The 144,179-nt window shown below is 34.4% G+C and overlaps 7 protein-coding genes across 7 annotated transcripts; all 7 read left to right on the forward strand.

Annotated features, from left to right (window-relative positions):
- The first annotated feature begins 25,536 nt into the window (after positions 1 to 25,536).
- ppk21 (pickpocket 21) lies at positions 25,537 to 52,808 on the forward strand. The gene is made up of 9 exons (XM_075307620.1): positions 25,537 to 25,781; positions 34,520 to 35,054; positions 35,118 to 35,240; positions 39,552 to 39,701; positions 39,898 to 40,039; positions 46,049 to 46,102; positions 46,686 to 46,824; positions 46,902 to 47,011; positions 52,606 to 52,808. The coding sequence occupies exons 1-9, from the start codon at positions 25,537 to 25,539 to the stop codon at positions 52,806 to 52,808; spliced, it is 1,701 nt and encodes a 566-aa protein (XP_075163735.1).
- Positions 52,809 to 53,946: 1,138 nt separating this feature from the next.
- On the forward strand, positions 53,947 to 61,553 carry ppk20 (pickpocket 20). The gene is made up of 8 exons (XM_075307628.1): positions 53,947 to 54,152; positions 57,677 to 58,199; positions 58,264 to 58,392; positions 58,461 to 58,767; positions 58,830 to 58,877; positions 58,938 to 59,082; positions 61,129 to 61,229; positions 61,285 to 61,553. Exons 1-8 carry the CDS (start codon positions 53,947 to 53,949, stop codon positions 61,551 to 61,553), a joined length of 1,728 nt encoding a protein of 575 aa, XP_075163743.1.
- A 3,870-nt stretch (positions 61,554 to 65,423) lies between these two features.
- ppk30 (pickpocket 30) lies at positions 65,424 to 75,580 on the forward strand. The gene is made up of 7 exons (XM_075307637.1): positions 65,424 to 65,650; positions 69,663 to 70,284; positions 70,671 to 70,778; positions 70,840 to 70,989; positions 71,067 to 71,250; positions 75,094 to 75,333; positions 75,444 to 75,580. Exons 1-7 carry the CDS (start codon positions 65,424 to 65,426, stop codon positions 75,578 to 75,580), a joined length of 1,668 nt encoding a protein of 555 aa, XP_075163752.1.
- Positions 75,581 to 75,934: 354 nt separating this feature from the next.
- LOC142219713 (general odorant-binding protein 99a-like) lies at positions 75,935 to 76,738 on the forward strand. The gene is made up of 2 exons (XM_075288579.1): positions 75,935 to 76,008; positions 76,236 to 76,738. The coding sequence occupies exons 1-2, from the start codon at positions 75,970 to 75,972 to the stop codon at positions 76,632 to 76,634; spliced, it is 438 nt and encodes a 145-aa protein (XP_075144694.1). The 5' UTR covers positions 75,935 to 75,969; the 3' UTR covers positions 76,635 to 76,738.
- Positions 76,739 to 83,411: 6,673 nt separating this feature from the next.
- On the forward strand, positions 83,412 to 84,056 carry LOC142219715 (general odorant-binding protein 99a-like). The gene is made up of 2 exons (XM_075288580.1): positions 83,412 to 83,499; positions 83,572 to 84,056. The coding sequence occupies exons 1-2, from the start codon at positions 83,461 to 83,463 to the stop codon at positions 83,965 to 83,967; spliced, it is 435 nt and encodes a 144-aa protein (XP_075144695.1). The 5' UTR covers positions 83,412 to 83,460; the 3' UTR covers positions 83,968 to 84,056.
- A 7,357-nt stretch (positions 84,057 to 91,413) lies between these two features.
- Positions 91,414 to 93,398, forward strand: LOC142222884 (general odorant-binding protein 99a-like). The gene is made up of 2 exons (XM_075292935.1): positions 91,414 to 91,506; positions 91,584 to 93,398. The coding sequence occupies exons 1-2, from the start codon at positions 91,468 to 91,470 to the stop codon at positions 91,977 to 91,979; spliced, it is 435 nt and encodes a 144-aa protein (XP_075149050.1). The 5' UTR covers positions 91,414 to 91,467; the 3' UTR covers positions 91,980 to 93,398.
- A 9,596-nt stretch (positions 93,399 to 102,994) lies between these two features.
- On the forward strand, positions 102,995 to 111,206 carry LOC142236408 (pickpocket protein 19-like). Its single transcript, XM_075307645.1, has 7 exons — positions 102,995 to 103,720; positions 108,955 to 109,077; positions 109,136 to 109,288; positions 109,896 to 110,028; positions 110,088 to 110,147; positions 110,738 to 110,873; positions 110,933 to 111,206. The coding sequence occupies exons 1-7, from the start codon at positions 102,995 to 102,997 to the stop codon at positions 111,204 to 111,206; spliced, it is 1,605 nt and encodes a 534-aa protein (XP_075163760.1).
- Positions 111,207 to 144,179: the final 32,973 nt, after the last annotated feature.

Raw genomic sequence — 144,179 nt, forward strand, 5'->3', positions numbered from 1 at the left:
AGTTAGAATTAGAGGTGTGCGTTTGACGACAATTTTCGTGATTCACAAGACTCACGACATTTTCCAAACGGAAATAAGCAAAGGAAACACAATTCAAAAATACAATATAGTTCGAGATCTAAATTAATTTCAGTTAACATACGAGTATGAATTAAATCTTTTTTTCGTGAGCGTGATTTTGCAGAAATTTTATTCAGGCATATTCACGAACCGATTTTATTTCTCACGCACGACATATTTATTCTAGTCCCATTCACGCACATTCACGAGAGTTGCTTTTGATTTTATTGACGACTCACGTAATTCACGCGCACACCTCTAGTTAGAATGCATTATAAATCATAAAAAATTATAAAAATTATATATTTGGCAAAATATGACATTTTTATACCCTCCACCATAGGATGGGGGTATATTAACTTTGTCATTCCGTTTGTAACACATCGAAATATTGCTCTAAGACCGCATAAAGTATATATATTCTGGGTCGTGGTGAAATTCTGAGTCGATCTAAGCATGTCCGTCCGTCTGTCCGGCTGTCCGTCCATCTGTGGAAATCACGCTAACTTCCGAACGAAACAATCTATCGACTTGAAACTTGGCACAAGTAGTTGTTATTGATGTAGGTCGGATGGTATTGAAAATCGGCCATATCGGACCACGTTTACGTATAGCCCCCATATAAACCGATCCCCAAATTTGGCTTGGGGAGCCTCCCGGAGCAGCAAAATTCATCCGATCCGGTTGAAATTTAGTACGTGGTCTTAGTATACGGTCTCTAACACCCATGCAAAAATTGGTCCATGTCGGTCCATAATTATATATAGCCCCCATATAAACCGATCCCCAGATTTGACCTCCGGAGCCTCTTGGAGGGGAAAAATTCATCCGATCCGGTTGAAATGTGGTACCTGATGTTAGTATACGGTCTCTAACAACCATGCAAAAATTGGTCCATATCGGTCCATAATTATATATAGCCCCATATAAACCGATCCCCAGATTTGAACTCCGGAGCCTATTGGAGGGGCAAAATTCATCCGATCCTGTTGAAATTTGGTACCTGATGTTAGTATACGGCCTCTAACAACCATGCAAAAATTGGTCCATATCGGTTCATAATTATATATAGCTCCCATATAAACCGATCCCCAGATTTGAACTCCGGAGCCTCTTGGAGGAGCAAAATTCATCCGATCCAATTGAAATTTAGTACGTGGTGTTAGTATATAGTCTCTAACAACCATGCAAAAATTGGTCCATATCGGTTCATAATTATATATAGCTCCCATATAAACCGATCCCCAGATTTGACCTCAGGAGCCTCTTGGAGGGGCAAAATTCATCCGATCCTGTTGAAATTTGGTACCTGATGTTAGTATACGGCCTCTAACAACCATGCAAAAATTGGTCCATATCGGTTCATAATTATATATAGCTCCCATATAAACCGATCCCCAGATTTGAACTCCGGAGCCTCTTGGAGGAGCAAAATTCATCCGATCCAATTGAAATTTAGTACGTGGTGTTAGTATATAGTCTCTAACAACCATGCAAAAATTGGTCCATATCGGTTCATAATTATATATAGCTCCCATATAAACCGATCCCCAGATTTGACCTCAGGAGCCTCTTGGAGGAGCGAAATTCATCCGATCCATTTGAAATTTGATACATGGTGTTAGTATATGGTATCTAACAACCATGCAAAAATTGGTCCATATCGGTCCATAATTATATATAGCAAAAGTCATCCGATGCGGTTGAAATTTGGTACATTTTGTCAATATATGGCCTCTAACAGCCATGTAAAAATTGGTCAATATCGGTCTTTAGTTATATATAGCCGATGACTTATTACACAAAAATTGGTCCATATCGCCAAAAATAATCTACCAAAACATTATTTCCATAGAAAATTTTGTCAAATTTTATTACTATAGAAAGTTGTGTCAAAATTTCATTTCTATAGAAAGTTTTATCAAACGTTTATTTCTATAGAAATGTTTGTCAAAATTTTATTTCCATAGAAAGTTTTGTCAAAATTTCTTTGCTTCAAAATTTTTTTTCATTAAATTTAGGACACACATTTTGAAAATTTGCATCCCTTCGTTAAAGTTGCATGACTTTAAACTTAGGCAAATTTTCGTTAAAGTAAGGAAACACATTTTTGATTTAAAAAAATCGTCCTTAAATTAACTGAAATCTTTAGATTTAAGATAAAAACGCTTCAAATATAGGCTAAGACTTATATTTTGAGGATTTAGCATCTTTGGTTTAAAGTTATTTTGGAATTAAGAAAATATTTTTTTACTTGGAAACATCCGTCGTTATTTGGTTTTTTAAACTGGCATTTGAAAATTCAAGGGCCGATGTAGATTTTGAATAAAACACAAACTATTTAGGAAATTATTGTAATTTTATTTTATTATGATATATTGGTATTATTCAATTATGTATGGAACAAAATATCGGCCCAATGGGCGCCGCGACCTTGGTGGCACACCTTCATATGATGGTCCAAATTTTCGATGACGCTGAGGCATAATGGAGGTTCTATGCCGTTAATGTGCCGAATTCTCTTATCCTTTAGCTCTTGAATTGTTGCTGGCTTATCGCCGTACACCTTTACTTTCAAATAACCCCAAAGAAAAAAGTCCAACGGTGTCAAATCGCATGATCTTGGCGGCCAATTGACATCGCCATTACGTGAGATAACACGGCCATTGAATTTGTTGCGCAAAAGAGCCATTGTTTCGTTAGCTGTGTGGCAAGTGCACTGAAAAAAAAGCATGCCTGGTTCCAAAGATTTTGTCTTTACTTTAAAAATTTTGGTATTGATTCCGAGCCAAAGAAGCGGAGAATTCAAGTAAGGATACTTTTAAGACACAATTCTCTTTTAAATGTGGGTTTTGCGTACTTGCTTCTAGGCGGCAAATTTTAATTTTTCGCGTTTTCAACTTTTTTCCTTCGTATGCTATCAAAGTCCTTTAAAAACGAGTTAACGACAGCTTTATTTTCCAAATTAAGACTCGACTTCCAATAATAATTATGCTTGTTTCAAGTAAAAAACGTCTTTAAAATAAAGTGTTGAAAAACATGTCCTATATTAGAACGATTTTTGCTTTGTAGTCAAGATGCAAAAAGGCAACAAAGTTAATGACAATTTCATTAAATTTAAAGAAAATTTCTGAATTATCACGCACAGAAAAAACATGTTTGGACATGGTTGCCGCATCCATTTAATGCTTATTTAGAGTACGTAATTGTCGCGAAAACCATGTATTTTGTCTTTGTAAAAATAATTTTCGAGCGGAGAAAAATATATGTTGGCAATAAGCATTTAAATGGTTCTCAAATGCCGCAAACATGTTCTATTATTTAAATGATAGAATTTGAGACCATTATATGGTCAGGAAAATCATATACCTGGCCATTCAATTTTTTTACTTTTTTGCAGAGAAAAAAGTATTTTTATAGTTTACGTATAGACATGTCTACAACCATTACATGACCATAAAGACCATGTACATTGTTTTCGTGACCATTTAATTTTTTAATTTTTTTGCAGCGACAAGAATTTTATAAAAACATTGAGCAGGTACACACGATTATCATTTTGCGCGTCAGTCGTGTGTTGATTGTTTCTTGGAATGGACGGAGAATACGGAATTATTGTGTTTTGTGTTAATTTATTTATTCAGAAATGGCACGTGGTTTTATGTGAACACAAAAAAGGAAAGTGTAATTGAAACAAATGTACCTGGTTTTTGTTCTGCATTTTGACATATGGTATAATTTATTTTTATTTGCAGTTATATGATGTCTGTGTTTGTACATTTGATGGGCATGAAGTAAATATGGAATGATTACTTATTGTTGAAATTGAACCAAACTAGAGTGTGTAAAAATATGTGATGTTTGCTTGCACAACATTATAAATACAAATAAACAATGAATTAGTTTATAAATAAATAAAAACAAATAAATAAAGTTGATTTTGTGTTTTCTTTTCTCAAGTGGCGTCCTTTTTTCGACGACGAAAAAAGTTTTTTCATAAAAATCAAAACATTTTAGGTTGTGACCATGTTATTTTAACTAGAAGAAAAACATTTTTGACGAATAACATAACATTTTAGATCGTGGCCATTGTCTTTTAATGGAAACAAAATTCTTTTTATCAATATAATAACATTTTAGATGAGGACAATTGTATTTTTCTTAGAACCATGTTCACTGAGCCAATATGGTTGCAGGTTAAAATGTTACATGGTCGCCGCAAAAATTGCTGCTATCATATTATTTTGCTCTTCGAATATGATTGTGACAATCATGTTTCTTCTCTGTGTGATTAAAGTCAAATTAACCTTAGCCCAAACATTTTTTCTTTCATGTTATGATACCCATTTTTAAGTGAAATCACTCAATTATAAGGACAATACGACTTCATTGAAAAGTTTGTCGACTTTTGGACAAGGAAAAAACTTTCTATTAGAGAAATGTGTCTTCTATGCTAAGCAAAATTTGCATTCGTGTTTTAAAGACATGAAATCTTTGACCTCACGAGAATATTTTTTTCAGTGTGTCACCGTCCTGCTAAAACCACATATCGTCCACATCCATATCTTCCAATTCGGGCCATAAAAAGTTCGTTATCATCTCACGATAGCGAACACCATTCACAGTAACTGCCTGACCGGCCTCATTTTGGAAAAAATACGGTCCGATGATGCCGCCAGCCCATAAACCGCACCAAACAGTCACTCTTCTCTTTGTGGGTGCATTGGTTTTTCGACAATCACTTTGGATTCTCATTCGCTCAAATGCGGCAATTCTATTTATTGACGAATCCACTGAGGTGAAAATGTGCCTCACCACTGAAGATGATTTTCTTCGAAAATTGATCATCCACTGTTGCCATTTCCTGGAACCATTCTGCCCATGCACGACGTCCAGAAAAATAGAACGAAAATTCAATAAATGAGATCTGTATCCTAATTTTAATTTTATAGATCCTAGATTTAAAGTCAGATAAGTCGCAGAAAAATTTCCTTATTTTAAAGAACCCGCATCTTTGGCTCGGAATCAATACCAAAATCCTTAAAGGAAGGTCAAAATCTTTGGATCCAAGTAAACTTTTTTTTGAGTGTGGCATATAAGACCGATCCCTTTGTTTATTCGCAAAGTGCTCAATTTGGAATAACTTCTACAAATTCGGTAACTAACCATTTTCGAGCAAGTGTAGCAGCAACCCCTTGGATCTTTCCAGTTTATTCTTGGTGTACATCGATGAGTTTTTTGGTACGAGAAACAAACGATTTGTTTACATTTAAATGCTGGAGGACTCTAACTATAACAAGTTGTAGTTTCCCAGCTAAATATACAATATGATTTATATCGTTCGAGTTTTTATATATTCGCCATGCAGTGTTTTGCATATGCCAAATATATAATAACATTAACTGGTTGTCTTCTACATAAATTATCAAACAAAATTGTTTTTATTATCAACATATATTATTTTGACATTCCTTCTTTACCATATCTGGATGATGTGAAATAAATATTACCCACACCATTACACATGGATATTCCAAAAAGTCAATTTGTAGAATTATGGTTTCAAATTAGGGTGTTGATGTCTACACATGTATAAAGAAAAATATTTTTCAGGAAATTGCTTGAGTTTTTTGTTTGTCAGAAGCCTATTCCCATCGGAATGTGTATGACAATGGATTTTGAAATCAGTGAAGATTTTCTAAAGAACTATCATGTATAACAACTTTCAAAAGAAATGCAATTTTATAAACATGATTTCAGCAAAACAAGTGCTTTAATCGAAAACAAGCAATATTTAACCAAGTAACTTTTGATGCGAAAACTCTTTGAATTAATTGGATTCAAGTGAAATAAATCTGAGTGAAATTGCGGGGCCATGCATGTTTCCAATGGGTGGTGAATACGAAATAGATTGGGTAAAAATGAGTCTTACTGGAGATAAAGAACTTTGGGTTTTTTTCTAAAAAGAAGTCACAAGGAACAAATTTCTTCATTATCTTCACTTAGTTGCCACCTTTACAACACCATTTGGTATGATAAAATATGATAGGAAGATCCGGCATTTATTGGAAAAAATATAAAAAAATTTATCAAATATTTTTTTTATTCGTTTAGATTTAGGATTTTTTAAACATGGATGTCGTATCACCCACAATAAGTAATTGTAGCTTTATAAGTGGGAAAACCGGCTCCGTTAGACTTTAGCTCTTTCTTACTTTAATGTTGAAAAATTTAGCTAATCTTATTTTCTGTACATTTCAATTACAATCATACAATGCCACAAGAGACAGAGATAGGGTTTCAAATAATCGAAATTTAGCGAAATTTTTTATATTTGAACAACTGCCAAGTTTGTATTGAGAGCACGTTTGACACTCGAGCCAAAAATAAACTACAAAAATTTAGAGAAAATTTTGACAAAAATAAAACTTTTTTTTTTTGATTTCAGCTTAAAACCATGCATTGACTAAACTACAAATGTACACTCAAAAAAAGTGAACTCTCTATTTCACTAAAGCCATATTAACTTTATATTAGTTCATAGAATCATTATGTTTGGAAAAAGTTTATTTTAGTCAAATAATTTTTTGCGTATGTTAGTTAAATGAACTAAAAAAACGGGAAAAAGTTATACACAAAATAAAGCATAAAGATTTCCTAATTTCGTATTGCTTACAAAATAGTTCATTATTTCTTTAAATTTGTAAATTTTACCAAAAAAATGTCCATCATGAACTTCGTATGTCACTAAAGACATTCTTGCAATTTTGAACTCCAAGATTTCTCTTAAAACTACAAAATTTTCTTTAACTACTGAAAAAATTTAGTTATGTCTAATAAATTTTCTTGAATTTGTCGAAAAATATTTACTTATTTTTGCCATATCGGAGTGATGCCAGCGCTTGTAATACCGTTTAGTTAAAATTTTCTAAAAAAGCTCCAAATTTTCTAAAATTAATCGAAAGTTATCTTTCCTGGTGGGTTCACTGTTTTTTCAGTGTAGCTTAACCAAATTTTATTTCTTTGGAAAATTATGTCAACATTTTATATCTATAGAAAATTTTGTCAAAATGTTATTTCTTTAGAAAACCATGTCAACATATGTCAACATTTTATTTCTATCGAAAATTTTGTCAAAATTTTATTTCTATAGAAAATTTTGTCATAATTTTATTTCTATAGAAAATTATGTCAAAATTTTATTTCTAGGAAGAAAATTGAAATTTTCTCACCTTTTTTCCTTCATATTCTACACTGAAAAAACAGTGAACCCACCAGGAAGAAAACTTTTGATTAATTTTAGAAAATTTTGAATATTTTTAGAAATTTTTAACTAAACAGTATTACAAGCGCTGGCATCGCGCCGATATCACAAAAATAAGTAAATATTTTTCGACAAATTCAAGAAAATTTATTAGACATATATAATTTTTTTCACTTCTTAAAGAAAATTTTGTAGTTTGAAGGAAAAAATTGGAGTTCAAAATTGCAAGAATGTCTTTAGTGACATACGAAGTTCATCATGGACGCTTTTGTAGTAAAATTTACAAATTCGAAGAAATAATGAACTATTTTATGGCAAATACGAATTTAGTAAATCTCTATCCTTAACTTGTGTATAATTTTTATACCCTGCTCCACACTGTGGAACAGGGTATTATAAGTTAGTGCATATGTTTGCAACACCCAGAAGGAGACGAGATAGACACATGGTGTCTTTGGCAAAAATGCTAAGGGTGGGCTCCTGAGTCGATATAGCGATGTCCGTCTGTCCGTCTGTCCGTCTGTCCGTCTGTCCGTCTGTCCGTGAACACATTTTTGTAATCAAAGTCTAGGTCGCAGTTTTAGTCCAATCGACTTCAAATTTGGCACAAGTATGTGTTTTGGCTCAGAATAGATCCCTATTGATTTTGGAAGAAATCGGTTCTGATTTAGATATAGCTCCCATATATATATTTCGCCCGATATGGACTTATATGGCCCCAGAAGCCAGAGTTTTAACCTAATATACTTAAAATTTTGCACAAGAAAAACAATTAGGACTATAGTCAAGTGTGCCAAGTTTTATTGAAATCGGTTCAGATTTAGATATAGCTCCCATATATATCTTTCGCCCGATATGGACTAATACGGTCCCAGAAGCCAGAGTTTTACCCCAATTTGGTTGAAATTTTGCACACGGAGTAGAATTAGCATTATTGCTATGCGTGCCAAATTTGGTTGAAATCGGTTCAGATTTAGATATAGCTCCCATATATAGCTTTCGCCCGATTTACACTCATATGACCACAGAGGCCAATTTTTAACTCCGATTTAGTTGAAATTTTGCACAGGGAGTAGAATTAACATTGTAGCTATGTGTGCCAAATTTGGTTGAAATCGGTTCAGATTTAGATATAGCTCCCATATATAGCTTTCGTCCGATTTACACTCATATGACCTCAGAGGCCAATTTTTTACTCCGATTTAGTTGAAATTTTGCACAGGGAGTAGAATTAACATTGTAGCTATGTGTGCCAAATTTGGTTGAAATCGGTTCAGATTTAGATATAGCTCCCATATATAGCTTTCGTCCGATTTACACTCATATGACCTCAGAGGCCAATTTTTTACTCCGATTTAGTTGAAATTTTGCACAGGGAGTAGAATTAGCATTGTAGCTATGCGTGCCAAATTTGATTGAAATCGGTTCAGATTTAGATATAGCTCCAATATATAGCTTTCGGCCGATTTACACTCATATGACCACAGAGCCCAATATTTTGGTCCGATTTAGTTGAAATTTTGCACAGGGTGTATAATTAGCATTGTTGCTACGCGTGCCAAATTTGGTTGAAATCGGTTCAGATTTAGATATAGCTCCCATATATAGCTTTCGTCCGATTTACACTCATATGACCACAGAGGCCAATTTTTTACTCCGATTTAGTTGAAATTTTGCACAGGGAGTAGAATTAGCATTGTTGCTATGCGTTGTTGAAATCGGTTCAGATTTAGATATAGCTCCCATATATAGCTTTCGCCCGATTTACACTCATATGACCACAGAGCCCAATTTTTTGCTCCAATTTAGTTGAAATTTTGCACAGGGAGTAGAAATAGCATTGTAGCTATGCGTGCCAAATTCGGTTCAGATTTAGATATAGCTCCCATATATATGTTTTTCTGATTTCGACAAAAATGGTCAAAATACCAACATTTTCCTTGTAAAATCGCCACTGCTTAGTCGAAAAGTTGTAAAAATTACTCTAATTTTCCTATACTTCTAATACATATATATCGAGCGATAAATCATAAATAAACTTTTGCGAAGTTTCCTTAAAATTGCTTCAGATTTAAATGCTTCCCATATTTATACCCTGCTCCACACTGTGGAACAGGGTATTATAAGTTAGTGCATATGTTTGCAACACCCAGAAGGAGACGAGATAGACACATGGTGTCTTTGGCAAAAATGCTAAGGGTGGGCTCCTGAGTCGATATAGCGATGTCCGTCTGTCCGTCTGTCCGTCTGTCCGTGAACACATTTTTGTAATCAAAGTCTAGGTCGCAGTTTTAGACCAATCGACTTCAAATTTGGCACAAGTATGTGTTTTGGCTCAGAATAGATCCCTATTGATTTTGGAAGAAATCGGTTCAGATTTAGATATAGCTCCCATATATATATTTCGCCCGATATGGACTTATATGGCCCCAGAAGCCAGAGTTTTAACCTAATATACTTAAAATTTTGCACAAGAAAAACAATTAGGACTATAGTCAAGTGTGCCAAGTTTTATTGAAATCGGTTCAGATTTAGATATAGCTCCCATATATATCTTTCGCCCGATATGGACTAATACGGTCCCAGAAGCCAGAGTTTTACCCCAATTTGGTTGAAATTTTGCACACGGAGTAGAATTAGCATTATTGCTATGCGTGCCAAATTTGGTTGAAATCGGTTCAGATTTAGATATAGCTCCCATATATAGCTTTCGCCCGATTTACACTCATATGACCACAGAGGCCAATTTTTAACTCCGATTTAGTTGAAATTTTGCACAGGGAGTAGAATTAACATTGTAGCTATGTGTGCCAAATTTGGTTGAAATCGGTTCAGATTTAGATATAGCTCCCATATATAGCTTTCGTCCGATTTACACTCATATGACCTCAGAGGCCAATTTTTTACTCCGATTTAGTTGAAATTTTGCACAGGGAGTAGAATTAACATTGTAGCTATGTGTGCCAAATTTGGTTGAAATCGGTTCAGATTTAGATATAGCTCCCATATATAGCTTTCGTCCGATTTACACTCATATGACCTCAGAGGCCAATTTTTTACTCCGATTTAGTTGAAATTTTGCACAGGGAGTAGAATTAGCATTGTAGCTATGCGTGCCAAATTTGGTTGAAATCGGTTCAGATTTAGATATAGCTCCAATATATAGCTTTCGGCCGATTTACACTCATATGACCACAGAGCCCAATATTTTGGTCCGATTTAGTTGAAATTTTGCACAGGGTGTATAATTAGCATTGTTGCTACGCGTGCCAAATTTGGTTGAAATCGGTTCAGATTTAGATATAGCTCCCATATATAGCTTTCGTCCGATTTACACTCATATGACCACATAGGCCAATTTTTTACTCCGATTTAGTTGAAATTTTGCACAGGGAGTAGAATTAGCATTGTTGCTATGCGTTGTTGAAATCGGTTCAGATTTAGATATAGCTCCCATATATAGCTTTCGCCCGATTTACACTCATATGACCACAGAGCCCAATTTTTTGCTCCAATTTAGTTGAAATTTTGCACAGGGAGTAGAAATAGCATTGTAGCTATGCGTGCCAAATTCGGTTCAGATTTAGATATAGCTCCCATATATATGTTTTTCTGATTTCGACAAAAATGGTCAAAATACCAACATTTTCCTTGTAAAATCGCCACTGCTTAGTCGAAAAGTTATAAAAATTACTCTAATTTTCCTATACTTCTAATACATATATATCGAGCGATAAATCATAAATAAACTTTTGCGAAGTTTCCTTAAAATTGCTTCAGATTTAAATGCTTCCCATATTTTTTTACTAACATTGTGTTCCACCCTAGTGCATTGCCGCCTTAAATTTTGAGTCTATAGATTTTGTAGAAATCTATCAAATTCTGTCCAGATCGAGTGATATATGTATTTGGGACAAACCTTTATATATAGCCCCCAACACATTTGACGGATGTGATATGGTATCGAAAATTTAGATCTACAAAATGGTGCAGGGTATAATATAGTCGGCCCCGCCCGACTTTAGACTTTCCTTACTTGTTTCCTGTATTTTAGTTCATTTAACTAACGTACGCAAAAAATTATTAGAGTAAATTAAACTTTCACCAAATATAATAAGTTCATGAACTAAAATATAGTTAAATTGGCTTTAGTGAAATAGTGAGTTCACTTTTTTTTTGAGTGTATTAAAGTCCTTTAAAAATGAGTTAACGACAACTTTATTTTCCAAATTAAGACTCGAATTCCAGTAGAAACTATGCTATGTTTGTAAGTAAAAAACTTCTTTAAAATAAAGCGTTGAAAAACATGTCCTATATTTGAACGATTTTTTGCTTTGTAATCATAATGCAAAAAGACAACAAATTGAAAGACAATTTCATTAAATTTAAATAATTTTTCTGGATTATTAAAGTCAAGTTTACCTTAGCCCAAAAATTTTTTCTTACATGTTATCATGTTTTTAAGTGAAATCACATAATTTTAAGGACAATACGACTTCATTGAAAAGTTTATCGACTTTTGGATAAGGAAAAAACCTTTACATTAGAGAAATGCGTCTTCTATGCTAAGCAAAATTTGCATTCGTATTTTAAAGCCATGACATCTTTGACCTCACGGCAATACTTTTTTCAGTGAAGGATAATGCTTTAGTATTGCTTGTTTTTTTTTTTGCTACGATCAAAACCTAATTTCGTTGTATAAAATGTCACAATCATAAGTCCACTGAACCAAAGAGAAACATCAAATCATTATTTCGTTTTTTTGGAATATTCCAATTTGCTTCGGTTATGCTGTGCGAAACCATTAATGTCAATCACCCCCTCACATTTATGCCATTGACTCAATGCCAATGACATTTTGCCTTGCGGTCTATGATGATGACGATTACAACGGCGATGGAAGGACATCGATAATTTATTAAATTCATTTATTTGATGGCTAATAAAGCATATCAAGAGATTTCTGCATAAATTTCCATGCAAACGAAAAAAAATATTAATAAATGACCCAGAAGTAGAAAACTAATAAATCCAGGTGACAGACAGACGAACACCACAACTCTTGGCCAGCCCTAAGCAATGTGTAATTGAAATACAGTCACGCCTCATTCATTCATTCATCTCTCTAGAAATTAATTTTCGATGCCAAGGAATGGGGGGAAAATATTACTCGGGGAAAGATGACAAATTGTGGCAAATAGTTTGGAAAATGGCTTCAATTTTGTACAAAATATTCAGCAGACAGAAAACAACGATTATAGCCAACATGGTAATTAATTGTTAAATTCTTCTTTTTCTTTGGCTAATGACACCATCTCATTTTTAACATCCAACGAAAATCATCAGTGAAATCAGGATCAATGGATTTGACAGTTAATTGCTCTGTCTAATAAGATTTTTCGGTTTCTTGTGAAGCTCTTTGGAAGGCACACAAAAAAGAAAAGATTAGCCGATATTTTCAGAGACATAGTGAACATTGAACCTTTATCTTAGCTGTCGTTCGTGGATGGATGATAAAAGTTGGAAATGTGAGTTTTGATATATTTATTATACTGTCCTTACGAGAGAACCCAAACCGGTATGTACAGTGAGTCACAGTGAAAATGGCCCACCCACACAAATTTAGTTGTTAGAATGAAAACCTCATTTTCTTGCAAATATATATTTCAATTTCTTTTATTTTCTTAAAATATAGATAAATACAAACTAAATATAATATTAGAAAGACCTTAAAATTCTATCAATTCATAAAACAAAAATGTTTTTGAGGAAAACAAAAAAAACTCACGCCACAGTGAAAATGACCCAAAATGTTTAACTAAATATTTCAATTCAATAAATTATGTCTAATATTTAGTGGAAGATCCTTTTTGTTTAATGGCTGATTTTAAGCGTCATGGCATGGATTCTACCAATTTTGTTGTGTAAGAAGGGCTTATTTTTTGCCATTCTTCCACAAGTGCTCTCTTTAAGTCTTCCTTGCAGGATTATACCACAAATTTTCTATAATATTTAAGTCCGGAGACTGGGCTGGAGTTTTTATGACACGCGGACAATTATAAAGCAGCCACTCTTTTACAACATGAGCTGTATGTTTTGGGTCGTTGTCTTGGTAAAAATGAAATCAGCTACCAATGCCCAGCTTTTCCGCACTTTGCTTCAAATTATCTTTCAAAATAGACAGATATTGCATCTTGTCCATGTTGCCTCCAATAAAAATGAGATTTCCAACACCCGCAGCAGAGCAAGAACCCGAAACCATCACATGCCCTCCGCCGTGTTTAACAGTTGGCCGTAAATGCTTTGGGTGTAGTTCTTCGTTTGCTTTTCTCCACACATTTCTTCTACCATCTGACCCAAAAAGGTTGAATTTCGACTCATCTACGAATAGAATATCTTTCCAAAACGAAAATTCCTTTGATGTATACGCATGGGCAAATAGTAATAGGTCTCTCTAATTCTTAGCACTTACGAACGGTTTCTTTCTTGCAATTCGTCCATGTAATCCTGATCTGTGGTGAACTATTCTGATGGTTTCTGCATGGCAATTCACTTAGAGATGTTTGGCCACCAAATCTTGAATACTTGGAGCACTTAGTTTGGGGTTAGATCGACATTTATTTACTATCCATCGTTAATCTCTGTCAGAAAACAGTTTTTTTGGACTGGATCTCGGCTTATCAATGATCCGATTTTCATCGGTATACCTTTTAATTATATTTTTAATGGTTCCACGAGGGACTTGAATTTCTGCAATTCGCCTTTGACTTACGCCGTTTTTAAAATCATTTATTATTAAATTTCGCATCTCAAACGAAGTGTGAGGTCCCATTTTTCGATTGTTTTATCTTTTTTTAAGAAAATTTTAATCGACCACTTTGTTGCGTGTTTGCACTTTTAATATTCTAAGTACATTGTAATGTAACAGGTAAAAGCAAATGTGATGAAATGTTTTTGGTGGGCCATTTTCACTGTGGCATGATATTTCTGACATTTCTCTTAAATGTCTGATTCCAATAATTTATAGCTGAAACCTGAACTTTATACTCTAGGTTTGTTGTTTTCTTTACAAGGAAGATGCTCTTTCCATTTAAAAACGAAGACACGCCAATTTTACACGCAATGAGAAGTCTTTGCGAATAAATCATTCGTAAAGGTTACAAAAACATTGAAAATCTTCCACCATAAAAGTTGCAATTTGGAATCGGATGTTTCTAAAGAAGGTGTTGATAATCAGATGTGCCGGACACTGTCGGTATCAGTCCAGTTTACTCGAACTTAAAGTAACACAAGACATTTTCATTTTTGGGAAAACTAAATACAAATTCATACAAATTTTGAGACAACCAAAAAATTAATTAATATGGTAAATCGTGGTCCTTATTTGTGATATAGCCCCCGTACTGTCCGTTCCCTTGTTTTTACTTCTTGTCTGCTTTGAAGTTTAAATCCTCATAATGGTTTACATGTGCCAATATTTTTAATATGGACGCTATAGAGTTATTAGATGTGTGCACGTCAGTGAAATTTTACACGTGCTCACGCACATGTGTGTGTAAATCATTTTTATGATATCCCTTCAGTTTTTTTGGTGCCAATTGACCCCTTTTTCCAAGCAATTGGAATTTTATACCGGTCATGGGACTGGTTGTATTTAGCCAATTGGTAGCCAGTTCATGCATTTGTCTCTAGACCACAATGAACCCATCCCCTAACCGGTTCAAATGTCTCTATCACAGGGTTAATTAACAAATTTCTGGCCCTTTTGCATCTATAACATGGACAGTTCTATTTTTAGATTTTTTTTTTCAATTATATTTTCCCTACATTTGTTCATTTGCTACCAATATCACAAACATTTAAATTGACGTTTCAACGTTGTGTGTTCAATGGCGTTTGTGGCTGAATGCGTTAAGGCGTTCTGTTATGGTGCCAGTAAACCCAGGTTCAAAACCTGGTCGGAGCAAAAAAGTTTTTCAAATTGTAAAAATTAGATAATAAGACAAATAAAAGTAAAAAACAACATTGATAGAAATAAAAAGTAAAATTGGTGGAAAAATTTGTTTTTTTAGAACTGTCTCTCTAACATGTTTATTTGAACTGGTTAATTTATGGGATGAAAACAACCGGTTAAATGATTGGTTTGTAGGTATCTATGTGGGGGTCAATTGACCCTTCCTATGACAACCCCATGTTAATTTCACCGGTCACCTAACCAGTAAGGACCTGTACCGGCTATAAAGGACAGGTGAAACGACCGGTTTGGGACCAGTCCGAAGAACTGAAGGGATGTTTTACACACTCCCTACATCCATACTTATGAACATCATTCAAATACCCAGCGGCGGAAATCGCTCTTCATAAGGCCTTTTAAAAGGCATGTATTTTCAGACACAAGGCATTGACTTCCCATTACATATTCATTGATTTTTTACACAGGGTGTCATAGGCGACCAAGGGCTCCGACTTCAACTTACAGCATAAGGGCTAATATAAGGTCATTATTTTAAGGCCTTTTAGGAATTGCCTCAAATAAGTTCTTTATAATATGTGATAAAATAAGGCCTTTTATAATGTATACATCAAAAGGCTTTATGAAGCATTTATAAATAGAGGCCTCTTAATAGGAGTTTAAAATAATGTCAATTTAATGCCTTTTATGAAGACTGTTTAAAAGGCCTTGTTTAGATACCTTATATAGGACCTACTCCAAATTTAATATATAAATAAGAATTTGTGCAGATTTTTTTTTTTATTTTATTTTGTACTATATAAAATTGTACTATAAAAAATAAATCATCTTCTTCAAAGGAACTGATTTCGTATTGGACGTCTGATTGCCACATATTGAACAGAACATTGGCTTTCATGGTAGAAGTTGCCGCTAAATAAATAAGTAAACTTATTATAAAATTATTATTATAATGTAATTCAATATAGTCAAAAAATATATACTTACCGCATATTTTGCACTTCAGCTACTTAAAAAAAAAAACAAACACCGCGACTTGCTCCAACGAAATCACAAATCCAAATGAAGAAACACGTGTTGCTTTAAATTGTGCAAAATTATTTTTATTCTTAACTTTCGGTTACTTATAAACTTACGGCATAAGGGCTTATCAAAGGTCTCTTAGATTAAAGAAGTGCGCTTATGAGAACATGACTTGTTCTTTTTTTTAAACCGTTATATTGTTTGTGACGACTCGTGGTCGAAAAACTTATAAATTGGCTTACGGCACAAGGGCTTTTCAAAGGTCTCGTAAATTATAAGAGCTTGCTATGAGAATATGAGCTGCTTTTTAAAAATCGTTTTATTTTGCCTCGTTGCAAGAACACATTGTAATTCACAATACCAAACAAGGCCTATTAGGAGTTTTTTTAAAAATGTGTCTTTAAACACATGTCCCAGATAAGCCATTTCAAAAGGCCTCGACAAGTATGCTATGAGAAAAGGGATAGCGATCTTAGCAAATAAAGACCTTTTTTAAGGCCTGGTTTTTGCAATGAATGATGAATGTGTATCAACTTTTTTTGTAAAGAAGGAAGAGGTCTTACAAAAGGGATTATTTTATAAGACCTAATCGTATGAGTATTGCCTCTAAAATAAGGGCTCCGTGAATGCTTTAAATCGAAAGTGCTCTCGATTTACGCCGCTGGGTACTTGCATTCACTAATACATGTATTTATGTTATGGTTATCCTATAATTTAATATGACTTTAAATAAATATAAATCAATAACAAATATATATGTATTTTATAAGTTTTTAACATGGTAGTGGAAATAAATTATTTCCGAATTCGATTGTACCTACAAATAGAAATGGTCCACGCAACCGAATGATGAAGGTAACTATAACCGATGTCGTCGGCAGACCCAACCAACACCATATGAGATATTGGTTGTGTCGACCGAATAAGTCGGGTGACATAACTGCCAACTGGTAGTTGCTACAACTGCCAAAAGGAGGTTGGCAATAAATTCGATTGTCACAACCAATCTGTATTCTCTGTGCAGTGATAAGAGAGAAGTTCACCAATGTGCCCTCAAAAAAAAAGACTCTCTATTTCACTAAAGCCAATTTAACTTTATTTTAGTTCATGGAATTGTTATGTTTGGAGAAAGTTTCCTTTATTTTAGAAATATTTTCAGCAGTTAAGTTTATAACTGGCATATGGAACATATAGGCAAGATGACAGATATGTAGATATCACTGTTTAAAAGTTTGTTAGCTAACATAGGACTAACGGAGCTTCATGAAAATGGGGGTTAATAAAGGTTGGAACTTTCTTATTTCATAAAAAAAAATACTTGTATGAAAGTTTTAAATTTTGTTTTTTTTTTTTATTTCAACTTAAAACCATGCATTGACTAAACTACAACTGTAGCTTAACCAACAGAGGAAAAGAATGTTTGTCAAATTTATTTGGGCAAAGCCCTATAGACTGCAAGATGGTTGGATGGACGCACGTTTCGGAATTACCATATTCCTCATCAGCATCCTCTACTTGCAGCAAAACTACCAACCAATTATCAGAATAAATTCAGGCAGTTCACTAAACCCAAAAGTAAACCACACTTGAACTTTCCGAAAAAAGGTTTTACATGATAGCCGGCTTATGCCGAAATAAATTCGTACAAATATATCTTTTTTCCTTTGTCACCGTCAAATCATCGATTTGAGTGCAGTGGGCTGGGTTTATTTTGAGCGTGCATCCTCTTTTTTTCATTCGTTTTGTTTTGTTATTGTTGGTTTTTATCTTTAATCAATTTCATATTTTGCAATTGCAAACGTGGGTTACATAAGCTAAAATGTCCTGTTGTTTATAAAGGTTTACTCAGTCTACCAGTCTATCGGAATGCTTGTTTACAGAAATTTGACTATCATAAATTAGGAAGAGTAACCTTCTCTCTAAGAATCGGGAGCCCGTTAGAATCTGGGCTAGAACCCAGGACTATGTATGTCGCTTAAGGCAACTACTACTACTAGTCATTGACATTACATTTCCAACATCCACAGATTTCAACTGTCATTTGGCATACAAAATCCTCTATTATATAATATATTCTAAAGAAAATCTTCCGGAAATTCCCGCACTTAATTCGGGAGCCAAAAAATAGCAAATTCAATTTTAGAATAGCTCTTAATGCACCTTAAATACGACCAGACTTCGAATTTATTAAGTCAAATCGGGAGACGAAATTATCGTGACTCCCGCGTGAGCTGTGAGTCATGCTGATGGCAACGACGTGAGTGTGCGTGAATAAACAGCTAAATGTCGTGAGTGCGCGTGATTAGCGAACTTCGGAATAATATGCTCACGAACATAAAAGGCTTACGTGTTGAATTTATTTATATTTTTAGTGACACCAAGGATGTTAAGAATTTAATAACGCTCTCGATTTTAATGGTGTTCAGCTTTCAGGCATGTCCCTCAGGAAAATTATTCGAGAGTCCCAACATTTATAATCGTGAGTGTGAGTCCTTAATAGTTTGCAGTGTGTACAAACTTTCTTTTCGTGAGCGTGTGTGAGTTTGAGCACTACCAAAACATATCGTGGATGGGTAATATTTTTCCGCCGTGAGTGTAAGTAAAATGTTATTCTCGTGCAATTTCAGCTAAATCGGATGGAAATTGAAATATATACATACATTGTAGAGAAATCAAATTGGGTAGTCGGTTTATATGGACCAATGATGAAGATGGGCTATCTTCTAATATGATGTAGACAAAAACCGAGTGTCCAATTTCAAGACGAAAGTTCATTATTGAAGGCTGTATTTTGACTACAACGGACAGACAGACGGACAACATTCGCTCGCCTTAAAATCGCACTTACCTTATGAAGCATGCGATGAAATGATTTCGCATTAGCTCTTCAGATGTGATGCTATTTCAGATTTTATTAAAAAATAAGAAAAAGCTTATAAAACTATTTTTTTTTTCGACTTTTATATTTGATCGCAAATTCTATGTCTATCAGAAATTGGATCGGTAACGACTGAGGAAGAACTTCCAAAAGTTTTTGGTGAGACCCCCATTACCATAGTCCAGTGTTCCTCCCGATGTGATTTATTTTAGGTTTATTATATTGCCATACGTTTCATCTAATACTAGGTAAATTCATGTTCATCCAATTGTGTTGTTCTATGTTTTTTTGAATAAATATTGAAATATTACATGGGCGATGAAATATCATTTGTCAAATTTATTCAAACAAACACAATAAACATGAAGGGAACATACTCGTACACAAAACAATTTCTAACTATGTCAATAAAATTTATTTAATAGATGGCATTAAGGTCTTGTGACCTGAATCTTCTTTGTTTTCAAATTTGGTCAAGAGACCAACAGTAAAATATGGCCGAATGCCGAACAAATTGTAACAGCTTAATTCAAAATGTAAGGTAGAGACATACCACTAATATTTAAATACGAACATATGTATATACAATAAATACAAAATTGTTAATGTAATTATGACACCTTTGTGTAGTATCTAAATAATAAACAAAAGTCTGAATGCGATTTATTCATTTATTTATTTGTACAGATAACCAAGGCAAATTGATACAGTGGAAGGCGAATATATGTCAACCACAGTTTGAGAAAATTTAAACTGAATGTTGGATCGATTCACACCATTTTCGACACACCTATTTATGGTTCCAAAATACGTGTAGGTTAGGTTAGGTTAGGTGGCAGCCCGATGTATCAGGCTCACTTAGACTATTCAGTCAATTGTGATACCACATTGGTGAACTTCTCTCTTATCACTGAGTGCTGCCCGATTCTATGTTAAGCTCAATAACAAGGGACCTCCTTTTTATAGCCGAGTCCGAACGGCGTTCCACATTGCAGTGAAACCACTTAGAGAAGCTTTGTAACCCTCAGAAATGTCACCAGCATTACTGAGGTAGGATAATCCACCGCTGAAAAACTTTTGGTGTTCGGTCTAAGCAGGAATCGAACCCACGACCTTGTGTATGCAAGGCGGGCATGCTAACCATTGCACCACGGTGGATTTCCAATTTCAGTTAATCGGATAAAAACTACGTTTTCTAGAAGGTCAAGAATTAAATCTGGAGCTACATCGAAACCTGGATCGAAATAGCTCATCTTCGAACTTGACCTGCCTTTCAAGCAAAAAACGAATCCGCTCCAAATTTCAGGCTAAATCGGAATTACTTCGTATACACTGAAAGAAAAGCGTGCTCGGTTCCAAAGATGTTTTCTTTACTTTAAAAATTTTGGTATTGATTCCGAGCCAAAGAAGCGGAGAATACCAATAAGGATACTTTTAAGACACAATTCTCTTTTGCTTCCTAGAAACAAAATTTAATTTTTCGTTTTTTTCAGCTTGTTTTCTTCATATGCTATCAAAGTCCTTTAAAAACGAGTTAACGACAATTTTATTTTCCAAATTCAGAATCGACTTCCAGTAGAAATTATGCTATGTTTCAAGTAAAAAACGTCTTTAAAATAAAGTGTTGAAAAACTTGTCCTATATTTGAACAATTTTTGCTTTGTAGTCAAGATGCAAAAAGACAACAAATTTAAAGACAATTTCATTAATTTTAAAGATTTTTTTCTGAATTATTAAAGTCAAGTTGACCTTAGCCCAAAAATGCTTTCTTTCATGTTATGATACCCATTTTTGAGTCAAATCACTTAATCGTAAGGACAATACGACTTCATTGAAAAGTTTATCGACTTTTGGACAAGGAAAAACTATATATTAGAGAAATGAGTCTTCTATTCTAAGCAAAATTTGTATTCGTATTTTAACCCAGATATGCCGACCGTGCTACATGTAGTACACCTGTTATGTTTAGGTTTCTGCGTTTACAGTGCTTTACATTTTCTAATCTACTTGTTGGTGTGCTACATAATATAACGGTCAACAAACCATGCGTTGATAAGTTTTGTCTAGGGTAACTGCTTATGTGTATTTTTTTTGGATCAGAGATTTCAGTTTTGTGAAATTGGCAAAAGTGTGAAGACGTAATCGGTGAGAAAAAGTTCTATATGCATATTTTATTATTTTTAATAATAATAGTTGTAAAAACCAATACGTAGCAAAAGTATATGTGAAAAAAAATTATATGGGACTTTAGTTGATGTATTTGCTGACGTACTACATGTAGTACGTTCGGCATTTGTGTGCAAAAATGGTGAAAACAAGAACTTATTTTTTCCCAGATTTTTAACATTTAATGAGATAATAAATACATTAGAGGAAAGTGATGAAGAGTTTTTGCAAAATTCAACATAGACATATGGGAGGTAAAATGGACCATTTATCATTTCGTCGGCGCATTGCCACGATGTTAATATCTACTTATGAGAAACCCTCAGCAACGCTTCCATCGGGATTATCATGCGACATCAGATTTGATCGAAAAGATCATCTACTTACTGAGAACACACGTCAAGCCGATGGAAAATGGAAAAACAGCTACGTTGTAATCATTGCCACAATAAGACCACTACACGCTGCATTAAATGTGATGTGCCGCTCCATTTAAAGTGTAATGTGGTGTACCACACCCCAAATAATTTTGTTTATTAATTTGTTTTGTCTTTACTTATGTACACAAAAGTTCCTGAATAATAAACGACTTGAATTAAATCCCAAGGAGCCACCGTGGTGCAATGGTTAGCATGCCGCCTTGCATACACAAGGTCGTGGGTTCGATTCCTGCTTCGACCGAACACCAAAAAGTTTTTCAGCGGTGGATTATCCCACCTCAGTAATGCTGGTGACATTTCTGAGGGTTTCAAAGCTTCTCTAAGTGGTTTCACTGCAATGTGGAACGCCGTTCGGACTCGGCTATAAAAAGGAGGTCCCTTGTCATTGAGCTTAACATGGAATCGGGCAGCACTCAGTGATAAGAGAGAAGTTCACCAATGTGGTATCACAATGGACTGAATAGTCTAAGTGAGCCTGATACATCAGGCTGCCACCTAACCTAACCTAAATCCCAAGAAAATACTGTCTTTTGCTTCCGTATATGACGAGCGTACTACATGTAGTACGGACCCAAAATCCAAGTTAAAAAATATATTTTTTTATTCTTTCTTCAGTTTTGTAATATAATCTGTCAGAATAATGCTATTATGGAAAACTACAAAGATTATTTCAATAATATGCCCGTCGGCATATCTGGGTTAAAGACATGAAATATTTGACCTCAGGACAAAATTTTTTTCGGTGTACTTGAAAAAAGTGAGTTGTGCCCATTTTGCGGGATCTGTAATTTGGTTACACACTTACATGTACTGTCGGATGGACGGACACCATTAACACATATGAGGAAATAAAACTGAACCAAGTACACTAGACACACTGAAAAAAAGCATACTCGGTTCCAAAGATTTTGTCTTTACTTTAAAAATTTGGTATTGATTCCGAGCCAAAGAAGCGGAGAATACAAGTACACACAAAAATTTTTTTTTTCTGATTCAATCACCAAATTAATTGATCCAATTAATTTTTTAATTGAAATGTCTTCAATCACGAAAATGATAGTATCAATCACAGTTTTAATTGGGCATAGAAAAAATTCTTGAATAAAAAATTAATTGATTTTTTTCAGCAAATTTCAATTAATTTTTTAATTGATTCAATTAAAAATTTAATTGATGTTGATTGCAAAACTCAAATAATTTATTAATTAAAAAAGGTAACTATATTTAATTACTTTCTGAATTGGCTTAAAGTTTTTATTTGGATTAACAAATGATTGGTTGAAATACATTTTTCATTAAAACTTAAAAAAAAATCAGCACTTTTTTTAACTGAATTAGTCTTCCGAATTTGATTAAAAAGTTAATTGTATCAATTAATTTTTTAATTAAAAATTTTAAAATGTTCAATCATTGACTTAATTAACTTAATTTTCTATCATGATTAAAAAGTTAATTGTATCAATTAATTTATTAATTGAAAAAATTTTCAACTTCAATTAACTTTTTAATTGGAAATATTTTGGTGATATTTTTTTCTGTGTAAGGATACTTTTAAGACACAATTCTCTTTTAAATTTAGGTTTTGTGTATTTGCTTCCTAGAAGCAAATTTTAATTTTTCGTTTTTTCAGCTTGTTTTCTTCATATGCTATCAAAGTCCTTTAAAAACGAGTTAACGACAATTTTATTTTCCAAATTCAGAATCGACTTCCAGTAGAAATTATGCTATGTTTCAAGTAAAAACGTCTTTAAAATAAAGTGTTGAAAAACTTGTCCTATATTTGAACAATTTTTGCTTTGTAGTCAAGATGCAAAAAGACAACAAATTTAAAGACAATTTCATTAATTTTAAAGATTTTTTTCTGAATTATTAAAGTCAAGTTGACCTTAGCCCAAAAATGCTTTCTTTCATGTTATCATACCCATTTTTGAGTCAAATCACTTAATTGTAAGGACAATACGACTTCATTGAAAAGTTTATCGACTTTTGGACAAGGAAAAACTATATATTAGAGAAATGAGTCTTCTATGCTAAGCAAAATTTGTATTCGTATTTTAAAGACATGAAATATTTGACCTCAGGACAAAATTTTTTTCAGTGTACTTGAAAAAAGTGAGTTGTGCCCATTTTGCGGGAACTGTAATTTGGTTACACAATTACATGTACTGTCGGATGGACGGACACCATTAACACATATGAGGAAATAAAACTGAACCAAGTACACTAGATACACTGAAAAAAAGCAAACTCGGTTCCAAAGATTTTGTATTTACTTTAAAAATTTGGTATTGATTCCGAGCCAAAGAAGCGGAGAATACAAGTAAGGATACTTTTAAGACCCAATTCTCTTTTAAATTTAGGTTTTGTGTATTTGCTTCCTAGAAGCAAATTTTAATTTTTCGTTTTTTCAGCTTGTTTTCTTCATATGCTATCAAAGTCCTTTAAAAACGAGTTAACGACAATTTTATTTTCCAAATTCAGAATCGACTTCCAGTAGAAATTATGCTATGTTTCAAGTAAAAAACGTCTTTAAAATAAAGTGTTGAAAAACTTGTCCTATATTTGAACAATTTTTTGCTTTGTAGTCAAGATACAAAAAGACAACAAATTTAAAGACAATTTCATTAATTTTAAAGATTTTTTTCTGAATTATTAAAGTCAAGTTGACCATTAGCCCAAAAATGCTTTCTTTCATGTTATGATACCCATTTTTGAGTCAAATCACTTTATTGTAAGGACAATACGACTTCATTGAAAAGTTTATCGACTTTTGGACAAACTTTATATTAGAGAATGCGTCTTCTATGTTAAGCAAAATTTGCTTTCGTATTTTAAAGACATAAAATCTTTGACCTCAGAACAAAATTTTTTTCAGTGTACTTGAAAAAAAGTGAGTTGTGCCCATTTTGCGGAACTGTAATTTGGTTACACAATTACATGTACTGTCGGATGCACGGACACCATTAAGACATATGAGGAAATAAAACTGAACCAAGTACACTAGATACATATATATGGTATTTCGCTTCAGTCTGGCGTCATATGAACAGTGGATTATAAAATTATCTTCACTTTTATCCCTTACTATTAACATGTAAATCAACTAGCTGTCAAAAATATCAACACCCAATTAAAAAACTTTTCATTACATGTAGCACGAATATCAAAAGTTCACTGGTCTTTTAACATGGACACCTTATCCACGGTCATAAAAAGGCCAAAGTATAAACAATCTGACCGAACCCAAAAAGAACAAGACAGACAAACAGAAAGATCCAAAGGCCACCACAAGGAAAATCCTAAAGAAACTTGTCAACAATTAACTTTTCTCCAGACGCATTTACAGAACTTTTCTCAACTCCAGAAAAAAACAACATCACCAACAGTAATAAAGAGACAAACAACAACGGTGATTTATGTCCTCTCTGAAATTATGACATCAAAGGCAAATTAACTAATATTTACCTATGGACACAAACAAACATTCTCCCACCTCTGGCAGAATACAACAGATTTACTTAGTCTGGCCCAAAAAGGGGGTAGAAATGGGTGAAGTTGAAGTCCAAACAACCAAACATCAAGAAGGTTATAAATGATCAAACATCCTTCCTGGCTGTGAAACTTTATAAAAACTTTAAGCGACAGAGATTTTCAAATCATTTGAAAAACGGTTACAAAATATTTCACAACAACCAACGGCAAGGTTACGAAAAGGCAAATCGTCTAGGAAATCATGAAGGAAAAAATTGTTTATTTAAAAGACTGGGAATATTTAAGACCAAGGGCAACAAAGGTTTCCTATTTGCAAGCATTTGAGGACACCACACAGAACTTTGCCAGGAAACCACCTATATTCGCCGCATCAAAGGAAATCACTTCGAGTTCAATTTTAAAGCAGTATATCTTTAAATATTGTGAAATTTCATCGTTACATGGAATCAGCTATTTAACACATCCCGAATTTAAACTATATGAAAAGTAAGAGTTTTATAAAATGTTAGCTGTAAGTATTAACAACAAATGTTTTGTAAAATTGTACTAAAAAATGGGTATGGAAATTGGACTTGTTTTTAGAAAATTATATTTTAGGGAAAATTGTGCAAAAAATTTACTTCTCTATGCAAACGTTCTAAAAACAAAATATGAAAATTTTTGTAAACACAGTTTTCGCGATATGGACCGATATAACCTTAGCAGTTTGGTGAGATAAAATAGATTTTAAGAAGTTTTCTACCTGCTGATCCCGAATTTTATCATTTTTACAACAAACAATAATCCTGAGTTTATGAATGCGGTGCCACGTATTCACTTATTTTTTTTATTTGCCTACAAGAAAAGATTTTTGAGAATAAAACAAGTATATACGGCCGTAAGTTCGGCCAGGCCGAATCTTATGTACCCTCCACCATGGATTGTGCAGAAACTTCTACGAAAGACTGACATCCACAATCGAATTACTTGGGTTGTGGTATCTTAAAACTTCTTAACATCGTTTTCTAAATTGTGAGTTAGTCCATACGTGGTATATATTAGACAAAAAAGTTATGTATAGTTAAGTCTACACTGAAAAAAATATTGTCGTGAGGTAAAAGATTTCATGTCTTTAAAATACGAATACAAATTTTGTTTAGCATAGAAGACGCATTTCTCTAAAATAAAGTTATTTTCCTTGTCCAAAAGTCGATAAACTTTTCAATGAAGTCGTATTGTCCTTATAATTAAGTGATTTGACTTAAAAATGGGTATCTTAACATGAAAGAAAAAATTTATAGGCTAAGGTCAACTTGACTTTAATAATTCAGAAAAATTCTTTAAATTTAACGAAATTGTCTTTAAATTTGTTGTCTTTTTGCCGTTAACTCGTTTTGCCGTTAACTCGTTTTTAAAGGACTTTGATAGCATATGAAGAAAAAAAGCTGAGAAAGTGAAAAATTAAAATTTGCTTCCTAGAAGCAAGTACACTAAACCTAAATTTAAAAGAGAATTGTGTCTTAAAAGTATCCTTACTTGTATTCTCCGATTCTTTGGCTCGGAATCAATACCAAATTTTTTAAAGTAAAGACAAAATCTTTGGAACCGAGTATACTTTTTTTCAGTGTACAAATACTTACGAATCGATATGGACTTTTTTCACGGTACGTAGAGAGCCAGAATTGAAATATGGGGGTCGCTTATATGGGGGCTATATACAATTATGAACTCGATATGGACCAATTTTTGTGTGATTGGGGATCGATTTATCTGAGGGCTATATATATATATATATATATATATATATATATATATATATATATATATATATATATATATATATATATATATATATATATATATATATATATATATATATATATATATATATATATATATATATATATATATATATATATATATATATATATATATATATATATATATATATATATATATATATATATATATATATATATATATATATATATATATATATATATATATATATATATATATAGACGAATATGGAACTAGTTAGGCATGGTTGTTAACGGCCATATACTAGCACAATGTACCAAATTTCAGCGGGATCGGATGAAATTTGCTCCTCCAAGAGGCTCCAAAACCAAATCTCGGGACCGGTTTATATGGAGGCTATATATAATTATGGACCGATGTGGACCAATTTTTGCATGGTTGTTAGAGACCATATACTAACACCATGTACCAAATTTCGGGCGGATCGGATGAAATTTGCTTCTCTGAGCGGCCTCGCAATCCAAATCGGGGGATCGGTTTATATGGGGGCTATATATAATTATGGACCGATGTGGACCAATTTTTGCATGGTTGTTAGAGACCATATACTAACACCATGTACCTAATTTCAGCCGGATCGGATGAAATTTGCTTCTCTTAGCGGCCTCGCAAGCCACATCGGGGGATCGGTTTATATGGGGACTATAAGTAATTATGGACCGATGTGGACCAGTTTTTGCATGGTTGTTAGAGACCATAAACTAACACCATGTACCAAATTTCAGCCGGATCCGATGAAATTTGCTTCTCTTAGAGGCCTCGCAAACCAAATCGGGGGATCGGTTTATATGGGGGCTATATATAATTATGGACCGATGTGGACCAATTTTTGCATGGTTGTTAGAGACCATCTACTAACACCATGTACCAAATTTCAGCCGGATCGGACGAAATTTGCTTCTCTTAGAGGCCTCGCAAACCAAATCGGGGGATCGGTTTATATGGGGGCTATATATAATTATGGACCGATGTGGACCAATTTTTGCATGGTTGTGAGAGACCATCGATCCTCCGATTTGATTCTGTTGAAATTTGGTACGTGGTGTTAGTACGTTGTATCCAACAACCATGCAGTAATTGGTTCACATCAGTCCATTATTATATATAGCCCCCATATAAACCAATCGCCAGATTTGACTTCCGGTGCCTTTTGGAGAAGCAAAATTCATCCGATCTGGTTGAAATTTGGTACGTGGTGGTAGTATATGATATTTAACAACCATGCCAAAAGTGGTCCATATAAGTCCATAATCATATATAGCCCCCATATAAACCGATCCCGAGATTTGGTTTTGGAGCCACTTGGAGGAGCAAATTTCATCCGAGTCAGTTGAAATTTGGTACATTGTGCTAGTATATGGCCGTTGACAATCATGTCTAATCGGTCTATAATTATATATAGCCCTCAGATAAATCGATCACACAAAAATTGGTCCATATCAAGTTCATAATTGTATATAGCCCACATATAAGCGACCCCCATATTTCAATTCTGGCTCTCTACGTTCCGTGCAAAGTCCATATCGATTCGTAATTATTTGTAGACGTACCTATACATACCTTTTTTGTCTAATATATACCACGTATGGACTAACTTACAATTTAGAAGACGATGTTAAGAATTTTTAAGTATTACCACAACCCAATTAATTCGATTGTGGATGACAGTCTTTCGTAGAAGTTTCTACGCAATCCATGGTGGAGGGTACATAAGATTCGGCCTGGCCGAATATACTTGCCCGGCTGTATATACTTGTTTTTTTTTTTTTTTTTTGCAAATTTTCTTTTTCTTGACATTGTTTTAAATAGAATAAACTCCCAGTACTTGTAAAGGCACAACTTTAGGAGCACTTCCAAAAATGTCCTTCCGGAGATGTTCTTTATTTCAAGTTCTTTTAATTCAATTTTTTATAACTCGCTTTTTTCATACTTTTAAAGGGCAATTTTAACATTTTTTGTTTCAAATATGTTAAAAACAGTTTGTCGAAAAAAATTCTAAATTATTTGTAGTCATTTGTAGTTGAGGTCAAGAATTTCGGACAAGCCTTAGGTTGCATTAAAAATCATAAAAAATTATAAAAATGAATTATTTGTCAAAATATCACAAAATTTTGTAATTCACATCCAAACCACTAAATTCGGATCACATCTAATGAAGTGATGCATATCTAGTGCAACGACTGTTGAAATGGTGGACATCCGTCCTATGACAAGTCCATGTTAAATTCATCGCTTCTGCGCCAATTTTGCACCACTTACGGATCCAACAAGAACATTTTCATAACTTTTTTGGCGACGCTTTTTGCTGGGCTCTATTGCCATTGTGGGCACCGTTAATAGTAGCGAAAATTACATTTCAGAAAAAATTGCAACATATTAATTGATAATGCCAATAAAATATACTCTTGTTTTCTTAAGTTATAGTACATCATTTATATTAAAAAATTACATCATTGAATAAATCCATGCCGTGAAGTAGAGTAAAGTGTGTTGGATTACGAAACAACAGGGGTGAGTTCGATTCCTCCTGGCGTCATAGAGATTTTCAAAGTACAAATTGTACCGTAAATATAAACAGAAAAAGACCGAGAATAAGAGAGAATAAAATTTATACATAGATATGAGAGCATCAAACTCACTCGCACTTTTTGAGTATATTTATGGTAAAGTTATTATTTTTGGAGAGCTGGTATGCTTGCGACGAAGTACTTATTTTTCGACTGCTGGTATGCTTGCACCGAAGTACTTTTCTGCAATGTCACGCCCGCATCCAGAGAAGGAATATGATCACCTCAAACATGTTTCAAGATCAAAATGTTATTTTTGGATCGTGACCATGTAACATGTTCGCTGCAACCATGTTATTTTCTTGGAAATTATATATCTGTTTTCGGAAAGCATGTTATGTTTGGCGAGAAAAAAAACATTTTTGCGACAAACATGTTACATGGCCCAAACATGTTACACTAATTTAGGAACATTACATGCTTGCACCTAAAAATAATATGCTCAAAACTTGAGTTCTAATGATATAATTTGTACTACGAGGGCGGTTCAGAAACTTCTTAGCCTATCAATGAAAGAGAATAGTTAGTTTTTAAAAAAATATTTTTATTTGTCAATATAATCTCCTGAAACTTCAATACACTTAGTCCAACGCTTTTCTAGCAATTCTATCCCTTGATTAAAATAGTTTTCCTCAAGGTCTTCAAAATAGTGGTTTACAACTGTAATTGCAACTTCATTTGAGGTAAAACGCTTGCCAGCAAGGATTTTTTTTTAGATTTGGAAACAAGTAATAGTCACTGGGAGCTAAATCAGGAGAATAAGGTGGGTGGTCAAGCAATTCGTACTTTAATTCGTTAATTTTAGCCATTGTTAAAACACTCTTGTGCAGTGGTGCGTTGTCTTGATGAAAAATTATTTTTTTTTGTTGTAAGCCAGGACGTTTTTCTCGAATTTGTAGTACATTTAATTGATCCAAAAGGTTGCAATAGTACTCTGAATTTATTGTTTTACCCTTTTGCAGATAGTCATCAATAAAATATCTTTGTAGTCCCAAAAAACCGTTACCATAACCTTACCAGCCGATTGAATTGTTTTTGCCTTCTCTGGGTCACTCCAGAGGAGTATAGTGGTGGATCCATGTCTCATCAACAGTTATGAAACGATGCTTAAAATCCATTTTATTTCGCTTAAAACAATCCAAACAAGCTTGAGAAATGTTCATTCTTATGCGTTTTTGATCGACTGTTAACACATGCGGCACCCATCTTGAAGAAATCTTTTTCATCTGTAGTTCTTCATGCAAAATTAAATGGACTCGATCATTTGAGATGCACACGATATTAGCAATTTCTCGCACTTTTATTCGTCGATCATTTAATACCTTATCATGCACTTTGGCTTCATTTTCTGTTGTTGTTGCTGTTTTTGGACGTCCACTACGTGGTTCATCTTCAATACTTGTACGACCACGTTTAAATTCAGCAACCCAATTTTTTACTGTTGCATATGAAGGAGCACTTTCACCTAACACATTCACCATATCATTATGAATTTCTTGTCCCGATAAACCTTTTTTTATGTAAATATTTAATGACAGCAAAATTTCTAATTTTTCCATTGTAAAAAAATTGCGGATGCGTCTTTTTTGAACACCTGTTTCTATATGAAGGAGTTGCCAGATCGAAACAAAATTTAACATGTGTTGATAACAGAGATGGAAGTTTCCAAAACACTTAACTTTTTTCTGTTTATACCGCGCTTTTTGTGCTAGGCTAAGAAGTTTCCGAACTGCCCTCGTAAATTTGGTATATTTGTATGTTTCGAAATAGCTCCAATATAGACTTGAAATTTAAAATCTGGAGGTATTTAAGATTTTAGATCCAAAATAGTTTATATCTACTAATGTTTCGATTTAACTACATTATAGACCAATCACCCGATTTTACTTTTTGGACCCATGGAAACATTAATTTTCACCGGATATGCTATCAGGACTCTAAATATCATTGATATTAGTCTTTATTTTATGTAGCCTTCATATAGATCAGAATGATATATATCCTCTATTGTACACCGAAAAAAAGTCCGTAGTTAAACTAACGATAAATTTAAGAAATTTGTATTGCTATTTACTATTGTATGGTCATGATTTGGACCCAATTATTTTTTTTACACCTTCTATGAGAGGTGTAATTTCGTGAAGTAAATTTTAAAGTACACTAGGCTATTAAATTTTCCTGGTTTTAACAACACTTTGGGAAAATCTAAAAATGTGGAGTACAACTTAGTTCAATTTTCCCAGCAAGTAGTTCATTCTTCCTATAAGACAGTTAACTTTTTCCTGTGTACAAATCTACAGTATTTTAGTATTTAGTATTTATTAATTGAGTAGTTTCACATACAACAAGATTTTAAATCTTATAATTACAGCATGTGATTTACAAAGTTAAAATATTGTTAAATGTCTCGGTTATTAAATTATGACTCGGTTATTAAATTTTGGTCTCGGTTATTAAATTTTGGTCTCGAATTATATGAAAGACGATATTTTCACCAATTAGCAATTTCAAATTTAACTTCAGAAACCATAACAATTGAACTAGAGGTGTAAGCGTGAGTGAAATTTATCTCACACTCACGAACATTCACGAAGTCAAATATTAATTCACGCACGCTCACGTACGATAAGTATCGTAGCCACTCACACTCACGCACATCCACGAAATGAAAAGCAGTAATCACGCACGCTAACTCACGAACTACTTTCACAGACTTACGGTCACGCACGATTCACAATAATTCACGTGACTCACGACAAATTCACGATAATCATGACATTTTCCAACCGGGAATGAGCAAGGGTAACAAAATTCATAAATGAAATATAGTTGGACAGCTAAATCAATTTTAGTTAACATACGAGTAAGAATTAAATCTTATTTTTTTTTCGTGAGCGTGATTTCGCAGAAATTCTATTCACGCACATTCACGCACTCACAACAGATTTTATTACTCACGCACGCTCACGAAAAACATATTTGTTTTAATACCATTCACGCACATTTACGAGAGTTGCTTCAGATTTTATTCAAGACTCACGTGATTCACGCGTGTCACGCGCACACCTCTAATTTGAACCAATATTCTTCCGTTAAAGAAGAAAAAAAAATTGTTTTATGCGTTCCATGATGGTGGTTACACCCAGAGAAGGAATATGATCACCCCAACATGTTTCAAGAACACCATGTTACTTTTTTACAGCGACCATGTAACATTTTTATCGCAAAGATATTCTTTTCCTGTCAAACATAACATGTTTTCCGAAATCATATATATAATTTCCGAGAAAAGAACATGGTTTCGATAAACATGCTACATGTTTTCCGTGAAAAAGTAAAAAGTCTTTCTCTGCGTGTATTTCAGATTCATTCCGGCCACACTTTTTACCATAGATATCAATGAGTGCTGCCCAAATCTATATTAAATTCAATGGCATGGTACCTCCATGGTACATGTGGCTGTGACACCCAAAAATAAGATAAGATAAACGACAGGATGAGATAAACGAATATAAGATTGTCAGATTTTGAGCAGCCATCTGCGTAGTACATTGACTGATTGCTGATTTATATAAAGATCTACACGCTCACAAAAAATCGCTTCTGTAACATATACTCCCAAACATATTTTGCTTCAAGCATATACATTTTTGGGTATTGCCCAAACATTTATATGTTTGATCTCTACCAATATATAATATGTTTGAAAGCATATTGGTCTAAACAATATATGTTTGGGTAGTCTAAGTTCCAAACATTTTGTATTTTTGCATCCAAATTCAATAATGTTGTCTTCCAAAAAACAATATGTTATTATGTGAACATATAATATGTTTGGAAGCATTTTGCACCCAAAAATATTATATGCTTAAAAAAATTCTCCCAAACAATATTGTGCTCAAAATTTTATTTATTTATTTATATATTTACAATCATAATTAATTATGAAAATAAACAGGTAATATAGGTGCTAACAACATAGGTTTTCGACCTGAATGCTCAAAATTTTGTTTCTGCCCAATTGTATATTCCCCCACATCTTTCTCACTTCCACGAGATTTTTTAGTTCTTAGCACCTTTTTCTGTAATACAAACATTGTAGAAGAAATTATTCAATTGTATGATTTTTTTTATTTTAATTTTACCTTTTGCCGGACGGGGATTCGAACAGCGGACCACACAGTTTGTAAGGATCAAAGAAGTAGCTGATCAATTGCCCAAGGAAAAATAAAATGTTAATTTTGTAATAACAAGCAACAACCACCAACTCAATTCAATATCGCTCCTTGTTAAATAGCGCTCCAAGCTACTAAACACATATATGTTTATAGGCTATTTCTAAATTAATATATGTTTGCATCCAAGCATATTATATTTACAAACATTTTATGTCCCAAACATAATATGTTCTAACATATTAACATATATGTCTCAAACATGTTATGCTAGTTTATGAACATTATATGCTTGCACTCAAAAATATTGTGTTTAAAAATTTGTGTTCCAAACATATAATGTTTATATCCAAACATATGAAAAACAGTCTTTTTCATCCGTGTACAATTTACAGAAAAAAATATCACAAACCTTATTCCAATCAAAATTTTAGTTGAATTTTCAAATATATTAAATTGAAAATTTAATTCATTCAACTTTTTTTGGACTAAAACAAAAACATTATATCTATGAATTTATAAACTGGGTCAATTAAATTTTCAATTGGCTTTATTGAGTGACACTATCATTTCTGTGTTTGTAGAAATTTCAATTAAAAGTTAATTGAAACATTTAATTTCCTGATTGAAAAAAAATCTTTTTCTGCAAAAATATTTTATTCCCTTTATTGCTTTTTTCCAGAATCATTTGGTTCCTCATCCTGATTGCCACCAGTCTCGCATGTATTTTCGTTTACATTGATTTGGCTGAATTGTATTACACGCAAAGAGTGCAAACAACTGTAGCCGATTCAGTATCCCCGATATTTATGATACCATTTCCATCGATCGGTTTGTGTCTACCCTATCGTATCGATTGGCACCGTTTACAAAATGAGGCTGCACCCAGATTTCTCCCAGCCAATGTCAGTCGTGAAAAGCTGTATACATTTTATGAATTTTTCGATGAAATTGGAGATATTAAATTTTCTAGCTTGATGGAACTTTCACCAATGTTTGAAAGAAATTCACCATTAAATTTGAGCCTTATTGATGATATCGATATATTGGAGGTTATTCGATTTTTAACACCAACCTGTACTGAAGTCTTTGAAGGAGCATGTCTTTGGCGTAAAAGGCCCTATAATTGTTGTGATCTATTTTCTTTGGAACGTACGGAAACAGGGTTTTGCTATATCTTCAATTCGGCTATAAATCAAAAGGATAACGATAGAGCTGTATGAATTCGTTTTAATTCGTTCAATATTGATACACTATTAAGAATTTTCTATTCATTTCAGCAATCAGATCCATATTATCCCTATCATAATTCAAACACTGGCGAAGGCAGCGGTCTCGAAGTGAGAATGGTAATCAATGAAGAGAAGATTAGCCCTATGTTTGATGGATTCTTGGGAATATATGTGAGTATTAACTAAATATAGTGACCGAAATAGAGTGAAACTTATCAAAGGTAGACATCCACTGTTGCCAAAATTGTTTCCACATTTGGGAGGCGTCCGAATTGGTTTTATTAAGCTATTGAAAAGAAAATGCCAGAAACCAATATCCACAAGCCTAACTATAGACATGTTTCTTCTTTGGCTAAGGCGAATTCCCATAGTCTTCAGTATAGATCTTGTGGAGCGAGATGATTCAATTTGGGTCTTATAAAGTTATTTCCCATCGAAATTACACTGAAAAGAAAATATTGTCGTGAGGCCAAAGATTTCATGTCCTTAAAATACGAATGCAAATTTTGCTTAGTGTAGAAGACACAATTCTCTGATATAAATTTTGCTTCCTTGTCCAAAAATCGAACAACTTTTCAATGAAGTCGTGTTTCTTTATAATTAAGTGATTGAACTTAAAAAAAATTGGTATCATAACATGAAAGAAAAATTTTTTTGGGCTAAGGTCAACTTGACTTTAATAATTCAGAATTTTTTTTTTTTAATTAATGAAATTGTCTTTAAATTTGTTGTATTTTTGCATCTCGATTACAAAGCAAAAAATCGTTCAAATATAGGACATGTTTTTCAACTCTTTAATGTAAAGACTTTTTTACTTGAAACATAGCATAATTTCCACTTGAAGTCATGTCTGAATTTGGAAAATCAAGTTGTCATTAACTTGTTTTTAAAAGACTTTGATAGCATATGAAGAAAAAATCTGAAAAAGCGAAAAATTAAAATTTGCTTCCAAGAGTCAATTACACAAAACCCGAATTTAAAAGAAAATTGTGTCTGAAAAGTATCCTTACTTGAATTCTCCGATTCTTTGGCTCGGAATCAATACCACAATTGTTAAAGACAAAATCTTTGGAACCGGGTATGCTTTTTTTTTAGTGTATATACAATAATTTGTTCCTCCAAAATTAAACCATTTTTCACCACCACTGTACATCATCTTCTCATACAACCATAATCGCTTAATCATATTTAATACACTGACGCACCAATAAATCGAAATTTAGTGTTAGGAGCATTGCTGAATTGGTGAACGATTAAATAAAGTGAAATATTTTTGATTTAAAGAAATTATCTTTAAATTAACTATTTGCTTTGAAGTCTCTGTTATGCTTTGCATGTTTAAACTTATTAGTTATTTCATGTAGAACACCTTTGTTGACATATGGCAAAAAGAGAATGAAAATTCAATAAACGAGATGTGTATCCGAATCTTAATTTTATAGAGCGCAGATTTAAAACTAAATAGATTCCTAAGAAATGCCTTCATTTTAACTCATTACTGCCCTCTGTCCCCATATAAGAACACCTGTTTGAAGTCAAACAACTATGAGCAACCGCTTATTTTTGTAATTTTAAACACACGTATGACATCTTTATACTGCGTCTGATCTATAAACAAAGACACTTTGTCGCATTGATAAATGAGTGTAATATTCAGTGCATTATATTCTTATTATTATTCGGATAACTTTCCTAAAATAATTTCAATAGTTATATGAGTACCACTTGATCTAAAATGTATAATTCTTCGCATATAAATAATATCTCGATTGTACTCGTATGTAGATAAAAATGTTAAGTTTAATGTTTACAAAATTTTAAAATTGTAGTACGAGGTCATGGAGATTTTTGGAGAATTCCACACTTAATCTGCCCAATGTCCCCACATGGAGACACCCTTTTTATACCCTCCACCATAGGATGGGGGTATATTAACTTTGTCATTCCGTTTGTAACACATCGAAATATTGCTCTAAGACCCCATAAAGTATATATATTCTGGGTCGTGGTGAAATTCTGAGTCGATCTAAGCATGTCCGTCCGTCCGTCTGTCCGTCTGTCCGGCTGTCCGTCCGTCTGTGGAAATCACGCTAACTTCCGAACGAAACAAGCTATCGACTTGAAACTTGGCACAAGTAGTTGTTATTGATGTAGGTCGGACGGTATTGAAAATGGGCCATATCGGACCACGTTTACGTATAGCCCCCATATAAACCGATCCCCAAATTTGGCTTGGGGAGCCTCCCGGAGCAGCAAAATTCATCCGATCCGGTTGAAATTTGGTAGGTGGTCTTAGTATACGGTCTCTAACAACCATGCAAAAATTGGTCCATATCGGTCCATAATTATATATAGCCACCATATAAACCGATCCCCAGATTTGACCTTCGGAGCCTCTTGGAGGCGCAAAATTCATCCGATCCGATTGAAATTTGGTACCTGATGTAAGTATATGGTCTCTAACAACCATGCAAAAATTGGTCCATATCGGTCCATAATTATATATAGCCCTCATATAAACCGATCCCCAGATTTGTCCTCCGTAGACTTTTGGAGGGACAAAATTCATCCGATCCGGTTGAAATTTGGTACCTGATGTTAGTATACGGCCTCTAACAACCATGCAAAAATTGGTCCATATCGGTCCATAATTATATATAGCTCCCATATAAACCGATCCCCAGATTTGACCACCGGAGCCTCTTGGAGGAGCAAAATTCATCCGATCCGGTTGAAATTTGGTAGGTGGTCTTAGTATACGGTCTCTAACAACCATGCAAAAATTGGTCCAAATCGGTCCATAATTATATATAGCCCCCATATAAACCGATCCCCAGAGTTGACCTCCGGAGCCTCTTGGAGGGGCAAAATTCATCCAATCCGGTTGAAATTTGGTACCTGATGTTAGTTTACGGCCTCTAATAACCATGCAAAAATTGGTCCATATCGGTCCATAATTATATATAGCCCCCATATAAACCGATCCCCAGATTTGACCTCCGGATCCTCTTGGAAGAGCAAAATTCATCCGATCCAGTTGAAATTTGGTACATGGTGTTAGTATATGGTGTCTAACAACCATGCAAAAATTGGTCCATATCGGTCCATAATTATATATAGTTCCCATATAAACCGTCCCCAGATTTTACGTCCGGAACCTCTTGGAGGAGCAAAAGTCATCCGATACGGTTGAAATTTGGTACATTTTGTCAATATATGGCCTCTAACAGCCATGTAAAAATTGGTCCATATCGGTCTTTAGTTATATATAGCCGATGACTTATTACACAAAAATTGGTCCATATCGCCAAAAATAATCTACCAAAACTTTATTTCCATAGAAAATTTTGTCAAATTTTATTACTATAGAAAGTTTTGTCAAAATTTCATTTCTATAGAAAGTTTTGTCAAAAGTTTATTTCTATACAAATGTTTGTCAAAATTTTATTTCCATAGAAAATTTTGTCAAAATTTTATTTCTATAGAAAATTTTGTAATCTACCAAAACTTTATTTCCATAGAAAATTTTGTCAAATTTTATTACTATAGAAAGTTTTGTCAAAATTTCATTTCTATAGAAAGTTTTGTCAAAAGTTTATTTCTATAGAAATGTTTGTCAAAATTTTATTTCTATAGAAAATTTTGTAAAAAATTTATTTCTGTAGAAAATTTTGTCAACATTTTATTTCTATACAAAATTTTGTCAAAATTTCATTTCTATACAAAATTTTGTCAACATTTTATTTCTATAGAAATTTTTGTCAAAATTGTATTGCTATAGAAAATTTTGTCAACATTTTACTTCCATAGAAAATTTTGTCAACATTTTATTTCTATAGAAAATTTTGTCAAGTTTTTATTTCTATAGAAAATTTTGTCAAATTTTTATTTCTATAGAAAATTTTGTCAAAATTTTATTTCTATAGAAAATTTTGTCAAGGTTTCATTTCTATGGAAAATTTTGTCAAAATTTTATTTCTATAGAAAATTTTGTCAAACTAGATTATATACGTATTTAATCGGCCTTTTTTTGTTTAATATATACCCCGTATGGGCTAACTTACAATTTAGAAGACAGTGTTAAAAAGTTTTACGATACCTTGCCATCGGCAAGTGTTATCGCAACCCAAGTAATTCGATTGTGGATGACAGCCTTTAGTAGAATTTCCTGCGCAATCCATGGTGGAGGGTACATAAGATTCGGCCTGGCCGAACTTACGGCCGTATATACTTGTTTTTCTTAAATGTGTCAGTTTTTTTTATTTATTCGTTACTGAGTAATTTAAAACCCATAAAATCAATCAAATTTGTCCAGCAGTTTCGTTTTGGGCGTTAATAGGTTAGAGAAGCCGCATCTTTGGTTCGCAATCAATAGCCTTAAGTGAAAGTCAAAATCTTTGAATTCAAGGAATTTTTGTTTTTTGAGTGTAGATAGCTTTATAAAAATATATGTGCTAATTTCATTTGAAACCCCTTTCCTAGGTAATGATAAAACAACCCGAACAATGGCATTCCGATGTAAAATTTGTGAATTATAATACCTTCACAAAACTGGGGATAGGTGCTCAATTAACTGAAACAAACAATAGAACCCGATCAATACCACCACTAGATCGAGCTTGTATTTTCGAGGTAAGTGACGACCAAAAGTAACCAAAAATTTGTAGGTACAAACACATCACTCACAACTTACTGTATTTTGTTAACACATAGAAAAATTTGTTTAGAAAAAATCCAAATAAAGAAACTATTGATATAGTTTATTTGAATTTGATTTCCAAGATAAGATTTAATTGCAAAAATATTACCGATATTTTTCTCTGTGTAGGACGAAGTAAACCATCATCTCTACAAGAAAATTCCTGGTCTACGATATTGGCGTGGTAATTGCCGTACTCGATGTCATCAAGAATATTTACTGAAGCGTTGCAATTGCAATTTAAATTTACTCTTTCCGATAACAAAAACTGGTAAGTCACAATTTTTTAGTAGATTTTACAAATATATAAACTAAAATGGAAATCCACTTAAGGCATTCCAGGATACATTCAACTAAAAGAATATTTAGTTAAAAACAACAATTGAGGATATATTTATAGATGGTGGTAACTGTACAGAGTTATCTGTTTTTTGAAGGATGGAAATTTTAAATATTTGCTTCTTAATATACGGAACAAGCTGAGTAATGCTTCGCCGATGGAGCTACGCTGAGGCGGTTATCCTCTACAGAGGTTTAGTTAAATTTATTTCAGGCTGAGATTAATTCGGTCCTACCTCCTTGGCGATAGTCAACCAACTCGTCAGTCCATTGCCCAGCTACTGCGTATGGTTGTTACCCATACATACATCACATAACTGCTTTCACCCTCAACTGGTCATTTACTCTCAATTCAAATGCCATAGATGGCGCTATCATAGCCTTTTTCCGTTACATTTAAATTCATTTATTACATTTTCTTTTAGTTTAACTATAACAATGTGGTAACGTTGCGCTTTTTTTTCAAACGGATTGTCACCAAATTTGGCAAAGGGTAATCTTTTTCATCGCCCTTTAAGTCTGCAAAATTTCATCCACATATATATGTATAGCCCAATTTTCCCAAATTTGGCCATAGAACCCTTATTTATTAACCGATCTTACTAAAAGTTGGCTAGAACCAGTCCTCTATAGTACTAGCTATATGTGCAAAATTTCATCGAAATCGGCTCAGATGTAGATATAGCATCCCTTTTGTGGTATTAATTAAACCCGCAAAATATTATGCAAATTGGTTCAGATTTAGATATAGCTTCTACACTGAAAAAAATATTGTCGTGAGGTCAAAGATTTCATGTCTTTCAAATACGAATACAAATTTTGCTTAGCATAGAAGACGCATTTCTCTAAAATAAAGTTATTTTCCTTGTCCAAAAGTCGATAAATTTTTCAATGAAGTCGTATTGTCCTTATAATTAAGTGATTTGACTTAAAAATGGGTATCTTAACATGAAAGAAAAAATTTATAGGCTAAGGTCAACTTGACTTTAATAATTCAGAAAAATTCTTTAAATTTAATGAAATTGTCTTTAAATTTGTTGTCTTTTTGCATCTTGACTACAAAGCAAAAAATCGTTCAAATATAGGACATGTTTTTCAAAACTTTATTTTAAAGAAGTTTTTTACTTCAAACATAGCATAATTTCTACTGGAAATCGAGTCCTAGTTTTGAAAATAAAGTTGCCGTTAACTCGTTTTTAAAAGACTTTGATAGCACATAAAGAAAAAAGGCTGAGAAAGCGAAAAATTAAAATTTGCTTCCTAGAAGCAAGTACACAAAACCTAAATTTAAAAGAGAATTGTGTCTTAAAAGTATCCTTACTTGTATTCTCCGCTTCTTTGGCTCGGAATCAATACCAAATTTTATAAAGTAAAGACAAAATCTTTGGAACCGAGTATGCTTTTTTTTCAGTGTATTTATTAACCAATGTTACTCAAATTTCAAATTTTGATGTACTAGCCGATCATATTTATACGTACTTGTCACTCTTACATAATAATATTATTGCTCCATTTTTACACATTTGGATTTATTACCCCACTAATTAGACGATTTTCTCTTTTTATACCCTAAACCACATAGTGGTTAGGGTATAATACGTTTGATCTGCCAAAAAATGTGCTTACCAGAAATATTGATTTTAGACCCCATAAAATATATACCGATCGACTCAGAATCACCTCCTGAGTCGATCTAGCGCTTGGTGTCCGTCCGTCCGTCTGTCCATGTATTTGTTGTTCACAGGATTAAGGTCGCAATTATTAACCGATTTTGATGAAATTTGGTACAGGGAGTTTTTTGGGCACAAGGACGAACGCTATTGAATTTGGAAAAATTCGGATCAAATTTAGATACAGCTCTCATATATATGTATCGCCCGATTTCGACAAATGGGGTCACGTTGCGCTTTTTTTCAAACGGATCGTCACCAAATTTGGCAAAGGGTAATCTTTTTCATCGCCCTTTAAGTCTGCAAAATTTCATCCAAATGGGTTCAGATTTAGATATAGCTCCCATATATATGTATCGCCCGATTTTCCCAAATTTGGCCACAAAACCCTTATTTATCAACCGATCTTACTCAAAGTTTGCTATATGTAATCCTCTATAGTACTAACTATATGTGCAAAAAATCATCGAAATCGGTTCAGATTTAGCTATAGCTCCCACATATATGTGCCGCCCGATTTTTCTAAATTTGGCCATAAAACCCTTATTTATTCACCGATCTTACTCAAAGTTGGCTAAATATAATCTTCTATAGCACTAACTATATGTTCAAAAAGTCATCGAAATCGGTTCAGATATAGATATAGCTCCCATATATATGTATAGCCCGATTTTCCCAAATTTGGCCATAGAACCCTTATTTATTAACCGATCTTACTCAAAGTTGGCTAGAACCAGTCCTCTATAGTACTAACTATATGTGCAAAATTTCATCGAAATCGGCTCAGATGTAGATATAGCTCCCATATATGCATCGCCCGATTTTGAAAAATTCGCCCCAATAACCTTATGTTTGACCATAGAGGCCTCATTTCTTAACTGATCTTACTCAAATTTTGCACAAGGTAACCTTTTGTGGTATTAATCAAACCCGCAAAATATTATGCAAATTGGTTCAGATTTAGATATAGCTTCCATATATATGCATCGCTCTATTTTCCCATAGTACTCTTATTTATTAACCAATGTTACTCAAATTGTAAATTTTAATGTAATAGCCGATCGTATTTTACTTGTAGCTCTTACATAAGAATATTTCTCGATTTTTACAAATTTGAATTTATTACCCACACTAATTGAGCGATTTTCTCTTTTTTTTTAATAATGGCTCAATATTAGTGTCATACCAACTCCGTAAGTGCAATATCAAATACAGCCAGTGTTGCTAGAAGTAGGGGAAATTCCCTATATGTAGGTTTTTTTCTAATATTTATCGTCTTGTAGGGACTTAGGGTCATACTGTACACTGAAAAAAATATTGTCTTGAGGTCAAAGATTTCATGTCTTTAAAATACGAATACAAATTTTGCTTTGCATAGAAGACGCATTTCTCTAAAATAAAGTTATTTTCCTTGTCCAAAAGTCGATAAACTTTTCGATGAAGTCGTATTGTCCTTATAATTAAGTGATTTGACTTAAAAATGGGTATCTTAACATGAAAGAAATAATTTATAGGCTAAGGTCAACTTGACTTTAATAATTCAGAAAAATTCTTTAAATTTAATGAAATTGTCTTTAAATTTGTTGTCTTTTTGCATCTTGACTACAAAGCAAAAAATCGTTCAAATATAGGACATGTTTTTCAAAACTTTATTTTAAAGAAGCTTTTTACTTCAAACATAGCATAATTTCTACTGGAAGTCGAGTCTTAATTTGGAAAATAAAGTTGCCGTTAACTCGTTTTTAAAGGTCTTTGATAGCGAAAAATTAAAATTTGCTTCATAGAAGCAAGTACACAAAACCTAAATTTAAAAGAGAATTGTGTCTTAAAAGTATCCTTACTTGTATTCTCCGCTTCTTTGGCTCGGAATCAATACCAAATTTTTTAAAGTAAAGACAAAATCTTTGGAACCGAGTATGCTTTTTTTTCAGTGTAAGGACACTTTCACTCAACACAATTTGTAATAATTTTTACATTTTGGTGGCTCTAGAGGAGGAAATTAGAAGCCGGCAAGGCTTGATATATAACAATGTGTGGTAACACCAGTTATCACTCGTGCCAAACAAAATGTAACAAAATTTGAAGATTACTACAAATTACTACAAATCTACCAAACAAATATTTCTATATAAATTTTTGTCAAAACTTTATTCCTGTAGAAAATTTTGTCATCATTTTATTTCTATAAATAATTTTCTCAAAATTTTATTTCTATGGAATTTTTTCTCAAAATTTTATTTCTATAGAATTTATTGTCAACATTTTATTTCTATAGAAAAATTTCTCACAAAAAATTGTTTATAGAAACATTTTCCAAAATTTTATTTTTATAGAGATTTAACAAAAAAAAATACTATTTTAGGTAGAATTCTACCAACTGTGGCAAACGTGGTGCACGCTCATAAAAAATCGCTTCTGTAACATATACTCCCAAACATATTTTGCTTCAAGCATATACATTTTTGGGTATTGCCCAAACATTTATATGTTTGATCTCTTCCAATATATAATATGTTTGAAAGCATATTAGTCTAAATAATATATGTTTGGGTAGTCTAAGTTCCAAACATTTTGTATTTTTGCATCCAAATTCAATAATGTTGTCTTCCAAAAAAACAATATGTTATTATGTGAACATATAATGTGTTTGGAAGCATTTTGCACCCAAAAATATTATATGCTTAAAAAAAATTCTCCCAAACAATATTGTGCTCAAAATTTTATTTATTTATATATTTACAATCATAACGAATTATGAAAATAAACAGGTAATATAGGTGCTGACAACATAGGTTTTCGACCTGAATGCTCAAAATTTTGTTTCTGCCCAATTGTATATTCCCCCACATCTTTCTCACTTCCACGAGATTTATTAGTTCTTAGCACCTTTTTCTGTAATACAAACATTGTAGAAGAAATTATTCAATTGTATGATTTTTTTTATTTTAATTTTACCTTTTGCCGGACGGGGATTCGAACAGCGGACCACACAGTTTGTAAGGATCAAAGAAGTAGCTGATCAATTGCCCAAGGAAAAATAAAATGTTAATTTTGTAATAACAAGCAACAACCACCAACTTAATTCAATATCGCTCCCTGTTAAATAGCGCTCCAAGCTACTAAACACATATATGTTTATAGGCTATTTCTAAATTAATATATGTTTGCATCCAAGCATATTATATTTACAAACATTTTATGTCCCAAACATAATATGTTCTAACATATTAACATATATGTCCCAAACATGTTATGCTAGTTTATGAACATTATATGCTTGCACTCAAAAATATTGTGTTTAAAAATTTGTGTTCCAAACATATAATGTTTATAGCCAAACATATGAAAAACAGCCTTTTTCATCCGTGTGGCAATACAAATTTATATTCTAAGTTATATACGTTGCATATTCATGTCTTAAGATAATAAAGTACTTAGAAACATTTTTGTTTTGTAAAATTTGTTTAAATTTAACGAAAAATATTGTAGAGAAAATTGTTTGGGAATGTATGGAAAAGTAGGGAACTTTTTTGTCCTTGTGGGGTAAACCGAACATTTTCCCTGGCAACACTGACTATCAGCTATAGTCAGATTGAGACAAAGGACCCATAAACATGTACCCCTTAATTTTCTTATATATGCAACTGCGGTTTATCTTCCAGACCTATATCAATGTTACCACACAAATGCTTATGTTTACTAATTCAGTAAGGGTGGTTTAGGGTATTATATAGTCGGCCCCGCTCGACTTACTACTTTACTTACTTGTTTAATAATGGAAGCAATATTAGTGGCATACAAACTCTTTAGGTTCAGAATCAACTATAGCTCCTAATATCAGACATTTCTGTTCAGATTTTGATAAAACTCCCATAACGATGTACCCCTTAATGTCCTTTAATATGGAAATGCGGGTTATCTCCCAATCCTATACCACTCATACCCGACAAACAATGTTTACTAATTCAGTAGGGGTGTTTTAGGGTATGATATAGTCGGCCCCGCCCGACTTTCTACTTTACTCACTTTTTGTTTTTTATTAAATATCTCAATAAACTGTTTTTGAAAATTTTTGGTGATATCTGTTCTGCGTGCTTGCGATACACACACCGACATGCATTTTGAATCATTTTGAATAATTAAATCCTTTGGTATGCCTATCGAACTCAACTATATGATGAAGGAATTCCCAATTTAGTTTCATTCTTGTCATTCCAAATATCCAATTTAAACCCTCCTATTTATTGTATTGTACTCTTCTATATTTACAGATAACTTTACAATTTGTAAACCATCGGATTTCAAATGTATCTACGATAATGCATGTAAGTATGCACAACCATAAACTCTCATAAGGACATCCAAGTATGACATCTTACAGTCCTAATGCTATAATACGCAAAGTTCTTGGATATTATAGTTGAGACATTGCAAGGAGATGTTTCAAATGAAGATATTATATAGAGAACAGTGAAAGAAGAAAATGTTCAGTTGACCATTTGATGTAAACCTTAAATAAAGTTAAATATAAAATATCGTAATAACCATTTTTTTCATAAGGAATGTAACAACCTGTTTCTGTATGCCCAACGAGCTCAATCGATGGACTGAAATCGACACAAACAGCTGAATTTATAACCAGAAATCAGCTGTTTCTATGCATTCCAGTCGATCGGTAGAGCTCGATCGACATACAGAAACAGGCTGCCAATGTGCAATTGGTTTACTCGGATAGAGTAGACAGTCATAATGGTTCCAAAGATTACAGTGGTAATATAATATTTGAAACTTGGATTTCACTTAGTTTTTCAATTTTGAAATTTATCATAAACTTTCTTCTATCCACTGTATTATGGTATTCTCGATTATCCCTCTCAGAATTATCTCCCACTTGAATTTCATCTTTAGTTCTTTTCAGTAGAGAACACCATGTGTACGAGAGTTTGTACATCGAAGGCATTGGTAATGATAGTATGACATGCAACTGCATGAATAATTGTAATCAATTGTTGTACGATGCTTTCTTCAATAGTGCTCCACTGGAAGGGTATGAATAAACCGACGGATTTTATTTTAAATGAGTACTTTTATAAATCTTTGTTTATCTACTTTTGAAATTTACAGTGTTAATTCTACAGATACATTGAAATACGTACACATGGACATACATTTTCAAAAACAATTCTTTATACGATATCGCACATCGATGAGATACACGTTTGTTGAGTTGCTGGGTAAGTATTTGTTTTTATTTGTTTTACTTGCGAGTGTTTAAAGAAATGAAGTTAGTAAGAATTTTGAAGAGGGGCTTGAGCAACCTTTTTCTACCATATAACAATTTATACATCAAAATATTGGGAACATAGCTTGAATGGGACCTATACTTCAGAAGATGTGAAATGTCATTTTCTACGCCAAGATTTTTTAAAAGAGGAGTTAAATTTCGAACACAAAAGGAACACAATTCTACCACAAACGGTAGATTTTTTGGTAGATTAGTAGAATTTTTAATGTTTTGGTAGAACTTTTAAAACATCCTCGCCAATTAAGAAGTACTTCAATTTTCTATAGAAATAAAATTTTGACAAAATTTTCTATAGAAATAAAATTTTAACCAAATTTTCTATAGAAATAAAATTTTGACAAATTTTTCAATAGAAATAAAATTTTGACAAAATTTTCAATAGAAATAAATTGTTGACCAAATTTTTTATAGAAATAAAATTTTGACCAAATATTCTACAGAAATAAAAATGTTATAAAATTTTATATAAAAATAAACTTTTGACGAAATTTTCTATATAAAAAATAATGAGCAAATAAAATTTTCTATAGAAGTAACATTTTGGCAAAAGTTTCTATATATTCAATATCTTGACAAAATTTTCTATAGAAAAAAAATTTTGACAAAATTTTCTATAGAAATAAAATGTTGACCAAATATTCTACAGAAATAAAATTGTTATAAAATTTTCTACAAAAATAAACTTTTGACGAAATTTTCTATATAAAAAATTTTGACAAAATTTTCTACAGAAGTAACATTTTGACAAAAGTTTCTGCATATTCAAAATCTTGACAAAATTTTCTATAGAAATAAAATTTTGACCAAATATTCTACAGAAATAAAATTGTTATAAAATTTTCTATAAAAATAAACTTTTGACGAAATTTTCTATACAAAAAATTTTGACAAAATTTTCTATAGAAGTAACATTTTCACAAAAGTTTCTATATATTCAATATCTTGACAAAATTTTCTATAGAAATAAAATTTTGACAAAATTTTCTGTAGAAATAAAATGTTGACAAAATTTTCTATAGAACTTTAATGTTGACAAAATTTTCTAAAGAAATAAAATGTTGACCAAATTTTTTATAGAAATAAAATTTTGACCAAATATACTACAGAAATAAAGTTGTTTAAAAATTTTCTATACACTGACGAAAAATACTGTTTTTCATATGTTTGGGTTTAAAAATTATATGTTTGGAATTCAAATTTTTTAACACAATATTTTTAAGTGCAAGCATATAATGGTCATAAACTAGCATAACATGTTTGGGACATATATGTTAATATGTTAGAACATATTATGTTTGGGACATAAAATGTTTGTAAATATAATATGCTTAGATGCAAACATATATTAATTTAGAAATAGTCTATAAACATATATGTGTTTAGAAAGAGAGACCTAGAGAGTAAGCTGCAAGTAAAATAATGGAAGTAACCATTATTTTACTTGCAGCTTATACCCACACAAAGCAAATTTCATTAACATTTTTTTCTACCAGTGTATGCCCTAAGGTGAAACTTAATATTTGAGTAATGTAAACAATAATTTGGTTGGACCAATCCTTTTTTTTCTATAGAAGTAACATTTTCACATATATACTTAAAGCAAAATGTGTTTGTGGTATATGTTACGATTTTTTTTTTTTTTTGAAGGTGTAGAAATAAACTTTTGACGAAATTTTCTATATAAAAATGTTGACCCAATAAAATTTTGACAAAGTTTTCTATAGAAGTAACATTTTGATGAAAGTTTCTATATATTCAATATCTTGCCAAAATTTTCTATAGAAATAAAATTTTGACAAAATTTTCTATAGAAATAAAATTTTGACAAAGTTTTCTATAGAAATAAAATTTTAACAAAATTGTATATAGAAATAAAATGTTGACAAAATTTTCTACAGAAATAAAATATTGACCAAATTTTCTATAGAAATAGAATTTTGACAAAATTTTCTATATAAGGATAAACTACGCTCGTTCGTAATCACTGTTGCCATAGTTGCTAGAATTCTACCACAAATTATAGATTTCTTACTGTTTAGTAGATTGGTAAGATTCTTAATGTTTTGGTAGAATTTTCAAAAATACCTCTCCAATTTTGTACAGAAATAATATTTTGAAAAAAATTGCTATAGATATAAAATTTGGACAAAATTTTCTATAGAAATAAAATTTTGACCAAATTTTCTATAGGAATAAAATTTTGACCAAATTTTCTATAGAAATAAATTTTTGACAAAATTTTCTATAGGAATAAAATTTTGACAAAATTTTCTATAGAAATAAAACTTTGACAAAATTTTCTATAGAAATAAAATGTTGACAAATTTTTCTATAGAAATAAAATTTTGACCACATATTCTACAGAAATAAAATTGTTATAAAATTTTCTATAGAAATAAATTTTTTACTGAAATAAAATTTTGACAAAATTTTTTATTGAAGTAACATTTTGACAAAAGTTTCTATATATTCAATAACTTGACAAAATTTCCTATAGAAATACAATTCTGACAAAATTTTCTGTAGAAATAACATTTGACAAAATTTTCTGCAGAAATACAATTTTGACAAAATTTTCTGCAAAAATACAATTTTGACAAAATTTTCTATACAAATAAATTTTTGACCAAATTTTCTATAGAAATAAAATTTTGACAAAATTTTCTACAGAAATAAAATGATGACAAAATTTTTTATAGGAATAGGTTAGTTTAGGTGGCAGCCCGATGTATCAGGCTCACTTAGACTATTCAGTCCATTGTGATACCACATTGGTGAACTTCTCTCTTATCACTGAGTGCTGCCAGATTCCATGATAAGCTCAATGACAAGGGACCTCCTTTTAATAGCCGAGTCCGAACGGCGTTCCAAATTGCACTGAAACCACTTTGAGAAGCTTTGAAACCCTCAGAAATGTCACCAGCATTACTGAGGTGGGATAATCCACCGCTGAAAAATTTTTTTGTCTTCGGTCGAAGCAGGAATCGAACCTACGACCTTGTGTATGCAAGGCGGGCATGCTAACAATTGCACCACGGTATATAGGAATAAAATTTTTACAAAATTTTCTATAGAAATTAACTTTTGGCGAAATTTTCTATATAAAAATGTTGACCAAATGTTCTACAGAAATAAAATTTTGACAAAATGTTCCATAGAAGACACATTTTGACAAAAGTTTCTATATATTCAATATCATTAAAAACAAGTAAGGAAAGTCTAAAGTCGGGCGGGGCCGACTATATTATACCCTGCACCACTTTGTAGATCTAAATTTTCGATACCATATCACATCCGTCAAATGTGTTGGGGGCTATATATAAAGGTTTGTTCCAAATACATACATTTAAATATCACTCGATCTGGACAGAATTTGATAGACCAAAATTTGTGTTACCATCTCAACTACTTCACATTTGCTGGAAGCTATATGAAGGAGACAATTTTTTTACTTCTACAAAATCTCTAGAATTAAAAATTAAATCGGCTAACGCTATCCAGTTAATTGGAGGAAACTTCCATTGAAAATGGGTCTAAACTGTGTAACAGTCTACTATATTTCCCCAACTCTGGTGTACGTATATATGGGAGCTATATATAATCTGAACCGATTTTGACTAAATTTGACATGTATAGTTAGAATAATAATTCTGCTATCTATGCGAATTTTCACGTAAATGGGAGTATAACTTTGGCCCCCTGGTCATATGAGTGCAAATTGGACGGAAGATATATATGGCAGCCATATCTAAATCTGAACCGATTTCAACCAATTTTGGTACACTTACCGATACTATTAAACGTACTCCTTGTGCAAAAATTGAACCAAATCACCGCAAAACTCTGGCTTTTGAGCCATATAAGTTCAAATCGGACGAATGATATAAATGGGAGCTATATCTAAATCTGAATCGATTTTGACCATATTTGGCACATACAATAGTATCGTTAAAAGTACCGCTTGTGCAAAATTTGAAGTAAGCCAGGGCAAACCTCTGGCTTTTGAGACCATATAAGTCCAAATCGGGAGAAAGATATATATGTGAGCTATATCTAAATCTGAACCGATTTTAACAAAATTTGACACACTTAACGATACTATTAAACGTACCCCTTGTGCAAAATTTGAAGCAAATCACGGCAAAACTCTGGCTTTTGTGGCCATATAAGTTCAAATCGGACGAAAGATATATATGGGAGCTATATCTAAATTTGAACCGATTTCAATCAAATTTACCAGGCATTGGTAGAATGTCAATTCTACCCTCTGTGCAAAATTTCACGAAGATCGGTAGTAAACTTTGGCCTCTGTGGTCATATGAGTCTAAATCGGACGAAAGATATATATGGGAGCTATATCTAAATCTGAACCGATTTGGCTGATATTTTGCAAGATTTTCGAGATTCATAAAATATTTGGATGTACGGTATTTCAAGAAAATCGGTTGATAAACACGCTATCTATTACCAAATCGGGGATAAATATATATCGCAGCTATATCTAAATCTGAACCGATTTTTTCCAAAACCAATAGCGATTGTCTCTGTCCCAAGAAACGGCCCTATGCCAAATTTGAGGACGATCAGACATAAATTGCGAGCTGTACTTTGTGCACAAAATTACATATACAGACAGACGGACGGACAGACAGACGGACATCGCTAAATCGACTCAGAATTTAATTCTAAGCCGATCGGTATACTAAAAGGTGGGTCTATGACCACTATTTCCTGGCGTTACATACAAATGCACAAACTTTTTATACCCTGTACCACAGTAGTGGTGAAGGGTATAAAAATTATTTTCGTGTTGGTCAATTTCGTCAAAGTCCATTGTAAGTTCTCCATTTTTAAAGAAGTGGAAACTTTCCTTATTGGTTCAAGTTAAATTGTTAAAACATTTCAAATTCGACAATTTTGCAATTCAAGGATATTTATACACCCAAAAAAATTTCGCTAATAGGAGAGATCGTAATACATGATATTGCAAATACATTCATAATACCATAACAACCACAAACATTTGAGCAAAAACATCAAAATATTTTTTTTTTTCGTTTAAATTGGTAGATTTTTGGTAACATTTTCTTCAGATTTTGTTTTGGCCCGAGTAGTAACCGTGAGCCCAATAGGTGCAAACTAGCGATTAGAAACATAAGATTGCAATATGTCTGAAGCAATTACTGAGACTACTTGAAGTTAAATTGAGTATAACGGCAGCCCGATGTTTTTGAGTCACATAGACTATACAGTCGATCGTACACTGAAAAAATATTGTCGTGAGAGGGTTTGCAGTAATTCCTTTGGGAATTACTGAAAAGTATCTAAGCGGCACACTTTTTCATAAAGAAAATTGAATGCATTTGTTTTAGTTTTTAACAATCATTTTATCTCGATTTCATCAAAAATCACCACTTACAAAAATTAAAAAAGCATTTTCTTTACTTTAATGACTACGCTTTTCCTTTCTGTTTTTGCTGGGTAGATTAAAGTTTTAATAAAATTTTCTATCTTATATTTTAGCTAATTTTGGAGGAATTATAGGCCTATTCTTGGGGGCATCTCTTTTAAGTGCCGTTGAACTATTTTATTATTTCACCATTGGAATGTATGCACGTTTACAAAAGCCTTTTGAAGCGAAATGCAAGGAAAAGAAACAGGATCGAAAGAAACATAGACATTACCAAAAATCTAAATTAATTAATAATAATCGTTTTAAATATTAAAGTTATTCATACATTTATTATTATTCCCAAAAAAAAAGTTATTATAATTGTTTATTAATAAATTGTAAATTTCACATGTATTATAATAAAAATTCTGAAATAAAAAGTGTCTTTACATATTATCATTTTGGATCATAAGGTAGGTACTATATTCCGTTTTCGAGTTAAAAATCTCTTTATTTTCGCGATTACTTTTCCAGAAATAATAAAATTATAAATGATAACAAGCATATTCCTTGAAAGTATTGTCGAAATCTAGAGGAAGAAGAAACTGCACATCAATTGAGTTTATTTATCTACTTTATATTGAACCGTGTTAATAAAATAACCGCGAAAATTTCAATGCGAAAAGCGAACATAGTACTTACCTATATATGCTAAATTCTTATGGAAATTACATAGTCGAATTATTCTTCCCAAATTGAACTTTATTTCACCATCGCTGTGTTTCATTTTTTCCTATAACTGCAACACCTTAATATTATCTATTTTTCGTTGAATTTGGTTTGTTACTATACTAATGCAACAACAAATCGAAATCTTTTTTTGCTATTTTTTTAATTCAGTTAAAACAGAAGTCTCAAACAAAGGTTTGATACCTTCCTCAATCCTTACATTCTCACAAAACCATATCCTCTAGTATTCACAAACTTATGTTCTCAATTTCCTCTACTTAACAACCTCAAAACAAATGTGGCATCGAAATTTCTTCATCAAGCATGAACAATGAATAGGTGTAACTCCAAAACAGGTGGCCCAACAAAACTGATTCAACTAACGAATGCAAGTGAACAATTCTAAATATGTCATCTTTTTGGTAAAGTTTCTTTCAAATTTGTAATTGCATGATAGTTTTATTGAAGTAAGCTCCCACTCTATCGCTCACTGTAACAACTCAACCATAAGCGAAAAGTTTGCTTTCAAGTTTCAAATACCAGTAATTCACAAGTTTTGCTTTATCGAGCAAAACCTCCCCCATGCATCTAACTGGAAAAGTTCAATCTACAGCTCTAACAGCTACTATTATTTTCACATTAAGACGTATGGACAGACGGCGATGGTGAAAGGATTCAAAAATCCTTAGAGAAAATGTTATTTAGCATTCGTTCAGTTGCATTTCTTCTATTCATCGTTCAACATGATTTGGCATACAAATCTCAAAAAGAATTCCCTCAGAAAGGATGTTTTGTTAACACCCAAAAAGGAGTCAACCAAAATGGTTCAGGAGGGTCAGACGAAAACATTGATGGATCTTTTACGTTTGTATTGGCAGCAATATTGTGAAAAATCTACCATTCATGGAGTTCGCTACATTTACGATCCAACCTTACGCAGTATTGAAAGGTAGGTAAATAGGATAATATTATCTCTTATTATAAAATATTGAATAAAATAAGGGGGAAATGTGTTTCACGCAAACTTTTCTGCAATCCATACTTGTATTAAAATCGTAAAATCATTTAAACAAAAAACACGTAAAAACAAGTGTATACGGCCGTAAGTTCGGCCAGGCCGAATCTTATGTACCCTCCACCATGGATTGCGTAGAAACTTCTACTAAAGACGGTTATCCACAATTAAATTACTTGGGTTGCGGCCGATGGCAAGCACACTTCTTATCATCTTCTAAATTGTGAGTTAGTCCATGCGGGATATATAGTAGACAAAAGAAAGGTCGATTAAATACGTATATATTCAGTTCTTGACCGATATACATACATATATACAGGGAAGAAATAATTACGAACCGATATGAACTTTTGTGCGGTAATTATAGAACCAGAATTGAAATATGGGGGTCGGTTTATATGGGGACTATATACAATTATGAACACGAGTCTAGCAAAATTGGCAGATTTTTTTACTGTTTGGCAAATTGGTAGAATTCTTGATGTTTTGGAGGATTAAGCATTTGCTATAAAAATAACATTTTGACAAAATTTTCTACAGAAATAGAATTCTGACAAAATTTTCTATAGAAATAACATTTTGACAAAATTTCGTAAATACATAAAACGTTGAAAAAATTTTCTATTGAAATAAAATTTTGACGACATTTTCTATAGAAATATTACATTTTGACAAAATTTTCTACGGCAATACAATTTTAATACATTATTTTTGGCTCGAGTGGCAATTGTGATTTTTCTGTGATTGGGGATCGGTTTATGTGGGGGCTATATAACATAGATCGATACGGACCAATTTTGGCATGGTTGTTATCGGCCATACACTAGCGAAATGCACCAAATTTCAACCGGATCGTCTGAATTTTGCTCCTCCAAGAGGCTCCGGAGGTCAAATAACAGGTTGGCTGATAAGTCCCCGGTCTGACACATAGATGGCGTCGCTAGTATTAAATGCATATTATTTTTATATAGTACCAATGATTCGTGTCAAAATTTGACGTCTGTAAGTCAATTAGTTTGTGAGATAGAGCGTCTTTTGTGAAGCAACTTTTGTTATTGTGAAAAAATGGAAAAAAGGAATTTCGTGTTATGATAAAATACTGTTTATCGACTAAAACATCAAAAAAATCCACAAAATGATTTTGAATGACCGTAAAGTGAAGTTGATCGCGATAGCAGAGGCCTTAAAGATATCAAAAGAACTTGTTGGTCATGTCATTCATCAGTATTTGAATATGCGAAAGCTCTGTGCAAAATGGGTGCCGCGCGAGCTCACATTTGACCAAAAACAACAACGTGTTCATGATTCTGAGCGGTGTTTGCATCTGTTAACTCGTAATACACCCGAGTTTTTCCGTCGATATGTGACAATGGATGATGGCTCCATCACTACACTCCTGAGTCCAATCGACAGTCGGCTGAGTGGACTGGTAAACCGACTGGTGAACCGTCTCCGAAGCGTAGAAAGACTCAAAAGTCCGCTGGCAAAGTAATGGCCTCTGTTTTTTTGGGATGCGCATGGAATAATTTTTATCGATTATCTTGAGAAGGGAAAACCCATCAACAGTGACTATTATATGGCGTTATTGGAGCGTTTGAAGGTCGAAATCGCGGCAAAACGGCCCCATATGAAGAAGAAAAAAGTGTTGTTCCACAACGCACCGTGCCACAAGTCATTGAGGACGATGGCAAAAATTCATGAATTGGGCTTCGAATTGCTTCCCCACCCACCGTATTCTCCAGATCTGGCCCCAGCGACTTTTTCTTGTTCTCAGACATCAAAAGGATGCTCGCAGGGAAAAAATTTGGCTGCAATGAAGAGGTGATCGCCGAAACTGAGGCCTATTTTGAGGCAAAACCGAAGGAGTACTACCAAAGTGGTATCAAAAAATTGGAAGGTCGTTATAATCGTTGTATCGCTCTTGAAGTTCCCTTGAATAATAAAAACGAATTTTGACAAAAAAAATGTGTTTTTCTTTGTTAGACCGGCGACTTATCAGCCAACGTGTTATTTATAGATTTTATTCTCTCTTATAAGTTAGTTTCGTATTCTCGGTCTTGTACTACTCTCCCCCAGGTAATACTACAAGTAGTAAGTTTTTGATTACCGGTATTACTGGAAGAATCACTAGTGCTTACACAGTTTTTGATGGGTACAAATCCTGAACTGATATAGCTCATCTTCGAACTTGAGAAAATACGATTCTGTGCCAAATTTCAGGACAATAACGACATTATTGAAGGCCGTAGCGTGACTACAGTAGACAGACGGACATAAAATGGTTATGTCGTGTTAAAGTTTCTTCTTGATCAATAATGAATTTTCCTTTATGTAGTAGGAAATCGATATTTCGATGTGTTACATATGGAATGTCAAATTTATATTGTATGGTGGCGGGTATGAAAAAGACAGATTAGATATCATAAGTTTTTTATCGGCTGGTAACAGACTCTGAAAGTCAAATAGATTTAAATGGGAGTTATATTTAATTATGGACAATCTTTGCATGGTTGTAAGGATTGAAGCTGATACTCCAAGAGGTTCCAGAAGTCAAATCTACACGGACCAAAAAGACTAATGAATAATGAATAATGGACTCAGCATTAATCCAAATAAATCCAAATGCATAATAATAAGTAAACGAGTTTGTACTATACCCGATCGTGAAGTAAAGCTAAATGGCAACACTATGTGCCCTCATCTACTAACCTTGGAATAATAGTCATTGAAAAACTTAATTGGTCTAATCACATTAACTCAGTAGCTGGGAAAGTGTACGGGATGTTAAGAAATCTCGTTCAATCAGCAACACCTTTCGAAATTCGAATGCTACTTGCCAAAACATATCTAATACCAACATTACTTTATGGTGCTGAAATATTTTCTAATTGTAGCTACGCCGATTTTACTAAATTAAAAACTACCTACAACAATATTACGCGATATGTATTTAACAAGAAGAAACATGAAAGAATCATGAAAACTTGCTGAAATATAAAAACATAGTATTCCTACACAAACTAATTTATACCAAAGAACCTGGAAATCTATATGAAAAGTTATCATTTGCCAGATCAAACAGAGGAAAGAAGATTATACAAACAAAATTTTAAAGTCTAAAATCTGAAAGACAATTTTTTATTCCAACCATACGTCTATGGAACAATCTACCTCACCATATCCAAACAATTAGCAACGTTTCTATATTTAAAAAGGAGTTAACTAAAATTGTTGATTAAAATTTTCAATTAATATTAATTTTCATAATAGATATATAGTTATAATTTAATATTTAGTTTATAAAATCCACTGATTGTCATTTTTATTGTTTAATATGCAAATTATCTTAGCACATATCTGATAATATTTAGTTCTTGTTGTGTTAGGTTTACAAATAAATAAACAAATAAATCAACGATTGATCACATATCTTTTACCATTCCGTTCCATTTTGCTAGATTAATTTGGAGTGCCTTGGTTATAACTTCTGTAACTTTAACGTGCATTGCCTACGGTATGTTGTCTGAACGATATTCAGCACAAAAACTCCAAACTGTTGTGGAAAATTCACAATATCCGGTTTTTCAAATACCTTTTCCGGCTGTTGGCGTTTGTCCCAATAATCGCATTAACTGGAGAAAATTTGAAGCTGCCAAAGCAGAATTTTTGCCGCAGGCAGCAGAGCCAAACCTAATCGAGGTGTTCACCACTTTTGTGGAGAGAATGGAATCACTGTCGTTTGGGCAATTTGAAAGTTTTGCCGAAATGGATGACATCAATTTGGAACTGTTGGATGACATTGATGTGAGCAACCTGACAAAGTTTATGTCTCTACGCTGTGAGGATATATTTGTGAATGGAGAATGTTCCTGGAGGCGTGTGCCTTTCAATTGTTGTTCCTTTTTCATAATGGAGCGCACAGAATTGGGTTACTGTTTTGTATTTAATTCGGTTGTGTCACCGGAATCTTTGGTCTTGAAGGTAAGGTGAAGAGAAACATAACATAATGGAATTTTTTGGCCAATTATATTTGGAATAATTGCAGGAAATCGCAGGAACTAAATATTATCCTTATCACAATTCTAAAGCTGGCCAAGGTTCAGGTTTAATATTTCAAATCAGATTATCCGAAGATATGAAGAGGCCAAATTCCAAAGTTGATGATACCATAATGGTAAGATATTTGTTTAAGTATCCCGTCATGGAAAGCGAATGGTTTGTGTTACAAAATATATATTGCAGATTTTAATAAAACGCCCTGAGCAATTATACAGTAGTGGTTATACAATTTCTCCCGACACCGAGACCTATGTCATAGTCCGCCCAGAAGTTACCGAAAGCTCCAAGGATATACGCTCTTTGCCTCAAGAACAACGTCATTGTTTCTTTGATGATGAGAATGCCTTGCCCAACTACGACTTCAAATCACAAATGAAAATTGATAGAAATCTAATAATGGACAATTGTCTAAATGTTTGTCACGAACAACATCTAAGAAAATATTGCAATTGTACTCTACCTTTGTTCTTTCTAACTGCAGATGCTTCGGGTATGTTTATATATGTGTAATTGGATAATTATTTTACTTGTCTTCCAATTGAACATTTCTAGCGGAGCAATGTCGTCCTTCACATTTTCGTTGTTTGGCAAAGAATAATGGTAAATTAACTAAACTCAACTAACTCAATATGTCAATTAAATTCGGATTACGTCTTTCAGACATTTTCAGCTACGACAAACGATCGGAGGAGGATGCTTATTTTAGTTCTGCTAAACCTGGAATGACCTGCTCATGTTTAATTCCTTGCAATATTGTGGAATACTACACATCTCTCACCACGTTACCCTTAAATTCAAACGCTAAGTAAAATTAATTTAATATCGTATTTACACAAATATTGGTAAAGTTAAGTATAGTGATAACACGTTAATTTAGGCTCACTTAGATTATTGTGATACCACAAGTGGTGAACTTATCTTTTATCAATGAATGCTGTCCGATTCTATGTGTAGCCCATTCTATAGTTCAGTCGAACGGCGTTTCACATTGCGGTGTTATGTAGAAGTATCGCAAAACATTACTGAGGGGGGATAATCCACCGCTGAAAAACTTTCTGGTGTTCGGTCGAATATAGTATTGAACCCATGGCCTTTCGTAGGTTAGGTTAGGTGGTAGCCCGATGTATCAGGCTCACTTAGACTATTCAGTCCATTGTGATACCACATTGGTGAACTTCTCTGGCATTTCGTATGCAAGGCTGGTATGTTAACCATTGCACCACAGTGGCTCACAAATATTAATCACCTCTGAATGGTTGCAACTATTCGCTAAATTTACACAATTTTTGCCAATACAGACAGATGCCACGTTTTGCAAATTTTCTTTCGCCACTTTATTCCGTACCATGAGTGCTAGCCTTCATCGAGGAAGTCTTTTTTTTCGAGGATGTTCATCACTTCTAATTACTGCTAGTGGTATATATGAGTATTTCTCCGTCTTTTCTTATTGGAAAATATTCCGTTTGGACTGGGCTGTGAAAAAGAAGCCCTTTATCAATAAAATTTCGAATCGAAAAGCATTTCGGAGAACATGAAAAACTCTAAAAAGGAGAGGAGATTACAAATCTCATTTCTGCATTTTCACATCAATGAATCATTTTTAAAATCAAATGCAAGCTTTTTCATTCGAAATGAAACTTACTTCAATTTCAATTTAAGGCGACCCACACCATTACCAATCGAAGGAGTCAACTTTCATCTGATCTCTTTGACAAGTAAACTATATAATTTTATTTGTTCAAAAACTACTCAATTTGTAATGGGTTCTCGACGAATAATACCAAATTCGGTAACGAGATAATTTCGTACAAGCGAATCAAGTTCGTGCCTTTCCATCCTAACTTTTTTGTGCATCGGTGAACTATTGCTTTTTTGGAACAGCAATGGCTTTAATCCAAGCTCAACTTTGAATATATGTTGTATGCGTTCACGCGATATGCCCAGCTCACGAGCAAATTTACTACCACTCTGATTTGAATAAAATCCGGCCTTCACTTTCCAGATCATTTCTGCTGTTATTACAGTTGTTTCTTGTTTGAGCCGATGTGTGACAGCTCACATTGTCATGGTAAAGAGTGGTCCGTCTTCGGCATTTAGTTTTCCCTATTCTGCGTTCTTCTAGTAAAGCGTTTTCCACATGTCCAGTTTTTTTTTTCGAAAAATCAAGCGATCATTTGCTTGGAAGTGTTTCGTGCGCGATCAAGTTGGATTTAGCCCATCTTGAAACATCTTTGGGATCAAACACGAACAAATTTTTTGAAGGTCAACTAATGCCTAAGGTTGTCTTAATCTCACGATAACGATCTAGCAATATCAGTTAGCGCATAGCATCAATGTTTTCCCGAACAAAAATCTCGTTTCAATTCACCATTCCAGCGATAAACACTCGTCCTTGATGGAGCTTCATCACGAAAAATTGTATCAAATTAATCGATGCACACTTTTTAAGTTAACCCACGTCGAAAATTGTACAAAATAATCATACGAAATTAATTTCATTTTTTGGTCGGAATGAAGCCTTTAAGTTGCTGTAAACAACACAAATATCGCTAGTATGTCAAAACTTTCTAGGTACATATAAACTTAAAAATATAAAGATTTACAATAGAACTGTCAGTTGGCACCGTAACTAGCAACAATAAAAGAAACAAAAGATTTATTCAAATGTAAATGCTGGAGGGCTTTAACGATGGTCAATAGTTGTTACGCTTGAATTCCATCACGAATTGGTTGCACACTGTATACATATCATATAGCCCATAATATAAACTAATCGTTGTAATATTTGTTTTCTTTATATTCAGATGGCGAAATTTCCGAACAATTCCTTATAAAATACATTTTTTTCTAGCTCCACTATAGATCAGTTTTACAAAGTTGATGTTCACTATCAATCAGAAGTGGTTATAAAATATCGCACTAGTTTGGAATTCACCAGCATTGACTTAATAGGTAATACTAAGTTTTATTTGCAATATGTAATCTAAAATATAAAATAATTTTTCAGCTAATTTTGGTGGCATTTTCGGACTTTGTCTGGGTGCTTCAATGGTTAGTGCGGTGGAATTGTTGTACTACCTTACCTTCGGCTTGGCTTTATATTTATATGACAACAACTACTATACCGTATTGAAGGAACGTATTCACACTTTGAGAATGAAATGGGCCATGGGCATTAGGGACACCCTTAATGAAGATTATGATGAGAGAACGACTACACATAGTAAATTATCGTTTATGCATAAACGTCCACAGCAAAAACATAATCATTGGTGAAGTCAGGAAATCTTTCAACAATCTGATATATACACATTATACTATAAATATTTAATTTGATTCTTCTATATTGATTGTCTTTAAATGTTCCGAATAAAATTATTCTAAAGAGAAAATAATACGATTACTATCTTATAAAAACATATTACATATTATTATTTTAAAGTTATGAACACATTTCGTTCAAAATCCAAATATTGGATAGTCTGTTCGTATTTTGTAGAGATTGTATTGGATTCATCTATATGGAGCCTGAAGCTTCGCCTAACTAAAGACTTAAATTTGGAGAAGTTGAAAAGCTGTTTCAAGTGAGTATAGTAGAAAGTCGGGCGACGTCAACTATATCATACCCACCTGAATTTGTAAACGTACGCCACCTGAATTTGTAAACGTAAGCGTTTGATCGGTATTAAGTTAGGGAGATAAACCTAAATCTCATGCTTCTCACCTCTATATATGTCCTTATTTTAGAAAATTAAGCAGTTCAAATTTTTAGTGGAGTTTTATCTAAATCTGAACCAATATGTCTGATAATTTCAAATCTAAGAGGTAAAGCAAAGTTACTACATGAGGGTATTATAAAACGTTTCTTGATAATTTGGTGAAACATATATATGGGAACTATATCTAAATTTGGTACTATATGAAGATATTTTTCAAGGGTGTCTTATATAAATTTTGTGTGACATCGGATAACAGATCAGAAAAATAGGGTCATATGTCTGATAGTTTGCATAAAATTCATGCAAATCTTGTAACACAACTAGGAACTACACTTGATTTTACACCCATAGAATTATAATACAACTAAAATTGAGTGCATTATAAAAAAAGAGGAAATCGCTCAATTAGTGTGAGTAATATAGACAAATTTCTGAAAATCGGGCAATATGTGTATTCGAGAGCTGTAGCTATTTTAAGCCAAATATGGGTAAATATGGCGATACATATATATGGGAGCTATATCTAAATCTGAACAACTTTCGATGATTTTTAGCAGGTGCTATAAAAGATTTGAGTAAGAACGGTGTCCATTTCATTATGATCTATACAACTATGCCCACCTTATTTATTAACGATAATGGTTTCATAGTCGAATTTTGGAAGGTTACTATAAAAAAAATTCATTTGTATTAAATTAAGGCACAATCGGTTTGTAAATAGGTGCAATATATGGGAACTTTATCTAAATGTTAACCAATTTTTTGTTTTTAATTCCAAAATCGGTTAATAATTGCGACAGTAATCTTGTGAACAACGAATACAAGACCAACCGGATGGACAACAAAGGCTAGATCGACTGAGCAGGTGATTATGAGTCGATCGGTATATATTCTGGGCTTAGACCCCAGAACCAATATTTTTGTCGGCCCAATTTTTTGCATAATTATTATACCCTAACCGCTAGGGAGCCACCGTGGTGCAATGGTTAGCATGTCCGCCTTGCATTCACAAGGTCGTGGGTTCGATTCCTGCTTCGACCGAACACCAAAAAGTTTTTCAGCGATGGATTATCCCACCTCAGTAATGCTGGTGACATTTCTGAGGGTTTCAAAAGCTTCTCTAAGTAGTTTCACTGCAATGTGGAACGCCGTTCGGACTCGGCTATAAAAAGAAGGTCCCTTGTCATTGAGCTTAACATGGAATCGGGCAGCACTCAGTGATAAGAGAGAAGTTCACCAATGTGGTATCACAATGGACTGAATAGTCTAAGTGAGCTTGATACACCGGGCTGCCACCTAACCTAACCTACCCTAACCGCTAAATTTAAGTTGTAATATTGAAGAAATATGTTAAGCTTTGCATTAAATTTTGTAAAAAAAAAGAAAAATACCACTCAAGATGAAAATACGTGGTTCGCTCGCTTTCGTTCTAGAAAGTTTGAAGCGAGAGCTGTACCTATACAGAAAAAAATAACACCGAAATTTTTCTAATTTAAATATTAATTGATTTTTAAAAAATATTCAATTAAAAAATTAATTGGTTTAACAAAGTTTTTGAAACAAATATCAAACACAAAAATTAATTGTATCAATTAATTGTTTAATTGGAACAATTAATTTTTTAATTGACTTTGATAATTGATACTATCATTTGTGTGATTGAAGACATTTTAATTAAATTAATTTCGTTATTGAAACTATTTTTTTTTCTGCGTATCTATGGTCGATGAAATAACATAATGGAAAAGCTGACCAAAACCGTGACATCGCCAAGGAATTAAAAATAAGGTTCGTTATATGGGTAAGTTAGGTTATGTATTCTTTTTGTTTTTGGTATTTTCATCCACGCTATTATTCAGGCCGAAGAATTGACGCGTAAAAATTTCAACATTCTTTTATCAATCGAAATTATATTTAGTGTTTGGTGGGATCGAAAAGTAATCATCCATCATGGTCGATAGATTGATTCTCCATGATATAGTCAATATTTGATGATATTGAAACAGGCAATAGAAAATAAAGGCTAGAACATATTAACAAAATGGGTTTCGCCTTCCATCGGGATAACGAGTCATCAACGATATATATAGTATTAACACATTATTGATGACTCGGTTAAAGAGATCTACCTGCAAGTTATGATACATCAACCATATAGACCTTCACTTACATAAACGAACTAGAATTTGCTTTCGCATAAAGTAAATAATTTCTGTTTTTACTAGAAACTTTCGATGTAGGATAACCATGATTTGTATAACCATTCTTGGATGTATATCAGATGTTTCAAATAGAAAGAGAATTTTTTTATGTGTACAGAAGAAATGACGTTCAAACTGGCGAGAAGACTTATGTATCGGACTTGTACATTCTCGTCAGCTCCATTTAGTGGACAAACTACTGATTTTGTTGAGAATGTCCAGGAATCGAAAGCCAAAGAACGCGCACGATATAGGATAACCATGATTTGTATAACCATTCTTGGATGTATATCAGATGTTTCAAATAGAAACAGACTTTTTTATGTAGTCAGAAGAAATGACGTTCAAACTGGCGAGAAGACATATGTATCGGATTTGTACATTCTCGTCAGTCCATTTAGTGATTTTGTTGAGAATATCCAGGAATCGTAAACCAAAGAACGCGCTCGATATCCAAAAAATAGTTCTAACGTCTTTATTGAATAAAGGTTCACAGAGAGAATGAAAAAAATATGTCGTATTCAATATACATATTTTTTCCACCAAAAAAGTGCCACGCCTTCTAATATAAAATTATATAAATGAAAACAAAGTATTTCATTACAAGGTATCTTCAATTAGTTTCTAAGTAGAACATTAAGTTGACTTCCAGATATTTTAATTGTTAAATGGTAATCTTAGATCATATATGATTCAATACTACATAGCCTTATTCAATTCCATGAGTTCCACGAGTTTTGGCCATGCCGAATATAACCCATTTCTTTTCTATTTTCCTAATGTCAACATATGCACATATGATATAAACAGGTTTTGCCAAATGTATTAAGGAATTAAACTAATTTCCGCCTTCCTATATTGTGAACTATATCATGAACGTTCATCTATTATTAATGGATAAACTATGTTGAAATATAATCTCATTAATTGGCTTATCGTAAATCAGTTACCAATCAATTATCCCCCTCTTAGCAAATTCACACATAATTCATAGTCAATGTTAACCAGCTACTGTGAATCCATTTACGACGTCACCCTCTATTTTCCATATCTCTAAGTTGGATTTTCTGTTAATCGTGATAACATTTGCCAATCAATAAAGTTTGGAAAACCCTCCCAGTTATATCCGCATATATAAATTAGTTACATTAAACAAACTATTGCAGTAATCGTACGTTAAATGGCTTCATCTATTAATTGTCGCAAATTTGTACGGAATAATTACAATGGCTTTGGCGGAAAACAAAGTCATCACGAACAAAGCAACTTGTGATAGTCTTAACTCAGAGAAACAATTACGGGAAGTGAAAAATTACAATGAGTCCTTCGAACAAAATGTTTCTTCGTCAAAGGCAAATGAAAATAATGTAGCAGCGACAGGAGCAATCTGTATACGTTGCACTAATAAAGGAGTGATATATTATTTGGCATCAAATACCTCATACAAAGCTAAGTGAGTGCTACTTTGGAGTGATAGATATTTAGAAAATAGAAAAATTTAGTTCATAAATTTTTCTATCTATGCTATGATAAAAGATCATGTATTGAAAAAATTGATTAAAAAACAACGTACCTTTTGTACATTGCCACAAAACAATCTAGAAAGTTGCGCGTGTTTCACACTTATTTTATACTAAAGGGTGATTTGTTAAGAGCTTGATAACTTTTTTAAAAAAAAAACGCATAAAATTTGCAAAATCTCATCGGTTCTTTATTTGAAACGTTAGATTGGTCCATGACATTTACTTTTTGAAGATAATTTCATTTAAATGTTGACCGCGGCTGCGTCTTAGGTGGTCCATTCGGAAAGTCCAATTTTGGGCAACTTTTTCGAGCATTTCGGCCGGAATAGCCCGAATTTCTTCGGAAATGTTGTCTTCCAAAGCTGGAATAGTTGCTGGCTTATTTCTGTAGACTTTAGACTTGACGTAGCCCCACAAAAAATAGTCTAAAGGCGTCAAATCGCATGATCTTGGTGGCCAACTTACCGGTCCATTTCTTGAGATGAATTGTTCTCCGAAGTTTTCCCTCAAAATGGCCATAGAATCGCGAACTGTGTGGCATGTAGCGCCATCTTGTTGAAACCACATGGCAACCAAGTTCAGTTCTTCCATTTTTGGCAACAAAAAGTTTGTTAGCATCGAACGATAGCGATCGCCATTCACCGTAACGTTGCGTCCAACAGCATCTTTGAAAAAATACGGTCCAATGATTCCACCAGCGTACAAACCACACCAAACAGTGCATTTTTCGGGATGCATGGGCAGTTCTTGAACGGCTTCTGGTTGCTCTTCACTCCAAATGCGGCAATTTTGCTTATTTACGTAGCCATTCAACCAGAAATGAGCCTCATCGCTGAACAAAATTTGTCGATAAACACATTTCGAACCGAACACTGATTTTGGTAATAAAATTCAATGATTTGCAAGCGTTGCTCGTTAGTAAGTCTATTCATGATGAAATGTCAAAGCATACTGAGCATCTTTCTCTTTGACACCATGTCTGAAATCCCACGTGATCTGTCAAATACTAATGCATGAAAATCCTAACCTCAAAAGAATCACCCTTTATTTAAGCAATAAATTTAGATCTAAACCATATAGCAATAATTGCTAGAACAGTGTGCCGATACATTTTTTGACAAACTGGAAGAAAGTATGTGCCATCATACTTCACCTCGCCCGCCTTGCATAAAAAGGATCAAGGATTCAATCAATCCCCGTTTCTACCAAACACCATAAAATTTCTTTGCGATGCCCTCTCATGCTGAAGTTTAAAAAGGCAATGTGGAACGCCGTTCGGACTCGGCTATAAAGAGGAGGTTCCTTGTCATTGAGCAAAACATAGAATCGGGAAGATGTCAGTGACAAGAGAGAAGTTCACCACTGTGATATGACAATGCTGATTTCGTTTAGGAAAAAAGTGATACATACAAAAGGTACAACATTTTATGGTGTTACCACAATGTTGACGAAACCCCCTGTAAAGACAACACCGTTTGCTTTCGCCCCTATTGATTTTGTTATACCCCAGTTCAAAATTTGATTAATGGGTGATACGGTCAAAATTTGGTCAAGGGAAAACGCGTGTAAATCGGTGAAATCGTTTATTTAAAAAATCAAATTAAATTTCTTTTTTAAGTTCAATTAGTATAAAATTCAGGAAAAATACTAATTTCGCTTTTCCAAATCCGAATTGCTGGGCCTCACGCTTGACACCTGCCATCAGATTTTGTACAGCCACCTTGTCCACCTTTTTCGCCGCAGAAAGCCAGTTTGCCTTGAACTGCTGCTCGTCCTTAGCAGTTTTTTTGGTCTTCTTTAGGTTCCGCTTGACAATAGCCCAGTATTTCTCAATTGGGCGGAGCTCTGGCGTGTTGGGAGGGTTCTTGTCCTTGGGAACCACCTGCACGTTGTTGGCGGCGTACCACTCCATGGCCTTTTTACCGTAATGGCAAGATGCCAAATCCGGCCAAAACAGTACGGAACAACCGTCTTTCTTCAGGAAAGGTAGCAGACGTTTATTCAAACACTCTTTCACGTAAATTTCTTGGTTGACAGTCCCGGAAGCTATGAAAATACTGCTTTTCAAGCCACAGGTACATATGGCTTGCCAAACCAGATATTTCTTTGCGAACTTTGACAGTTTTATGTGCTTGAAAATATCTGCTACCTTTCCCCTTCCTTTTGCCGTATAAAACTCCTGTCCCGGAAGCTGCTTGTAGTCGGCTTTGACGTAGGTTTCGTCGTCCATTACCACGCAAACTTCGTCAGCATCGTCGTGTACAGCCTCCGGGATCGCGCTTTGGCCGTTGTATTTTGTTTATCATCGCGATTTGAAGTCACTACCTTCTTGTAACTCGATAGTCCGGCTCGTTTTTTGGCTCGATGCACGGTTGTAGACGATACACCCAGCTTATTTGCGGCATCTCGGAGAGAGAGGTTAGGGTTTCGCTTGAAACTACCGGCAACTCTCTTTGTCGTGTCAGCGGCTTCCGGTTTTCGATTTCCCCCCGATCCAGAATTCCTGGCTGTCGACAAACGTTCCCCAAACACTTTAATTACATTTGTAACGGTGGATTTGGCAACTTTTAGCGATTTTGCCAGCTTTGCGTGCGAATAGCTCGGATTTTCGCGATGCGCGAGCAAAATTTTGATACGCTGCTCTTCTTGCTTGGACGGCATTTTGACAACTGAAGAGTGAATTCCAAAATCAAAATAAGAGCAACATTCTACACACACACACCTTCAAAATGAGGGGTGTTCAGTTTTTTTTAAATTGAAAGAAATACGTCAAGTTTATATTGACCAAATTTTGACCGTATCACCCTTTAATATTTCCGCCCAATATGCACTTATATGGTTCCCGATGCCACAGGTTCATGTTAATTTGCTTTAGTTTTTGTACAAAGCGTACATTTAGTAGTGTCGTCAAGTATGCTAGTTCAGGTTTAGACATATCTTCCATATATATATATTTTACGCGATTCAGATCGATATGACCACCAGAGGTCAGAGTTTCACTGTGATTTAAATTATGTAGAGATAGTCGAAACCATTTTATTTTCTCGGACATTATGTAAATCGATGGTCTGACAACTGATTGAATTATTCCAGTGACAGTTCATTTTATTGTTCACAAGCATTTTGATCCATTAAATTCAAAAATAAAGTTATTCGTCATAGAATTTAAGCGTGGGAAGTTTGACACTAATCCGTTGTAAATGGATTTAGAATCGACTTAGACCATATTGGAGTTTCCTAAACTCCTTTTCTGTTCCTTTTCGTGACTTTTCATTCTGTCCAGGTCAATTGCATCATATATGTGTAAGGTCCTCAGTTCAATCTAGGTTGTCCACCCGGGGGCCTTTTTGAAAAAAATGCTCCGCAACCTAGAGTTTCGCTAATCGGTAATAGTCTAAATGAAATAAGGACCCAGTGTATAAAGAATCAAGAATACAGAAGATAATGCTGAACACTTAAAGATAAATTTCTCAGATTCCCGACACCATCTGTGTTTTCCCAGAATATTGAGTCCTGTTATGATTACTATTAACGGCTTCACCTCCTTTCTAAGGATTGCTTTTAGTATACCTGTGTTACTATTACCATTGCTCACAGCCCGCAGAATAAGTCCAACTTCCCTTCCATTCCCATTGATTCAGTCAATGTACAAAGAAAGCGGGGTAAATCGTCCGGGGTGATTTATTTGTGCCGCTAGCAAGTCTGTATACTTCTCCCTATACTGTCATAATGTCCAGGTGCCCAGCACATAGATGCATTATGCTGCACAATGAGAACCGTATGATCTCTACCACTGAGGTAGACTACCTTCGAACATATGTTTTTCATTGCACAGGGCCTTGAAGATTCGGCATGACGAACATTCGGGCGTATATACTTGTTATGTTTTTTACAAAGTAAAACTCTTTAATGGTCTTTTCCTCTTAATGTCCACATTTTCAGATTCATTCGAGCTTTCATTATAGTTGTGGCCACCATCTGTGCAGCCTATGTGTGTATATTGTCTTCACGTCGCTATTTTTATACCTGGGTACAAACCGTGATCGAACGTACGGATGTACATGTTTCGGAAATACCATTTCCGGCCATTACAATATGTCCAGTCAGAGGATTAAATCTTTTACGCTTGGAACAGGAGGCAACATCATTTCTTAAATTGCCAACACAACAACGAAAGACAGATAAAGAGTTGCATGAGCTACACATGTTGCTGAACACCTTAAATGAGCTTATGTGGCCAAATATGGAAAATATGGACATCGAGACATTTCGAATGGCCACAACACCGTCTTATCATCCCAATCAAACGTTAAACGTACAACATTTTTTAGAAACTTTGGCCTCTGGTCTGCAGGTTGAGACTCAAGACTATAAAATCGATATATTAAGAGACACACTTGCCCCTGCCGAATTGAATCGCTTGTTGTATTTTTTATCCTTTGAATGTGAAGACATATTTGCCGAGTGTACTTGGAAGAGAGCAAAAATATCCTGTTGTAGTATATTTCGAAAACTGCATACTTACAGAGGTGTCTGTTATTCATTCAATTCAATATTGGTAGAGGTAAGCTAGAATGTTGAACAAATTATCTTTATTTTAGTAGAAATAGAAACATTCCCGTTACCAAATCCTTCTTTATGACTTTTCGCCAGGAAAGGTGATAGTCGGTGGGTGCACGATCCCACTCGAGCTTTTGGCAGCGCCCCAATAGCGTCGTCATGGAGCAAGATGACTTGGCCTTGCCTATTTGATCGTTTCAGTCGAATAGCCACATTTAAACGGTTCAACTAAGCAAACAAGGGCTTAAGATCATGCTTGACTCTTGGGTTTGGCATCTCTCTTGTCGAAAATGTTGATTTTGTCCTCTTCCAATTCTTGCAATTGCTAAACATCAAAATAATTCGTTGCCGACTAACTCAACCCGACATATTTTTCAATTTTTCTTTAAGAATCCCGTACCATCCTGGCCATGGGTTGTAGCTGAATCAGGTTTACAAACTGGATTGAGAGCCATTCTAAAACGAGGATCCTTTGGTCAGTACTATGAAAGAGTGGCGGTAAGTGCTGTGCATAAAAGTTTGTGTAATATATTAATTTTTACAATTTTGGTTTTTGAAGGCTATGGTCCATGATCCGAAAGAGATTGGTTCATCAGATATCAACTACATGGATAGTGAACGTGTAGTTATTACAGTTAACCCTCTACGTTTTACTGCAGATTCGGATATTCATTCGGTAAAACCGGAACTAAGGCATTGTTATTTTACCGTGAGTTCACCTTAAATACCTTAGTTATTTAAAAACAAATAGATTTTGTGAAAATGCCTTTATTACCTGAATTTTAGAGTGAGTTGAAACTTCTGGGTAAAAGTCGTAGTAATTGCATCCGAAATTGCCGCATGGAGTTTATTGAGAGACATTGTAATTGCACATATTTCTTTCCGGTGGCCACCAAAAATGCTACGATACAACCCGCTGTAATGCCAATCTGCAGGGTTTCCAACTTGAAATGCATTTACAAATATAGAGGTAGGTAATACAGTAGTATGTGGCCAACTAAAGATACGTTTCTGTTAAATAATGTTTCTTTACATCGGCTCGTAGGCGACGAATACTATGCTTTATAAATATAACAGATTGGCTGTATGTGCTGCTTATGCGCTGATGGCTATAGCGATAATTATCTGTTGATCTGTTATGGGGTCTATAAATAATTAGGGACCGATACGGACCAATTGTTGCATGATTATTAGAGATCATATGCTTACACCACGTACCGAATTTCAACCGGATCGGATGAATTTTGCTCTTCCAAGAGGCTCCGGAGGTCAAATCTGGCGATCGGTTTATATGGGGGCTATATATAATTATGGACCGATATGGACCAATTTTTGTATGGTTGTTAGAGGTCATATACTAACATCACACACCAAATTTCAACCGGATCGGATGAATTTTGCTGCTCCAAGAAGCTTCGGAGGTCAAATCTGGGTATTAGTTCATATAGGGGCTATATATAATTATGAACCGATAAGGACCAATTTGTTAATGGTTGTTAGATACCATATACTAACACCACGTACCAAATTTCAACCGGATCGGTTGAATTTTGCTGCTCCAAGAAGCTTCGGAGGTCAAATCTGGGTATCAGTTCATATGGGGGCTATATATAATTATGAACCGATAAGGACCAATTTGTTGATGGTTGTTAGAGACCATATACTAACACCACGTACCAAATTTCAACCGGATCGGATGAATTTTGCTCCTCCAAGAGGCTCGGTTTATATGGGGGCTATATATAATTATGGACCGATATGGACGAGTTTTTGCATGGTTGTTAGAGACCATATACGTACACCACGTACCAAATTTCAACCTGATCGGATGAAATTTGCTCCTCCAAGAGGATCTGGTGTTGAATTCTGGGGATCGGTGTATATGGGGGCTATACGTAAACGTGGTCCGATATGGCCCATTTTCAATACCATCCGACCTAGTACATCAATAACAACTACTTGTGCCAAGTTTCAAGTCAATAGCTGGCTTCGTTCGGAAGTTAGCAAGATTTCAACCGACGGACGGACGGACATGCTTAGATCGACTCAGAATTTCACCACGACCCAGAATATATATACTTTATGGGGTCTTAGAGCAATATTTCGATGTGTTACCAATGGAATGGCAAAGTTAATATACCCCCATCCTATGGTGGAGGGTATACAAATAACAAGTCATTATTCAAAAACACCAGGGTCTAAAAATTAAGTTCATCAACAAGTGAAAAACCGTTACGTTGTATACATACAAAACAAAAAATCGTCACTTCGACAATTGCGTTATATATGCAATATCAATCAGAATTCGACAAATTTTCAGTAAGAATTTCAGAAATAAATGTTTGGATGTCATCAACGTAGGTACATATTTCACTTATGGAAGGCGTTTCTGATAAAGTTTGCAAATCGACGACGTAAATCGAAGTTGGATGGAACAAAAAAAACGACGTAAATCGAAACAACGTAAACCGAGGCGACGTAAATCAAATCAGATTGAGATACGGTAGTTTCACCGTATTGTGAAATAAAAAAAAAAATAAAATACCTAACCTTTCCTAAGGAAGGAAAATCATTAATGTCGTATAACAGGTTGGCTGATATTTAAGTCCCCGGTCTGACACATAGTATTAAATGCATATTATTTTTATATAGTACTAACCTTCAAATGATTCGTGTCAAAAGTTGTCTGTAAGTCAATTAATTTGTGAGATAGAGCGTCTTTTGTGAAGCAACTTTTGTTATTGTGAAAAAAATGGAAAAAAAGGAATTTCGTGTTGATAAAATACTGTTTTCTGAAGGGGAAAAATACGGTGGAAGGAAAAACTTGGCTTGATAATGACTTTCCGTACTCTGCCCCAGGGAAATCAACAATAATTGATTGGTATGCAAAATTCAAGCGTGGTGAAATGAGCACGGAGGACGGTGAACGCAGTGGACGCCCGAAAGAGGTGGTTACCGACGAAAACATCAAAAAAATCCACAAAATGATTTTGAATGACCGTAAAATGAAGTTGATCGAGATAGCAGAGGCCTTGAAGATATAAAAGGAACGTCAATATTTGGATATGCGGAAGCTCTGTGCAAAATGGGTGCCGCGCGAGCTCACATTTGACCAAAAACAACAACGTGTTGATGATTCTGAGCGGTGTTTGCAGCTGTTAACTCGTAATACACCCGAGTTTTTCCGTCGATATGTGACAATGGCTGAAACATGGCTCCATCACTACACTCCTGAGTCCAATCGACAGTCGGCTGAGTGGACAGCGACCGGTGAACCGTCTCCGAAGCGTGGAAAGACTCAAAAGTCCGCCGGCAAAATAATGGCCTCTGTTTTTTGGGATTCGCATGGAATAATATTTATCGATTATCTTGAGAAGGGAAAAACCATCAACAGTGACTATTATATGGCGTTATTGGAGCGTTTGAAGGTCGAAATCGCGGCAAAACGGCCCCATATGAAGAAGAAAAAAGTGTTGTTCCACCAAGACAACGCACCGTGCCACAAGTCATTGAGGACAATGTCAAAAATTCATGAATTGGGCTTCGAATTGCTTCCCCACCCACCGTATTCTCCAGATCTGGCCCCCAGCGACTTTTTCTTGTTCTCAGACCTCAAAAGGATGCTCGCAGGGAAAAAATGTGGCTGCAATGAAGAGGTGATCGCCGCAACTGAGTCCTATTTTGAGGCTAAACCGAAGGAGTACTACCAAAATGGTATCAAAAAATTGGAAGGTCGTTATAATCGTTGTATCGCTCTTGAAGCGAACCATGTTGAATAATAAAAACGAATTTTGACAAAAAAAAGTGTTTTTCTTTGTTACACCGGGGACTTATCAGCCAACCTGATACGGACCAATTGTTGCATGATTATTAGAGATCATACACCACGTACCGAATTTCAACCGGATCGGATGAATTTTGCTCCTCCAAGAGGCTCGGTTTATATGGGGGCTTTATGTAATTATGGACCGATATGGACGAGTTTTTGCATGATTGTTAGAGACCATATACGTACACCATGTACCTAATTTCAACCTGATCGGATGAAATTTGCTCCTCCAAGAGGCTCTGGTGGTGAATTCTGGGGATCGGTGTATATGGGGGCTATACGTAAACGTGGTCAGATATGGCCCATTTTCAATACTATTCGACCTAGTACATCAATAACAACTACTTGTGCCAAGTTTCAAGCCGATAGCTAGCTTCGTTCGGAAGTTAGCGTGATTTCAACAGACCGACGGAAGGACGGACATGCTTAGATCGACTCAGAATTTCACCACGACCCAGAATATATATACTTTATGGGGTCTTAGAGCAATATTTCGATGTGTTACAAATGGAATGACAAACCACCATCCTATGGTGGAGGGTATAAAAATAACAATTCATTATTCAAAAATACTAGGGTCGAAAAATTAAGTTCATCAACAAATGAAAAACCTGTTAGGTTGTATACATACAAAACAAAAAATCGTCACTTCGACAATTGCGTTATATATGCAATATCAATCAGAATTCGACGAATTTTCGGTAAGAATTTCAGAAATAAATGTTTCGATGTCATCAACGTTGGTACTTATTTCACTTATGGAAGGCGTTTCTGATTAAGTTTGCAAATCGACGACGTAAATCGAAGTTGGATAGAACAAAAAAATTGACGACGTAAATCGAAACTACGTAAACCGAGTCGACGTAAATCAAATCAGATTGAGATACGGTGGTTTCAACGTATTGTGAAATAAAAAAAAAATAAAATACCTAACCTTTCCTAAGGAAGGAAAATCATTAATGTCGTAGACTATATTCATTTCAGATACCATTCTCTCAACTGGAAATATTATTCAAGAAAATGAAGAAGACGGTCCTCCCCAGTCTTGGGACTGTAAATGTTACCCCAATTGCAATTACATACAATATCGAACAACAGTGAATACAGACCATGGGGTAACTACATCACGAGGTACAGACTACATTGATCTACAGGTTCAATATCAGCACGACACATTATTTTCCTATCGATCGAGTCTTTGCTTTACACTCTTGGATTTAATTGGTAAGGTATAGGAAAATTTTCAAAATTTTCCACAATTTCACAAAACACAGTTATCTCTACCCATATTACATTTCATGGTCTTTTATTTATCTTTTTCTCAATTTCTTCAGTATCCTATGGTGGCATAGCCGGTTTATTTTTGGGACTTTCATTGGTTGGCATCATTGAAGTGCTGCATGATGTTATCGTCTGTTGGAAATTAAAAACCCAAAAAAAGGTTGCAATGCCAAACAACAAAGAAATGTAAAGGTCAGACAATAGCATTTCGTTGAGATTATGAGTGAAGGTGGTGGTGTTGAGACACTTGAATTACTTTCTTTTATTCTATAGGGATAAGTTAACTACCTGCTCTTTTACAATTTACAAATGGAAAATTTCTGAGAAACGATAAGATGATGTCAAATAAAGGATCTGTTTTTTTTAATACCAAAAATAAAATCAAAAGAAATCAACAATGGAACTAATCGTTTAATTCTGACAAGAAAACAATTAAAGGGTAGATTTAAATAATAGACATATGTGAAACAGGTAAGTTTTTGTGGGAAGGGTATATTTCAAAGTGAGTATAAATAGTCCTTCCAAACTGGACTAACCTCACAGTTCTTGTTGATCATTCATCGAAGAAAGACCATAATCATGAAAGTATTCATTGCTGCCTGTTTATTGTTAATTGTGGTAAGACTCCCAAAGCATTTTGATTTATTTATGGATCGTTTACACCAAAGAATTTGACAAATTGATGGTGCAACCAAAGGCAACTCTCCTTCCAATTACAATTATTTATATACTAGATTTGCCTTAACTTTTCATAAATAAAAAATATTGTCAAAAAAGCATATTAGTCCAAATGTGCTCTTAAAACCCTCCAACATTTTTTTCTAACATTGTTTCCATCTTTGCAGCATTCTCATGGCTATGTGGTAAGAAGTCGTGATGATCTCCTACAATTCCGTAAGGAATGCGTTGCCGAATTGGAAATTCCCGAAAACCTTGTTGAACAATATAAAAAATGGGAATATCCTAATGATTCTGTAACCCAATGCTATATGAAATGTGTCTTCAGTAAATTTGGTTTATTCGATTCGGAGAGTGGATTCAATGTTGAAAATATACACAAACAATTGGTCGGTGAAAATGCTGAAGCTGATCACGATGATGCCATTCATGCCAAGATCGAATCGTGTGTTGATAAAAATGAACAAGGCAGCAATGCCTGTGAATGGGCCTATCGTGGAGCTGTCTGCTTCATCAAGAACAATTTGCAATTGGTCCAACGCAGTGTTACCAACCCCCAGGCTTAGTGATATTATTTTGTATTGAAAATAACAAAAAAAAATATATTTAGTTTGTAAGTTTTTCTTTTTGAGACTTTATTATTAAATAAAAATTCAATTTAACTTTTAAATGTTGCTTATCCGAATTTCTTAATTTTCTTGGAATGGGAAGTTATTAGGAGCTAAGGTATGAGACCGCTTTTAACCCTATACCATCCATATAGTAAGAGCGGTAACCGAATCTTCAATTTCCTTGTAAAACCCCTCGTCGTAGCAAGTTACTTGATAATATATATATAATTTCTGGTAGAATCTCCATTGAATAAGAAATATATTAGGTTCAAAATACCGTACCAAATACACGGCTACAACATTCAAAGTCATAGAACTGTGTTGACCTATTCTTCTCTTTCATTTAATTTGCCTTTGGGAAAGTCGTTGACTTATTTTGCTTCATCCATGGTATCACACAAAAAAATATTGACGAAAAGTGAAATATTATGCAACCCACAACCCACAGTACTCGAAATAGACTAATATAAAAGACAATTTTCTTTCAAATAGAGAAATTTTAATTAAAACTAAGTTGAAGTAAGACAAATTCCCATCAAACTAAATAAAGTTGTTGAAATAAATTGATGTATCAACGTTTTCTTGAACTTATGTAAAAGAAGTATATTTTTACAGAAATATATACAGAAAATAACAAACTAAATACTACACATATGATGTATGTTTGTATATATTGCAATTACAGTTGTAAACCACTATTTTGAAGACCTTGAGGAAAACTGTTTTAATCAAGGGATAGAATTGCTAGAGAAGGATTATATTGAAAAATAAAAATATTTTTGAAAAACTAACTATTTTCTTTCATTGATAAGCTACACGCAAAGAAAGAAACGTTTGTTAGAGTTTTTTGAATTGCTTCGAAAATTTTAAACTTTTATCACCAAAAAAATTCGTTTGTTACAAAATGTTTATTATACCCACCACCATAGAATGGTGACGGGGGTATAATAAGTTTGTCATTCCGTTTGTAACACATCGAAATATCGATTTCCGATTATATAAAGTATATATATTCTTGATCAGGGAGAAATTCTAAGATGGTATAACGATGTCCGTCTGTCTGTCTGTTGTTATCATGCTACAGTCTTCAATAATGAAGCTATCGTGCTGAAATTTTGCACAAACTCGTCTTTTGTCTGCAGGCAGGTCAAGTTCGAAGATGGGCTATATCGGTCCAGGTTTTGATATAGTCCCCATATAAACCGACCTCCCGATTTGGGGTCTTGGGCTTATAGAAATCGTAGTTTTTATCCAATTTGCCTGAAATTTGAAATCTAGAGGTATTTTATGACCATAAAGAGGTGTGCCAAAATGGTGAGTATCGGTCCATATTTTGGTATAGCCCCCATATAGACCGATCTCCCGATTTTACTCCTTGGGCTTATAGAAACGGCAGTTTTTATTCAATTTACCTGAAATTGGAAATCTAGAGGTATTGTAGGACAAATACGTGTGCCAAAAATTGTGAGTATCGGTCCATGTTTTGGTATGGTCCCCATATAAAACGACCTTCCGATTTGGGGTCTTGGGCTTATAGAAACCGTAGTTTTTATCCAATTTGTCTGAAATTGGAAATCTAGAGGTATTTTAGGACCATAAAGAGGTGTGCCGAAAATGGTGAGTATCGGTCCATATTTTGGTATAGCCCCCATATATACCGATTTCCCGATTTTACTTCTTGGGCTTCTAGAATCCGAAGTTTTTATCCTATTTGCCTGCAATTGGAAATCTATAGGTATTTTCGGGTCATAAAGAGGTGTGCCGAAAACGGTGAGTATCGGTCCATATTTTAGTATAGCCCTCATAAGAGCGATCTCTCGATTTAACTCCTTGGGTTTCTAGAAACCGTAGTTTTTATCTGATTTGCCTGAAATTGTAAATATTCTGGTATTTTAGGTTCACAAACGCGTGTATCGGATTAAGTTTTTATCGGTCCATCTCAATGTAAAATTTCCAGATTTTACTTCTACAGATTTAAGATTTCAAATCAAGACGTTATTTTATAATTTTCTTGCACACTTACACGAGATGTTAATGATTCCTCTAAAACTTAAACAAAAATGGTTCTTATTAATCCAGAATCTGATATAGTCCTCATAGGTGAAATCTTTAAATTTATCTTCGGGAAGTGTCCTCAAGCCCTCCTGAAATTTCAAAGGAAACACTAATATTTGGTTCATGGTGGTGGCCATTTAAGATTCGGCCCGGCCGAACTTAGTGCTGTATATACTTGTTTTTTCAATAAAAAAAAGTTATATTTGAAACAACAACACAGTCCATTTCGTTTATTTCAAACACTGTTCTTTTCTGACATTAGGTCTTTAATAAGACACATTTTACAGTTCAAAAATTTAATATAAAGGGTGATTTGTTAAGAGCTTGATAACTTTTTTAAAAAAAAAACGCATAAAATTTGCAAAATCTCATCGGTTCTTTATTTGAAACGTTAGATTGGTCCATGACATTTACTTTTTGAAGATAATTTCATTTAAATGTTGACCGCGGCTGCGTCTTAGGTGGTCCATTCGGAAAGTCCAATTTTGGGCAACTTTTTCGAGCATTTCGGCCGGAATTGCCCGAATTTCTTCGGAAATGTTGTCTTCCAAAGCTGGAATAGTTGCTGGCTTGTTTCTGTAGACTTTAGACTTGACGTAGCCCCACAAAAAATAGTCTAAAGGCGTCAAATCGCATGATCTTGGTGGCCAACTTACCGGTCCATTTCTTGAGATGAATTGTTCTCCGAAGTTTTCCCTCAAAATGGCCATAGAATCGCGAGCTGTGTGGCATGTAGCGCCATCTTGTTGAAACCACATGTCAACCAAGTTCAGTTCTTCCATTTTTGGAAACAAAAAGTTTGTTAGCATCGAACGATAGCGATCGCCATTCACCATAACGTTGCGTCCAACAGCATCTTTGAAAAAATACGGTCCAATGATTCCACCAGCGTACAAACCACACCAAACAGTGCATTTTTCGGGATGCATGGGCAGTTCTTGAACGGCTTCTGGTTGCTCTTCACTCCAAATGCGGCAATTTTGCTTATTTACGTAGCCATTCAACCAGAAATGAGCCTCATCGCTGAACAAAATTTGTCGATAAAAAAGCGGATTTTCTGCCAACTTTTCTAGGGCCCATTCACTGAAAATTCGACGTTGTGGCTCGTTAGTAAGTCTATTCATGATGAAATGTCAAAGCATACTGAGCATCTTTCTCTTTGACACCATGTCTGAAATCCCACGTGATCTGTCAAATACTAATGCATGAAAATCCTAACCTCAAAAGAATCACCCTTTAGTATGTAATGTTGAACATTTTTTCGGAATCTTTCGAATATATCTGGAATATATGTAAAAAAAAAAACTTGGGTCGAAGCAGGGATCGACCCACGACCCTTGGCATGCAAGTCGGACGTAGCAACCACTGCTCCACGGTGCCAAACTAAATGTTTGTTTCTGTTAAATAAACTTTGGTTATTCGGTTCGTGGGCGACGCAAGCTATGCTATATAAATATAACTTATATGGATAATTATGATGACCATAACAGGTACATAGCTCAGTGGTTAGTGTGTTGGCTCACAAAGTGCATGGTCCGCGGTTCGATTCTCCGTCCAGGCGAAAGGTAAAAAAATTTATAAAATCGTACAATTTCTTCTACATTGTTGGTATTACAGGAAAAGGTGTTAAGAACTAAAAAACCTCGTGGATGTGAGAAAGATGTGAGGGAAAATGCAATTAGCAAGAAAACAATGTTTTTATACCCTGCGCCACACTGTGGAACAGGGTATTATAAGTTAGTGCATATGTTTGTAACACCCAGAATGAGACGAGATAGACACATGGTGTCTTTGACAATAATGCTCAGCGTGGGTCCCTGAGTCGATATAACCATGTCCGTCTGTCCGTCCGTCCGTCCGTCTGTCTGTGAAAACATTTTTGTGATCAAAGTCTAGGTCGCAATTTAAGTCCAATGATCCAATGGGTCAGAATAGAACCCTATTGATTTTGGAAGAAATCGGTTCAGATTTAGATATAGCTCCCATATATATCTTTCGACCGATATGCACTTATATGGATCCAGCAGCCAGAGCTTTATACCGATTTGCTTGAAATTTTGTACAAACATAACACTTAGTCGTATAGTCAAGTGTGCAAAATTTGATTGAAATCGGTTCAGATTTAGATATAGCTCCCATATATATTGTTCGCCCGATATGGACTTATATGGTTCTAAAAGCCAGAGTTTTGGCCCAATTTGGTTGAAATTTTGCATAGGGAATAGATTTAGCATTGTCGCTATGCGTGCCAAATTTGATTGAAATCGATTCAGATTTAGATATAGCTCCCATATATATCTTTCGCCCGATATGCACTTATATGGACCTAGAAGCCAGAGTTTTATCCCGATTAGCTTGAAATTTTGCACCAGGAGTACAATTGGTAGTATAGTCATGTGTGCTAAATTTGATTGAAATCGGTTCAGATTTAGATATAGCTCCCATATATATTTTTCGCCCGATATGGACTTATATGGCCCCAGAATCCAGAGTTTTGGCTCAATTTGGTTGAAATTTTGCACAGGGAGTAGATTTTGCATTGTAGCTATGATTTAATATATCTCCCATATATAGCTTTCGCCCGATTCACACTCATATGACCACAGAGGCCAATTTTTAACACCGATTTAGTTGTAAAAATGACTCTAATTTTCCTAAACTTCTAATACATATATATCGAGCGATAAATCATAAATAAACTTTTGCGAAGTTTCCTTAAAATTGCTTCAGATTTAAATGTTTCCCACATTTTTTACTAAAATTGTGTTCCAACCTAGTGCTAAATTTTGAGTCTATAGATTTTGTAAAATTCTATCAAATTCTGTCCAAATCGAGTGATATTTAAATGTATGTATTTGGGACAAACCTTTATATATACACCCAATACATTTGACGGATGTGATATGGTATCGAAATTTTAGATCTACAAAGTGGTGCAGGGTATAATATAGTCGGCCCCGCCCGACTTTAGATTTTCCTTACTTGTTTTTTTTTTTTGAGTTAGTCTTTATGAAATTGTTTTTACATCCTGGAAAAGAATAAACGTTTATCACAAAAAGTATATACTTTTCTTCCAAATACACTTCCTTACAGCGAAAAGCAAATGAGAAACGAACTTTGTTTGTCTAAAATTTCGTTTGGGAGGAAAGAATTATTTTTTTGCGTGTAAGAAGTCTGCGAACCGCCATCGTATTAACATCACGTACCAAATCTTTTACAACAAACATCAACCTAGACTTACAAACCTGTTCGATTCTCCGTTTAATGTTTCGGCAGTATCCAATATTATACGTGCTTCCTGCAAAATATGTTTGGAACATATGTTAAAGAAGCGATTTTTTTTTTTTTTTGAGGGTGCAGGAATATGGATTTACTCTTGATTTTCTCCTCAAGAACGAATAGAGATTTATTTATTTAAGTCAAGGGAAACGCAAAGCTCCTTACAAACTAAGCAATTAATTTACAAGGTATATTATTTATATAAACAAAAAAATATATATAACATAGTTAACTATATCTTTATAATATTTGTTTTGACATATACAATATTTAACATAGTTACAAAATTACTTAAGGGTCCAAACAAGTCTATATTGGAATTAAAAATTCTGTTAAATTCTTTTAAGGCTCTAGTAAATGGAATAATTCGAAATTGGCACAATTTGATCTGCGAAGAAATACAAAAAGGTGTATAATGACGTAGTTGACGGCAAGGAGCATAAAATGGTAACAAGTTAAGAAAATCCGGAAAACAATAGACTCATTGCATCATTTGTAGAGAAATAATTGTAAAGCAAACTTTCTTCTATTTTTAAGAGACTATAGTGATATAAGTCTATATTTTGAAATATATTCGGGTTCAGAGTTTTCAAAATATATGCGTAAAAGGCTAATTTTATAAATCTTTTCTGCACTCAATTCAATTCTCATCCGAAAAGTCTTTGCAATTTCTGTTTATAAAAGCCAGGAGTGCATAAGCATAAGGGATTTAGGTATTAATATGATTTTCAAAGAAAACTTACTATCAAAAACATCGCCTAAATCTTTGTATGAAACCACTTCTTCAACTGCTGAAGAATTGATAGTATAAACAAATCGGAGTTCTAATTCTACTAAGTGAAACCTTCTATAAAAATTTTGTCAGTAATTTTCCACAAGAATATCTAGGAACAGCCCATAAAGTCTCTTAAGAAAAAGATATCGCTATCAAAAAATATCAATCCACATTGTGAATTGTTTTCATATCTAGCCTTTCCTTATCTGGTTTCATAAATTCTTCAACAAAATTATTAAAATAAAATATCCCACTGCATAACTAAATTGCTCATGTTCATAAAACGTGGATATTGATTTATTGCTGAAAATATTCTCACAGTCACTTTAAATGCACCATTTTCAAATGAACTTCATTACTACCTGAAAAAGGGCCCTTATTCTATAGCATTGATCGTTAAAATGACATCAAGTGGAAGAAGATTTAGGGATGATAAGACTTGGGTTTTACATGCACACCCACAAATACAGAACTTCTTTAGGATAGAATTAAACGAAATACAATACGAGTGTTCTTGTAAACAATGAAGGATAACATGGGTCTGACAAGTACTCACAAGAACAACGAACAGGTAATCTAGTCAACATTTTATGTCAAAAGCGAGTATAAATACTGCTGCGTTTTGAGACAAACATACAATTTCTCTTGATCGCTCTTTAACTTGACATCATCATGAAAGTATTCATTGCAGTTTGTTTATTGTTCACTTTGGTAAGATTATATATTCCAATAACTGCTACAAATAATTTAATTTATAAATATAATAATAATTTTCATTTATAGGCCTCTGCTGAATATGTGGTCAAAACTCGGGAAAATCTCTTGCAATTCCGCAACGAATGTGTCGAAGAATTAAAAGTCCCAGCTGAGCACGTGGAGCAATACAAAAAATGGCAATATCCTAATGATGAAATCACCCAGTGCTACATGAAATGTGTCTTCGTTAAATTCGGTCTTTTCAGTCCCGAAACTGGTTTCGATGTAGAGAATATCCATCATCAATTGGTTGGTGTTAATGCTGAAGCCAGTCATGATGATTCCGTTCATGCTAAGATTGAATCCTGCGTTGATAAGAACGAACAAGGAAGCAATGCCTGTGAATGGGCATACCGTGGTGCCATCTGTTTCTTCAAGAACAATTTGCAGTTGGTTCAGCGTAGTGTTACAACTCAAGAATAGTGATATGTTGTTTATAAAAACAAAACAATAGTTTATAGGATTTAAGCATAACATTTTCAATAAATTCACATTTTTACAAATTTAAATAATTTCAAATATTTTTTTTTTTTTTTGAGAGGGGGTAATAGAAAGAAATGGGAGAAAAATCTGATGTCGAAGGGTGACCGCTTGTGGTAAAAACAGCAATATACAAGGCCAGCAAATCTTAAAAGTAATCGATGCAAAACAATATCTTGCAACAATTTTTAGACTACCAGACACAAAACTAGAATAATATGGTAAAAAAATATATTTTGGAAAATCGGGCGAAAAATATATAATAGGTTTACGTTACTCAAAATTGTCTCTTACGTCTATATGCAAAATATATTTTCGTTGTTAACCTCATGAAGACGAGAACTCTATGTCAATCTTTGTAATGGTGAAATTTCAGAAACGTGTATAACTGAGAAACGGATATATTTGGGCAAATGTACCAGACATAACAACTTCATTGAAAAGCTTTTCGACTTTTGGACAAAGAAAAATATCAGAGAAGTACGACTTCTATGCTAAGCAAAAACACATTCGTATTAATATTCAAAGGCATTGCCCTCATAACAATATTCTTTTCAGTGAAGCATTACTTTTTAAGGACATCCAGTGATCATCCATCCAATTTTTCCACTTCCAATGAAATTTCTTAAGACAATTGTTAGAAAATTCTCTATTTGGCCGTTTAAAATTATCTCTAGCAAATAAGATGACATGAAATTTAAACTGGTTTAACGAGCGTAGCTATGTATTTATCGGGCCACTCTTGAAAACATGTAGATCGGTGTATGTAGAACATATTACAAAATGGACCGGTATATACAATAGACAAAAAAGATGGATATAGATGTTCTAAGTCAAACAAATGTGGGATTTTCTACCACATTTCCCCAAACCGGGAGTACATACATATGAATGATATACCTAAATATTAATCGGTTTAAACAAACATAGCTAAAATGTATTCTAAACTTTCTGGAAAATTTCGCGTTTATTGGAGTGAAACTGTGACTGACAATTTTTTATACCCTCCACCATAGGATGGGGGTATATTAACTTTGTCATTCCGTTTGTAACACATCGAAATATTGCTCTAAGACCCCATAAAGTATATATATTCTGGGTCATGGTGAAATTCTGAGTCGATCTGAGCATGTCCATCCGTCTGTTGAAATCACGCTAACTTTCGAACGAAACAAACTATCGACTTGAAACTTGGCACAAGTAGTTGTTATTGATGTAGGTCGGATGGTATTGCAAATGGGCCATATCGATCCACTTTAACGTATAGCCCCCATATAAATGGACCCCCAAATTTGGCTTGCGATTGCACTAAGAGAAGCAAATTTCACCCGATCCGGCTGAAATTTGGTACATGGTGTTAGTATATGGTCTCTAAGAACCATGCAAAAATTGGTCTACATCGGTACATAATTATATATAGCCCCCATATAAACCGATCCCCCGATTTGGCTTGCGGAGCCTCTAAGAGAAGCAAATTTCATCCGATCCGGCTGAAATTTGGTACATGGTGTTGGTATATGTTCTTTAATGACCATGCCTCTTAGCGGAGCAAAAGTCATCCGATCCGGTTGAAATTTATAAACCGTTCCCCAGATTTGATCTCCGGATCGGATGAATTTTGCTCCGGAGGAGGAGCAAAATTCATCCGATCCGGTTGAAATTTGCAACGTGGTGTTAGTATAAGGCCGCTAATAACCATGCCAAAATTGGTCCATATCGGTCTATAGTTATATATAGCCGATCCCCAATCACACAAAAATTGGTCCATATCGGTTCATAATCATGGTTGCCACTCGAGCCAAAAATAATCTACCAAAATTTTATGTTTATAGAAAACAGTGTCAAAATATTATTTCTGTAGAAAATTTTGTCAAAATTTTATTTCTATAGAAAATTTTGTCAAATTTTGCCAAACATTTTATTTCAAAATTTTACTTCTATAGAAAATTTTGTCAAAATTTTATTTCTATAGAAAATTTTGTCAAAATTTTATTTCTATAGAAAATGTTGTCACAATTTTATTTCTATAGAAATTTTTTTCCAAATTTTATTTCTATAGAAACTTTAAACTTAATTATATACGTATTTATTCGTCCTTTTTTAGTTTAATATATACCACGTATGGACTATGTGGTATATATTACGGTGTTAGGAAGTTTTAAGATACCTTGCCATCGACAAGTGTTACCGCATCCAAGTAATTTTCCAAAATCGTGAAATATACAGGTCTACTTGAATTTTTTTGGTTTAAATTGAACATAATTTTGTTACATTATCAATAACCAGTGTATCCAACTTTATTTTGATAACATTTGATACTCGCTTTGACATACTGCTTACAAGCTTCCGACAGCTTTCATCTAAGTTTTCATTACCATGTTATCTTCACAAAATTCCAAGGTTGTTCTTTATTTTTAAATGTTTCATTCCCAATTCTGTGTTTTAACTCTCCCCAAAGGTTTTCAATGGGTTTAGGATCTGGTAACTAAGTAGACCAATGTAGAAGGGTTCCACAGTGTGGCGCAGGGTATAAAAAGATTTGGAAAACAATGATATTGAACAAATTTTGACCTGAGATTGGGATGATCCAGTGACGAGGAATGCGGCGAAGATGTGGAAGACATATTTGCAGTGCTAGGGAGGAATTTGGTACGGCAAGTAAGGGCTCATTTAAATTCTCTTTTAAATTTGAGTTTTGCGTACTTGATTGTAGGAAACAAATGGACAAATATTTGCACGGTTTTGAGTGGGCATATACTAACATCACATACCGAATTTCAACCAGATCGCATGAAATTTGCTCTACTAAAAGGCTCCGTAAGACAAATCTGGGGATCGGCTTATATGGGGGATATATCTAAAAGTGGTCCTACATGGTCCACTTGCAATACCATCTGACCTACATACACTGAAAAAAAGCATGCCCGGTTCCAAAGATTTTCTCTTTACTTTAAAAATGTTGGTGTTGATTCCGAGCCAAAGACGCGGAGAATACAAGTAAGGATAATTTTAAAACACAATTCACTTTTAAATTTGGGTTTTGTGTACTTGCTTCCAGGAAGCAAATTTTAATTTTTCGCTTTTTCAGCTTTTTTCGTCGTATGCTATTAAAGTCATTTAAAAACGAGTTAACGACAACTTTGTAAAAATTTGAAAAAAAATATTTATTTGGCAAATTATTGCAAAATTTTTTAATTTACATACAAAACACTAAATGCGGATCACACCTTAAGAAGTGCTGCAAATTCAGTGCAACGGCATTTGAAATGGTGGACATCCGTCCTATGGCAAGCCCGTGTTAAATTCATCGCTTCTGCGCCAATTTTGCACCACTTCCGGATCCAAAAAGAACATTTTCACTACTTTTTTGGCGACGCTTTGTTTGCTGGGTACTTATACCCAGGCTGTCCGGACGGACGGACATATCCATATCGACTCATAATTTCCTGGACCATGGAGAAGTTTTAAGACCATCTAACGATGACCCTCTGTCTGTTATAATCACTCTACAGCATTCAAAAATGAAGCTATTGTTCTTAAATTTGGCTCAGATTCGTTATTATACCCTCCACCATAGGATGGGGGTATATTAACTTTGTCATTCCGTTTGTAACACATCGAAATATTGCTCTAAGACCCCATAAAGTATATATATTCTGGGTCGTGGTGAAATTCTGAGTCGATCTAAGCATGTCCGTCCGTCCGTCCGTCGGATGGTATTGAAAATCGGCCATATCGGACCACGTTTACGTATAGCCCCCATATAAACCGATCCCCAAATTTGGTTTGGGGAGCCTCCCGGAGCAGCAAAATTCATCCGATCCGGTTGAAATTTGGTACCTGATGTTAGTATACGGCCTCTAACAACCATGTAAAAATTGGTCCATATCGGTCCATAATTATATATAGCTCCCATATAAATCGATCCCCAGGTTTGACCTCCGGAGCCTCTTGGAGGAGCAAAATTCATCCGATCCGGTTGAAATTTAGTACGTGGTCTTAGTATACGGTCTCTAACACCCATGCAAAAATTGGTCCATGTCGGTCCATAATTATATATAGCCTCCATATAAACCGATCCCCAGATTTGACCTCCGGAGCCTCTTGGAGGAGAAAAATTCATCCGATCCGGTTGAAATGTGGTACCTGATGTTAGTATATGGTCTCTAACAACCATGCAAAAATTGGTCCATATCGGTCCATAATTATATATAGCCCCCATATAAACCGATCCCCAAATTTGACCTCCGGAGCCTATTGGAGGGGCAAAATTCATCCGATCCTGTTGAAATTTGGTACCTGATGTTAGTGTAGGGCCTTTAACAACCATGCAAAAATTGGTCCATATCGGTTCATAATTATATATAGCTCCCATATAAACCGATCCACAGATTTGAACTTCGGAGCCTCTTGGAGGAGCAAAATTCATCCGATCCAATTGAAATTTAGTACGTGGTGTTAGTATATAGTCTCTAACAACCATGCAAAAATTGGTCCATATCGGTTCATAATTATATATAGCTCCCATATAAACCGATCCCCAGATTTGACCTCAGGAGCCTCTTGGAGGAGCGAAATTCATCCGATCCAGTTGAAATTTGGTACATGGTGTTAGTATATGGTATCTAACAACCATGCAAAAATTGGTCCATATCGGTCCATAATTATATATAGCAAAAGTCATCCGATGCGGTTGAAATTTGGTACATTTTGTCAATATATGGCCTCTAACAGCCATGTAAAAATTGGTCAATATCGGTCTTTAGTTATATATAGCCGATGACTTATTACACAAAAATTGGCCCATTTCGCCAAAAATAATCTAACAAAACTTTATTTCCATAGAAAATTTTGTCAAATTTTATTACTATAGAAAGTTGTGTCAAAATTTCATTTCTATAGAAAGTTTTGTCAAACGTTTATTTCTATAGAAATGTTTGTCAAAATTTTATTTCCATAGAAAGTTTTGTCAAAATTTTATTTTTATAGAAAATTTTGTAAAAAAATTATTTCTGTAGAAAATTTTGTCAACATTTTATTTCTATACAAAATTTTGTCAACATTTTACTTCCATAGAAAATTTTGTCAACATTTTATTTCTATAGAAAATTTTGTCAAGTTTTTATTTCTATAGAAAATTTTGTCAAAATTTTATTTCTATAGAAGATTTTGTCAAGTTTTCATTTTGTCAAATTTTGTCAAACTATATTATATACGTATTTAATCGGCCTTTTTTTGTTTAATATATACCCCGTATGGGCTAACTTACAATTTTGAAGACAGTGTTAAAAAGTTTTACGATACCTTGCCATCGGCAAGTGTTATCGCAACCCAAGTAATTCGATTGTGGATGACAGCCTTTAGTAGAAGTTCCTACGCAATCCATGGTGGAGGGTACATAAGATTCGGACTGGCCGAACTTACGGCCGTATATACTTGTTTTTTTTTTGTGTTCAAATTCGAAAATGGGCTAGATACACGCAAAAAAATAATTCTTTCCTGCCAAACGAAATTTTAGACAAACAAAGTTCGTTTCTCATTTGCTTTTCGTTGGAAGGAAGTGTATTTGGAAGAAAGGTATATACTTTTTGTGATAAACGTTTATTCTTTTCCAAGATGTAAAAACAATTTCACAAAGACTAACTCAAAAAAATTTTTTTCTGGCTAATTGCATTTTCCCTCACATCTTTCCCACTTCCACGAAGTTTTTTAGTTCTTAGCACCTTTTTCTGTAACACAAACAATGTAGAAGAAATTATACGATTTTATAAATTTTTAATTTTTTTACCTTTCGCCTGGACGGAGAATCGAACCGCGGACCATGCAATTTGTAAGCCAACACACTATCCACTGAGCCATGTAGCCGTTATTGTCATCAATAGACAATTACCCATATAACTAAGTTATATTTATATAGCATAGCTTGCGGCGCCCACGAGCCGATTAAACAAAGTTTATTTAACAGAAAAATACATTTAGTTGGGCACCGTGGAGCAGTGGTTGCTACGTCTGACTTGCATGCCAAGGGTCGTGGGTTCGATCCCTGCTTCGACCAAAGTTTTTTTTTTTTTTTACATATATTCCAGATATGATCGGAAGATTCCGAAAAATTTTTCAACATTACATTCTACTATATTCAATTTTTACTATGAACTGTAAAATGTGTCTTATTAAAGACCTAAATTTAGAAAAGAACAGTATAAACGAAATGGACTGTGTTGTTGGTTCAAAAATAACTTTTTTTACTGAAAAAATAAAAATTTTGTAACAAACGAATTTTTTTGGTGATAAAAGTGTATACTTTTCGAAGCAATTCAAAAAACTCTAACAAAAGAAAAACGTTTTCGGTACACGTTTTCCAAACGTTTTTTTTTCTTTGCGTGTAGGTCCAGTTTTTTGTATAGCCCCAATCCTCTAACAAGGAAGACACATTTCTTTAATATAAAGTAACTAAAAAAAACAATTTACTTCTTTAAATTTAGGACACTCATCTTTGAAATTTTAGCACCACGATTTAAGGTTTTTGAATTCTTGGCTTAAGATGAAAAGCTCAAAGAATAGGTTAGGAATTATTTTGAGAATTTTACATCCTTGAGGTTTTTTTTCTTTGAAATAAGAAAACTCATTTTTCTTTGAAGTATTTATTTTAATTTGGATTTTTAAAGTTATTTGTTATCATACAACGAAAATAGAAATTCGGCAATTGAAGTCTGTAACCTAATTTTAAAATATTATAGCCCAGAATAAAAATTGGATTGCATTTTGAATCGGGGACAATGCCAAACACCCTAAACGAAGGTTTGGATCCAAGTAACTGTTTTTAGTGTAGATATTTCTCATATATAATCCGATAATATATGAAAGATAATGAGACGCTATTTTATTCATTTCTATCCTAAAGCATATGAAAGATTGGGGTAATTTTCTTTTATAATTTTCTTCAAGGATAAGTGCAACTATGTTTTTATATTGCCGACATTAGACTTAATTTACTTTATCTTTATTACTTTTGTATACAAAAAATCTATTAATTTTAGAATAAGGAAAGAAAAATATCCCACACATACATAAAATTTCCCAAGCTACTGATAACTGGTAGAGAAAATATGAACGTTCTTTATAAATAGCAGTATACATACTATCTAAGTTATTGTTGGATTGCAGTAATGAAGTCTTAAGGCATGGACTTAGTATTCCGTCAGTATATTTCCTAGATAAGAAACAGGTAGTTTAGAGATTACAATAAACAAATTCAATTTTTCCATTCGTAGGTCCATGTGTAATTTAACACTTAGGGGTGATTTTTATAAGAAAACAACAGGTAGAAAAACTAGGAATGCTATTCAGTCACTTATCGTATGAGTATATATAGCCCTTAAAAACAGTGGATAGTCACAGTTCATTTTAAGCAGTCGCTCTTGAAACATCATCGCTATTAACATCATGAAAGTATTTGTTGCCGTTTGTCTATTCATTGCTTTGGTAAGCAATTTGGAAAACTCTAAATATTTCGACTTATTAAAATTTTGTTATTCTTCATCCTCTCTCTCTCCCTGTAGTCTTCTGCTGAATATGTTGTGAAAACTCGAGAGAATCTCTTACAATATCGGAACGAATGTGTATCCGAATTAAAAGTTCCCGAAAATCTAGTGGAGCAATATAAAAAGTGGCAATATCCTGAGGATGATGTTACGAAATGCTACTTGAAATGTGTCTTCGTTAAGTTTGGCTTGTTCGATGAATCCTCTGGATTCAATGTTGACTACATTCACCAACAATTGGTTGGTGCAAATGCTGAAGCCGATCATAACAATGATGTCCATGCCAAGATTGAATCTTGCGTAGATAACAATGAACAAGGCAGCAGTCCTTGTGAAAGGGCTTATCGTGGTGTTACCTGTTTCATTAAGAACCATTTGCAATTGGTGCAACGTAGCGTTACTCCCAATGCTTAGTGATATTTTTTCCTCGACTAACATACGTATTTTAAAGGGTGATTTGTTAAGAGCTTGATAACTTTTAAAAAAAAAAAACGCATAAAATTTCCAAAATCTCATCGGTTCTTTATTTGAAACGTTAGATTGGTCCATGACATTTACTTTTTGAAGATAATTTCATTTAAATGTTGACCGCGGCTGCGTCTTAGGTGGTCCATTCGGAAAGTCCAATTTTGGGCAACTTTTTCGAGCATTTCGGCCGGAATAGCCCGAATTTCTTCGGAAATGTTGTCTTCCAAAGCTGGAATAGTTGCTGGCTTATTTCTGTAGACTTTAGACTTGACGTAGCCCCACAAAAAATAGTCTAAAGGCGTCAAATCGCATGATCTTGGTGGCCAACTTACCGGTCCATTTCTTGAGATGAATTGTTCTCCGAAGTTTTCCCTCAAAATGGCCATAGAATCGCGAGCTGTGTGGCATGTAGCGCCATCTTGTTGAAACCACATGTCAACCATGTTCAGTTCTTCCATTTTTGGCAACAAAAAGTTTGTTAGCATCGAACGATAGCGATCGCCATTCACCGTAACGTTGCGTCCAACAGCATCTTTGAAAAAATACGGTCCAATGATTCCACCAGCGTACAAACCACACCAAACAGTGCATTTTTCGGGATGCATGGGCAGTTCTTGAACGGCTTCTGGTTGCTCTTCACTCCAAATGCGGCAATTTTGCTTATTTACGTAGCCATTCAAGCAGAAATGAGCCTCATTGCTGAACAAAATTTGTCGATAAAAAAGCGGATTTTCTGCCAACTTTTCTAGGGCCCATTCACTGAAAATTCGACGTTGTGGCAGATCGTTCGGCTTCAGTTCTTGCACGAGCTGTATTTTATACGGTTTTACACCAAGATCTTTGCGTAAAATCTTCCATGTGGTCGAATAACACAAACCCAATTGCTGCGAACGGCGACGAATCGACATTTCACGGTCTTCAGCAACACTCTCAGAAACAGACGCAATATTCTCTTCTGTACGCACTGTACGCATTCGTGTGGTTGGTTTAATGTCCAATAAAGTAAACTGAGTGCGAAACTTGGTCACAATCGCATTAATTGTTTGCTCACTTGGTCGATTATGTAGACCATAAATCGGACGTAAAGCGCGAAACACATTTCGAACCGAACACTGATTTTGGTAATAAAATTCAATGATTTGCAAGCGTTGCTCGTTAATAAGTCTATTCATGATGAAATGTCAAAGCATACTGAGCATCTTTCTCTTTGACACCATGTCTGAAATCCCACGTGATCTGTCAAATACTAATGCATGAAAATCCTAACCTCAAAAGAATCACCCTTTATAAGAATTTTCTTTTTTTTTTTGTCATACAAATAATTAACATTTTAATTTCAAATAAAATTTTCATTTTCATAATAAATTTCCAGACTATTTTATTTAGAAAAGAAAAGAGAGGTCTTCTGCATTTGTGATTCCAACCAAAGCAAATAAAACAGAAACTTTTGGCGGCTTAGTTTTATATCTCAAATTAGAAATCGGGAACAGGAAACATTATACAAAACAAGTATATACGGACGAAAGTTCGGCCAGGCGAATCTTATATACCCTCCACCAGGCCTGTGGAGTCGGAGCCGGAGTCGTATAAAATTTGCTCGACTCCGACGAAACAAAATTTGAAAAATACTTCATATCTTTGTAACAAAAGAAACATTTCGACAAATTAGATTCGATTGGGGTTTTTAATCGAACAGAGAAAAACGAAGTACTGGATTTCAGGCCATTCAAAGTGTATTTATATAGGTGATATTTCACGGTGATATAAAGTGTAGGTTTTACTAGAATATGGGCTGGATTGATCAATTGTGTAGTCCATTTTTAACATATTAAACTACCGATTTTTAAGCCTATATATACTCTTGATAATGGTACAATTTTAAGGCAATATAGCAGTGGAACCTAACGTTCTGAATTTTTGGCAGGCATGTTGAGTTCGAAGATGGGTCATAACGAAAAATTGTGTGATATAGCACCTACGTATAAACCCTTCCCCGATTTGTTTTAAGAAATTTTTCCCAGTCTAAAATTTTCATAAGATTTGTCAGAAATTTTGAGTTATTTGGGATCCATAAAAAATGCGGAAATTTCCCGTCGGCCCAGATTTTGTATATGGAGATAATTATTTGAGAAATCTCCATATACACCCGATGTCCTTGAAAGCTGTAATTTTAAATTAAACCTCTGCCAACGTGCCACCTGAGGCGGACTTTTGGGAGAAAGTTTGTTTAACATCTAAACTTTCTATCTGATTAGATTTGCATTTTGATTTTGATATTTCTTTTTTATACAGATTTATTTTTATACCCTCCATCATAGGATGGGGGTATATTAACTTTGTCATTCCGTTTGTAACACATCGAAATATTGCTCTAAGACCCCATAAAGTATATATATTCTGGGTCGTGGTGAAATTCTGAGTCGATCTAAGCATGTCCGTCCGTCCGCCCGTCCGTCCGTCCATCCGTCTGTTGAAATCACGCTAACTTCCGAACGAAACAAGCTATCGACTTGAAACTTGGCACAAGTAGTTGTTATCGATGTAGGTCGGATGGTATTGAAAATGGGCCATATCGGTCCACTTTTACATATAGCCCCCATATAAAGGGACCCTCAGATTTGGCTTGTGGAGCCTCTAACAGAAGCATATTTCATCCGATCCGGCTGAAATTTGGTACATGGTGTTTGTATATGGTCTCTAACAACCATGCAAAAATTGGTCCACATCGGTCCATAATTATATATAGACCCCATATAAACCGATCTCCAGATTTGGCTTGCGAAGCCTCAAAGAGGAGCAAATTGCATCCGATCCGGCTGAAATTTGGTACATGGTGTTTGTATATGGTCTCTAACAACCATGCAAAAATTGCTCCACATCGGTCCATAATTATATATATACCCCATATTGACCGATCTCCAGATTTGGCTTGCGAAGCCTCAAAGAGGAGCATATTGCATCCGATCCGGCTGAAATTTGGTACATGGTGTTTGTATATGGTCTGTAACAACCATGCAAAAATTGGTCCACATCGGTCCATAATTATATATAGCCCCCATATAAACTGATCCCCAGATTTGGCTTGCGGAGCCTAAAAGAGAAGCAAATTTCATCCGATCCGCCTGAAACTTGGTACATGGTGTTGGTATATGGTCTCTAACAACCATGCAAAAATTGGTCCACATCGGTCCATAATTATATATAGCCCCCATATAAATCGATCCCCAGATTTGGCTTGCGGAGCCTCAAAGATAAGAAAATTTCATCTGATCCGGCTGAAATTTGGTACATAATGTTGGTATATGGTCTTTAACAACCATGCAAAAATTGGTCCATATCGGTCCTTAATTATATATAGCCCCGATATAAACCGATCCCCAGATTTGGCTTGTGAAGCCTCTAAGAGAAGCATATTTCATCCGATCCGGCTGAAATTTGGTACATGGTGTTGGTATATGGTCTCTAACAATCATACAAAAATTGGTTCACATCGGTCCATAATTATATATAGCCCCCATATAAACCGATCCCCAGATTTGGCTTGCGGAGCCTCAAAGAGAAGCAAATTTCATCCGATCCGGCTGAAATTTGGTACATGATGTTGGCATATGGTCTCTAACAAACATGCAAAAATTGGTCCACATCGGTCCATAATTATATATAGACCCATATAAACCAATTTCCAGATTTGGCTTGCAAAGGGAAGCAAATTGGATTCGATCCAGCTGAAATTTGGTACATGGTATTGGTATATGGTCTCTAGCAACCGTGCAAAAATTGGTCCTCATCGGTCCATAATTATATATAGCGCCCATATAAACCGATCCCCAGATTTGGGTTGCGGTGCGTCAAAGAGAAACAAATTTCACCCGATCCACCTGAAATTTGGTACATGATGTTGGTATATGGTCTCTAACAACCATGCAAAAATTGGTCCTCATCGGTTCATAATTATATATAGCCCCCATATAAACCGATCCCCAGATTTGGCTTGCGAAGTCTCCAAGAGAAGAAAATTTCATCCAATCTGGTTGTAATTTGGAACATGGTGTTAGTATATGATATTTAACAACCGTGCCACAATTGGTCCATATCGGCCCATAATTATATAGCCCCCATATAAAACGCACTCCAGATTTGACCTCCGGAGCCTCTTGGAGGAGCAAAATTCATCCGATCCGGTTAAAATTAGGAACGTGGTGTTGGTATATGGTCGCTGACAACCATACCAAAATTGGTCCAATCACACAAAAATTGGTCCATATCGGTTTCTAATCATGGTTGCCACTAGAGCCAAAAATAATCTACCAAAATTTTATTTCTATAGAAAATTTTGTCAAAATTTTATTTCTATAGAAAATTTTGTCAAAATTTTATTTCTAGAGAAAATTTTGTTAAAATTTTATTCGGTTCATAGTCATGGTTGCCACTCGAGCCAAAAATAATCTACCAAGATTTTATTTCTATAGGAAATTTTGTCAAAAGTTTATTTCTATAGAAAATTTTGTAAAAATTTTATTTCTGTAGAAATTTTTGTCAAAATTTTCTTTCTATAGAAAATTTTGTCAAAATTTTTATTTCTATAGAAAATTTTGTGAAAATTTTATTTCTATAGAAAATTTTGTTAAAATTGTATTTCTGTAGAAAATTTTGTCAAAATTTTATGTCTACTTTGTCAAACTGAATTATATACGTATTGGATCGATCTTTTTTGATTTAATATATAACACGCATGGACTTACATACAATTTAGAAGATGGTGTTAGGAGGTTTTAAGATACCTTGCCATCGGCAAGCGTTACCGCAACTTAAGTAATTCGATTGTGGATGACAGTGTTTAGAAGAAGTTTCTACGCAATCCATGATGGAGGAACATAAGCTTCGGCCTGGCCGAACTTACGGCCGTATATACTTGTTTATAAAATACCTATATAGACCAATACCAAGATTTTACTTCTTAGACATCTGGAAGCCTAATTATTTTGTGTTTTTATAAATTCATATTCTGGAGATTGTTGTTGTCTACCCATATTTTGATGTGGTCTTGTGTCGTATTTTAATTTATTAGCCTGATATTAAAATGCAGAGTTCTTTACATTCCTAAAATGCTGAGATTTGTCGTCGAGTCGTATCACAAATTAAAATTAGAGTTCTTTTGGACATAACATACAAAACACATATGGCAAAATAGAGTACTTATATCGGTCTACTTTTGGAACACTACACCTTAAAATTACAATTAGAATACTGTTAAAATGAGATTTAGGTACACCACCTGGAGGCTAATAAGAAATGCTGGAGTCGGAGCCGGAGTCGAGCAAAATTGACAAGACTCCACAGCCCTGCCCTCCACCACGGATTGAGTAAAAATATGTCATACACTATTAAGTTACCTAGGTTGTCGTAATAATTATGCAGACAAGGTATTTTAACACTTTTGAACATCGTCTCCAAATTTTTAAGTTGCTCCATATGGAGTCTATGTTAGATTAAACAAGTGAATACAGCTGAAATTTCGGCCAGGGCACATCTTATGTACCATGCATCTACAAAGTACTATTAAATATTAAACCTTTGACTTCTAAATTGTACGTTAGTTCATGTGGAGTCTTGATCGTTTTTTTATAGAGGAGTCCATAAATAAATATGGTGTGAACGACTATGACTAATAGAGAGCTAAATTTCATGTGGATCGGATGAAATTTGCTCTTCCAAGAGCCTCCCCAAGAATAATATGGGGGTCGGTTTATATGGGGCTATACTTAATATTGTTTCAATAGGGTCCATTTGTATACCATCAGACCTAATTCAATAACAACTACCCAGGAAAAATATTTGGAAGTTCTTCTAAAAGCACAACTTTAAAAGCACTTCCAAAAATGTCCTCCCAAAGATGTTCTTTATTTTAACTACACAGGAAGTTCTTTTAATTCAATTTTTTACAACTTGATTTTTTCATATTTTTAATAGGTAATTTTAACTTTTTTGTTTCAAATAGGTTAAAAACAAAGCAAGAATAAATAAAGTGGTACAAATTATAAAAAAAAAAAAATTGAAAAAAAATGCAAAATCTCTTCCAGAAAAATTTGAAATTTTTGAAAATATTTAAGTTCAAACGTTTGAGACAAGCGTTAGAATGCATTAAAAGCCAAAAAAATTAGAAAAATTAGAAATATTATTTATTTGGCAAAATATCATTAAAATTTTTAATTCACATCCGAAACACTGAATTCGGAAGTGATGCAAATTCAGTGCAACTGCTATTGAAATGGTGGACATCTGTTCTATGACAAGCCCATGTTAAGAACATCGCTTCCGCGCCAATTTTGCACCACTTCCGGGTACAAAAAGAACATTTTCACCACTTTTTTGGCGACGCTTTTTTGTTGGGTACTGAAACCAAGTTTCAAGTCAATACAGTAATCCCTCAATTTATGACGTGTTTGGTTCCGGAATTTGACGACGTTAATCGAAACGACGGAAACCTATTCGACAATTGCGTTATATATGCAATCAGAATTTGACGAATTTTCTGTAAGAATTTCAGAAATAAATGTTTCGATGTCATCATCGTTGGCATTTATTTCACTTATGGACGGCGTTTCTGATAAAATTGAAATCGAAGTTGGATGGAACGAAAAATTTGACGACGTAAATCGAATCAACGTAAACCGAGGCGACGTAAATCGAGGGATTGCTGTATATGCAATCGGAATTTGACGAATTTTCGGTAAGAATTTCAGAAATAAATTTTTCGATGTCATCATCGTTGGTAGTTATTCCATTTATGGAGGGCGTTTCTGATAAAATTGGCAAAAAATCGACGACGCAAATCAAATGGCGACGTAAATCGAAGTTGAATGGAACGAAAAATTTGACGACGTAAATCGAAACAACGTAAACCGAGGCGACGTAAATCGAAGGATTGCTGTAGCTTGTTTCTTTCGGAAGTTAGCATGATTTCCACAGACGGTGGGACATCCCTAGACCCTAGATCCCGACTCAGAATTTCACCACGTCCAAGAATATGAACATTTAAAGGATTTGTATATTTTAAGCAAACGGAATGACAAAGTTAGTAGAGAGTGTAAAATGGTAGATTATATACATACACAAGCCACATGGGTTCTTTATCGGTTTATATGGAGGAGTCTATAAATATTTATTTATTTTTTCCGTTTCAAAATTTCGTGTTTTTACGAACCCCCGTCGAACCGGTTATGTGTTTCTAAAAAACCCGTCCGCCAGGTCCAAGTCCTGCGTTTTAAACCGAGAAACCCCGACTTTCAATAAACCGGAGTTTTTGATTTGTGACCTAATATATGAATTTTTGTTTCAGCTATATGTTTAAAACTGAATTACATTATGAATACAAAGATTTTTTGCGATATTAAACTTCATAGCAATTGCCATAAATTGGCCAAAGAGGAAGATAAAAAAGATGTCAAAAAAACTTAGACAACTTTTTATTCCAAATTTACAATCAATTTCATTTATATCAAATACTGCAACTCATACATAGGATACTCTGTACAGGAGATAAACTAATACCAATGGAGATATAAAACTCAAATTTATATGGTCATAATACAAGCACATTATTTTCTTTTAATTTACAATTATTTATTATTCGAGCTGTATAGACAAAGAAGATTAAGGTAGAGTCATTGAATAGAAAACGTCAGATACATATCTATACACGCCTCACTGTATATGTTTCCGTTCGGGCAAATGAACTTATCCACATTCTTTGTGTCCTTTATGCTAACTCCTAATGGAGAAAACATATAGGAATTAATCCCCTTATATTTACACCTAAAGATGTGAAAAACAGTATTTTTCGAACACATGAAAAACATTAAAAACTTCAATAAATTAGGAGAGGAACGCCAAATACAGTGTAACAGTCAAGTATTTACATTCGTCGGCCTGTATTTAAGCACTCAAATATTGCAACACGTATACCTTTATTACACATTTTACTCTAAACTTGTCATCTAGTCAACCTAGTTTACCAATAAATCTCAAATGTGTTTCATAGGTCACCTGGTTTCAACGCTTTAACACGGTTATAATGTCCAATGACATATTAACTAGGCAATTTGATCATAATCAAATTCAAAGTTGATATATGCAAAATTTATTTCAACCACGTTCATACACGCATATTTCCCGCCGCTGCAAGAACCCAAGGGAGTTTGCGATTTTGCAGCAAAATCTCCTCCTTGTATTGTGGTAATGTGCTACCGTGTTTATTACACGAAAGAGGCCGGAACTGTTTGTCATTGCAAAGTAAAAAGCAATTTTATGTTCAACATTTACTCACCTAGTCCCTTATATTGTCGCCATCACCGTTCATTTTATTAAGGGCTCTCAACCATCGATGACGGCCAGGGGGCGATAAGTGTTTAACTGCAGAATAAGGACATTCTATGAACTTGCAATTTTGTGGCTAGCAAAAGTGAAAAATGGTCTTATGGTGTTGCATGTCTCTGGTTATGTTGCATGATGTTGTTAAATAATTTTTTCAGTTGTTCATTGTTTGTTGCGTTTTAAGATAAGAATTTTTACTACAGATCACGATAAGGGAATCAAAGGAAAAAACAAAACCTTACTTAAGGAAAAATTAAATTTGCCGTGGTTTCATTGGAATAAACTTCTGCGTTTTCCAAAAGTTCAATTATGCTACGATATTGCACCCACATTTATCTTCTGGATTTTTTTCAGGATGATATAGCATGTGTTCAATGTGTCTATGGATTCACGGATATTGAGTAAATAATTTCCTAAAGTGATTTTTTTGTACGGAAAAACTGTTATATACATCAATAAAAAATATGAAATTTGACGCAAAATTATCAATTTAAAATAAATTTGACCTTAAATATTTTTAAACATTTTTTCGAAAATGGATTTAGCATTTTTCTACAAAATTTAAACAATTTGTACCGTTTTATTAATTCTTACCCTTTTTTTAACCTAATTGAAATAAAACAAGTATATACGGCAGTAAGTTCGGCCAGGCCGAATCTTATGTACCCTCCACCATGGATTGCATAGAAACTTCTACGAAAGACTGTTATTCACAATCGAATTACTTGGGTTGTGGTATCTTAAAACTTCTTAACATCGTTTTCTAAATTGTGATTTAGTCCATACGTGGTATATATTAGACAAAAAAGTTATGTATAGTTAAGTCTACAAATAATTACGAATCGATATGGACTTTTTGCACGATACTAAGAGAGCCAGAAATGGAATATGGGGGTCGCTTATATGGGGGCTATATACGATTATGAACTTGATATGGACCATTTTTTGTGTGATTGGGGATCGATTTATCTGAGGGCTATATGTAACTATAGACCGATATTTACCTAGTTAGGCATGGTTGTTAACGGCCATATTATACAAGCACAATGTACCAAATTTCAACTCACTCGGATGAAATTTGTACCTCCTAGAGGCTCCAAAACCAAATCTCGGAATCGGTTTATATGGGGGCTATATATGATTATGGACTGATATGGACCACTTTTGGCATGGACCACGTACCAAATTTCAACCAGATCGGATGAATTTTGCTTCTCCAAAAGGCACCGGAGGTCAAATCTGGGGATCGGTTTATATGGGGGCTATATATAATTATGGACTGATATGAACCAATTCCTGCATGGTTGTTGGATATCATATACTAACATCACGTACCAAATTTGAACCGAATCGGATGAATTTTGCTCTTCCAAGGGGCTCCGGAGGTCAAATCTGGGGATCGGTTTATATGGGGGCTATATATAATTATTGACCGATTTCGATCAACTTTTGCATGGGTGTTTGAGGCCATATATTAAAACCACGTACCAAATTTTAACTGAATCAGATGAATTTTGGTCTTCCAAGAGGGTCCGGAAGTCAAATCTGGTGATCGGTTTATATGGGGGCTATATATAATTATGGGCCGATGTGGACCAATTTTTGCATGGTTGTTAGAGACCATATGCTAACACCATGTACCAAATTTCAGCCGGATCGGATGAGATTTGCTTCTCTTAGAGTCTCCACAAGCCAAATCGGGGGATCGGTTTATATGGGGGCTATATATAATTCTGGACCGCTGTGGACCAATTTTTGCATGGTTGTTAGAGACCATATACTAACACCATGTACCAAATTTCAGCCGGATCGGATGAAATTTGCTTCTCTTAGAGTCTCCACAAGCCAAATCGTGGGATCCGTTTATATGGAGGCTATACGTAAAAGTGCACCGATATGACCCATTTGCAATACCATCCGACCTACATCAATAACAACAACTTGTGCCAAGTTTCAAGTCGATAGCTTGTTTCGTTCGGATGTTAGCGTGATGTCAACAGACGGACGGACGGACATGACCAGATCGACTCAGAATTTCACCACTACCCAGAATACATATACTTTATGGGGTCTTAGAGCAATATTTCGATGTGTTACAAACGGAATGACAAAGTTAATGTACCCCCATCCTATGGTGGAGGGTATAAAAATTGAATTCTTATAACTTCCTGTGTAGTTAAATAAAGAACATTTTTGGGAGGAAATTGTTGGAAGTGCTTTTAAAATTGTACCTTTAGAACAACTTGCAAAGTTTTGTGCTGGGCAGTTACTATGGTACTATGAGGTAATAGATCCTGTCCCCGAAATGTCAAAGGGTTTGAATTGTGTTGAAAATAAATTTTTCTACTTATCGACGAATGAGAATGAGTGGTTTTACTTGAATTTTCATATGATTGAATTAATGTGATTAGTAGGCTAGTTCAGTCTTAACTGTCCTTCTATTTCTATATTAAGCTCAAAAACCTCAACCATCTACCATTTACGTTTTAGACATCAAACTTATAACAATCCTATATATTAAACGAAAAATAAATTCACAAACTTTTTACCCCATAATTTATGAAAACGACTAATGTGAACCATTTGCCATGAAAAAATCATTCAGTCCTTTTTCAGACACCGCCAATGCGGCATGCATCATGTTCTATCCAAACGAACTTGTCCGCTATAAGAATACAAACTTTGAACATCCCAAAGGACTGCAGACATTCAATGTGACGCTCGTGTCAACTCAACGTAAAGCAAATAAGACAAAGTCCACTAGAAAACTTCCAACATTTTGTAAAGAGTGTTTCGATGGTATCCAATACATATGGGAACCAGGTATACCACGGCCAATACGAATATTTTGGCTCTTGATATTGATAATCGGCTTCGCGGGTTGTATTACTATGTACACCATGTTAACAAAACGTCATCGCGATCAAGTGTTGGTGACAATTGTAGATACTCCCCGGCTACCCGTATACTCCATTCCGTTTCCGGCTGTTGCTCTATGTCCCTTCAATCATATCAACTGGATACGTCACAAGGCTGCAGAAGAAAAATTTCTACCACTAAATGCCACAGATGAAATGCGTAAAATATTTCATGACTTATTGGTAGCCACGGAAAATATGGGATTTTCCTTACTAAACAATTTGGGAGATTTCACAAAACTTCCTTCCATTCCATCTGCAATTCAGAATATTGTTCTGAAAGATCTGTTTGAATTTATGGCATTTCGGTGCAATGAAATTTTTACTTCGTGTACTTTCGATGAAACCGATTACGATTGTTGCAAAATTTTTGTTCGTGAGCATACGGAGAAGGGGGTATGTTTGGTGTTTAATTCATTGGTATCGGATGAGTCAAGGATGAAAAAGGTAATTCGAAGAAGAAAAACTTTGTGTAGAAATATTCATTAAAATGAAACCAATGACATTTTCGCATTAAGATTTTGTTAATAGTATGACATTTTTCATTATTTAATAGAAAATTCATAACAATAACGAAAAGATTCATTGTATTAATGAAATTATTTCATTCGCTCAATTTTAATGACAAATGTCGTTAATATCACGAAACATTTTCTATCACTGTATAAAAAGAAAGCAATTACACTGAAAAAAAGCATACACGGTTCCAAAGATTATTTTTTTATCCTAATGATTTTGGCATTGATTCCGAGCCAAAGAAGCGGAGAATTCAAGTAAGTATTCTTTTAAGGCGCAATTCTCATTTAATTTTAGGTTTTGCGTACTTGATTCCAGGAAGCAAATTTTAATTTTTCGTTTTTTCAAGTTGTTTTCTTCATATGCTATCAAAGTGCTTTACAAAGGTGTTAACGACAACATACGTTTTCAAATTCAGACTCGACTTCCAGTAGAAATTATCCTATGTTTCAAGTAGAAAACGTCTTTAAGATAAAGTGTTGAAAAACATGTCCTATTTTTGAACACTTTTTTGCTTTGTAGTCAAGATGCAAAAAGGCAACAAACAAGGACAAGTTCATTAATTTTAAAGAATTTTTCTGAATTATTAAAGTCAAGTCGATCTTAGTGCAAACAAATTTTCTTTCACGTTATGATACCAATTTTTAGGTCGAATCACTTAATTATAAGGACAAAACGACTTCATTGAAAAGTTTATCGACTTTTGGAGATGGTTATTGGCACTAACCGAAATATTGGAAATAAATATTAAAAAATAATCAATAATCGATTGTTTCTATGATCTCAAGCCGAACAAAATTAATAATCTGAATACATTATTAAAATAAAAATTACTTAAATAAACAAATTATTGATTTCATTAAAATAACAAAAACCAAGTAAGGAAAGTCTAAAGTCGGGCGGGGCCGACTATATTATACCCTACACCACTTTGTAAATCCACATTTTCGATTCTATATCAAATCTGTCAAATGTGTTGGATGCTATATATAAAGGTTTTTGTCCCAAATACATACATTTAAATCTGACTCCACCTGAACAAATTTATGTTAGTAAAAACAAGTAAGGAAAGTCTAAAGTCGGGCGGGGCCGACTATATTCTACCCTGCACCACTTTGTAGATCTAAATTTTCGATACCATATCACATCCGCCAAATGTGTTGGGGGCTATATATAAAGGTTTGTCCCAAATACATACATTTAAATATCACTCGATCTGGACAGAACTTGATAGACTTCTACAAAATCTATAGACTCAAAATTTAAGTCGGCTAATGCACTAGGGTGGAACACAATGTTAGTAAAAAAATATGGGAAACATTTAAATCTGAAGCAATTTTAAGGAAACTTCGCAAAAGTTTATTTATGATTTATCGATCGATATACATGTATTAGAAGTTTAGGAAAATTAGAGTAATTTTTACAACTTTTCGACTAAGCAGTGGCGATTTTACAAGGAAAATGTTGGAATTTTGACCATTTTTGTCGAAATCAGAAAATAATATATATGGGAGTTATATTTAAATCTGAACCGATTTCAATCAAATTTGGCACGCATAGCTACAATGCTAAATCTACTCCCTGTGCAAAATTTCAACCAAATTGGGCCAAAACTCTGGCTATTAGAAACATAATAGTCCATATCGGGCGAAAGATATATATGGGAGCTATATCTAAATCTGAACCGATTTCAATCAAATTTGGCACACTTAACTGCACTACTAATTGTACTCCTAGTGCAAAATTTCAAACAAATTGGGCCAAAACTATGGCTTCTAGGATCATATTAGTCCATATCGAGCGAATGATATATATGGGAGCTATATCTAAATCTGAATCGATTTCAACCAAATTTGGCACGCATAGCTACAATGCTAAATCTACTCCCTGTGCAAAATTCCAACCCAATTAGGCCAAAAATCTGGCTATATATGGGAGCTATATCTAAATCTGAACCGATTTCAATAAAATTTTGCACACTTGACTGTACTACTAATTGTAATCCTAGTGCAAAATTTCAACCAAATTCGGCCAAAAATCTGGCTTCTGGGGCCATATAAGTCCATATCGGGCGAAAGATATATATGGGATCTATATCTAAATATGAACCGATTTCAATCAATTTCACTTGACTATACGAATAAGTGTTATGTTTGTACAAAATTTAAAGCAAATCGGTATAAAACTCTGGCTGTTGGGTCCATATTAGTGCATATCGCGCGAAAGATATATATGGGAGCTATATCTAAATCTGAACCGATTTCTTCGAAAATCAATAGGGTTCTATTCTGACCCAAATAAGGAACATGTGCCAAATTTGAAGGCGATTGGACTTAAATTGCGACCTAGACTTTGATCACAAAAATGTGTTCACAGACAGACGGACGGACGGACGGACAGACGGGCATGGTTATATCGACTCAGGGACCCACCCTGAGCATTATTGCCAAAGACACCCTGTGTCTATTTCGTCTCCTTCTGGGTGTTACAAAAATATGCACTAACTTATAATACCCTGTTCCACATTGTGGCCCAGGGTATAAAAATAAATATGGGAAACATTTTAATCTGAACCAATTATGAGGCAACTTCGCAAAAGTGAATTTATGATTTATCGATATATATGTATTAGAAATAAAAGAAAATTTGAGTCGCTTTTACAAGTTTTCGACTTAGCAGTGGCGAGTTTATATGGAAAATGTGGGTATTTTAGTCATTTTTGCCCAAATCGGAAAAGCATATATATGGAAGCTATATAGAAATCTGAACCGATTTCAACCAAATTTGACATGCATACTTAGTATTTTAATTCTACTCCCTGTGCAAAATTTCACGTAAATCGGACAACAACTTTGAACTCTGTGGTCATACGACGGAAAATCGGGCGAAAGATATATATGGGGACTATATCTAAATCTGAACAGATTTCAATAAAATTTAGCACACTTGACTACACTACTAATTGTACTCCTAGTGCAAAATTTCAACCAATTTCGGCTAAAATTCTGGCTTCTGTGGCCATATAAGTATATATCGGGCGAAAGATATATATGAGAGCTATATCTCAATCTGAACCGATTTCAATCAAATTTCGCACACCTGACTATAGTACTTATTTTTCTCCTGGTGCAAAATTTGAAGCAAATTAGGGTAAAACTCTGGCTTCTGGGACCATATAAGACCATATCGTGCGAAAGATATATATGGGAGCTATATCTAAATCTAAACCGATTTCAATCAAATTTTGCACACTTGACTATACGACCAAGTGTTATGTTTGTGCAAAATGTCAAGGAAATCAGGGTAAAACTCTGGCTTCTGGGTCCCTATAAGTGCATATCTGGCGAAAGATATATATGGGAGCTATATCTAAATCTGAACCGATTTCTTCCAAAATCAATTGGGTTCTATTCTCACACAAAACAGGAACTTGTGCCAAATTTGAAGGCGATTTAACTTAAACTGCGACCTAGACTTTGATCACAAAAATGTGTTCACAGACAGACGGACGGACGGACGGACATGGCTAGATTGACTCAGGGACCCATCCTGAGTATTATTGCCAAAGACACCATGTGTCTATCTCGTCTCCTTCTGGCTGTTGCAAACATATGCACTAACTTATAATACCCTGTTCCACAGTGTGGCGCAGGGTATAAATATTCATATTCTTTGCATAGCTTTCTCGTTCGTCGGCAGTGCTGAAAACGTCCTCAATTTGCATCTATGCGTGGAACTATTTTCACAATAGAATTCGAAGCCTTTTCGCACTTTAGCCTCTTTTTTAGAAAATAACCTAAAATTAAATTTTCCTGGTAAAATGCCCAAGAAGTGCACATTTTTACAGGAAAAGAAAACATCATAAAATTAAAAAAAAAAACTGCACCACTCCGCTCCGAAGTAAGGATTCCTTAAAGTAGGTCTGGGCCGATTTACACTCATATAACCACAGAGGGCAAATTTTTACTCCGATTTTCTTTTAACAGGTAGTAAAATTAACTTTATGCACATGCATGCCAACTTTGGTTGAAATCGTTTCAGATTTTGAATTATATCTTTCGCCCGATTAACACTCGTATGCCCTTTGTAACTCTGCACAGGGAGCATAATTAACATTCTGTGTATGCGCATAAAATTTGATAGAAATAAGTTCAGATTGTCCGGTTTGGTAAAAAATGGTCATACTTTCCTTGTAAACTAACCACTGTTAAGTCGAAAACTTGTACATATGACTCAAATGTTCTTATACTTTTAATACATATCCATCGACCGATAAATACACACAAAAAAAATTCACGAAAAATTTTCCAATTAAAATTTTAATTGTGTTAAAAAAATATTCAATTAAAAATTTAATTGATTCAACAAATTTTTTAATTTAAACAAAAATCAATAACAAAAATAATAGTACCAATTAATTTTTTAATTGGATCAATTAACTTTTTAATTGACATTCAATTATTTTTTTAATTGATACTATCATTTCTATGATTGAAGACGTTTCAATTAAAAATTAATAGTATCAATTAATTTCGTGATTGAATCAGAAAAAAATTGTTTTGTGTGTAATAAATGGTCTTTTGTAAAGTTGTCTAAAAATTGCTGTATATTTAAATATTTTCCAAATTTAATTTACTAACATGGTGTTCCACCTTAGGGCATTAGCCGATTTCAATTTTAAGTCTATAGATTTCGTAGAAGCCTAAAAAATTTTGTCCAGATCGGGTCAAATTTAAATATACAGGGAAACCTCTCAAACTTGGACAGTTGTCTGGGGACTTTTGCTATATTAACAGATTAAAATTAACCTCTCATACTTGGACACCTCTCAAATGTGGACAAAATTTAGGCGATTTCAGAGGTGTCACTCTATATGTATATGGGAACATAAACCTTTACATAGTGCACCCAACAATTTTGAAGGATATAAGATGGCATCGAAAATGTAGGTGTACAAAATGGTGCAGGGTATATTATAGTCGGCCCGAACCGACTTTAGACTTTCTTTACTTATTTCTTAATGACAATTATTGTTCATAAGAAAAAGAAGATATAGTTTTTGTATGAGTCATACTGTTGTAGATATTTATTATAATGTTTGCCTTTATTTGTAGTTATCTGACAACTTTTATCCATGGAGAGTACGAGGTGCTGGAGAAACCTCAAGCCTATCATTTAGGCTAAGATATAATTCGACATATAATAGACCCGAAACTTATAACTCATTTAGATTCAGTGTAAGTACAGATTTTACTAATTAACAAAATTATTATCCTCAATTAAGCTAATCATTAGGTAATGATTAAGGAATCACACGAATGGGGTGAACCTCTTTTTCATATTTTTTATCCAAATACTCATAATGATGTTTCAGTAACACCCATAATGACGGAGACTTCCTCCAATGCTCGTGCTCTTAGCCCAGCGAAGCGTAATTGTTTATATTCGGTAAGTGCACCCAGAGAAGGACTATGATCACCTCAAACATGTTTCAAGAGCAAAATGTTATTTTGGAAAGTTGAGCATGGAACTTTTTCGTTGCAAAAATGTTCTTTTCTCGACAAACATATACAAGGTTGCCGATATCGAGAAAAAATAAAACATTTGCTAGAAAATAAAATTTTGCTCTTGAAGCATGTTTGAGGTGATCATATTCCTTCTCTGGTGTGTATAATTTTAATTGTTAACATTTTTTTGGAACTGCTATTTCAGACAACTTTCGCCCGGAACGAAATTTTAGAGAAACTAAACTTGATATATTAATTTAAATTTTATAAATCCCAAAACTAAATTAAGTTGCCTCCTCAGCAGTGTTAATCGGCTGGTTCGCAAAACTTCTCAGTACTGACATATTCCTAGCCAGGGGCGTATTCCGACTTTCGCAATAGCAAAATTTCCAGTTGAAATTGGAAGCTCGAGAATATATCGACTTTTTCGTTATAAGAAATATAAATTTTTGTGCGTTGCAATTCCGAATATGGCAAAAGTTATAATGCAGTTTCCTCCAAATTTACGTAGTTTTCTTTAGTTATTTAATTGATTGAATTTATTCCAGGACGAACAGTTGGAAGATTACGAACCCATAAATGGACTTCCGTACAACAAATTAAACTGCCAAGCTCAATGTCAACACAAATATGTTATGCGACGCTGTAATTGTTCGCTATCAATTTATTTCCCTCATATACGTGAGAAATAACATATAATTTTATACAAATGTGAAATTTACGTATTTCTTTGTTTGCAGGAAAATATGGAATGCGAGAATGTAGAGCTTCTGATTTGGGGTGTCTCTACAGGCATAGAGGTAATTTTTACAAAATTAGTGAAAAATAGTAAGAAATATAAACTTAGATCGTCAATCAATTAAACTAAAGTTAATTCAAGTAAAACAAATAAAATTAAATTACGACAAATTTTATAGTTTATTTATTTCAATCAATCAATTAAACTAAAATTAATTCAATTAAAACAAATAAAATTAAATTACGCCAAATTTTATAGTTTATTTATTTTATTGGTAGTTGAGAATAAATACAGATAAAGTGTAAAGGTTTATAATATCAAACAAAATTAAAATAAACTGAATTTAAGGTAATCAATTGCAAAAGCAAACAATTTTAATTCGTGTGATACTTCACATGATATAATAAAAAAATTATCAAAATTAAAAATTAATTGACTTCTATATAGTAAAATAATATTATAATAAGTAATTTATAATTGAATTTAAATAAATTATATATAAGTAAACTAACCTAAATTAGATTTAAAATGTAGATTAAATAAACAATTGAAACTCAATTTAAAATTTAAACAAAAATAAATAATTTATTATTCATTCTTGTTATCCTCGATTCTCGGTATATATTACTATTGTTTTTTTTTTATTCAAAGATGTATTCAACTATTTAAAAGGAGAAAAACAGGACATGTTTATTAATGATACACGTCGTGGAATGGAATGCGATTGCATGGATAACTGTTTGAGTGTCATATTTTTAGTGACTGTTAATACTCAGCCTATTCATAGGTATTACCAAAACAACTATGTTTAAAAAAAAATATTTAATCTTGTTTTTTTTTTCTTAGTACTGTTGTTAATAAAAGTGTTCCGGAAATTCATGTACATGTCTACTTTACCCAAGATAAGTTCATGAAATATGGAGCCCGTATGGAATTTACAACTTTGGATTTGTTGGCCTCTTTTGGTGGAGTTTTGGGTCTGTGTTTGGGAGCTTCGGTATTGAGTTTTTTTGAAATCATCTATGCTATTATGAGATATGGATTACAATGGCTGATAATCAAATGGAGAAAACGTCGTCACCAAAGACGTGTACGTACTCTTCAGACAAGTAAGGAATAAAATATTAAAATTACCAGGATTAAGAATAATCCGCTCAATAGAGCATCAGAAGCAATTCAATTTAATCGAAATTTTATTATTATATTAATGGAGCAACATATTATTTATAATGTTAAATAAATTGTAGACTTGATCAAATTCATATTGAAAGTTTAATTTTCCTAGGGTAGGTTAAAGTGGCAGCCCGATTAAGATTCAGGCTCACTTAGACTATTCAGTCAATTGTTTTCCCAGGGTAAAACAATTTTAGTTTTCAGCCTGCATATTAGAAATTCATCTTCTAGACGGACGAAAAAGACTGCTTTTGATATGTTTCCGTGTAAAACTTATATGTTTGGAACTAGAGGTGTGCGCATGACACGAAATCTGAAACAACGTTCGTGAATGTGCGTGAATGGGACTAAAACAAATATGTCGTGCGTTAGCGTGCGTGAGAAATAAAATCGGTTCGTGAATGTGCGTGAATACAATTTCTTTGTTATATGTTAACTGAATTTTATATTGCTGCCGTACTATATCCTATTTATTAATTTTGTTACCTTTGCTCTTTCCCGATTGGAATATGTCGTGAGTCTCGTGAATTTGTCGTTTTGAATGAAATTTCACTCACCTCTATTTGGAACTCAAATTATTCGGATATGATTTTTAAGTGCAAGCATATAATGTTCATAAACTAGTGTAACATGTTTGGAATATATATGTTAGTTTATGTTGTTTGGGACATTGCATTTTCTTAAATATAATATTTGTAAATATAATATTACTGGACAAATAAAAATATAGGTTGTTGAATACACGTTCATGAGTGCTTATATACTTTTCGATATTTTGTATACAAAGATATGTTTAGTGAGAAACCTAACATATTTGCACAGCATAAACAATTGTTTTTTTAAACAAATTCGAAATATATATTAGCTTGAAGCTGAATATGTTACAGAGCCGATTTTTTTGAGCATCTATACTACTCAAAAATGGCATTAGACACACATTATTTTTTGTCAGTGTATGAAGGGAATGGCAATCTTACTATGCCCTCATCCTCAAATCGTGGTGGGTATAAAACTTTTCATAACGGAAAAAATTATTTAAGAAGTCAGAAAATATATATACACTGAACAAATGATTGACCGGTTCCTAAGATTTTATTTTTACACTAATGATTTTAGTATTTATTCTGAGCCAAAGATGTGAAGAATTGAATATGGGTACATTTAAGACATAATTCTCTTTTTAAATTTGAATTTTGCGTGCTTGATACTAGGAGACAAAATTAAATTTACACGTTTTTCACTAATTAAGAAGAATTTTTCAGAATTATTAAAGCCAATGCAATAAAATTTTCTTTCATATAAAGATACCCAGTTTTAAGTCGAATCACTAAACTATAAAAACAAAACGACTTCATTGAAAATTTCATCATGCTTTATATAAGAGAAATGCAAAGCGTTCGTATTTTACGGACTAGAAGTCTTTGGCCTCACTCTCATATTTCTTTCAGTGTAGGTTAGGCTAGGTTGTAGAGGATGACATCAATTTTGTGTTGCATTGAATGTCCAGTATAGGTCCATTGTGATTCCTCTATGTGATCTTTCCATCTTCTTCCTTCCGGTGCGATCCGCCTTGTCCCAGAACTTCCACCTGGTCGTTTTCTTTAAAAGAAATCTCAGAACAACCAGCCATAGGCCCTGATGAATGCAAGTATGTTCTTTAAGCTGCATTCCCACAGATCAGTGAGAGCCTGAAAGAAAAAGGAGCTTAGTATCTTGTTTCTTCTAAAGGATAAATCTGGACACTGGCACAGGAAGTGGTACGAGTCCTTCGTAACTTCCGGGTTCTGGCACCATCTACAGATATCATCGTCTTTAAGTCCTATTTTTACCATGTGTTTCCCAAGTGTGTTATGTCCTGTTATCATACCAATCAGTGGCCGCAATTCTTCTCTCTTCATCCCACATCTTTTAGTGTAAATATTATGTTATTTTGGAAGTAAAAATGGCTTTGATAGACGTATCCTTTTTTGAACGCTTTTTAGTTTTGTAATCAAGGTGCAAACAAGTATAAACAGTAGTAAATTCGGCCGGGCCGAATCTTTAATACCCACCACCATGAATACAATATAATAGTTTCCTTTGAAAACTTTTCGTTCGTGCGGGTATCTTGATCTTGATATGTAGGATTTAACGGGGTTTGATGACAGATATTCTCCCAAGCAGATCAATTCAACTAGTACACTTCACGAAGATAAATTTAAAGATTCCACCTATGAAGACTAGATCAGATTCTGTATTTATAAGAATCAATTTTGTTTGAATTTTAGATAAATCATAAACATATCGTGTAAATGATGAAAAACGACTTGATTTGAAATCTTAATTCCGTAGATTTTTACCGCCATTATTTAAATGATAATGAGGAGTAAAATCTGGAAATTTTACTTTTAGTTTCAAGCAATTTTTATGATCAGTGCTCCTGCTATACCCTCAAGAAGTGAAATCGGTCGATCGATCAATGTCTTAAATAATGGTCCGGTAGAAATAAAGTGATACAAATTTTTGAGGGTCTAAAATACCAGCATATTTACATTTTCAGGCAAAGTGGATAAAAACTACAGATTCTAGCAGCCCAAGAAATAAATCCGGGAGGTAGGTCTATATGGGGGCTATACCAAAACATGGACCAATACTCACAATTTTCGACACACCTCCTCAAATACATCTAGAATTCCAATCTCAGACAAATTGGGTAAAAGATACGAAATCTAAAATCGGGCGATCAGTCTATAAGGGGGTTATACCAAAATTGGATAAAAACTACGGATTCTATAAGTCCAAGAAGTAAATTTGGGAGATCGATCTATATGGGGGCTACAACGAAACATGGACCGATACACCCCATTTTCTGCACACCTATTTGTGGTCCTAAAATACATCTCGATTTCCAATTTTAGACAAATCGAATAAAAACTACGGTTTCTAGAAGCTCAAGACCCCAAATCGGGGGATCGGTTTATATGGGAGATATATCAAAACTTGGACCAATACTCCCCATTTTCGGCACACCTATTTCTGGTCATAAAATACCTCTAGATTTCAAATAGTAAATACAGTTTCTAGAAGCACAAGAAATAAAATCTCGAGATCGGTCTACATGGGGGCTGTACAAAACCATGAACCGATACATCCCATTTCGCCACACCTCTTTATGGCCTCAAACCACCTCTAGATTTCCAATTACAGTCAAATCGGGTTGTAAATACAGTTTTAGACGCCCAAGAAATAAAATCGGGAGATCGGTCTATATGGGGTCTATACCAAAACATTGACCGATACACACCAATCTTTGGTCCTAAAATACCTCTAGATTTTCAATTTCAGGCAAATTGGATAAAAAATACAGTTTCTGGACGCCCAAGAAGCAAAATCAAGAAATCGGTCTATATGGGGGCTATACCAAAACATGGACCGATAGACACAATTTTCGGCACACACTTTGATGGTCCCAAAAAAACTTCTAGATTTTCAATTTCAGGCAAATTCCATAAAAACTACGGGTTTTAAAAGCCCAAGACCCCAAATCGGGAGGTCGGTTTATATGGGGACTATATCAAAACTTGGACCGATATAGTCCATCTTCGAACTTGACCTGCCTGCAAACAAAACATGAATCTGTGTCAAATTTCAGGACGATAGCGCCATTATTGAAGGCTGTAGCGTAATTACAACAGACAGACAGACGGACATGCGTCTTAGAATTTCTCCCTGATCAAGAATATATATATACTTTATATAGTCGGAAATCGATATTTCGATGTGTTACAAACGGAATGACAAACTTATTATACCCCCGTCATTGGTGGGTATAAAAATAATCCAAATTTTTGAGATTAATTAAAACCAACTATTTTAAGTCAAATCTCCCAACTTTAAGGACAAAACACCTTTAAAGAAAAGTTTATCAACTTTAGATAAAGTAAAGAAAATTTGTATCAGAGAAAAAGGTCTTCCATACTACGCAAAAATAACATTCGACATAAAATCTTTGTTTTTGTGACAATGTTATTTTCAGTGTATAAACAGAATGGCAAACTTATTATGCCTTCATCCCATTGCAAATAATTAAAGTCAGGAAGACTTTGTGATTACCACAATATAATTTTCAGTGTATTTTTCTCGATTGAACTTTGGTACCTGATGTTAGTATATGGTCTCTAACAACCATGCAAAAATTGGTCCATATCGGTCCATAATTATATATAGCCCCCATATAAACCGATCCCCAGATTTGACCTCCGGAGACTTTTGGAGGGGCAAAATTAATCGAATCCGGTTGAAATTTGGTACCTGATGTTAGTATACGGCCTCTAACAACCATGCAAAAATTGGTCCATATCGGTCCATAATTATATATAGCTCCCATATAAACCGATCCCCAGATTTGACCACCGGAGCCTCTTGGAGGAGCAAAATTCTTCCGATCCGGTTGAAATTTAGTACGTGGTCTTAGTATACGGTTTTAACAACCATGCAAAAATTGGTCCATATCGGTCCGTAATTATATATAGCCCCCATATAAACCGATCCCCAGATTTGACCTCCGGAGCCTCTTGGAGGGGCAAAATTCATCCGATCCGATTGAAATTTGGTACCTGATGTTAGTATATGGTCTCTAACAACCATGCAAAAATTGGTCCATATCGGTCCATAATTATATATAGCCCCCATATAAACCGATCCCCTGATTTGACCTCCGGAGACTTTTGGAGGGGCAAAATTCATCGGATCCGGTTGAAATTTGGTACCTGATGTTAGTATACGGCCTCTAACAACCATGCAAAAATTGGTCCATATCGGTCCATAATTATATATAGCTCCCATATAAACCGATCCCCAGATGTGACCACCGGAGCCTCTTGGAGGAGCAAAATTCTTCCGATCCGGTTGAAATTTAGTACGTGGTCTTAGTATACGGTTTTTAACAACCATGCAAAAATTGGTCCATATCGGTCCATAATTATATATAGCCCCCATATAAACCGATCCCCAGATTTGACCTCCGGAGCCTCTTGGAGGGGCAAAATTCATCCGATCCGGTTGAAATTTGGTACCTGATGTTAGTTTACGGCCTCTAATAACCATGCAAAAATTGGTCCATATCGGTCCATAATTATATATAGCCCCCATATAAACCGATCCCCAGATTTGACCATCCGATCCAGTTGAAATTTGGTACATGGTGTTAGTATATGGTCTCTAACAACCATGCAAAAATTGGTCCATATCGGTCCATAATTATATATAGTTCCCATATAAACCGTCCCCAGATTTGACGTCCGGAACCTCTTGGAGGAGCAAAAGTCATCCGATACGGTTGAAATTTGGTACATTTTGTCAATATATGGCCTCTAACAGCCATGTAAAAATTGGTCCATATCGGTCTTTAGTTATATATAGCCGATGACTTATTACACAAAAATTGGTCCATATCGCCAAAAATAATCTACCAAAACTTTATTCCATAGAAAATGTTGTCAAATTTTATTACTATAGAAAGTTTTGTCAAAATTTCATTTCTATAGAAAGTTTTGTTAAAAGTTTATTTCTATACAAATGTTTGTCAAAATTTTGTCAACATTTTATTTCTTTACAAAATTTTGTCAAAATTTCATTTCTATACAAAAATTTGTCAACATTTTATTTCTATAGAAATTTTTGTCAAAATTGTATTGCTATAGAAAATTTTGTCAACATTTTACTTCCATAGAAAATTTTGTAAACATTTTATTTCTATAGAAAATTTTGTCAAGTCTTTATTTCTATAGAAATTTTTGTCAAATTTTTATTTCTATAGAAAATTTTGTCAAAATTTTATTTCTATAGAAAATTTTGTCAAGGTCATTTCTATAGAAAATTTTGTCAAAATTTTATTTCTATAGAAAATTTTGTCAAACTAGATTATATACGTATTTAATCGCCTTTTTTTGTTTAATATATACCCCGTATGGGCTAACTTACAATTTAGAAGACAGTGTTAAAAAGTTTTACGATACCTTGCCATCGGCAAGTGTTATCGCAACCCAAGTAATTCGATTGTGGATGACAGCCTTTAGTAGAAGTTCCTACGCAATCCATGGTGGAGGGTACATAAGATTCGGCCTGGCCGAACTTACGGCCGTATATACTTGTTACTACTTCAAATTACTTCCATATGCCACGTGTGAAGGAAACTTTTTATATGGCCATATAGCACTCATAGTTCAATTAACCTATTTTTGTGCATGAAATAATGTGCCCTCCTCCAAAACTTTACTTTATAATTGCAAATCAACAACAACCAGGAACTACTTTCCATAGCCAATGTTTTCCGTATGAGAAGCAGTATTAATTTCATAAACATGGAAGATACACCTGTCGTACTCTACCCAAATGATTTTGCCTATTTTAAAAATACCAATTTCCGACATCCATCGGGGCTATTGATTTTTAAAGATATACCACCACCATTGCGTTTAACACAAAGAAAAATACGCATCCTTCAGCGATTTTTAAACTTTTGTCAAGGCAGTGTTCATGGTGCATACTATGCCGTTGATAAAAATTCTCGACCCATAGTACGCTTATTTTGGCTTTTCATTGTTTTGGGAGCATTTGTAGGATGTATTATCATTTATTGGCAATTATCACTACGTCATCGGCAAGAAAATATCGTAACAGTGGTGGAAAGTTCACATATGCCTATACATGAGATTCTATTTCCTGCCGTGGCAGTTTGTCCCATGATTCATATCAATTGGATGCGCAATAAGGCTGCTGAGGAGAAATTTCTCCCCCAAAATCCAACAGAGGAGATGAGGAAAATCTTTTATGAATTACAAACAATTATGGAACGCATAACCTTTACGGGTCTCGATAGTATTGAGACGTTACTACGCCATGACAAAATTCCAAGATCTATAGAGAAGATCAACCTCTATGATTTAGCTCTGTATATGGCTTTTCGTTGTGATGAAGTATTCATTTGGTGCAGTTATGATAGTACGCATTATGATTGCTGCAAACTGTTCGTCACAGAACGTACAGAGAGGGGTATATGTTTGGTGTTTAACTCTCTCATAGCCGAGGAATCCAAAATTAAAAGGGTAAGTTTTAATAGAATATTCTAAAAGAGGTTAAGTAGCTTTTCTTAAAACATGCCAATTTTATTTAATTAATATCAGTGATTTATCTTATAGTCAACGGCAGTGATTTATCTTATAATCAACGGCATATTCGAAGTTTTAACAATTCAATGAATTATTGGTGTGAACTAATGTAATGTAAACTAATGTAAATTTTAGAATCCATTTCACTTTTATTCCACTTTTGCCTTGGCCCTTGCTCCATGTCGTTAAATTTTTTAAAAAATATATTGAAAACTTTGAAAATAATCACAGTTATATGTATGTTTCATGAAATTTTTACGCAAATCCAAAATGGTATTTTTTACCTCACGAGCTACAAACTGTCAGTAACGCGGAAACATATAAGACTAAGACTTTTTGAATATTTTAAGGAGCAATAGGACCTAATATATTTTTCTTATTTTAATATATTTCTCTTATTAATATTTCATTTTATTTTAATTTATTTTATTTGCTATTTTTTTGATTTTCCCTTTTTGTAATTTATTTTAAGACTTAGGTTCGTATAAATAACTTTTTCCTCTCAAATGGTTTACATATTAAACTTTATATTGTTTAATTGATATTGATAACTCAATTTAATGTTTACTGTTGTTAGTTTTAAGTATGTACACTCAATCCACATGGCGTTTCACTTGTACTATAATCATAAGAATATCATGATCTTTTGTGCAAGTTTCAAATGCACAATACAGAAAAATATGGAACTATAATTGTGAACTGAAAATACATGCGAAAGAACAAAATAATGTCAACAAACAATCTAAAATTAAAAAAAAAATTATTTCAATAATTCAATAAAATAAAAATTATTTCAATATTTATTTCACAATAAATACTAATGAATAACTATACAATATATAATTAAATTTTAAATTCTGAGATCAAAATAATTAATTTTTTGATTGAATTAAAAGAATAATTAAAAGTGTCGTGGAAAAATACAATAATTTATTTTCATTAATTGTATTTTTAATTTCTAATTAATTCTGTGATTGATACTATCTAACATTTTCGTGACTGAAGATATTTCAATTAAAACATTAATTTTAACAATTATCTACAATTCTTACCTTTCTCAATTAATTATCTGCATAATAGACCATTACGGCCCGATTCGCTGCTACGTCTTGATTAATGTAAAAATTATCGTATTTTAAATAAAAACATTTTACGTTACTTAAGGCAACCATATCCTTCAAAGAACATTTCGAAGAATAAGAATAAATTGTGTATTTAAATTTCTGCGACAGATATTTGATAAAACTTTGCTAAAAAATGTTATAAAATTTAAGAAAAATAAATCGGAATTTCGAAGAAAAACTGTTATATATTTTTTATTGTCATTGTTGTCTGTCACATTTATGTAAATTGAAGTTTTTTACTCAAAAAGTCTGACAAGAAGAAGCTTCCCCTCCAGTGTCAATATCCAATTAAATAACTAGTTTCCATTTAGGAAGTACCTTGTTTGCAAATTTCAAGAAAATCGGATATCTTTTAAGAAATCGAACAAGGAGGAGTTGTCCATCTCCGGACAGTTATCAAAAACCACAAACCTTGCATTCGTTTCATAACCTTCTCCACGTTGCCTATCAATTCTAGATAAATCCAAAAAGTTTAGATTTTTTCACCATTCCAAAGGGGAGTTTCACTTTATTAATTTAATCACCTTTCCTGCAAATTTTAAGTAGATTTAGCTCTATTCTTTTGAAAAAGAAACGTCGATTTCCCCGATAAAAAAATAGGAAACTAAAGATTTTTGTCTGCACCCATAGAAAAAATCATGAACGGCGTGGTCATTTCAAAACGATATGTTCATGAAAGTGAATCAACACACACGTGTTGTCAAACTGAGAACGGACGGGGTCAATCTGACAACGTAAAAATGACACCATGCGTTGTCAAAACAACAACCAGCGTTCATGATCTGACAACGTAATGGTTACGAATTTATAAACAAAATTAAAAAAAAAACCAGTATGGAAAGTCTAAAGTCGGGCGGGGCCGACTATATTATACCCTGCACCACTTTGTAGATCTAAATTTTCGATACCATATCACATCCGTCAAATGTGTTTGGGGCTATATATAAAGGTTTGTCCCAAATACATACATTTAAATATCACTCGATCTGGAAGAATTTGATAGACTTCTACAAAATCTATAGACTCAAAATTTAAGTCGGCTAATGCACTAGGGTGGAACACAATGTTAGTAAAAAAATATGGGAAACATTTAAATCTGAAGCAATTTTAAGGAAACTTTGCAAAAGTTTATTTATGATTTATCGCTCGATATATATGTATTAGAAGTTTAGGAAAATTAGAGTCATTTTTACAACTTTGCGACTAAGCAGTGGCGATTTTACAAGGAAATTGTTGGTATTTTGACCATTTTTGTCAAAATCAGAAAAACATATATATGGGAGCTATATCTAAATCTGAACCGATTTCAACCAAATTTGGCACGCATAGCAACAATGCTAATTATACTCTCTGTGCAAAATTTCAACTAAATCGGAGCAAAAAATTGGCCTCTGTGGTCATATGAGTGTAAATCGGGCGAAAGCTATATATGGGAGATATATCTAAATCTGAACCGATTTTAACCAAATTTGGCACGCATAGCTACAATGCTAATTCTACTCCCTGTGCAAAATTTCAACTAAATCGGAGCAAAAAATTGGCCTCTGTGGTCATATGAGTGTAAATCGGGCGAAAGCTATATATGGGAGATATATCCAAATCTGAACCGATTTCAACCAAATTTGGCACGCATAGTTTCAATGCAAATTCTACTGCCTGTGCAAAATTTCAACTAAATCGGAGTTAAAAATTGGCCTCTGTGGTCATATGAGTGTAAATCGGGCGAAAGCTATATATGGGAGATATATCCAAATCTGAACCGATGTCAACCAAATTTGGCACGTATAGTTACAATGCTAATTCTACTCCCTGTGCAAAATTTCAACCAAATCGGAGTTATAAATTGGCCTCTTTGGGCAAATGAGTGTAAATCGGGCGAAAGCTATATATGAGAGCTATATCTAAATCTGAACCGATTTGGCTGGTATTTTGCAAGTTTTTCGAGACCCATAAAATATTCGGATGTACGGAATTTGAGGAAGATCGGTTGATATACACGCCAATTATGACCACATCGGCGAAAAATATATATGGCAGCTATATCTAAATCTGAACCGATTTTTTCCAAAATCAATAGGGATCGTCTTTGAGCCGAAGCAGGACCCTATACCAAATTTTAGGACAATCGGACTAAAACTGCGAGCTGTACTTTGCACACAAAAATACATCAACAGACAGACAGACAGACAGACAGACAGACGGACAGACAGACGGACAGACAGACAGACGGACATCGCTAAATCGACTCAGAATTTAATTCTAAGTCGATCCGTATACTAAAAGGTTGGTCTATGATTACTCCTTCTTGGCGTTACATACAAATGCACAAACTTATTATACCCTGTACCACAGTAGTGGTGAAGGGTATAAATATGGGAAACATTTAAATCTGAAGCAATTTTAAGGAAACTTTGCAAAAGTTTATTTATGATTTATCGCTCGATATATATGTATTAGAAGTTTAGGAAAATTAGAGTCATTTTTACAACTTTGCGACTAAGCAGTGGCGATTTTACAAGGAAATTGTTGGTATTTTGACCATTTTTGTCAAAATCAGAAAAACATATATATGGGAGCTATATCTAAATCTGAACCGATTTCAACCAAATTTGGCACGCATAGCAACAATGCTAATTATACTCTCTGTGCAAAATTTCAACTAAATCGGAGCAAAAAATTGGCCTCTGTGGTCATATGAGTGTAAATCGGGCGAAAGCTATATATGGGAGATATATCTAAATCTGAACCGATTTTAACCAAATTTGGCACGCATAGCTACAATGCTAATTCTACTCCCTGTGCAAAATTTCAACTAAATCGGAGCAAAAAATTGGCCTCTGTGGTCATATGAGTGTAAATCGGGCGAAAGCTATATATGGGAGATATATCCAAATCTGAACCGATTTCAACCAAATTTGGCACGCATAGTTTCAATGCAAATTCTACTGCCTGTGCAAAATTTCAACTAAATCGGAGTTAAAAATTGGCCTCTGTGGTCATATGAGTGTAAATCGGGCGAAAGCTATATATGGGAGATATATCCAAATCTGAACCGATGTCAACCAAATTTGGCACGTATAGTTACAATGCTAATTCTACTCCCTGTGCAAAATTTCAACCAAATCGGAGTTATAAATTGGCCTCTTTGGGCAAATGAGTGTAAATCGGGCGAAAGCTATATATGAGAGCTATATCTAAATCTGAACCGATTTGGCTGGTATTTTGCAAGTTTTTCGAGACCCATAAAATATTCGGATGTACGGAATTTGAGGAAGATCGGTTGATATACACGCCAATTATGACCACATCGGCGAAAAATATATATGGCAGCTATATCTAAATCTGAACCGATTTTTTCCAAAATCAATAGGGATCGTCTTTGAGCCGAAGCAGGACCCTATACCAAATTTTAGGACAATCGGACTAAAACTGCGAGCTGTACTTTGCACACAAAAATACATCAACAGACAGACAGACAGACAGACAGACGGACAGACAGACGGACAGACAGACGGACAGACAGACAGACAGACGGACATCGCTAAATCGACTCAGAATTTAATTCTAAGCCGATCCGTATACTAAAAGGTTGGTCTATGATTACTCCTTCTTGGCGTTACATACAAATGCACAAACTTATTATACCCTGTACCACAGTAGTGGTGAAGGGTATAAATATGGGAAACATTTAAATCTGAAGCAATTTTAAGGAAACTTTGCAAAAGTTTATTTATGATTTATCGCTCGATATATATGTATTAGAAGTTTAGGAAAATTAGAGTCATTTTTACAACTTTGCGACTAAGCAGTGGCGATTTTACAAGGAAATTGTTGGTATTTTGACCATTTTTGTCAAAATCAGAAAAACATATATATGGGAGCTATATCTAAATCTGAACCGATTTCAACCAAATTTGGCACGCATAGCAACAATGCTAATTATACTCTCTGTGCAAAATTTCAACTAAATCGGAGCAAAAAATTGGCCTCTGTGGTCATATGAGTGTAAATCGGGCGAAAGCTATATATGGGAGATATATCTAAATCTGAACCGATTTTAACCAAATTTGGCACGCATAGCTACAATGCTAATTCTACTCCCTGTGCAAAATTTCAACTAAATCGGAGCAAAAAATTGGCCTCTGTGGTCATATGAGTGTAAATCGGGCGAAAGCTATATATGGGAGATATATCCAAATCTGAACCGATTTCAACCAAATTTGGCACGCATAGTTTCAATGCAAATTCTACTGCCTGTGCAAAATTTCAACTAAATCGGAGTTAAAAATTGGCCTCTGTGGTCATATGAGTGTAAATCGGGCGAAAGCTATATATGGGAGATATATCCAAATCTGAACCGATGTCAACCAAATTTGGCACGTATAGTTACAATGCTAATTCTACTCCCTGTGCAAAATTTCAACCAAATCGGAGTTATAAATTGGCCTCTTTGGGCAAATGAGTGTAAATCGGGCGAAAGCTATATATGAGAGCTATATCTAAATCTGAACCGATTTGGCTGGTATTTTGCAAGTTTTTCGAGACCCATAAAATATTCGGATGTACGGAATTTGAGGAAGATCGGTTGATATACACGCCAATTATGACCACATCGGCGAAAAATATATATGGCAGCTATATCTAAATCTGAACCGATTTTTTCCAAAATCAATAGGGATCGTCTTTGAGCCGAAGCAGGACCCTATACCAAATTTTAGGACAATCGGACTAAAACTGCGAGCTGTACTTTGCACACAAAAATACATCAACAGACAGACAGACAGACAGACAGACAGACGGACAGACAGACGGACAGACAGACGGACAGACAGACAGACGGGCATCGCTAAATCGACTCAGAATTTAATTCTAAGCCGATCCGTATACTAAAAGGTTGGTCTATGATTACTCCTTCTTGGCGTTACATACAAATGCACAAACTTATTATACCCTGTACCACAGTAGTGGTGAAGGGTATAAATATGGGAAACATTTAAATCTGAAGCAATTTTAAGGAAACTTTGCAAAAGTTTATTTATGATTTATCGCTCGATATATATGTATTAGAAGTTTAGGAAAATTAGAGTCATTTTTACAACTTTGCGACTAAGCAGTGGCGATTTTACAAGGAAATTGTTGGTATTTTGACCATTTTTGTCAAAATCAGAAAAACATATATATGGGAGCTATATCTAAATCTGAACCGATTTCAACCAAATTTGGCACGCATAGCAACAATGCTAATTATACTCTCTGTGCAAAATTTCAACTAAATCGGAGCAAAAAATTGGCCTCTGTGGTCATATGAGTGTAAATCGGGCGAAAGCTATATATGGGAGATATATCTAAATCTGAACCGATTTTAACCAAATTTGGCACGCATAGCTACAATGCTAATTCTACTCCCTGTGCAAAATTTCAACTAAATCGGAGCAAAAAATTGGCCTCTGTGGTCATATGAGTGTAAATCGGGCGAAAGCTATATATGGGAGATATATCCAAATCTGAACCGATTTCAACCAAATTTGGCACGCATAGTTTCAATGCAAATTCTACTGCCTGTGCAAAATTTCAACTAAATCGGAGTTAAAAATTGGCCTCTGTGGTCATATGAGTGTAAATCGGGCGAAAGCTATATATGGGAGATATATCCAAATCTGAACCGATGTCAACCAAATTTGGCACGTATAGTTACAATGCTAATTCTACTCCCTGTGCAAAATTTCAACCAAATCGGAGTTATAAATTGGCCTCTTTGGGCAAATGAGTGTAAATCGGGCGAAAGCTATATATGAGAGCTATATCTAAATCTGAACCGATTTGGCTGGTATTTTGCAAGTTTTTCGAGACCCATAAAATATTCGGATGTACGGAATTTGAGGAAGATCGGTTGATATACACGCCAATTATGACCACATCGGCGAAAAATATATATGGCAGCTATATCTAAATCTGAACCGATTTTTTCCAAAATCAATAGGGATCGTCTTTGAGCCGAAGCAGGACCCTATACCAAATTTTAGGACAATCGGACTAAAACTGCGAGCTGTACTTTGCACACAAAAATACATCAACAGACAGACAGACAGACAGACAGACAGACGGACAGACAGACGGACAGACAGACGGACAGACAGACAGACGGACATCGCTAAATCGACTCAGAATTTAATTCTAAGTCGATCCGTATACTAAAAGGTTGGTCTATGATTACTCCTTCTTGGCGTTACATACAAATGCACAAACTTATTATACCCTGTACCACAGTAGTGGTGAAGGGTATAAATATGGGAAACATTTAAATCTGAAGCAATTTTAAGGAAACTTTGCAAAAGTTTATTTATGATTTATCGCTCGATATATATGTATTAGAAGTTTAGGAAAATTAGAGTCATTTTTACAACTTTGCGACTAAGCAGTGGCGATTTTACAAGGAAATTGTTGGTATTTTGACCATTTTTGTCAAAATCAGAAAAACATATATATGGGAGCTATATCTAAATCTGAACCGATTTCAACCAAATTTGGCACGCATAGCAACAATGCTAATTATACTCTCTGTGCAAAATTTCAACTAAATCGGAGCAAAAAATTGGCCTCTGTGGTCATATGAGTGTAAATCGGGCGAAAGCTATATATGGGAGATATATCTAAATCTGAACCGATTTTAACCAAATTTGGCACGCATAGCTACAATGCTAATTCTACTCCCTGTGCAAAATTTCAACTAAATCGGAGCAAAAAATTGGCCTCTGTGGTCATATGAGTGTAAATCGGGCGAAAGCTATATATGGGAGATATATCCAAATCTGAACCGATTTCAACCAAATTTGGCACGCATAGTTTCAATGCAAATTCTACTGCCTGTGCAAAATTTCAACTAAATCGGAGTTAAAAATTGGCCTCTGTGGTCATATGAGTGTAAATCGGGCGAAAGCTATATATGGGAGATATATCCAAATCTGAACCGATGTCAACCAAATTTGGCACGTATAGTTACAATGCTAATTCTACTCCCTGTGCAAAATTTCAACCAAATCGGAGTTATAAATTGGCCTCTTTGGGCAAATGAGTGTAAATCGGGCGAAAGCTATATATGAGAGCTATATCTAAATCTGAACCGATTTGGCTGGTATTTTGCAAGTTTTTCGAGACCCATAAAATATTCGGATGTACGGAATTTGAGGAAGATCGGTTGATATACACGCCAATTATGACCACATCGGCGAAAAATATATATGGCAGCTATATCTAAATCTGAACCGATTTTTTCCAAAATCAATAGGGATCGTCTTTGAGCCGAAGCAGGACCCTATACCAAATTTTAGGACAATCGGACTAAAACTGCGAGCTGTACTTTGCACACAAAAATACATCAACAGACAGACAGACAGACAGACAGACAGACGGACAGACAGACGGACAGACAGACGGACAGACAGACAGACGGACATCGCTAAATCGACTCAGAATTTAATTCTAAGTCGATCCGTATACTAAAAGGTTGGTCTATGATTACTCCTTCTTGGCGTTACATACAAATGCACAAACTTATTATACCCTGTACCACAGTAGTGGTGAAGGGTATAAATATGGGAAACATTTAAATCTGAAGCAATTTTAAGGAAACTTTGCAAAAGTTTATTTATGATTTATCGCTCGATATATATGTATTAGAAGTTTAGGAAAATTAGAGTCATTTTTACAACTTTGCGACTAAGCAGTGGCGATTTTACAAGGAAATTGTTGGTATTTTGACCATTTTTGTCAAAATCAGAAAAACATATATATGGGAGCTATATCTAAATCTGAACCGATTTCAACCAAATTTGGCACGCATAGCAACAATGCTAATTATACTCTCTGTGCAAAATTTCAACTAAATCGGAGCAAAAAATTGGCCTCTGTGGTCATATGAGTGTAAATCGGGCGAAAGCTATATATGGGAGATATATCTAAATCTGAACCGATTTTAACCAAATTTGGCACGCATAGCTACAATGCTAATTCTACTCCCTGTGCAAAATTTCAACTAAATCGGAGCAAAAAATTGGCCTCTGTGGTCATATGAGTGTAAATCGGGCGAAAGCTATATATGGGAGATATATCCAAATCTGAACCGATTTCAACCAAATTTGGCACGCATAGTTTCAATGCAAATTCTACTGCCTGTGCAAAATTTCAACTAAATCGGAGTTAAAAATTGGCCTCTGTGGTCATATGAGTGTAAATCGGGCGAAAGCTATATATGGGAGATATATCCAAATCTGAACCGATGTCAACCAAATTTGGCACGTATAGTTACAATGCTAATTCTACTCCCTGTGCAAAATTTCAACCAAATCGGAGTTATAAATTGGCCTCTTTGGGCAAATGAGTGTAAATCGGGCGAAAGCTATATATGAGAGCTATATCTAAATCTGAACCGATTTGGCTGGTATTTTGCAAGTTTTTCGAGACCAATAAAATATTCGGATGTACGGAATTTGAGGAAGATCGGTTGATATACACGCCAATTATGACCACATCGGCGAAAAATATATATGGTAGCTATATCTAAATCTGAACCGATTTTTTCCAAAATCAATAGGGATCGTCTTTGAGCCGAAGCAGGACCCTATACCAAATTTTAGGACAATCGGACTAAAACTGCGAGCTGTACTTTGCACACAAAAATACATCAACAGACAGACAGACAGACAGACAGACAGACGGACAGACAGACGGACAGACAGACGGACAGACAGACAGACGGACATCGCTAAATCGACTCAGAATTTAATTCTAAGCCGATCCGTATACTAAAAGGTTGGTCTATGATTACTCCTTCTTGGCGTTACATACAAATGCACAAACTTATTATACCCTGTACCACAGTAGTGGTGAAGGGTATAACCAGTATGGAAAGTCTAAAGTCGGGCGGGGCCGACTATATTATACCCTGCACCACTTTGTAGATCTAAATTTTCGATACCATATCACATCCGTCAAATGTGTTTGGGGCTATATATAAAGGTTTGTCCCAAATACATACATTTAAATATCACTCGATCTGGAAGAATTTGATAGACTTCTACAAAATCTATAGACTCAAAATTTAAGTCGGCTAATGCACTAGGGTGGAACACAATGTTAGTAAAAAACCAGTATGGAAAGTCTAAAGTCGGGCGGGGCCGACTATATTATACCCTGCACCACTTTGTAGATCTAAATTTTCGATACCATATCACATCCGTCAAATGTGTTTGGGGCTATATATAAAGGTTTGTCCCAAATACATACATTTAAATATCACTCGATCTGGAAGAATTTGATAGACTTCTACAAAATCTATAGACTCAAAATTTAAGTCGGCTAATGCACTAGGGTGGAACACAATGTTAGTAAAAAACCAGTATGGAAAGTCTAAAGTCGGGCGGGGCCGACTATATTATACCCTGCACCACTTTGTAGATCTAAATTTTCGATACCATATCACATCCGTCAAATGTGTTTGGGGCTATATATAAAGGTTTGTCCCAAATACATACATTTAAATATCACTCGATCTGGAAGAATTTGATAGACTTCTACAAAATCTATAGACTCAAAATTTAAGTCGGCTAATGCACTAGGGTGGAACACAATGTTAGTAAAAAAATATGGGAAACATTTAAATCTGAAGCAATTTTAAGGAAACTTTGCAAAAGTTTATTTATGATTTATCGCTCGATATATATGTATTAGAAGTTTAGGAAAATTAGAGTCATTTTTACAACTTTGCGACTAAGCAGTGGCGATTTTACAAGGAAATTGTTGGTATTTTGACCATTTTTGTCAAAATCAGAAAAACATATATATGGGAGCTATATCTAAATCTGAACCGATTTCAACCAAATTTGGCACGCATAGCAACAATGCTAATTATACTCTCTGTGCAAAATTTCAACTAAATCGGAGCAAAAAATTGGCCTCTGTGGTCATATGAGTGTAAATCGGGCGAAAGCTATATATGGGAGATATATCTAAATCTGAACCGATTTTAACCAAATTTGGCACGCATAGCTACAATGCTAATTCTACTCCCTGTGCAAAATTTCAACTAAATCGGAGCAAAAAATTGGCCTCTGTGGTCATATGAGTGTAAATCGGGCGAAAGCTATATATGGGAGATATATCCAAATCTGAACCGATTTCAACCAAATTTGGCACGCATAGTTTCAATGCAAATTCTACTGCCTGTGCAAAATTTCAACTAAATCGGAGTTAAAAATTGGCCTCTGTGGTCATATGAGTGTAAATCGGGCGAAAGCTATATATGGGAGATATATCCAAATCTGAACCGATGTCAACCAAATTTGGCACGTATAGTTACAATGCTAATTCTACTCCCTGTGCAAAATTTCAACCAAATCGGAGTTATAAATTGGCCTCTTTGGGCAAATGAGTGTAAATCGGGCGAAAGCTATATATGAGAGCTATATCTAAATCTGAACCGATTTGGCTGGTATTTTGCAAGTTTTTCGAGACCCATAAAATATTCGGATGTACGGAATTTGAGGAAGATCGGTTGATATACACGCCAATTATGACCACATCGGCGAAAAATATATATGGCAGCTATATCTAAATCTGAACCGATTTTTTCCAAAATCAATAGGGATCGTCTTTGAGCCGAAGCAGGACCCTATACCAAATTTTAGGACAATCGGACTAAAACTGCGAGCTGTACTTTGCACACAAAAATACATCAACAGACAGACAGACAGACAGACAGACAGACGGACAGACAGACGGACAGACAGACGGACAGACAGACAGACGGACATCGCTAAATCGACTCAGAATTTAATTCTAAGTCGATCCGTATACTAAAAGGTTGGTCTATGATTACTCCTTCTTGGCGTTACATACAAATGCACAAACTTATTATACCCTGTACCACAGTAGTGGTGAAGGGTATAAATATGGGAAACATTTAAATCTGAAGCAATTTTAAGGAAACTTTGCAAAAGTTTATTTATGATTTATCGCTCGATATATATGTATTAGAAGTTTAGGAAAATTAGAGTCATTTTTACAACTTTGCGACTAAGCAGTGGCGATTTTACAAGGAAATTGTTGGTATTTTGACCATTTTTGTCAAAATCAGAAAAACATATATATGGGAGCTATATCTAAATCTGAACCGATTTCAACCAAATTTGGCACGCATAGCAACAATGCTAATTATACTCTCTGTGCAAAATTTCAACTAAATCGGAGCAAAAAATTGGCCTCTGTGGTCATATGAGTGTAAATCGGGCGAAAGCTATATATGGGAGATATATCTAAATCTGAACCGATTTTAACCAAATTTGGCACGCATAGCTACAATGCTAATTCTACTCCCTGTGCAAAATTTCAACTAAATCGGAGCAAAAAATTGGCCTCTGTGGTCATATGAGTGTAAATCGGGCGAAAGCTATATATGGGAGATATATCCAAATCTGAACCGATTTCAACCAAATTTGGCACGCATAGTTTCAATGCAAATTCTACTGCCTGTGCAAAATTTCAACTAAATCGGAGTTAAAAATTGGCCTCTGTGGTCATATGAGTGTAAATCGGGCGAAAGCTATATATGGGAGATATATCCAAATCTGAACCGATGTCAACCAAATTTGGCACGTATAGTTACAATGCTAATTCTACTCCCTGTGCAAAATTTCAACCAAATCGGAGTTATAAATTGGCCTCTTTGGGCAAATGAGTGTAAATCGGGCGAAAGCTATATATGAGAGCTATATCTAAATCTGAACCGATTTGGCTGGTATTTTGCAAGTTTTTCGAGACCCATAAAATATTCGGATGTACGGAATTTGAGGAAGATCGGTTGATATACACGCCAATTATGACCACATCGGCGAAAAATATATATGGCAGCTATATCTAAATCTGAACCGATTTTTTCCAAAATCAATAGGGATCGTCTTTGAGCCGAAGCAGGACCCTATACCAAATTTTAGGACAATCGGACTAAAACTGCGAGCTGTACTTTGCACACAAAAATACATCAACAGACAGACAGACAGACAGACAGACGGACAGACAGACGGACAGACAGACGGACAGACAGACAGACAGACGGACATCGCTAAATCGACTCAGAATTTAATTCTAAGCCGATCCGTATACTAAAAGGTTGGTCTATGATTACTCCTTCTTGGCGTTACATACAAATGCACAAACTTATTATACCCTGTACCACAGTAGTGGTGAAGGGTATAAATATGGGAAACATTTAAATCTGAAGCAATTTTAAGGAAACTTTGCAAAAGTTTATTTATGATTTATCGCTCGATATATATGTATTAGAAGTTTAGGAAAATTAGAGTCATTTTTACAACTTTGCGACTAAGCAGTGGCGATTTTACAAGGAAATTGTTGGTATTTTGACCATTTTTGTCAAAATCAGAAAAACATATATATGGGAGCTATATCTAAATCTGAACCGATTTCAACCAAATTTGGCACGCATAGCAACAATGCTAATTATACTCTCTGTGCAAAATTTCAACTAAATCGGAGCAAAAAATTGGCCTCTGTGGTCATATGAGTGTAAATCGGGCGAAAGCTATATATGGGAGATATATCTAAATCTGAACCGATTTTAACCAAATTTGGCACGCATAGCTACAATGCTAATTCTACTCCCTGTGCAAAATTTCAACTAAATCGGAGCAAAAAATTGGCCTCTGTGGTCATATGAGTGTAAATCGGGCGAAAGCTATATATGGGAGATATATCCAAATCTGAACCGATTTCAACCAAATTTGGCACGCATAGTTTCAATGCAAATTCTACTGCCTGTGCAAAATTTCAACTAAATCGGAGTTAAAAATTGGCCTCTGTGGTCATATGAGTGTAAATCGGGCGAAAGCTATATATGGGAGATATATCCAAATCTGAACCGATGTCAACCAAATTTGGCACGTATAGTTACAATGCTAATTCTACTCCCTGTGCAAAATTTCAACCAAATCGGAGTTATAAATTGGCCTCTTTGGGCAAATGAGTGTAAATCGGGCGAAAGCTATATACCAGCCAAATCTGAACCGATTTGGCTGGTATTTTGCAAGTTTTTCGAGACCCATAAAATATTCGGATGTACGGAATTTGAGGAAGATCGGTTGATATACACGCCAATTATGACCACATCGGCGAAAAATATATATGGCAGCTATATCTAAATCTGAACCGATTTTTTCCAAAATCAATAGGGATCGTCTTTGAGCCGAAGCAGGACCCTATACCAAATTTTAGGACAATCGGACTAAAACTGCGAGCTGTACTTTGCACACAAAAATACATCAACAGACAGACAGACAGACAGACAGACAGACGGACAGACAGACGGACAGACAGACAGACAGACGGGCATCGCTAAATCGACTCAGAATTTAATTCTAAGCCGATCCGTATACTAAAAGGTTGGTCTATGATTACTCCTTCTTGGCGTTACATACAAATGCACAAACTTATTATACCCTGTACCACAGTAGTGGTGAAGGGTATAAATATGGGAAACATTTAAATCTGAAGCAATTTTAAGGAAACTTTGCAAAAGTTTATTTATGATTTATCGCTCGATATATATGTATTAGAAGTTTAGGAAAATTAGAGTCATTTTTACAACTTTGCGACTAAGCAGTGGCGATTTTACAAGGAAATTGTTGGTATTTTGACCATTTTTGTCAAAATCAGAAAAACATATATATGGGAGCTATATCTAAATCTGAACCGATTTCAACCAAATTTGGCACGCATAGCAACAATGCTAATTATACTCTCTGTGCAAAATTTCAACTAAATCGGAGCAAAAAATTGGCCTCTGTGGTCATATGAGTGTAAATCGGGCGAAAGCTATATATGGGAGATATATCTAAATCTGAACCGATTTTAACCAAATTTGGCACGCATAGCTACAATGCTAATTCTACTCCCTGTGCAAAATTTCAACTAAATCGGAGCAAAAAATTGGCCTCTGTGGTCATATGAGTGTAAATCGGGCGAAAGCTATATATGGGAGATATATCCAAATCTGAACCGATTTCAACCAAATTTGGCACGCATAGTTTCAATGCAAATTCTACTGCCTGTGCAAAATTTCAACTAAATCGGAGTTAAAAATTGGCCTCTGTGGTCATATGAGTGTAAATCGGGCGAAAGCTATATATGGGAGATATATCCAAATCTGAACCGATGTCAACCAAATTTGGCACGTATAGTTACAATGCTAATTCTACTCCCTGTGCAAAATTTCAACCAAATCGGAGTTATAAATTGGCCTCTTTGGGCAAATGAGTGTAAATCGGGCGAAAGCTATATATGAGAGCTATATCTAAATCTGAACCGATTTGGCTGGTATTTTGCAAGTTTTTCGAGACCCATAAAATATTCGGATGTACGGAATTTGAGGAAGATCGGTTGATATACACGCCAATTATGACCACATCGGCGAAAAATATATATGGCAGCTATATCTAAATCTGAACCGATTTTTTCCAAAATCAATAGGGATCGTCTTTGAGCCGAAGCAGGACCCTATACCAAATTTTAGGACAATCGGACTAAAACTGCGAGCTGTACTTTGCACACAAAAATACATCAACAGACAGACAGACAGACAGACAGACAGACGGACAGACAGACGGACAGACAGACGGACAGACAGACAGACGGACATCGCTAAATCGACTCAGAATTTAATTCTAAGTCGATCCGTATACTAAAAGGTTGGTCTATGATTACTCCTTCTTGGCGTTACATACAAATGCACAAACTTATTATACCCTGTACCACAGTAGTGGTGAAGGGTATAAATATGGGAAACATTTAAATCTGAAGCAATTTTAAGGAAACTTTGCAAAAGTTTATTTATGATTTATCGCTCGATATATATGTATTAGAAGTTTAGGAAAATTAGAGTCATTTTTACAACTTTGCGACTAAGCAGTGGCGATTTTACAAGGAAATTGTTGGTATTTTGACCATTTTTGTCAAAATCAGAAAAACATATATATGGGAGCTATATCTAAATCTGAACCGATTTCAACCAAATTTGGCACGCATAGCAACAATGCTAATTATACTCTCTGTGCAAAATTTCAACTAAATCGGAGCAAAAAATTGGCCTCTGTGGTCATATGAGTGTAAATCGGGCGAAAGCTATATATGGGAGATATATCTAAATCTGAACCGATTTTAACCAAATTTGGCACGCATAGCTACAATGCTAATTCTACTCCCTGTGCAAAATTTCAACTAAATCGGAGCAAAAAATTGGCCTCTGTGGTCATATGAGTGTAAATCGGGCGAAAGCTATATATGGGAGATATATCCAAATCTGAACCGATTTCAACCAAATTTGGCACGCATAGTTTCAATGCAAATTCTACTGCCTGTGCAAAATTTCAACTAAATCGGAGTTAAAAATTGGCCTCTGTGGTCATATGAGTGTAAATCGGGCGAAAGCTATATATGGGAGATATATCCAAATCTGAACCGATGTCAACCAAATTTGGCACGTATAGTTACAATGCTAATTCTACTCCCTGTGCAAAATTTCAACCAAATCGGAGTTATAAATTGGCCTCTTTGGGCAAATGAGTGTAAATCGGGCGAAAGCTATATATGAGAGCTATATCTAAATCTGAACCGATTTGGCTGGTATTTTGCAAGTTTTTCGAGACCCATAAAATATTCGGATGTACGGAATTTGAGGAAGATCGGTTGATATACACGCCAATTATGACCACATCGGCGAAAAATATATATGGCAGCTATATCTAAATCTGAACCGATTTTTTCCAAAATCAATAGGGATCGTCTTTGAGCCGAAGCAGGACCCTATACCAAATTTTAGGACAATCGGACTAAAACTGCGAGCTGTACTTTGCACACAAAAATACATCAACAGACAGACAGACAGACAGACAGACAGACGGACAGACAGACGGACAGACAGACGGACAGACAGACAGACGGACATCGCTAAATCGACTCAGAATTTAATTCTAAGTCGATCCGTATACTAAAAGGTTGGTCTATGATTACTCCTTCTTGGCGTTACATACAAATGCACAAACTTATTATACCCTGTACCACAGTAGTGGTGAAGGGTATAAATATGGGAAACATTTAAATCTGAAGCAATTTTAAGGAAACTTTGCAAAAGTTTATTTATGATTTATCGCTCGATATATATGTATTAGAAGTTTAGGAAAATTAGAGTCATTTTTACAACTTTGCGACTAAGCAGTGGCGATTTTACAAGGAAATTGTTGGTATTTTGACCATTTTTGTCAAAATCAGAAAAACATATATATGGGAGCTATATCTAAATCTGAACCGATTTCAACCAAATTTGGCACGCATAGCAACAATGCTAATTATACTCTCTGTGCAAAATTTCAACTAAATCGGAGCAAAAAATTGGCCTCTGTGGTCATATGAGTGTAAATCGGGCGAAAGCTATATATGGGAGATATATCTAAATCTGAACCGATTTTAACCAAATTTGGCACGCATAGCTACAATGCTAATTCTACTCCCTGTGCAAAATTTCAACTAAATCGGAGCAAAAAATTGGCCTCTGTGGTCATATGAGTGTAAATCGGGCGAAAGCTATATATGGGAGATATATCCAAATCTGAACCGATTTCAACCAAATTTGGCACGCATAGTTTCAATGCAAATTCTACTGCCTGTGCAAAATTTCAACTAAATCGGAGTTAAAAATTGGCCTCTGTGGTCATATGAGTGTAAATCGGGCGAAAGCTATATATGGGAGATATATCCAAATCTGAACCGATGTCAACCAAATTTGGCACGTATAGTTACAATGCTAATTCTACTCCCTGTGCAAAATTTCAACCAAATCGGAGTTATAAATTGGCCTCTTTGGGCAAATGAGTGTAAATCGGGCGAAAGCTATATATGAGAGCTATATCTAAATCTGAACCGATTTGGCTGGTATTTTGCAAGTTTTTCGAGACCAATAAAATATTCGGATGTACGGAATTTGAGGAAGATCGGTTGATATACACGCCAATTATGACCACATCGGCGAAAAATATATATGGTAGCTATATCTAAATCTGAACCGATTTTTTCCAAAATCAATAGGGATCGTCTTTGAGCCGAAGCAGGACCCTATACCAAATTTTAGGACAATCGGACTAAAACTGCGAGCTGTACTTTGCACACAAAAATACATCAACAGACAGACAGACAGACAGACAGACAGACGGACAGACAGACGGACAGACAGACGGACAGACAGACAGACGGACATCGCTAAATCGACTCAGAATTTAATTCTAAGCCGATCCGTATACTAAAAGGTTGGTCTATGATTACTCCTTCTTGGCGTTACATACAAATGCACAAACTTATTATACCCTGTACCACAGTAGTGGTGAAGGGTATAAATATGGGAAACATTTAAATCTGAAGCAATTTTAAGGAAACTTTGCAAAAGTTTATTTATGATTTATCGCTCGATATATATGTATTAGAAGTTTAGGAAAATTAGAGTCATTTTTACAACTTTGCGACTAAGCAGTGGCGATTTTACAAGGAAATTGTTGGTATTTTGACCATTTTTGTCAAAATCAGAAAAACATATATATGGGAGCTATATCTAAATCTGAACCGATTTCAACCAAATTTGGCACGCATAGCAACAATGCTAATTATACTCTCTGTGCAAAATTTCAACTAAATCGGAGCAAAAAATTGGCCTCTGTGGTCATATGAGTGTAAATCGGGCGAAAGCTATATATGGGAGATATATCTAAATCTGAACCGATTTTAACCAAATTTGGCACGCATAGCTACAATGCTAATTCTACTCCCTGTGCAAAATTTCAACTAAATCGGAGCAAAAAATTGGCCTCTGTGGTCATATGAGTGTAAATCGGGCGAAAGCTATATATGGGAGATATATCCAAATCTGAACCGATTTCAACCAAATTTGGCATGCATAGTTTCAATGCAAATTCTACTGCCTGTGCAAAATTTCAACTAAATCGGAGTTAAAAATTGGCCTCTGTGGTCATATGAGTGTAAATCGGGCGAAAGCTATATATGGGAGATATATCCAAATCTGAACCGATGTCAACCAAATTTGGCACGTATAGTTACAGTGCTAATTCTACTCCCTGTGCAAAATTTCAACCAAATCGGAGTTATAAATTGGCCTCTTTGGGCAAATGAGTGTAAATCGGGCGAAAGCTATATATGAGAGCTATATCTAAATCTGAACCGATTTGGCTGGTATTTTGCAAGTTTTTCGAGACCCATAAAATATTCGGATGTACGGAATTTGAGGAAGATCGGTTGATATACACGCCAATTATGACCACATCGGCGAAAAATATATATGGCAGCTATATCTAAATCTGAACCGATTTTTTCCAAAATCAATAGGGATCGTCTTTGAGCCGAAGCAGGACCCTATACCAAATTTTAGGACAATCGGACTAAAACTGCGAGCTGTACTTTGCACACAAAAATACATCAACAGACAGACAGACAGACAGACGGACAGACAGACGGACAGACAGACGGACAGACAGACAGACGGACATCGCTAAATCGACTCAGAATTTAATTCTAAGCCGATCCGTATACTAAAAGGTTGGTCTATGATTACTCCTTCTTGGCGTTACATACAAATGCACAAACTTATTATACCCTGTACCACAGTAGTGGTGAAGGGTATAAATATGGGAAACATTTAAATCTGAAGCAATTTTAAGGAAACTTTGCAAAAGTTTATTTATGATTTATCGCTCGATATATATGTATTAGAAGTTTAGGAAAATTAGAGTCATTTTTACAACTTTGCGACTAAGCAGTGGCGATTTTACAAGGAAATTGTTGGTATTTTGACCATTTTTGTCAAAATCAGAAAAACATATATATGGGAGCTATATCTAAATCTGAACCGATTTCAACCAAATTTGGCACGCATAGCAACAATGCTAATTATACTCTCTGTGCAAAATTTCAACTAAATCGGAGCAAAAAATTGGCCTCTGTGGTCATATGAGTGTAAATCGGGCGAAAGCTATATATGGGAGATATATCTAAATCTGAACCGATTTTAACCAAATTTGGCACGCATAGCTACAATGCTAATTCTACTCCCTGTGCAAAATTTCAACTAAATCGGAGCAAAAAATTGGCCTCTGTGGTCATATGAGTGTAAATCGGGCGAAAGCTATATATGGGAGATATATCCAAATCTGAACCGATTTCAACCAAATTTGGCACGCATAGTTTCAATGCAAATTCTACTGCCTGTGCAAAATTTCAACTAAATCGGAGTTAAAAATTGGCCTCTGTGGTCATATGAGTGTAAATCGGGCGAAAGCTATATATGGGAGATATATCCAAATCTGAACCGATGTCAACCAAATTTGGCACGTATAGTTACAATGCTAATTCTACTCCCTGTGCAAAATTTCAACCAAATCGGAGTTATAAATTGGCCTCTTTGGGCAAATGAGTGTAAATCGGGCGAAAGCTATATATGAGAGCTATATCTAAATCTGAACCGATTTGGCTGGTATTTTGCAAGTTTTTCGAGACCCATAAAATATTCGGATGTACGGAATTTGAGGAAGATCGGTTGATATACACGCCAATTATGACCACATCGGCGAAAAATATATATGGCAGCTATATCTAAATCTGAACCGATTTTTTCCAAAATCAATAGGGATCGTCTTTGAGCCGAAGCAGGACCCTATACCAAATTTTAGGACAATCGGACTAAAACTGCGAGCTGTACTTTGCACACAAAAATACATCAACAGACAGACAGACAGACAGACAGACGGACAGACAGACGGACAGACAGACGGACAGACAGACAGACAGACGGACATCGCTAAATCGACTCAGAATTTAATTCTAAGCCGATCCGTATACTAAAAGGTTGGTCTATGATTACTCCTTCTTGGCGTTACATACAAATGCACAAACTTATTATACCCTGTACCACAGTAGTGGTGAAGGGTATAAATATGGGAAACATTTAAATCTGAAGCAATTTTAAGGAAACTTTGCCAAAGTTTATTTATGATTTATCGCTCGATATATATGTATTAGAAGTTTAGGAAAATTAGAGTCATTTTTACAACTTTGCGACTAAGCAGTGGCGATTTTACAAGGAAATTGTTGGTATTTTGACCATTTTTGTCAAAATCAGAAAAACATATATATGGGAGCTATATCTAAATCTGAACCGATTTCAACCAAATTTGGCACGCATAGCAACAATGCTAATTATACTCTCTGTGCAAAATTTCAACTAAATCGGAGCAAAAAATTGGCCTCTGTGGTCATATGAGTGTAAATCGGGCGAAAGCTATATATGGGAGATATATCTAAATCTGAACCGATTTTAACCAAATTTGGCACGCATAGCTACAATGCTAATTCTACTCCCTGTGCAAAATTTCAACTAAATCGGAGCAAAAAATTGGCCTCTGTGGTCATATGAGTGTAAATCGGGCGAAAGCTATATATGGGAGATATATCCAAATCTGAACCGATTTCAACCAAATTTGGCACGCATAGTTTCAATGCAAATTCTACTGCCTGTGCAAAATTTCAACTAAATCGGAGTTAAAAATTGGCCTCTGTGGTCATATGAGTGTTAATCGGGCGAAAGCTATATATGGGAGATATATCCAAATCTGAACCGATGTCAACCAAATTTGGCACGTATAGTTACAATGCTAATTCTACTCCCTGTGCAAAATTTCAACCAAATCGGAGTTATAAATTGGCCTCTTTGGGCAAATGAGTGTAAATCGGGCGAAAGCTATATATGAGAGCTATATCTAAATCTGAACCGATTTGGCTGGTATTTTGCAAGTTTTTCGAGACCCATAAAATATTCGGATGTACGGAATTTGAGGAAGATCGGTTGATATACACGCCAATTATGACCACATCGGCGAAAAATATATATGGCAGCTATATCTAAATCTGAACCGATTTTTTCCAAAATCAATAGGGATCGTCTTTGAGCCGAAGCAGGACCCTATACCAAATTTTAGGACAATCGGACTAAAACTGCGAGCTGTACTTTGCACACAAAAATACATCAACAGACAGACAGACAGACAGACAGACAGACGGACAGACAGACGGACAGACAGACGGACAGACAGACAGACGGACATCGCTAAATCGACTCAGAATTTAATTCTAAGTCGATCCGTATACTAAAAGGTTGGTCTATGATTACTCCTTCTTGGCGTTACATACAAATGCACAAACTTATTATACCCTGTACCACAGTAGTGGTGAAGGGTATAAATATGGGAAACATTTAAATCTGAAGCAATTTTAAGGAAACTTTGCAAAAGTTTATTTATGATTTATCGCTCGATATATATGTATTAGAAGTTTAGGAAAATTAGAGTCATTTTTACAACTTTGCGACTAAGCAGTGGCGATTTTACAAGGAAATTGTTGGTATTTTGACCATTTTTGTCAAAATCAGAAAAACATACACAGTCTCACACAAGTTTACATACGGTTTAAGAAATTGTATTTTCTTTAATTAATAAAATATAATAAAATATGCATATATATGCTTTCGATTTTGTAAATTAATTTGAAAAACAAAGTATTTGTCAATTTTCAAGAAGATTTTTGTAGTCTGGATTATAAACAACAACAAGAAACATGTTTAGTTATAAGGTAAAAACCTCAAGGGTATGTAAACTTATGTGAGACTGTGTATATATGGGAGCTATATCTAAATCTGAACCGATTTCAACCAAATTTGGCACGCATAGCAACAATGCTAATTATACTCTCTGTGCAAAATTTCAACTAAATCGGAGCAAAAAATTGGCCTCTGTGGTCATATGAGTGTAAATCGGGCGAAAGCTATATATGGGAGATATATCTAAATCTGAACCGATTTTAACCAAATTTGGCACGCATAGCTACAATGCTAATTCTACTCCCTGTGCAAAATTTCAACTAAATCGGAGCAAAAAATTGGCCTCTGTGGTCATATGAGTGTAAATCGGGCGAAAGCTATATATGGGAGATATATCCAAATCTGAACCGATTTCAACCAAATTTGGCACGCATAGTTTCAATGCAAATTCTACTGCCTGTGCAAAATTTCAACTAAATCGGAGTTAAAAATTGGCCTCTGTGGTCATATGAGTGTAAATCGGGCGAAAGCTATATATGGGAGATATATCCAAATCTGAACCGATGTCAACCAAATTTGGCACGTATAGTTACAATGCTAATTCTACTCCCTGTGCAAAATTTCAACCAAATCGGAGTTATAAATTGGCCTCTTTGGGCAAATGAGTGTAAATCGGGCGAAAGCTATATATGAGAGCTATATCTAAATCTGAACCGATTTGGCTGGTATTTTGCAAGTTTTTCGAGACCCATAAAATATTCGGATGTACGGAATTTGAGGAAGATCGGTTGATATACACGCCAATTATGACCACATCGGCGAAAAATATATATGGCAGCTATATCTAAATCTGAACCGATTTTTTCCAAAATCAATAGGGATCGTCTTTGAGCCGAAGCAGGACCCTATACCAAATTTTAGGACAATCGGACTAAAACTGCGAGCTGTACTTTGCACACAAAAATACATCAACAGACAGACAGACAGACAGACAGACAGACGGACAGACAGACGGACAGACAGACGGACAGACAGACAGACAGACGGACATCGCTAAATCGACTCAGAATTTAATTCTAAGCCGATCCGTATACTAAAAGGTTGGTCTATGATTACTCCTTCTTGGCGTTACATACAAATGCACAAACTTATTATACCCTGTACCACAGTAGTGGTGAAGGGTATAAATATGGGAAACATTTAAATCTGAAGCAATTTTAAGGAAACTTTGCAAAAGTTTATTTATGATTTATCGCTCGATATATATGTATTAGAAGTTTAGGAAAATTAGAGTCATTTTTACAACTTTGCGACTAAGCAGTGGCGATTTTACAAGGAAATTGTTGGTATTTTGACCATTTTTGTCAAAATCAGAAAAACATATATATGGGAGCTATATCTAAATCTGAACCGATTTCAACCAAATTTGGCACGCATAGCAACAATGCTAATTATACTCTCTGTGCAAAATTTCAACTAAATCGGAGCAAAAAATTGGCCTCTGTGGTCATATGAGTGTAAATCGGGCGAAAGCTATATATGGGAGATATATCTAAATCTGAACCGATTTTAACCAAATTTGGCACGCATAGCTACAATGCTAATTCTACTCCCTTTGCAAAATTTCAACTAAATCGGAGCAAAAAATTGGCCTCTGTGGTCATATGAGTGTAAATCGGGCGAAAGCTATATATGGGAGATATATCCAAATCTGAACCGATTTCAACCAAATTTGGCACGCATAGTTTCAATGCAAATTCTACTGCCTGTGCAAAATTTCAACTAAATCGGAGTTAAAAATTGGCCTCTGTGGTCATATGAGTGTAAATCGGGCGAAAGCTATATATGGGAGATATATCCAAATCTGAACCGATGTCAACCAAATTTGGCACGTATAGTTACAATGCTAATTCTACTCCCTGTGCAAAATTTCAACCAAATCGGAGTTATAAATTGGCCTCTTTGGGCAAATGAGTGTAAATCGGGCGAAAGCTATATATGAGAGCTATATCTAAATCTGAACCGATTTGGCTGGTATTTTGCAAGTTTTTCGAGACCCATAAAATATTCGGATGTACGGAATTTGAGGAAGATCGGTTGATATACACGCCAATTATGACCACATCGGCGAAAAATATATATGGCAGCTATATCTAAATCTGAACCGATTTTTTCCAAAATCAATAGGGATCGTCTTTGAGCCGAAGCAGGACCCTATACCAAATTTTAGGACAATCGGACTAAAACTGCGAGCTGTACTTTGCACACAAAAATACATCAACAGACAGACAGACAGACAGACAGACAGACGGACAGACGGACAGACAGACGGACAGACAGACGGACAGACAGACAGACGGACATCGCTAAATCGACTCAGAATTTAATTCTAAGTCGATCCGTATACTAAAAGGTTGGTCTATGATTACTCCTTCTTGGCGTTACATACAAATGCACAAACTTATTATACCCTGTACCACAGTAGTGGTGAAGGGTATAAATATGGGAAACATTTAAATCTGAAGCAATTTTAAGGAAACTTTGCAAAAGTTTATTTATGATTTATCGCTCGATATATATGTATTAGAAGTTTAGGAAAATTAGAGTCATTTTTACAACTTTGCGACTAAGCAGTGGCGATTTTACAAGGAAATTGTTGGTATTTTGACCATTTTTGTCAAAATCAGAAAAACATATATATGGGAGCTATATCTAAATCTGAACCGATTTCAACCAAATTTGGCACGCATAGCAACAATGCTAATTATACTCTCTGTGCAAAATTTCAACTAAATCGGAGCAAAAAATTGGCCTCTGTGGTCATATGAGTGTAAATCGGGCGAAAGCTATATATGGGAGATATATCTAAATCTGAACCGATTTTAACCAAATTTGGCACGCATAGCTACAATGCTAATTCTACTCCCTGTGCA

The sequence above is a fragment of the Haematobia irritans genome, chromosome 1 (genome assembly GCF_050003625.1).
Source record: "Haematobia irritans isolate KBUSLIRL chromosome 1, ASM5000362v1, whole genome shotgun sequence".
NCBI lineage: Eukaryota > Metazoa > Arthropoda > Insecta > Diptera > Muscidae > Haematobia > Haematobia irritans.

Bases quoted from the DNA above. Each gene is read 5' to 3' on its own strand.
- ppk21 (XM_075307620.1), top strand. From the start codon at position 25,537: ATGAAGGAAAAAATTGTTTATTTAAAAGACTGGGAATATTTAAGACCA. The intron at 39,702-39,897 runs GTAAGTGACGAC...TTCTCTGTGTAG, and splicing joins ATCGAGCTTGTATTTTCGAG to GACGAAGTAAACCATCATCT. The intron at 46,103-46,685 runs GTAAGTATGCAC...TTTCATCTTTAG, and splicing joins ATGTATCTACGATAATGCAT to TTCTTTTCAGTAGAGAACAC.
- LOC142219713 (XM_075288579.1), top strand. From the start codon at position 75,970: ATGAAAGTATTCATTGCTGCCTGTTTATTGTTAATTGTG. The intron at 76,009-76,235 runs GTAAGACTCCCA...CCATCTTTGCAG, and splicing joins CCTGTTTATTGTTAATTGTG to CATTCTCATGGCTATGTGGT.
- LOC142236408 (XM_075307645.1), top strand. From the start codon at position 102,995: ATGAAAAAATCATTCAGTCCTTTTTCAGACACCGCCAATGCGGCATGC. The intron at 109,078-109,135 runs GTAAGTACAGAT...GCTAATCATTAG, and splicing joins ATAACTCATTTAGATTCAGT to GTAATGATTAAGGAATCACA. The intron at 110,148-110,737 runs GTAATTTTTACA...TTTTATTCAAAG, and splicing joins GTGTCTCTACAGGCATAGAG to ATGTATTCAACTATTTAAAA.
- ppk30 (XM_075307637.1), top strand. From the start codon at position 65,424: ATGGCTTTGGCGGAAAACAAAGTCATCACGAACAAAGCAACTTGTGAT. The intron at 71,251-75,093 runs GTAGGTAATACA...TATTCATTTCAG, and splicing joins ATGCATTTACAAATATAGAG to ATACCATTCTCTCAACTGGA. The intron at 75,334-75,443 runs GTAAGGTATAGG...CAATTTCTTCAG, and splicing joins TACACTCTTGGATTTAATTG to TATCCTATGGTGGCATAGCC.
- LOC142222884 (XM_075292935.1), top strand. From the start codon at position 91,468: ATGAAAGTATTTGTTGCCGTTTGTCTATTCATTGCTTTG. The intron at 91,507-91,583 runs GTAAGCAATTTG...CTCTCCCTGTAG, and splicing joins TTTGTCTATTCATTGCTTTG to TCTTCTGCTGAATATGTTGT.
- ppk20 (XM_075307628.1), top strand. From the start codon at position 53,947: ATGATTTGGCATACAAATCTCAAAAAGAATTCCCTCAGAAAGGATGTT. The intron at 58,768-58,829 runs GTATGTTTATAT...GAACATTTCTAG, and splicing joins TCTAACTGCAGATGCTTCGG to CGGAGCAATGTCGTCCTTCA. The intron at 58,878-58,937 runs GTAAATTAACTA...TACGTCTTTCAG, and splicing joins TTGTTTGGCAAAGAATAATG to ACATTTTCAGCTACGACAAA.
- LOC142219715 (XM_075288580.1), top strand. From the start codon at position 83,461: ATGAAAGTATTCATTGCAGTTTGTTTATTGTTCACTTTG. The intron at 83,500-83,571 runs GTAAGATTATAT...TTTCATTTATAG, and splicing joins TTTGTTTATTGTTCACTTTG to GCCTCTGCTGAATATGTGGT.